General features: G+C 47.2%; 5 protein-coding genes and 1 long non-coding RNA gene across 17 annotated transcripts; 2 read left to right on the forward strand and 4 right to left on the reverse strand.

Moving 5' to 3' along the window:
• The first annotated feature begins 5,889 nt into the window (after positions 1–5,889).
• Positions 5,890–14,935, forward strand: Psmd4 (proteasome 26S subunit, non-ATPase 4). 2 transcript variants are annotated; one of them, XM_032897782.1, is made up of 9 exons: positions 5,890–5,992; positions 11,097–11,237; positions 11,931–12,045; positions 12,564–12,650; positions 12,865–12,933; positions 13,092–13,307; positions 13,597–13,714; positions 13,865–14,064; positions 14,649–14,935. In XM_032897782.1, exons 1-9 carry the CDS (start codon positions 5,967–5,969, stop codon positions 14,817–14,819), a joined length of 1,143 nt encoding a protein of 380 aa, XP_032753673.1. In that variant the 5' UTR covers positions 5,890–5,966; the 3' UTR covers positions 14,820–14,935. The 2 variants fall into 2 exon arrangements, with proteins under 2 accessions (XP_032753673.1, XP_032753674.1); XM_032897783.1 differs by having other exon boundaries at positions 13,597–13,705.
• Positions 14,936–17,458: 2,523 nt separating this feature from the next.
• On the reverse strand, positions 17,459–30,127 carry LOC116896575. Its single transcript, XR_004387345.1, has 3 exons — positions 30,018–30,127; positions 18,776–18,904; positions 17,459–17,599 (listed from the first exon to the last, which is right to left on the reverse strand). It is a non-coding gene; the product is annotated as an uncharacterized LOC116896575 (long non-coding RNA).
• A 441-nt stretch (positions 30,128–30,568) lies between these two features.
• Positions 30,569–39,551, forward strand: Znf687 (zinc finger protein 687). Of its 4 annotated transcripts, none has more exons than XM_032897787.1 (9): positions 30,569–30,679; positions 33,787–35,915; positions 36,067–36,245; positions 36,587–36,763; positions 36,897–37,059; positions 37,213–37,542; positions 37,635–37,747; positions 37,918–38,059; positions 38,169–39,305. In XM_032897787.1, exons 2-9 carry the CDS (start codon positions 33,804–33,806, stop codon positions 38,658–38,660), a joined length of 3,708 nt encoding a protein of 1,235 aa, XP_032753678.1. In that variant the 5' UTR covers positions 30,569–30,679; positions 33,787–33,803; the 3' UTR covers positions 38,661–39,305. The 4 variants fall into 4 exon arrangements, with proteins under 4 accessions (XP_032753678.1, XP_032753675.1, XP_032753677.1 ...); XM_032897784.1 differs by lacking the exon at positions 30,569–30,679 and adding an exon at positions 30,854–30,965 and having other exon boundaries at positions 38,169–39,551; XM_032897786.1 differs by lacking the exon at positions 30,569–30,679 and adding an exon at positions 31,066–31,173.
• On the reverse strand, positions 39,515–72,107 carry Pi4kb (phosphatidylinositol 4-kinase beta). Of its 6 annotated transcripts, XM_032897789.1 has the most exons (14): positions 71,770–72,020; positions 68,110–68,301; positions 66,230–66,348; positions 62,517–63,453; positions 58,034–58,078; positions 54,105–54,332; positions 53,060–53,287; positions 51,212–51,321; positions 50,123–50,227; positions 49,829–49,952; positions 47,618–47,883; positions 41,787–41,919; positions 41,399–41,519; positions 39,515–40,379 (listed from the first exon to the last, which is right to left on the reverse strand). In XM_032897789.1, exons 3-14 carry the CDS (start codon positions 66,274–66,276, stop codon positions 40,198–40,200), a joined length of 2,526 nt encoding a protein of 841 aa, XP_032753680.1. In that variant the 5' UTR covers positions 66,277–66,348; positions 68,110–68,301; positions 71,770–72,020; the 3' UTR covers positions 39,515–40,197. The 6 variants fall into 6 exon arrangements, with proteins under 6 accessions (XP_032753680.1, XP_032753681.1, XP_032753682.1 ...); XM_032897790.1 differs by lacking the exon at positions 68,110–68,301; XM_032897791.1 differs by lacking the exon at positions 66,230–66,348.
• An 11,723-nt stretch (positions 72,108–83,830) lies between these two features.
• Positions 83,831–91,575, reverse strand: Rfx5 (regulatory factor X5). Of its 3 annotated transcripts, none has more exons than XM_032897795.1 (10): positions 91,441–91,574; positions 90,556–90,687; positions 90,315–90,348; positions 89,890–89,972; positions 89,044–89,163; positions 88,830–88,949; positions 88,637–88,718; positions 88,139–88,340; positions 87,453–87,556; positions 83,831–87,094 (listed from the first exon to the last, which is right to left on the reverse strand). In XM_032897795.1, exons 2-10 carry the CDS (start codon positions 90,666–90,668, stop codon positions 85,853–85,855), a joined length of 2,100 nt encoding a protein of 699 aa, XP_032753686.1. In that variant the 5' UTR covers positions 90,669–90,687; positions 91,441–91,574; the 3' UTR covers positions 83,831–85,852. The 3 variants fall into 3 exon arrangements, with proteins under 3 accessions (XP_032753686.1, XP_032753687.1, XP_032753688.1); XM_032897796.1 differs by having other exon boundaries at positions 91,500–91,516; XM_032897797.1 differs by lacking the exon at positions 83,831–87,094 and having other exon boundaries at positions 87,356–87,556; positions 91,441–91,575.
• A 15,607-nt stretch (positions 91,576–107,182) lies between these two features.
• Positions 107,183–117,926, reverse strand: Selenbp1 (selenium binding protein 1). The gene is made up of 12 exons (XM_032897798.1): positions 117,824–117,926; positions 114,335–114,391; positions 114,082–114,194; positions 113,702–113,887; positions 113,033–113,153; positions 111,661–111,843; positions 111,246–111,424; positions 109,065–109,143; positions 108,849–108,970; positions 108,022–108,114; positions 107,766–107,884; positions 107,183–107,552 (listed from the first exon to the last, which is right to left on the reverse strand). Exons 1-12 carry the CDS (start codon positions 117,825–117,827, stop codon positions 107,390–107,392), a joined length of 1,419 nt encoding a protein of 472 aa, XP_032753689.1. The 5' UTR covers positions 117,828–117,926; the 3' UTR covers positions 107,183–107,389.
• Between the last annotated feature and the right edge of the window lie 22,686 nt (positions 117,927–140,612).

The following is a 140,612-nucleotide window of genomic DNA, read 5'->3' on the forward strand; positions in this document are numbered from 1 at the left end:
TGTCTGTCAAAGAGGGCTGCGGCTCTAGAGTGGACCGATCTGAAAGAGAAGCTGCGTTGCTGCGGTGGCTGAGGTGAAGAGATGGAGCCTGCTGATTACAGGCTCGAGACGCCCCACTTCGGGCTATAGCATTTGGTGTTTTTCCTGCTGGAATTAGGAGATTTGGCCTTTTTGTTGTTTCCAAACAGGGCCTTTTGTTCGTTTGCTTACTTTAGGGGTTTTTTGTTGTTGTTGTTTTGTTTTGTTTGAGACCTCTCTACAAAGCCCTGGCTGTCCGGGACCTCACTGTGTAGAGCAGGCCAGTCTTGAACTCACAGAGATCCACCTGCCTCTGCCTCCCAAGTGATAGGATTCACCTGGCCTGAGACAAGGTCTTTTTATGTCTCCCTGGCTGGCTGGAGCTTGCTATGTAGTCCAGGCTGGCCTGGTTTCAAACTCAGAGACTTTAAACTTTTTGATTTTCTGAGGTAGAGTTTTCTATGTAGCCCTGGCTATCCTAAAACTCACTCTACACCCAAGGCTGGCCTCCAAATGCTGGCATCAAAGGCAGGCACCACCACCTTGCTGAGACTTAACTTTCAAAGTGTTGAAATTGTTAATGACAGTGGGAACTTTTAAAGTTGGACCAAGTGTGGGCTGGAGAGATGGCTCAGCAGTTAAGAGCACTGGCTGCTCTTCCAGAGGTCCTGAGTTCAATTCCCAGCAACCACATGGTGGCTCACAACCATCTGTAATAGGATCCGATGCCCTCTTCTGGTGTGTCTGAAGAGAGCGACAGTGTGCTCACATAAAAATACAAATAAAAAAATTAAAGGGAAATAAAAAAGTTGGACTAAGTGTATTTTTTTGATTCTAAGGTGACCGTGGGCTTACAGAGACAAAGAGTTATGGTTTTACATGGTGTACTTTATGTCTCAGGGCTGATAAGGGGTGGAGTTGTGATGTGTGGGGAGTCAGATGGATCCAGAACTTTCTCAGAGGCCCTATGAAAGAACAAAGGAATCTTTACCTTGGTGTTCTTGCCCAAGGCTGGACTTAGCAAGTACCGTGTAGGGCTGGAGCCGGTGCCTCAGAGGAGTCAAGGCTGAGGTTCTGGAGGAATGGGAGACCTGAATCCTCCGGCTGGATCATCCGCTGGGGCGGCTGGGTCTGACTTATCCTGTTTTCCAACTTTGTTGCATCGCTGACCTTGGCTGTATCCCCTCCCCTCCCCCCACCAACGACAATATATGATGCGATTTTTGATTCTTTACAGGGTCTCACTGTGTAGCTCTGGCTGTCCTGCAACTCACTCTGTAGACCAGGCTGGTCTCCAACGCAGAGATCCACCTGCCTCTGCCAACCAGTGATGCGGTGCTTCTTAACAAACTTGCTTGGCAGGGTTGGGGATTTAGCTCAGTGGTAGAGCGCTTGCCTAGCAAGCACAAGGCCCTGGGTTCGGTCCCCAGCTCTGAAAAAAAAGAAAAAGAAAAAAAAACTCTGCTATTCCTAAACAAACTTGCTTGGCATCGGTCCTTGGCGAGCGAGCACAAGGCCTCCTGGTCCCAGCCATTGCTTTGTCTTTGTCGTCTTGACGTCTTGTCTTATTTCTCTTCTGTTCTCCCACTCTACACCTCAGGATTCTGAACTCTGTTTCTGGGAATTTGGGTCAGGGACCTTGTAATTGTCAACTTGACATAACCTAGAGCTCTGTAGGAGAAGGACCTCTGAAAATGTCTGAGTGTAAGAGATTATCTTTTTCCTGTTTGCTTTGTTTTTCAAGACAGGGTCTTTCTGTATAGCCATGGCTGTCCTGGAACTTGGTCTGTAGACCAAGCTGGCCTTAAACTCAGAGACTCTCCTGCATCTGCCCCCCCACCAAGTGCTAGGATTAAATGTGGAGCATTAATCCACCACTAACCAGCAATGATGATGTTGATTACATTGATTGATGTTGGGGGACCCATCCACTCTGGGGAGCACCATTCCCTGGGATTGGGGTCCTGGACTGTATAAGTATTAGAGTATATAAGCACATAAGGGGTGTGAGCAGAACTTGCATGTGTGCATTAAGTTTTTGCTCTTTTCGCTTGACTGTGGCTATGGTGTGACTGACTAGCTGCTTCCAGCTCCAACACCCTGATGGCCTGTAACCTAGAACTGTGAGTCACATAAAGGTCCTTCTGTCAGGGAATTTTATCACAGAGATAGAAAAGGAAACTAAGACCAAGCACCAATCATTACAATGTTACTAACAGGTCAGCCAGATAGCTCAGTAGGTGAAGCCACTTGTCCCCACAATTGAAACCTGGTGCAAGGGAAGAACTGGTCCACATCCGTTGTCTTTTGACTTCCACTGCATTCTGTGACACTCGGACAGCTACATGGACACAGTGCACACACATACTCCGGCACACACATATACTCAAACAAATCTTCAAAAATAACTAGGTAGGGGTGGAGAAAGGCCTCATGGCTCAGAGCACTGCTGCCCGTGCTGAAGACCCAGGCTTGGTGCCCGGCTCCCTGGGGAGCCTCAGAAGCACCTGTAACCCCAGCTCCAAGGAACTGACCCCCACACAGACAATATGGATATTAAAGAAACTAAAAAGAGATTATTAAAAGAAATCAGTAGGGCCTTGAGAGCTGGCTCAAGGTTAAGAGCACTCGTTGCTCTTGCAGAGAACGGAGCTTCCATTCCCAGCATCCATGTGTCCATTCACAAGTGTCTGTGACTCCAGTTCCAGGGACTCTGATTCCCTCTGGACCTCTGCAGACACTACACACATGCGGTGCACATACACACATGAAGGCAAACACACACACGCACACGCACACGCACACACAAAATTACAAAGTAAGCAAAGCCTTTAAAAGCAGAAAAACTACAGCCCTAAAGGCAGACAAACAAGTTCGTTTAGCTAAAGGATACTTTATTAAAATCCATAAAGCAGGGGTTGGGGATTTAGCTCAGTGGTAGAGCGCTTGCCTAGCAAGTGCAAGGTCCTGGGTTTGGTCCCCAGCTCCGAAAAAAAGAAAAGAAAAAAAAATCCATAAAGCATTTGCAAGAAACAGACCAGACCCAGGATTCCCAGTTGGATTTCCTGGGTTGTGGGGTATTAATCAAAGCATTTTGAATTTTTTGTTGTTGTTTTGTTTTTTGAGACAGTGTTTCTCTGTGTAGCCTTGGCTATCCTGAAACTTACTCTATAGGTCAAGCTGGCATCGAACTCAGAGATCCACCTGCCTCTGCCTCCTGAGTACTGGGATTAAAGGTCTGCACTACCATTGCCTGGCGGAACTTTCTTTTTTGTTTTGTTTTGTTTTTGGTGGGGGGAGGTTTTTTGTTTCGTTTTGTTTTTTTTGTTGTTTGTTTTAATTAAGGATTGAAATTGGGGCCTTGGCTGTGTTCAGCAAGCACCTGACCATTGAGGCACTCCTGACGTACTCTTTTATTTATTTTTAAGTTCTTTTTTTAAAAAGAATTATTTATTTTATTTATATAAGAACACTGTTGCTGTCTTCAGATACACCAGAAGAAGGTATCAGATCTCATTACAGATGGTTGTGAGCCACCATGTGGTTGCTGGAAATTGAACTCAGGACCTCTGGAAGAGCAGTCAGTGCTCTTAACCACTGAGCCATCTCTCCAGCCCCTTAGAATGCTGGTCCTCTACAAAGCCAGAAAGGACTCCTTTTTTATTTATTTTTTAATAAAACATTCGTCTTTATTTTTTAATCTAAAACCATTATTTTATGATATCTTTTAGCATACTCAGATGGGTTGACATTCAAGCAGACGTTCCTTACTGTGGTAGGAGTTGCAGTAACCTCTGGGTGTGTTTGGTAGTGATGAGGTAAAGCTGCTGCAGTCTAGAGACGTCACCCTCAGGCTTTGAAGACTGGCTGCCAGGGGGCCACAATGACAGTGTAATCCGGGAGCCAATAAAATAAAATAAAACACTGGAAAGGGAGCTTCAAAATACTTAAAAATGATCGTAGACAGATTCTTGGCATACTGTGGTTTGACAGTTTATAGTGACCAACATAACAGCAAAGACAGATAGTATTATTTATACCTTTAGTATATGGAAGACAGATTTTCAAGTCACAGTCATAAATCCTGTGATAGCTCCTGAGACAAGTTACCCTGTGCCCTGCACCCTTCCTATGCCAGCGAGAAATGGAAACACAGAACAGAAAGTGGCTTACTGTACATTTATTCCCCTTCCCGGTTTCCCCTCCAGAAATCTGCTATCTTCCCTGCTTCTATGAGGGTGCTCACCCACCCTCCTACCCACCCCACTCCCTCCCATCTCCCTGCCCTGACATTCCCCTATACTGACAGGACCAAGGGCCTCTCCTCCCATTGATGCCTGACAAGGCCATCCTCTGCTACATATGCAACTGGAGTCATGGGTCCATCCCTGTGTACTCTTGGGATAGTGGTTTAGTCCCTGGGAGCTCTGGGGGTCTGGATGGTTGATATTGTTGTTCTTATGAGGTTGCAAACCCCTCAGAAAAGACTCTTTAACTAAGAGACATCTTTTAAGCCCTGCTTCCTTTTTATTTTTGAAACTTCTCTTCCCAAGATGACCTTGACCTTGTAGCCATCCCACTTTGTGGTGAGATCACAGGCAAGCGCCAACAGCCCTTCTTTTCTTTGACCCCAGACAAGGTCTCACTGTATATAAGACTACCCTGACTACCCTGGAACTCATTATGTAGATCAGGCTGTTGTTGAACCCACTTATCTGTCTGCCTCTGCCTCCCAGGGGTTGGTGTTAAAGGTGTTGATTAACAAACCAACCAAGATAACTTGCTGGTTTTTCCTCTGTTCTTTGGGTGAGTACATGGTGTTCATTGGGGGCTGGAGAAATGGTTCAGTGTTTAAGAGTGTTCACTGCTTTTCCTAGAGTACCAGAGTTCAGTTCCCAGCACTCAGATAGTCAGTTCACAACTGCCTGGAGCTCCAGTTCCAGGAGATTTGATTTTCTTTTTTCAGCCACTGCCAGCACCTGAATATACACACAAACTCTTAGATTTTTTTTTTTCTTTTTTTTTTTTTTGGAGCTGGGGACCGAACCCAGGGCCTTGCGCTTGCTAGGCAAGCTAAATCCCCAACCCCCACACTTAGATTTAAAAAAAAATTTTTTTTTAAAAATTGGTCAAAACTTTTCTGGATTCCTTCATCCTGTCAGAGTCAATACTAGAGATAGGGACTGCAAAGATTTTTTTTTTTTCTGTACTTAATTAAACGCAGGCAGTAGAGGGGGCAGGGAGAAAAAAAACGCAAGCAGTAAATAAATAAATCAAATTTGAGGGTACAAATGTTTATAGCAGTTGCATAAACACAGTGCAATGGGAAACAGGGAGTTAAGAGTGTGATTAACGATCCTGACACATTGTCAAAATGATTATGCTTGAACTGACATATCCATAGTAGTGCATGCACACGTGTGTGTCTATGTTTGTTTCAGGCAGTCTCACCATGTAGCTATGTAGCCCAGGTTGGCCTGGAAATTGCAGATCACATCTAAGTATGATGGCGTACCATGTAAACGGGGGTGAAGCAAGGAGATCAGTTTAGCCTGAGTTCCACAGCGAATTTGCAGCCATCCTTTCTCAAACCGTAACAACAAAAACAAAACAAAAACCCAAACATATACAGAGAGCAGAGGAGGGGTAAATTACAGCTCTCCTGCCTTCCACTGCAGAGTGTTGGTGCCTGGCGAGCGCCATCAGGCACAGCTGTGCAGAGAGCTAAGCGCTAGCTGCTCCGGAAGCAAGCGGCTGCTAAGGTAACCGACTCAACTGGATGAGCAACCCTTACATGTCCACAACGCCTACAAGTCCCAGAAGGCACCGCGGGGCGGAGGCGGGGCAGCGTGAAGACTGAGTTCTTTGATTGGTGATGAGCGCCAGGCCAATCGGAGGTGCTGTTGTTTGTCAGTCCCGGAGCCGGTCCGCAAAGGAAAGGTGGCAAGATGGTGTTGGAGAGCACTATGGTTTGGTGAGGAACTTCGGACGTGGCCGGGGGCGCGTCTGGGTTGCTGTTGCGCGTGGCGCCTAAACCTGAGGGCCTGGGTTGGGGACTGGGCGGCCGGGCGAGATGTGGCTTTGGGGCCCGCGGGAGACAGGCAGGCGACTCCCTGAGTCATCCCGGCCCAGGAACGCAGGCCCGGGAACCCTGGTTCCCTTCCTGGACCCTGCCTCCCTGTCTCCCGTAAAGCAGACGCCAATCGCCCCTTCCAGTCGCCTCCAATGTTTTTCCTCTTCTCTTTACTTTTATCTCACGTAAACCTCACAACAGCATTCAAGGAAAATAGTCCTTCATTTCATAACGAGTCTGAAGGACTTTAGGTGATCTGCTGTAGCCACACAGCCAATTAAGTGGTCGTGATGAGCAAGAGTCAAATTCAAAACTACAGTGCTCTTCTCCGATGAATTAGTTCTTACCAAGTTTACACTTGGGATGAGTACCTATTAGGAGTTAGATTAGAAACTGAGGACAAGAAAAATAAGTAAAGCTGAGAACATATTTTTTCAGGGCTACAAGAGGGCTTTGTTTTTGTGTTTTCAGATACTGGGAATTGAACCCAGAGCATCGTGAATGCTGGGAAAGTGCTCTACCAATGAGCCACACCCCTTCTAGATTGTACTTATTGTCATCGTTATTTTTTCAGATGGAGTTTTGACACTGTAGTTCTGGTTGGTTTTGAAGTCTTTATTTGAAAAGATACACAGGCTGGCCTTGAACTTGGGATGAGTATGTAGGATTATAAGCCAGCGTCCCTAGGCTCGTGTTTCTGTTTGGAGATTGGCTAGCACTGCCACCTAAATACAGGATGGCTTGGCTTGTTTTCCGGCCCTTGGAGGGCAAGGCAGAGGGTTTTCATGATCAGGACTACCTAGCAAGATTCTGTCTCAGAACAAGACAACCAGGATGCCCAGTTAAATTTGAATTTCAAGCAAATCAAGAGTAATTTTTTAGTATAAAAAGGGAATTTCTATAGGTTTTTTTTTTCTTCTGGAGTTGAGGACCAAACCCAGGGCCTTGTGCTTGCTAGGCAAGCGCTCTACCACTGAGCTAAATCCCCAACTCCTTAAAAAGGAATTTTAAGTGCAACCCAAATATTGCTCTTACAAGTTACTTGTGGGAGCTGGGCAGTGGTGGTGTACACCTTTAATCCCAGCACTTGGGTAGCAGAGGCAGAGTGAGTTTGAAGCCAGCCTGGTCTTCAGAGCAAGTTTTAGGACAGAGTCTCAAAAGATGATAAAACAAAAACAACAAAAGAGTTACTTGTTGAGGGTGAGAGGCGACTCAGTGGGTAAGAGCACTTGCTGGTCTTGCAGAGAACTAGAGTTTGGTTCCAAGCACCAGTACTGTACTGTTCACTGCTGCCTTCTTGACAGGACCAGAAGAGCCAGTGCCTTTGATCTCTGTAGGTGTGCATGCAAACATACCTAAAAACAATAAAAATAAATCTCGAAAGTCATTCATTATTCATCTGAAACTTAAAATTTAATCTTAAGTCCTGTATTTTTTTTCTAAGTATTCACTTCTGGGAGAGAGTATTAAAAAGAAGATGGATTTAGAATTCAAACTGTTTGCTGGCTGGCACTTAGGTTTTGCACATTGTGGGAGAATTGTAGTAACTTCTGTGTCTCATAGTATAAGTAGGTAAGCCGTACGTATGTGGTGGTGCTCTGTGGCATGGTGTGTGGGGAGTCCTCAAAATCTAAGAGGTGTAAAGAGACATGTTGAGGAGGAGAGGTCATTACAAAGTTGCTGAAGTAAAGGTCCCATGTTGGAGAAATAGACCAGAGTGACCCTTTACACAGATTGTTGTTATAAGATGGGAGAAGTCACTGTAGAAAGAAATGACTGAAGACTTGAGCTCTGTTCTGTACCCCAATGAGGAGATTCTGAGGGTGATGGAGTTAGATCTTTGTACAGACTGGTATTGATTTAAGAATATTGATCTGGGGGTTGAGGATTTAGCTCAGTGGTAGAGCGCTTGCCTAGCAAGCGCAAGGCCCTGGGTTCGGTCCTCAGCTCCGGGGGGGGGGGGAGTTTAAAAGAATATTGATCTGACTAGATGTACACACCTGTAAATGATGGTTGAGACAAGGATCATGAGTTTGAGGTCAACTTGGAATGCATATTGAGGTCCTGCTTCAAAAAAAATTACTGGATTGATACATGAAAGGAAAGATTAGGACCCGTGACTTTAGAGTCAATGTGACTGCCCAGGAACAGAAGAAGGAGACCCGCCCTCCTGTTTTCTGAGGTGTCCTGCTTTTCCAGGCAACAGGATTCTCTGTAGGGGCCTATTCTAAAATGCAAGTGTTTTGACTTTAGCCTTAATCTGCTGAATCAGATTCTCTTGTTAGTTTTTATACACGGCATTACACTTGGACAGTAGGCTAGCCTAGAGCTCACTGTTGTGTTTATTGTTGTTATATAGAGATGTTAGCTCAGGTCAGACGCGCTGCCCCACACCTGTAATCCTGGACTTAGGAGGTAGACTCAGGAAGATCAGTTCATCTTCAGTTATAGAAAGCTCACCCTGTTTCTAAGGGAGACTGAGATTGGGAAGGGGCAGAGTGAGAGGATCTCAGTATGTTGCCCCCAAATCCTCGATTCAAGAAGTCCTCATTCCTTGGCTTCCCAAGTAGCTGAACCTACAGGCATGCTCTGTTGCCTGTCCTGTGTTGACAGATTAATTGATTTTGCAAGACTGAGTAAGGATCAAACCCTGGGCCTTGTTGATGCTAAGCAAGTACCCCACCACAGAACTTCCTCCCAGCTGTGGTCAGGATTAAAATTATGGTGTCATGGGAAGGTTGGGTAATACCTTAAGCCCAAGTTTTTATGATTTGGGGAATGAAGTATGACATGCTGTTGAGGGAAGCAGTTCTAAGAAATACAAACAACACTACTCCACCATACCAAGCTGGAAAGAGGGAAGGCTGGGCAGTATGGTGTTTTGTCTGAAACAGGCTCTTGCTATGTAGCCCTGCCAGGAATTCCCTGTAGTCCTCCTGCCTCTGCCATAGTAGAATTAACATTGACAGTGTGGCTTTTTAAGGGATGTGTGCATAGGTGGTAAGGCACCTGTGGTTTTTCCACCAGTAACCACTCTCCTTCCCCAGCGAAGGTAGCACAGCTTCGACGTCCATGTCAGTTCTCTCTCTAAAGCACCTTTCCTATTCTGACTGTTTCCCCATCTATCCATTCATCGGCTTGCCCACAGTCCTTACCCTTAGTAGCTGTTCCATCTGACTGTGCTTGAAGCCTCTGTTTTTATATTTGGATCTGCCACACCCCCTGGAAGAGTACTGGGGAGCTGTTTCAGGAAGGCAGGGCTTCAGTGAGATGGCCAGTGCATCAGCTGGGCCTTCACATAGTTTGTTCACAGATGTGTGTTTGGGTCACCACTAAACTACTCTCTTGGAATGCTTCCTGTTTTGTTGTGGTATGATCAAATCCAGGGTATCATACATGAAACCTGTGTTTATCTTTGCTAAGTGTTAGGTACTATGCTCAGTACTTCCATGCATGTAAAAATACAAGGAAAAAACAAGATAGCTCAGCTGGTAGAAGTGCTTGCCTTGTGAGTCTGATGACCTGTTCAGTCTCTGCCCTCTGATTTCTGTATGCAAGTTGCAGCAGCATGTGCCCATTTTCGATCTGAGTTCCCAAAAGTAATAGAATGAAAAAGTGAAGTAACTGGGCCTTAGAGAAACAAGCAACTTTCTTAGAGTTAAAAAATAGGGGTTGGGGATTTAGCTCAGTGGTAGAGCGCTTGCGGCCCTGGGTTCGGTCCCCAGCTCCAAAAAAAAAAAAAAAAAAAAAAAAAACCAGGGGCTGGAGAGCGATGTTCAGTGGTGAAAAGAGCTCTGGCTGCTGATCTTTTGAATTAGAACCAGAGGGCATGGTTCTAATTCCTAGCATCTACGTGTTCCAAATTGTCTGTAACTCCAGTTCCAGGGAACCCAGCACCTGCTTCTGGCATCCATAAGCAGTCGGCAAGCTCATGGCACCAGTACATACATGCAGACAAAACAGCCGTACACACAAATGGATAGTTTTAATAGTGGCTGCGAATGAAAACTTGAGCCTGTGCCTCAGCTGATATTACACTGCCCAATAGTCAGTCCTGTTTCTGCTTTTTCAGCACATTACCCTTCCTTACTAGTTTTTATTTTATTTATTACCAGATAAAGCTTTAGAAGGTGGACAAAAGTTACCACTGAGCTAGAGTTATGTTTTCAAGTAGAATAAAGTATCTTGTTCTGGTCACTGCTCCCTTCCCTTAGCACAGTAGTGTCACCGCCTGCAAGAACTCTCCTAGACTTCAAGGGTCACCAAGAGTTGGTCCTGGGGGTTGGGGATTTAGCGCAGTGGTAGAGCACTTGTCTAGCAAGCGCAAGGCCCTGGGTTCGGTCCCAAGCTCCGAAAAAAAAAAAAGAAAAGGAAAAAAAAAAAAGAGTTGGTCCTGAACCAGTTGGCTCAATGGTAGGTGGTAGGTTGTGTGACCAAAAAAGGTAGGAAACTCTGAGAAGCCAGAGTCTATTACATAGACTTTGGTTTGGGTTTGTTGTTGTTGTTTTCTTTGAGATAGGGTCTTACATAGCTCAAGCTGTCCTCAAACTTATAATATAGTTGAGGCTGGCCGTGAATTCCTGATCCTCCTAGCTACATACACAGAGTTCCAGGATTACAGCTGTGTGCTGCCTTACCTGTTAAAGATGGAAAGAGTTACAGGCTGGAGAGCTGACTCAGAGGTTAAGAGCACGGACTGCTCTTCCAGAGGTCCCGAGTTCAATTCCCAGCAACTACATGGTGACTCACAACCATCTGTAATGAGATCCAATGCCTTCTTTTGGTGTGTCTAAAAGCAGGGACAGTGTACTCACATAAAATAAATCTTAAAAAAAAAAAAAAAAAAAAAAGATAGAAAGTTCTAGGTGATTCTGTGTTCCAAGAAGCCTGAGAGCCACTGCTGTACCACATGAACCTGGCAGAGGTTGAAAGGGTCCTCCATTATAGCAGATGTTTCAGGGGAATCCTCCAGTGTTCTTTTCCCCTTTTTCTCCTACTCTGACAGTGTGGACAACAGTGAGTACATGCGGAATGGAGACTTCCTTCCCACCCGGCTGCAGGCCCAGCAGGATGCTGTCAACATTGTATGTCACTCAAAGACCCGAAGCAACCCTGAGAATAACGTGGGCTTGATCACGCTGGCCAAGTACGTGGGACACAGTGGGGCTGTGAAGGTGGGTGGTGCTCCCATATTGGGCTGCAGGTGATCGCCCTTCGGTTGATTGCACAGGCTGGGCCCATCCCTCCCTGTGCTCCACCTCCTTGAGCAGCAGCACAGCTTGCTGTGCGGGGAGGATGTCCACACAGGGTTTTTCATGTAGTCCTGGCGACCTTCAAACTTGATAATGTACCTTTCTCTTTTTAAGGTTTATTTTGTATTATATACATATAAATAAATGTTTTGTCTGCATGTATGTGTGTGTATGCACCATGGTCACTCATAATGCCCACAGAGGTCGGAAAAGGGGTTAGATCCCCTGGAACGGGGTTGCAGCTGATTGTGAATAGCCATGTGGGTGCTGGGAACTGAAGCTGAGGCCTCCGCAAGAGCAGTGAGTGCTCGTAACCAAGGAACCATCTCTCCAGAAAAAAGATGAATAGCCAGGTAGTGGGGGCACACATCTTTATCCCAGCACTCGGGAGCAGAGACAGGCAGATCTCTGAGTTTGAGGCCAGCCTGGTCTACATAGTTTCAGGACAGAGAAATCCTGTCTCTGGGGGGAAAAGAAAGAAAGGAAGGAAGAAAAGGAAGGAAGGAAGGAAGGAGAGAAGGAGATGATGAATGGTTAGGAAGCACTTGTGTGATCTGAATTGACTAAAATGCTTTACTCACACCCAGTGACTGTGAGGTGCTGACCACACTCACCCCTGACACTGGCCGAATCCTCTCCAAGCTCCACACTGTCCAACCCAAAGGCAAGATCACCTTCTGCACTGGCATCCGAGTGGCCCATGTGAGTCCTGCTGGCTCCCCGCTGTGAGGGTTGGTGACCATTTCTCCAGAGCTGTGATCGAGTACTAGGTAGAGCATGATGGGAGAGGATCTAGCGCAGTGGCTCTCAGCCTTCCTAAGGCTGTGATCCTTCAAACTGGCTCCTCGTGCTGTGCTGACCCCAGCCAGGACATTATTTCTGGTGCTACTCATAACTACCATTTTGCCCACTGTTAGGAATTATAATGTAAATTTCCAATGTGCTACCCTGTGAAAGGGTCGTCCAACTCCTCCCCAGGTTGGGAACCACTGACTTAGAGGGCACTTACTCAGTATAGAAAGGATGGGCAGCATGAGTGTGGGGAATATGAAGTCTGGTCTTACACTCTGGTCCACCTGAGGCACAACAGAGGGAAGAGGCGTGTATTGAATGAGTAGACTCTGAGGTTCGCAGGTACTGTAAGGAGCAGGAAGAACAGACTGACACAGGGAGGGACATGTGCTTCCTGCGATTGATGGGAACTTCTTTTCCTCTCCAAGCTGGCTCTGAAGCACCGGCAGGGCAAGAATCACAAGATGCGCATCATCGCCTTCGTGGGTAGCCCTGTGGAGGACAACGAGAAGGATGTGAGTGCAGATGGCCCCCACGCCCACGCGAGCCTCCTTCTGGCAGTATCTGGCAGTACTTAGAACTGGGCAGAGGTGTTAGCATGTCACTTGGGGAAGGTGATTGTGAGTTCAGTGCTGGGGCAGACGTTTGGTAGGATGCTGAATTTCTGTATGCTTCTATGCGGCAAGTCCAGTCCTCACTACAGACAATGAATTTGATTTTTCTCCCTAGCTGGTGAAACTAGCTAAACGCCTTAAGAAAGAAAAAGTGAATGTTGACATCATCAATTTTGGGGAAGAGGTAAGTCAGGATTTTAGGCATGGGATCCAATCCCATGGTTTCGAGTAAGACCGTCCTTTTCTAGAGTTGAGTCCCCACTAGGACTCTGGAGACAGCTGCAGCCACAGGCTGAAGCAGTAAGTGATGGAGGTTTCTGTTGTGTGCTCTCTACTCTGCAGGAGGTGAACACAGAGAAGCTGACAGCCTTTGTGAACACACTAAATGGCAAGGACGGAACTGGATCACATCTAGTGACAGTGCCTCCTGGGCCCAGCCTGGCCGATGCTCTCATCAGTTCTCCTATTCTAGCTGGGGAAGGCGGCGCCATGCTGGGTCTTGGTGCCAGTGACTTTGAGTTTGGAGTAGATCCCAGTGCTGATCCTGAATTGGCCCTGGTAAGCAAATGTTGACCCTGGGGTTCTGTTTGCATACAGATATCCAGCTGATAGGACTAGACAGTCCTGAGCACTTCCACTGTTTTCTAAGACCCTTTTCCCTTCCTTGAAGGGCATCAACGCAAGGCTCTAGTGTCTTCATTTTTCCCAATTAAATCCCAAGCTCTGCCTTGCTTCTTCCATTCTCCCTTACGACCTGTCAGGGTTACAGCTTTTTCGCCATGTTGTAAGCCAGAGCCACAGCATCAAGTGTGGTCCCCAGGAGTTGATCTCTCTTGCTCTTTACCAGGCCCTTCGTGTCTCTATGGAAGAGCAGCGGCAGCGGCAGGAGGAGGAGGCACGACGGGCTGCCGCAGCCTCTGCAGCTGAGGCTGGAATTGCCACACCTGGGACTGAAGGTGAACGAGGTGGATTCCAAAGTCCTGGGTCTGAGGGTGCTAGCTATTTCAAGCTGTGGTGGGGAGGGCTGGGCTGGGGTGGCCTGGGCTGGGCTGGGGAGTAGTGGCAGCCCTGTGGACTATGTACTAGGTCTATCCTGCTCTTCTGTCTTTGCCCAGACTCAGATGATGCCCTACTGAAGATGACCATCAGCCAGCAGGAGTTTGGCCGTGCGGGGCTTCCTGACCTAAGCAGCATGACTGAGGAAGAGCAGATTGCCTATGCCATGCAGATGTCCCTGCAGGGAGCAGAGTTTGGCCAAGCAGAATCAGGGGACATCGATGCCAGCTCAGCCATGGACACGTCTGAGCCAGTCAAGGTGAGGGCCAGCAGTGACCCTCCAATACAGCCAGGCCTGAAGTCCCCTTGTATTCAGATCCTTATCCATTTAGGGCCACAGCCTTTCCTCCCTAGCATTTCAGAAGAAGGGTCTTGAGCAACAGAAGGAAACACGTAGGTGTGTGTTTCTTTGTAAACCTTACCAAGACAACAGAGTGAGTTAGAGAAGTGTTCCATTGTCCTGTAGTTTCCTAGTGGGTGTGGCCTGTCATCTCCATACTTAACAGTTCTGCATGACTCCTCCCAAGAGGGTCTGGGGGAAAGGAGTGCTGGGTGTCCACCCCCCACCCCCCAAACACCTCCCACCCCCGCTGAAAGCTGCTGTGGAGGTGTTTAGTTTTCCTGTCAGTTCAGTTAGCAGGGTTCTCAGGCTTCTGCGTTGTCAGGAGTGCTCACCATTCGTGGGCACACATCTTGTTAACTTGCCCCTTTCCTTCCCTTGGCTGCATACCCCACCCCTGCAGTCAGGAGTGGGCAGCATCATGTTGCTGTCCCTCACACTGTGTGCTCCCTGCCACCACACTCTGCTGTTCCATGTGCCCAGTTCATGGTGCCCTTTTTCAGGAGGAGGATGACTATGACGTGATGCAGGACCCAGAGTTCCTTCAGAGCGTCCTAGAGAACCTTCCAGGTGTGGATCCCAACAATGAAGCCATTCGAAATGCAATGGGCTCTCTGGCCTCCCAGGCCACCAAGGATGGCAAGAAGGACAAGAAAGAGGAAGAGAAGAAGTGAGGCCGGAGGGAGGGGTAGCCGAGTCTGCCCCGGGGACTGTAAGGATGGGGTTGGATAAAGACTTAGATGTGCTCTGCGGCCTTGACAACAGAATAAAGCTTGGAGTTTTCCCTTTGCTTCAATAGTGATAGCTTTCACAGAGGGGAGGTGTGGACCTGAAGGAATGTCCTCCACTTCCTGCTCTGCAGATGACCTCTTCCCCTCATCTCCATCCCTGACATCCTTGGGCTTTGCTGAGGACTACTGAGGCGAATCGAGGATTGCAACAGGATCACAGTCTAAGGACAAGTGAACAGTGTATGTCTGGCTTAAAAGACTGTGTGTGTGTGTGTGTGTGTGTGTGCGTGTGTGTGTGTGTGTGTGTGTGTGTGTGTGTGTGTGTGTGTATTTTGAGATGTATGTATATAATTATTTTTTTTTCTTTTCTTTTTTTTGGAGCTGGGGACTGAACCCAGGGCCTTGCGCTTGCCCGCTCCACCACTGAGCTAAATCCCCCACCCCCTGATCTATAATTATTAAGTATACTAATTGACCTCAAACTCACAGAGACCCATTATTCTCTGCCTCCCTGTTGCTGGGAGTAAGGTATGGACTACCATGCTGGTTCACGAGAGAATTATGAAGGATCTGGCAAGATGGCTCAGTGGGAAAAGGCACTTGCCATGAAAACTCCCTAAGAATTTTTTTTCTGAAGGTTTTATGTGCTAGGTGTCCAGCACTTGGGAGGCAGAGGCAGGTGGATCTCTGAGTTTAAGGCCAGCCTGGTCTACAGAGCGAGTTCCAGTACAGCCAGGGTTATACAGAGAAACCCTGCCTTGAAAAATTTAAAGCAGAAAGTTTTTATATAGGGCATGCCTGCATGTGTCTGTCTGCGTGCACGTCTGGCGTCCACAGAGCCAGAAGACGGTATTGGTTCCCCAGGAACTGGATCAGATGGCTGTGAGCTGCCATGTTGGTGATGAGACTCAAACCTAGGTCGTCTGGAAGAGCAGCCACTGCTCCTTAACTGCTGAGCGGTCTTTCTAGCCTCTAGTGATAAGGATTTGATCCTTCAGTTCACATAAAGCTGTAGAGGGGACGCCAGACTGACCCCTGGCCTCCACTGTAAATGCCATGTGCCATGTGACCTCAAAGCAGGTCATTTGCTTGCCTGATGCCATGGAGTTCAGAGAAGGCATCAGACTCTCTAGAACTGGCACTGCATGTAGTCAAACCCAGGTTCTCTGCAAAGGCAGTGAGTGTTCTTAAGCTGCCGGCTATCTTCTACCCTCTGTCAGCCCCCTTCTTGTGACCCAGTTTTCTTACTCATGTATTATAGTATACCTGCTATTACACTAGGTATTAGACTATTAGAATCCCATATTTCAGAACCGTTTCATTGCTTTGTGTGTATGTTTGTGTACATGTTCACATCCACACACCCAAGGGTGGGCCTGGTATCTTCCTCAATCCCTTTTCCCCTTAATTTTTGAGATGAGTGTATCTCGTGGGATCTGGACCTTGCCAGTTTGAATAGACTGGCTGGTCAGTATCCGCAGAGATCTCTTTGTTTGTCTCCCCAGTGCTGGGATTACAGGCACAATGCCCTATCTTGCTTTTACATGGGTGTTAGGGGTCAAACTCAAGCTTCTGTGACAAGCATTTCAGCAACCTGACTCCTCTGCTAGAGCCTCTAGTGCTGAGCTGTGAGAGCACCTAGTACTGAGCTGTGAGAGCATCTAGTGCTGAGCTGTGAGAGCACCTAGTGCTGAGCTGTGAGAGCATCTAGTACTGAGCTGTGAGAGATCTAGTGCTGAGCTGTGAGAGCACCTAGTGCGAGCTGTGTCTCCAGCCCTACCTAGCCACTGCCTCACATTTGTACAGAACAGGCTGGCCTTCAGCTTAAAGAGATATTGCCTGTGCCTCTAAAAAGTGCTGGATTAATGGGTTTCTTTCCATATAATATAAAGTGCTTATTAAGGGAGGACCTCTGAGAAAATACAGATTAAGCTATAAAACCAGCTTCAAGTTCACTGCAAGTTTTGGAATCATCTTTGTTATCATACATGAGACTCATAATCTAAAAGGAACTGACCTTTTTGTATATTTGTATTGCGTGTGTGTGTGTGTGTGTGTGTGTGTGTGTGTGTGTGTGTGTGTGTGTATGAATGTACACTCTCAGGGCAGTGGTGCAAATGTGGAGCTCAGTAGTGATTTATGAATGTTGGTTCTCTCCTACCATGTGGGTCCCAGGAAACAAACTCAGGATGTTGTACTTGGTGGCAGGTGCCTTTACCAGCTGAGTCATTTCAACACTCTGCCCTGCAACGATTAATTCTCTCCTAAGTTTAGTCATATTATAGCTGGATTGAGATTGGGTCTCTGTAGCTCAGGCTGGCCCTGAACTCTGTTTTAACCTTCCACGCGCATGAGTCTTCTGCCTCTTGAAATCCTAGAAGTAACCCTTTTTATGTACCTAGGCGCTATGAAAGAGACGTAACCTCCTATCTTGAGGGAACAAACTCTGTAGAATGTTTATAAGGAAATGATTATAATGGGAAACACATTATAGTAATCCAGGATATATTTTCTAATTATATATATTATATATGCATATGGTTTTTTGAAATGGTTTCACTGTGTAGCCTTGGCTATCCTAGAACTTACTCTGTAGACTAGCCTGGCCTTGAACTCGCAGAGACATCAGGTCAAGGATAATGAGGCAGGGTTTCACAGTCCAAAGACTTCATGAAGTCAGGGCAAGGAGCTCACAAAGCCCCGTATTCATCCTTTTCTGTTAGCTGGGATTAGGGAGACATTTTCTTTAGTAATGTAATCACTGGTAAGGTGCTATCTTCCTATAAATAACTGTACTCAATGCTCCTGTAAGCAACCCTGATGAAATTCACTGAGGTGCGACATACACCTAAATGAGAGAGAAAACACATGAGAGTGAAGTGGGGGGTCAGTTGGAAAGGAGAAATGAATAGTGTAGTGTGTGTGAAAATAGAGTGATCCCCGGGGACTGGGAGGAGGGGTGCAGTGATCCGGATGTGAAGTGAGTACAAAAGTGAAAGATCAGCTGACAGGAAGAAGCTGGTGCTGTGAGATGATACGGCAGCAGCAAGGAGGGTGAAGGGAAGCTTCCTGATCCAAGACAGCAGGAAGTGAGGACTGGCCAGATGGCTGTGCAGGCAGCATGGGAGTCAGCACAGCTGTGCCATGCACCTGTTCCTGTGTCAGCTGCACCCATCCATAGGATGGTGAGAGGAACTCTAGGATTGAGCTTAGGAAAAATAAACGCATGGGGAGAATAGTAGTGCACACCTTTAATCCCAGCACTTGGAGGCAGAGTGGGTGAATCTCTGAATGTGAGGCCAGCTTGGTCTACAGAGTGAGTTCTAGAACAGCCAGGACTACACAGAGAAACTCTGTCCTGAAAAACAAAAACCAAACCAACCAAACGAAATGAACACTGCCACACTGCTGCAATGGAATGGCAGGGGTGGAACCAGTGAAGCAAAGCTGTGCAGCTCCCAGCTGAACTCTCCCAATCACATGCCACTCCCAAAGCCCTTAAAAGGAGGTCCCCGAGTCACGCACAAGCCTTTGATCCCAGCACTTGGGAGGCAGAGACAAATCTCTGTGAGTTCCAGGCCAGCCTGGTCTACAGAATGAATTCCAGGACAGCCAGGGCTACACACAGAAACACTATCTTGAAAAACAAAAGAATAGGAAAAAAGAATAAGCCCCCTTTGCTCTGTTAGACAAGGCCTCACTCACTATGTACAGCTAGCTGGCCTGGACTTCCCTGCCTGAGCCAGACTGGCTTCAAACTCAGAGATCCATCAGCCTCGGTTTCTGGAATGTTGGGATTAAACGTGTGCGGCCACCACACCTGATGGAGGACCTTTACATTACTAACCAGAACTGTGGGCTGGAAAAAATGTTAGTGGTCCCACCCACAGGGTACTTACTCTAGGAAGTAAAATTGAAGGCTGAAGCCGAGAGAGCTGGGTGATATGTTAACCAGTCAGTGAGATGGCCCATTGGGTAAAACCACCTGCAGCCAGGCCTGGTGACCTGAGTTCAACCCCCAGGATGACCTGCCAGAAGAAACAACTCCCATAAGTTGTTTTAGACTTCCACAGGAGGATGACACCTCTCCCTCCCACTACGTGTACGACACACACCACCACCACCACCACCACCACCAATGTAATTATAAATTTTCAAATTACTTCTTAGCTGTTTATATAGTATCGCACATCTAAAATCTCAGTACTTCAGAGGCTGTGGGAGGATGATTTCCCGACCAGTCTGACCTAGACAGTGAGTTCTAGGCCAGCCTGGATTCCAAAGTGAAACACTGTCTTAAGCAAATGAAGAGAGACAGGTTCTCAGTATGTAGCGCAGGCTGGACGTTAGCGTGCTGAGATGACAGGTGTGAGTCACCAGGCCTGGCTTGTTTTCTCATTCTTGCAGTTCTCAACCCTAGCGGTGCTGCCATAGCGTCACAGGGACCAATGTCCCCCAGTGACCTCATCCCTTAGCCTTCCTTGTTTCCCTTTTTTACTTCTCCTTTCTTTCTCCCTTTCTCTTACTTGATTCTCTTAAAATTTTTATATGTATAGATGTTTGCCTGTGCTCCATGTAAGTAATTTGTATCTTCAGAGGTCAGAAGGCAGGATTGGACCCCTAACACTGGAGCTACAGGTAGTTGTGAGCCTCCATGTGAGTGCTGGGAATTGAACTTGGGTCCTCTGGAAGAACAGCCAGTGCTCTTAACCACTGAGCCATCTCTCTAGCCTCTAAACAGTATTAAGAAAAATTGTCCCTGATAACTTAAATTTGGATTTTTTTTCTAAGAAATGGAAAAATAATGCAGCATCAACTTTAAAATACATTTAAAACCCCAATTAAAAAGAAAGGAGTGTCTTGGTCCAGTACGAGAAAACCAAAGGCCAAATACAAATAACAGTGCCAGGTAGGATAGCCACAGCTGTATATCCAAGGAGCTATGACTTTAAAGATGTATTCCCAGGCAGGCGGAATTGTGGAGCAAGACATCAAGCGTTTGTGGCACAGGATGCAGGCAGTGGTGGGTTTGGAGCTCATAAAGCAGCGAGCCTGAGAGGAGTGTGTGGGAACTGGAGAGGAAGAACACTGAGTGTCCGACTTTGATTAGTTTTACGGACAAGGCAGGCAGAGAGGCAGGACTGAGGGAAGGATTGGGATCCCGGGCTCATGGGATAGATTTGCATAAATCTAAGTTACTTAGCCATACCGTAATACCCAAGAAGCATCCAGTTTCCTGGTCATTTCAGGGGGCAATCTCGGGGCCTTGGATGAGAGCAAGGAATGAGGAAGACGGCTCCTTGGTTTCTGCATTTGGTTTAGTGGTGGTATCCTGTAAGACTTAGTTTCAGAAATGAGAGTGTTTGGCAAGAAACTGAGATTTTTTTCTTGTCCCAGGGCCTTAGAAGCCTCTGAAGCGTTTCCAGGTAGCACAGGTGTGCAGGTGGAGGGCTTAGCAAAGGTGCGCATGCAGTGTTATTAGGCAAAGATAGTGACTGCATGTGCATGGTGTGGACTGACAGTGCTGGGGTCGGGGATCGGAGAACTTCCCTTCCCTCCTCCTTTTTTTCCCCACCCTTCCTTTCCAGATGGTGTGTGTGTGTGTGTGTGTGTGTGTGTGTGTGTGTGTGTGTGTGTGTTGCTTTGTTGCCCAGGCTGGCCCTGAACTCCTAGGATTGAGTGATCTGCCTCAGGCTCCCACCTATTTAAGGCCACAGGCACTAGTCTGGCTCATGAAACTTCCTGTTTCTGAAGACGTTTCCTGAACATGAGTGTGGTGAGACTTGTTTTAAAAGATTTATTTAGGGGTTGGGGATTTAGCTCAGTGGTAGCGCGCTTGCCTAGCAAGCGCAAGGCCCTGGGTTCGGTCCCCAGCTACAAAAAAAAAAAAAAAAAGATTTATTTATTTATTTATTTTTAAAGATTTATTTATTTATTTATTTATTTATTGGGTTTTTTTTTTTTTTTTTTTTTTGTTCTTTTTTTCAGAGCTGGGGACCGAACCCAGGGCCTTGCGCTTCCTAGGCAAGCGCTCTACCACTGAGCTAAATCCCCAACCCTTTTATTTATTCTTGTATGCATGAATGTATGTATATGAGTTGCATATATGTGTACCATGATGGATGCTGTTGCCTGTGGAGGACTGAAGACAGTGCCAGATCCCCTACAACTGGAATTATATCCAGCTGTAAGCCTCTGTGTGGGTACGGAGAACTGAACCTGGATTCTCTGCAAGAACATCAAGTGCCCTAACCAACTGCGCCATCTCCAGCCTCTTGGTGGCTTACTTTCCCATGTAGGATGATATTATTAGGCAGGTGAAGGCAGGTACACGAGAAGGAAGGATTGGTGGGGGGAAAGTTTTAGTGTGAGGAGAAGCAGCAGCGGAGAGAACATGGAGGCTAATGTTAAGATTCCTCTCTGTACATTTACAGGTTGTTATAATGTTCTTAAGGGATGGATGTGTACAGGGCTTTGTATGTCTAGGTGGGCAATTATACCTTATCAATTGGATCAGAGGTTATTGTGTTGTGTGTTCTTTCATGTGGCGATTTAAGTTCAAGAGAGTGTGTGGTGGCTGGACATGCCAGCCCGCCATGAAATTGGGACATGTATTTCTGGCATAGTGGCAGCCTGCCTTGGGAACTAGATGGATAGAGAGATTGTTGCCAGGCTCAGAGAGAAGCCATCAGCAGTGTGATATGGGATGGAGCAGAGCAGGTGAGACATTTTGCTGACTGGGGTGAAGCTATCTACTGGATATTTTGGGGCACTACGGTGCTGGATTAAATTCAGGGTAAAAGACAACATTTATTTTTTTATAATTTTACAGCAACAATAACTTACTGGTCAGCATTCAGTTTAAGAAACAAAACCAATCCAGGTATTTTAGGGAGAAAAAATTTTACCAAATTTAGAGCTAACAGGCCAGGTGCCCTGGGACTGGTCTTTAATCTCACACACAGGAGGCAGTGGCAGGTGGATCTCTATTAGTTTGAGGATAGTCTGGTCTACACAGACCCTGTTTCAAAGAAAGAGACAGAGAGACAGAGAGACAGAGAGAGAGAGAGAGAGCGCACGAGCGAGCTTACAAAGTTATTGGAAGTGCAGGAGGAGAGGGTGCTCTAAGCGGGGGAAGGTTGATCTCTTTGAAGTGAATTAGAGGCTGGAAGCTACGAGGGGATGACTCTGTAGCTACCTGGTTGATTCGGGGCAGAGAACTGTGCTGCAGATGCAGTCTGTTGGCAGATTGCTTGCCTAGCATGAACAAAGTCTTGGGATGGATCCCAGCACCCTATCTGCCGGTAATTTCAGCACCGAGGAGGTAGAAACAGAAGAATCAGGAAATTCAAGGACATCCATGGCTACATAGCAAGTTTGAGGACACACTGGGCTTTGTTTAAAACAAAACCAAGAAAAGCTTAGTGTCACTCCATTGCAAGTCAGAGGGTGAAGGATGCTTCCATCAGCAAATGGTGGAGATGCACTTTGGTCTCTAATTATGTGAACATTAATTCATAGTAGCTCATAAACATAATCATGGGAAGATAACCAAGTCCTAGAGAAATGAAAGACCTTTCTGACTTCACATGGGACACGGCGCCAGCCTGTGATCCCAGCACCCAGCTCCAGTAGGAAAGTCTCAAGTTGAATCCTGTCTAAGATACACAGTGAGCTCCTGTCTTGAAAATTAAAAAAATAATAACAAAATAACATGTGGCCAGGTGTGGTGGTGCCTCCAAGTGGGAGGCAGAAGCAGGTAGATCTCTGTAAGTTTGAAGTCTACATACTGAGTTCTAGGTTATAGTAAGACTGTCTCAACAAAACAAAATCAAAAACCACCAAACCAAATCAAACCAACCTCGTCCCTCTACTCCGCCCCCCATAAAAACAAAATCCAAAGAAGCTTTGAGCTTCTTTGATGAACTTTGAAAACATTTTATTTTATGTACACTAAAGAAGTCAGACACAGGCTGGAGAGATGGCTCAGTGTTTAAGAGCACTGACTGCTCTTCCAGAGGTCCTGAGTTCAAATCCCAGCATCCGCATGGTGGCTCGCATCCACCTATAATGGGATCTGATGTCCTCATCTGTCATGCAGGCACACATGCAAATAGAGCACTCATATGTATGAATAAATCAATCTTTAAAAAAGCCTCTTTATGGGCTGGAGAGATGGCTTAGTGGTTAAGAGCACTGACTGCTCTTCCAGAGGTTCTGAGTTCAAATCCCAGCAACCATATGGTGGCTCACAGCCATCTGTAATGAGATTTGATGCCCTCTTCTGGTGTGTCTGAAGACAGCTACAGTGTACTTACATGTAAGAAATACATCTTAAAAAAAAAAAAAAGCCTCTTTATTGCTGAACCATCTCTCTGGCCATTAATGTAAGGGTTTTTTTTTAATGATTTATTTATTTATTAAATATAAGTACAGTGTAGCTATCTTCAGACATACCAGAAGAGGGCATCAGATCCTATTACCGATGATTGTGAGCCACCATGTGGTTGCTGGGAATTGAACTCAGGACCTCTGGAAGAACAGTCGCTGCTCTTAACCACTGAGTCATCTCTCCAGCCCCTAAGCAAGCTTTCTTACTGCACTCCTGTTACTGTGCACACACAGCTCCTGCCCTTAAGGAGGTTGTATTTGTGAACCACACCCAGTCTTCACTTTTTCCCCATTTTTTTTTTAAAGGACAGGATCTTTTCTTTTGTTTTTGATACAAGGTCTCTCTATGTAGCCCTAGCTGACCTAGAACTCACTCTGCAGCCCACTCTGATCTTAAACTCACACAGATCTATGTCTCTGCCGCCCAAGTGCTAGGATTAAAGGCATTTGCCACTACACCTGGCTTTTCCAGGACCTTTTAATAATCATCTTTCTGAGCCAGGCGGTGGTGGTGCATGCCATTGATCTCAGCACTGGGGAGATGAGGCAGGTGGATTGCTGTGAGTTTGAGGCCAGCCTGATCTATAAAACAGTACAGCCAGGGCTACATGGAGAAACCCTGTCTAGAAAAAATTCAAAACCAAACCAAACCAACAAGAAATCCAAATCATCTTCTTTCTGTAATCGCAGTCTGCTCTCTACAGGATTTCTGCCTGTAGTGTACTAACAACATACTCTATTAGCACTACTATTTTATTGGGTTTTGAAATAGGGCCTGATGTAGATAGACGGCCTCAGATTTCCTGTGTAACTGAGCATGACTATCTTCTACTCCTCTTTTCTACACCTTTGAAGAACTGAGTTTATATACTTGAACCACCATGCCAGGTTTTAGCGTGTTCTGAGGCTGAGACCCATGGCTTCATGAATTCTAGGCACGCATTCTACCTACCAAGTGAGCTACAATCCCAGTTCATTTTTTTCATCTTAAAAGTCCCTTTCTCCCAGGTATGGTAATGCACATCTGTCTACAATTTTTGCCTTTGGGAGGTAGAGACAGGAAGGATCACAAGTTCAAGGCCAGTTTGGGCTTCATAGAGAGAGACCGTGCCTCAAACAAGCAAACACAACACACACACACACACACACACACACACACACACACACACACACACACCCAAACTAGGGGCTGGAGAGACGACTCAGCAGTTAAAAGCACTGCTGCTCTCCCGAAGGACCTGGATTTTATTCCTAGCACTCTGTGGCCCATAACCATCTGTAACTCCAGTCCAGGGGATATACGCCTTCCCCTGGCCTCCAGTTGGCACACGTAGCACAGGCATGCAGTACAAGTAGATCATTCAAGGCAAAACACCCATATATAAACATATGAAATCAATTAAACAAACAAAATAACAACTTTTCCTTCTGGTGCTGGGGAGCTTGCACATCAGTTGGCATTGCTTACTGCTTTCCCAGAGGGCCTGAGTTTGGTTCCCAGCATCCATTGCCCACTGTAACTCCATCTCTGTGGAATCCAACACTCTCATCTGACCTAGCAGGGCACTTTTATACACAGTACCCATAAACAACTTTTTAAAAATCCAGCACTGCAAACAATCCCATCCCCTCCAAAGCTGCTTCCTCATTGCTCTTATGGGTACCCACTCTCTTCTTTGACTAGTCAATGTTCATTTGCTTTTTCCCTCCTCCATTCTTAAAAAAGTGTGTGTGTGTGTGTGTGTGTGTGTGTGTGTGTGTGTGTGTGTGTGTGTAAGCACCCATGTGTCCCACAGAGCAATGTGGTCAGAGAACTCTCAGTTGATTATCTCCTGCCACCTTGTGGGATCCATCAGATCTGACAGGGTCTCATTATGTGGCCTTGGCTGACTGTCCTGGAACTCACTGTGTAAAGCAGCCTGGTTCTGCCTCACAAATGCTAGGTGGGATTAAAGGGTTACACTACCACACTGGCATCTCTTCTCATTCTTTTTTTTTTTTTTTTAAAGATTTATTTATTGTATGTATATGAGCACAGTGTAGCTGTCTTCAGACACACCAGAAGAGGGCATCGGATCTCATTACAGATGGCTGTGAGCCACCATGTGGTTGCTGGGATTTGAACTCAGGACCTCTGGAAGTGCAGTCTGTGCTCTTAACCTCTCCGGCCCTCTTCTCCATTCTTACAAACTCATTCTATATAAGCTTTTGCCTGTCAATGTACCATATGTACATCAAGATTATTGATAAGCTCTATTTCCTTCAATCCACAAGGTCAGTTCTCCCCTATTAATGTGAGTGGAACCTGTGAATGTATCTATCACTCTCCTTCCCTCCTAGGAAAAGGAAATTTGTTTCTAAGGTTTCAGAATTCTCTTGGTTCGTTCGCTCCTTGCTTTTGGCCTCCATGGAAGTTTGGAATTCCCCTGGATGTTTCCTCCTTCCAATCTTCACATACCCTAGATCCTTTTCATGACTGCCTTTATCTTCTGAGACAAGGTCTTTCACTTCTGATCCTCCTGCAGCCTATTCCATGCATCGGGATACAGGAACCTGTGACTATTCTCTGCTCTGGTTCCTTCCTGTGGTGTAGGGAGTTGAGGCTAGGGTCTTACACCTGTTAGGAAAGCTTCACCACTGAGCTACAGTCCCAGATCAACCTGTCTCTGTGAGACTCTCTTTAAAAATTTATCATGTATGTGTGCGTACTATGTGTGTGGTGTAAGAGGAAGGCAGAATAGGGTGCTGGATCACTTGGAAAACTGGAGTTATAATCAGTTGTAAACTCCCACGTAGGTGCTGGGAATCAAACCTGGGTCCTCTACAAAAGCAGCAAGTGATCTTAACAGCAGATTCATCTCTCCAGCTGTTTTTTCAATTTTAGAGACAGCATTTCGTTAGATAGCCCAAGATGGACTAAAACTTGTGATCTTTTGGCCTTAGCCTTCCCAGTGCTAGGCTTACAGGCATGTGCTGCCACATCCATCTCTCCTCCCCCTCCCCACCTTTTTTGAGTTTTTTTCTGTGTAGCTCTGGTTATCTTGGAATTCACTCTGTAGACCAGGCTGCCTTGTACTCAGAGATCTGCCTGTCTCCGAGTGCTGGGATTAGAGATGTGCACCACCACATCTGGTAGGCATGAGAGACCTTTTAAACAGCCTTCAGATCACCCCATGACCTGACTCGCTAACCCCTCTGTCTCACACTTCCTTCCTGGAATGTTCTTGACCCAGATAGCTGAAAATCAGTTAGCTCTTCTGGGACCACTTAACTGCAATTTTATCAGAGAAGCCTCCCTCATCTACCCTGTGTGCAGCTACAGCCCTTGAACACTTCCCCTTGTCCTGCCTTGCTTTGCAATTTTGTTTTTGAATTTAAAAACATCCCTGGCTTTGAATTTTTCCCCCTTTTCAAGACAGGGTTTCTCTGTGTAGGCCCTAGCCTTCCTGTAACTCACTCTGTACTCAGGCTGGTTTGAATTTAGAGACTTGCCTGTCTCTGCCTCCTGAGTGCTGGGAATAAAGGTGTGTGCCACCACTGTTGGGCTAAAATCTTGTTCAATATACTTCACTTAAATGATATTTAGGTTTGCAGAAAAATTGGGCAAAAATACACACCGTACCCATATATTCCTCATCAATTTACCTTATTACCTTGAATCATGGCACCTTACTTTCTACTGATCAATCATATTGATGCATCGTTAGTATTATTTTTTTTTCTTTTCTTTCTTTTCGGAGCTGGGGACCGAACCCAGGGCCTTGTGCTTGCTAGGCAAGTGTTCTACCACTGAGCTAAATCCCCAATCCCCATCGTTATTATTATTATTATTATTATTATTATTATTATTATAACTTATTTATTTTGCTTGGTCTGTGTGAGGGTGTCAGATCCCCTGGAACTGGAGTTATAGACACTTGTAAGGTGCCATGTGGTTGCTGAGAATTGAACCCAGGTCCTCTGGAAGATCAGCCAAGTGCTCTTAACTGCTGAGGCATCTCTCCAGCCCCACACATCAATGCATTATCATTATTAACTAGAGTTAATTCATTTTAAACTTCATTTTTTGTGTTCAATCTATGGATTTTGACAAGTGCACAATGTCACATGTCTATTATTAAGGAGTCATACAGAAGTGTCAATGCCACAAAATCCCCCTGTGCACTATCTAGTCATCCTTTCCTCCACCTAAGTGTGTCCTTGGCAACCACTGACGTATTGCTGCCTCTGTGGCTTTGCCTTGTGTAGTTGGAACAGTAGTTGGTAAACTTTTCAGGTTGGTTCTTTTCCATTATTTACGGTAATATGCATGTAAAAGGACTTCATGCATGTTCACTGCTTTATAGCTCTCTCTTCCTCTCCTGGCAAGTGTTTCTAATAAGCTTTATCTTTTACTTTTGGTTTTAGTGACAGCATCTCACTGTGCTGGCCAGGCTGGCCAGGCCTGCTTGTCTTGGCCTTTGCAAGATGAGACCTCAGATTTGTAAGAATGTCCAGGTCATACCAGGGGCTCTGTGTTCTCTTATGTTTATGTATGTTTTGCCTACATGGTATTTATGTACCACATGTACAATGTGTATGGAAGCCAGAGCTTGTCAGAGTCCCTAGGATTAGAGTTACAGATGGTTGTGAGCTCCTCCGTGGTGCTGGGAACTGAACTTGGCCCTCTGTAAAAGCAGCCAGTGCTCTTAACTACTGAACCATCTCTCCAGCCCAAAATACTGCTTAACTCACACATGGTGTTTATGAAATGTTAGCTGAATTAAAATATTTTTCTTCACCCTCCCCTCATTTGGTCATGGGGTCTCACATGCACAGGCTGCTCTGTGTGGTGGTTTGATGAACTGTCCCCCAGCCCCAGGCACTTGAATATTTGATCCCCAATTGATGGAGATGTTTGGGAGGCTCAGGAGGTGTGTTCTTGCTAGATGATGCATGTCACCAGGGCAGCCTTTGAACCGTTCCCAGCTCCCTCTGTGCTTTCTGCTTGCAGTTCAAGATGAGAGCTCTCAGCTTCTGCTCCTGCCCTCTCTGCCTGCCACTCGAAGGCATAATATTCTCTGGAACTGTAAGCCCAAATACATCCTCTGTAAGTTGCCACGGTCCTGGTGTTTTACCGCAGCAATAGAAAAGTAATTAATACAGTCTGGAACTTGCTATGTACCTGAGACTGGCCTTGAACTCTTGCTCCTCTGCCTCCACCTCCCAGGTGTTAGGATTACAAGATTTCTACCACTACACCTAGTTTGAAAACTATTTCTTAAACAAATGACTAGTACATCTAATTGAAGAACAAATTTCTATCCAGAATTCTCTTGCAAGGGAAGTCTGTAATTCACCCCTTATTCTTTTGGATTCTCAAAATTTTAACATCACTGCTTCTGACTTCATGTAAATCAGTTAATCTAGCCTGTAAATGCTTGTTTCCTTCTGTATAAAATGACCATAGTAATACCTTCCTCTAGAGTTGTAAGGATTAAATAAGGTAACATATGAACAGGAATTATTAAACCTATAGAAAGACCCAGAGGAGGATGTGAGAATGGAATGCACCCGTAGGGTTTTCCCCCTTGTTGGATTGAGTCTCATGTATTCGAAGTGGAAATCAGACTCCCTATCGAGCCAAGACTAGCTTTGAACTTGGCACTCCTGCCTCCACCTTCCAAGTGCTGGGATTATGAGCATAAGGCACCAACCCAAGTTTGTGAAATATAATCTCCCAATGGAGCCACGTCCTCAGCTCTCCAGTGACGAACTCTCAGTTATTCAGAGAAAGGAGAGTGCTGTGAGCTGCAGCACCTGAGAGAAAGATGGCAGGTGAGGCGGAGGTAGGACTGCATTCCTCCAGTTTGCTATCCCTTTATAAATAGCACTCTGCCTTCTAAGCTTTTCATGCTCACAAAAATAATCTTGGCAGGTGGATATTATAGTTACCATTTTATTCATGAAACAATAGGTTCAGGGAGGTAGAATGATTTGCCTGATTTCATCATGTGGAATGTGCTGGATCCAAGATTCCTCCTATCCATAGCCCGAGATTTTTGGGTTCAAATGCTATGGGCACCCAAGGGCAGGTAACAGAGCCTTATTTTAAAAGCTTTACCAAAACCTGGGCATGGTGGCAAAGCAGTGTAGCTCAGTTACTAGGCAGTCAGGACAACTTAGTGGAAACCCTGTCCCAAAAAGTGAGAGATAGGGTATAGTATAGCTTCAGTGTTACGAGTGCACCTGCCTAGCGTGTGCGACTCCCAACGGTCAAAAATCAGTATCGCCAAAACAAAAAAACTCGCCAAGTCGCTATGTTGGTGGGTTTCTTGCTTGGACTTGGTGAAGCACTAGGTTTCATTCCCAACATTGCAAAAAGTGAAAATAAAACACAAATTTAAAAACCCTTGTCATTTGAAACGGCTGCGATCGCGGTGGGCGGCGGCGTCATGCGGCCGGGATAGAGTGCGCGCCAGGTGGCACACTGGGCTTGCAGATGGATCCTACAAAAAACAACAACAACAAAAAAAAAAACAAAAAAACAAAAAACCGCGAGCGAGCAGGTGGGAGAGCGTCAAGGCAATTCCTCGCCCTTGCGACTCCGCCCCTTTCCCCGCCTCCAAGGGGCGGGGCGGCAAAGCGCGGGAAAGCTCAACAGGAACAGTAAAGCAAGCTCGTGTCGGGGGCGGAGAAAGAGTTCGCTTAAATGGGAAATAGGTCTGGGTTCCCTCCTTCTCTCGCGTAAGAGGCCTATCGGCATACTACCTTATGCTCTTCTTGGTTGTGGCTCAGGCCACGCCAGCACTTCCCAACGTCACCTCCCCCACTTCCGGTCGCAGCGTGTCCCAGGTCTCAGGTCTCGGTGGTTCCGGTTTCTTTTACACCGAATCCCAAAGTCTGTCCGGCTTTCCCGCAGAGGGAGGGGCTGTGCGTGGTGCGTGCGCCCAGAGGCAGGCGGACGCCAGAACCGCATCCATCCGGATTATAAAGCAATTTAGACTGTGCGAGGAACGCGAGGCAATGGTCACCCCGATGACGTAATGTTTGGGGGTGGCACCCCATTTTGTGACCCCAGCACCGCATCCTAGCGATCGCGGCTTAGCCTGAGGAGACGGCATGAACACTTAAAACACCCAGGTTCCACACGGAGCCGACGAGGTTCCCCTAGACGCGTTGCCATACAGCTAGAGTTCCTAAGTTTGCATACGTGATGCAGTGTCCAGCTTCGAGCGACCAATAGAGAGAACGGCCACGCTTCTGAGCTAGTCACCCCTCGCAACCCAAAGCGGAGACTAAGGCTGACTTCTTGCTAAGCGACAGCGGCGGCGGCCAATGGCTTTCGGGCTGCGCAGACGGGGCAGGTGGACTCCGGAGCAGCCAATGGGGAGAGGCTTCTCCACAGGGCCCAGGCCCTTCGTCCAATCGCGGTGAGAAGACTATGAGGGGCCAGTTCCGAGCGGGGTGTGGAGGGCCAACCCCGTACAGGGCAGGGTGGGGCTCATGGTTGAATGACGGGTCTACTAGCCAATGGCGAGTATGAAAGCGGGCAGCTCGGACTAGGAGCGCGGAGGGAGCTGAGGGAGAGGGGAGGCCGAAGCGGAGAGAAGCAGGAAGTAGCGGCGGCCGCGGGGAGGGCGGCGGCGGCGGCAGCGGCGGTGGCGGCTGGAACGGGGGGAGGCCGTAGGGTCTCGGCCCGCACTAGGATCGGAACAAGTAAGCATGCTCGCGGCAAATACCCGCCCCTGGCTCCGCCCCCAGGGGGGGCGGGTAAATACCCCTGCCCCTCCCCCACTTGGTCAACTACCCCCTTCTCCGTGCCGCCGCCCCCCGGGGCGGCTGCTTGCCTGGCGGGGTCGCTGCCTTCTTCTTCGAGGACAAGCGCTGGGAACTCCAGTTTGCTGGAAGCACTGCCCCTAGCCCGGTAACGTGGGAGGGGGTTCCTGGACCCCTAAGTCCTGGCGCTTCTAGACTGAGAGGCAGTCGGAGTGCGGCCGGGGGACTCAAGGCTGCTGGATGTCGCGACCTAAAATGGTGTCCGTGCTGGGCGGTGGGGGCGGGGGAATTGGGCCCAGCCGGAGAGGAGCCTGCATCCCGACCGGGTGCTGGTCAGCGTCGGGGCCCGGGCAGGACTCAGGCTGGCGCCTCGAGCCTGGTGCGCGCCTCGCAATCCTCGGGTTTGGAGAGAGCTTGTGGGGTCGGAGCCGGGGCAAGCTGCGAGGCGCGCAGAGATGAAGGGGACCAGGTTCGAGTCGGGACTGACCTGGCTGCAGAGCTTAGAATCACGGAGGGACCGCCCCCTCTTGTGTCTCCACTCCCCTCGCGCCACTCCCCACTGCCGGGGAGTCCTAGCCCCCGGTGTGCAGCGCCGCAGATCCTAAGGGCCTGGCCTAGCCGAGGCCCTGCTTTGAGTTCTTAACCGGTGAAAGTGAAAGAAGCACCACTCGCCTCAGTTTACCTTTTAGTTTTTTAATGTACTTCTCGTCCCCTACCCGAAACCCCGGACTTACTTTCCGCGCCAGTCCCTGGCAGATGGCAGGGACTTAAATGCCGCCCGCTGCCCAGCTTGGCCGCAGCCTAATCGCCCCTGGCCGTGCTCTGGCCCCTTCGTTTTGATCTGCGCTGTAGGCCTTGGGCAAAGGGCAATGCAGCCCCCACCCGACCGGTGTCTGTTCACCCTCTTCCTATTAAGCCCCTTCTTTTTGCTTTTGGAGAACAGAGAGAGGAGGAAAGTGGGTAGGGAGTAGGGAGATGGCAGCACCAGAGGCCTGGCGGCTGAGTGGAGGATCTTCATTGGCCTTAAGCCTCTGTGCTTGGCCCACTGTCTGCTCCAGGTGGCTATCGGATGACCTCCAAGTCACTTGCACGCCAGAGGGAGGTAGTTGGGAGAGGTAGGTTCGCAGGTGTTTTCTTAGTCCCCATTGGTTTGTACTCCACCGACCCACCCTGCTGGGAGCTTGAGTGGGAAGGTAGCCCAGGTCTCCCAACCTGGGAGAGCCGAATTGAAGAGTTACCTATCGATTCATCTGGGTTAAAACTAAGGGTTTTGTTCAAACCCAGAATGTGCAGAATTAAGTAGAGGGGTAATGTACAAGGAGGACTACCCTTTCTTCCTCTAGTTGGTACTCTTGCCCCCCACCCCCACCTTGGTCCGTGCAATGCCAGCCACCACCTGCTGGGACTATCTCTAGTTACAGTCTGAAGGCTGGAAAGAGGTGAGAGAATTGGCTCTGGGAAATGGCTTGCATCCTGGGCAGGGAATGTGTAAAGTGGGGCGAAATTGTCCCTTCTTTGTTGAGTCTTCCTAGATACAGAATTACTTATGGTTGAGAACAAATAGAGGATAGAGCTTGGGTCTCCTACAGTCTCTAAGCTGGCGTCCTTGTTGCTTTAGTGACACATAAATCTTGTGGGACCACCCCTCCCCCAGTTCTCCCTGGGCCAGGTTAAGGGGCTACTGTTACCCAAGAAGGTAGAATTTGAGTTAGAGGGTAGATGGTGAGGAGCTCAGAGCAGAAAGGACAGTGGGAAGGAGGAGCTCCCCCCAGTGTGATAGCTATGTTGGATCAGCTTGTACCCTAGAGTCTTAACCCTGAGAGAGCAAGGTAGAGGAGGGAGGAGGGAAGACACTCTGGGGAAGGTGTGCAAGCAGCAGGTGTTTGTGACAGGAGGACTTAGCTGGGCCCTTGTGACTATGCGTGCCCCCCCCCCCTTTTTCTGTGTCTTATTCTTTCTGCCTTGAATCTGTTTCTCCTTGATGACCATGCTAGGGCTCTGGGTGCCAGGAGGAGCTCCCGATCTTTCAGATACGGCTTTAGACGACCTCTGACTCAGCTCTGACCCTAGCCCTAGGCAGCCAGTACATATTTCTTCCCAGTGCAGCCAGCTCCTGCTTGATCTCACATGTCCTAATTTGGCCCAACTGCATTAATAAATTGTATTCTGGCTTTGACACTCACACATACGATTTTATGTTTGTAGGACTTTGATGAATGGGTTACTTGTCCACTCTTTGAGACAGCAAAAGTAAGGCAGTGTAACTTGCTTGAACAGCAGTGATAAAGCTAAAGGCAGAGTAATTTAAGTTTTAACCATAATCACTGCTCTGTGTGTAAATGGCCTTTCAGATCTCTGTGGACCCCAATTCATATTCCATGTATTCAGTAATACTGATCCCATGCTGACTCAAGGCCTGAAACCTAGAGCATTATGTCTGCCATCCTCCTTGATATTCCTGTGGATTAATTGGTTCTGTGCAGAGATGATCTCTGAGAACCTTCAACTTCTCTTCTTTTCTTTGTATTTCTAAGAATCTCTTTCTAGTTTTCTCTGGGCTTTGACTCTGGCAGTACCTAGTGTCTTCCCACTAACCTGGTTTTAGGGTTTGGCACACTGAATCCGTCAAGCAGTTCTCCAGGACTCATACATAATGGAGATGTACTGAGTCTGAGGGGTAAATATAGAGTATCGAGAAGTGAGGTTCAGGGTCTAGATATTGGGGATCCTGACCTTCCCTCACTTTTACTATTTTCATTAGGTCTGGGACCTGTCACTATGGGGGACATGAAAACCCCTGATTTTGATGACCTCCTTGCTGCTTTTGACATCCCTGACATTGATGCAAATGAAGCCATTCACTCTGGGCCAGAAGAAAATGAGGGACCAGGAGGCCAGGGGAAACCAGAATCCAGTGTAGGAGGTGATTCTAAAGACAGAGAAGCAGCGGCTGCCGCTGAGAATGACCCTGAGAGTGCAGCTGAGGCCTCTGATCATGGCCTCCCACAACCCCCGGATACTTCTACAGTCAGCGTCATTGTGAAGAACACAGTGTGTCCAGAGCAGTCTGAGACCCTGACTGGGAATTCAGAGGAAGAGACCAAGGCTGGGGATGTAACTAAGGAAGGACCTGTGGGGTCTTGTCTCATGCAAAATGGATTCGGGGGTCCTGAGCCATCCCTCTCAGAAACCCCCCATTCTTCTGCACCTGCCAGTGGGGATGCCTGGGAAGAAAAAGCTGGGGAAGGCAAGACATGCTTGGACCTTTTTGCTCATTTTGGGTCTGAACCAGGAGACCACACAGATCCCCTACCTCCTGAACCATCCCTACCTCGGGATGGTGACATGGCCCCACCTCCTTTCTCCACTACTTTTGAACTGGCCCCAGAAAATGGCTCAACCCTGCTGCCTCCTACTTCTCTCTTGCCTCAAGGGGCCTTGAAACAGGAAAGCTGCAGCCCTCACCATTCCCAGGGCCTAACCCAGAGAAACTCCGGCTCCAGCCCTGAGGCAGCAGGCGTCCCTGCCAGTGTCTCACCCCCACAGGTGGCTGGGGTGTCCTTTAAGCAGTCTCCAGGACACCAGAGCCCTCCTGCTTCTCCTGTAAAGGCACCCAGCTGTAAACCCCTGAAGGAAGAAGATGAGGGAACAGTGGACAAGTCTCCCCCAAGAAGTCCCCAGAGCCCCTCTAGTGGAGCTGAGGCTGCAGATGAGGACAGCAATGACTCCCCTGCCTCCTCCAGCTCTTCTAGGCCCCTCAAGGTGCGGATCAAGACCATTAAAACATCCTGCGGGAATATCACAAGAACTGTAACCCGGGTTCCCTCAGAACCTGATCCTCCTGCCCCTTTGGCTGAGGGGGCCTTCCTGGCTGAAGCTAGCTTCCTCAAACTGTCCCCTGTAACTCCAACCCCTGAGGGTCCTAAGGTGGTGAGTGTCCAGTTGGGTGATGGCACAAGGCTGAAAGGTACAGTGTTGCCTGTGGCTACCATCCAGAATGCTAGCACTGCTATGCTCATGGCAGCTAGTGTGGCCCGCAAAGCTGTGGTTCTACCAGGGGGGAATGCCACCAGCCCTAAGACTATGACTAAGAATGTGTTAGGTTTGGTGCCCCAAACTCTGCCCAAGGCTGAGGTGCGGACAGGGTTTACCCTTGGGGGGCAGAAGGTGAACGGTGCCTCTGTGGTGATGGTACAGCCTTCTAAGTCTGCTACCGGGCCAGGCACAGCCGGTGGCTCGGTGATCTCTCGAACCCAGTCCAGCCTGGTAGAGGCCTTCAACAAGATTCTCAACAGCAAGAATCTGCTGCCTGCTTATAGACCAAACCTGAGTCCACCAGCTGAGGCTGGTCTGGCCCTGCCTCCAACAGGCTACCGCTGCCTTGAGTGTGGAGATGCCTTCTCACTGGAGAAGAGCCTGGCACGGCACTATGATCGCAGAAGCATGCGTATAGAGGTCACCTGTAACCACTGTGCCCGTCGCCTGGTTTTCTTCAACAAGTGTAGCCTACTCCTGCATGCCCGTGAGCACAAAGACAAGGGGCTTGTCATGCAGTGCTCACATTTGGTCATGAGGCCTGTAGCCCTTGACCAGATGGTGGGGCAGCCAGACATCACACCCCTGCTGCCTGTGGCTGTCCCACCTGTTCCTGGACCTCTGGCCTTGCCTGTTTTGGGCAAGGGGGAGGGGGCTGTCACTTCCTCTACCATCACTACAGTTGCCACTGAAGCTCCTGTGCTGCCACTCCCAACAGAGCCCCCTGCCCCCCCTGCTGCCTCTGTTTACACGTGCTTTCGCTGTCTGGAGTGCAAGGAGCAGTGCCGCGACAAGGCTGGCATGGCAGCCCACTTCCAGCAGCTGGGCCCTCCTGCGCTTGGGTCTACCAGCAATGTGAGTTGGTTCTCGTTTCCCTTCTCTGGGGGAAGGGACAGCCAGATTCTATGGAGGTAAAAATCCAGGAAGGTTCTGGGAGCTTACTTAAACAAAGGGATGGGATACAGGGCACCCCGTCATCAGTTAACCTTTTTTAACCTCTTGATAGGTGTGTCCATCCTGCCCCATGATGCTCCCCAATCGCTGCAGCTTCAGTGCCCACCAGCGCACACATAAGAACCGACCCCCCCACGTCTGTCCTGAGTGTGGGGGCAACTTCCTACAAGCTAATTTTCAGACCCATCTTCGAGAGGCCTGTCTGCATTTCTCTCGCCGTGTAGGATACAGGTGCCTGACCCTCAGTTCCTCATTAGAACTTTAGGATCTGGTGGTTAGCAGCAACCTTATAAACTGGCTTCTCAAGGAGAGCCATCGTTTTTCCTACTGTGCTGACACACCCTATACCCTGCCACCAAGTCACGTAGTGTGGGTGCAGTGGCGAGCTGGGTCCCTGGTGGAATTCCAGCCCTGCTTCTCAGACCTCTCTTGGGGACTGAGCCTCCTTCCTTTTTCTGCCTTGCTCATGCTCCTTTGTTGATTTCCTTTTGAAATTCACCTTGTCTTCAGGAACAAGAGGGGTGCTGGAGATGCCCCTACCTTACTGTAGTACCCCCCACTTCTTCTCCAAGGTGCCCCAGCTGTGCAGTGGTGTTTGGGGGTGCGAACTCCATCAAGTCCCACATACAGGCATCACACTGCGAAGTTTTCCACAAGTGCCCCATCTGCCCCATGGCCTTCAAGTCTGCACCCAGCGCCCACGCCCACCTCTACTCCCAGCATCCAAGCTTCCTTACCCAACAAGCCAAGTGAGACCTGGGGAGGAGGGAGCATGGTGGCGAGGTGGGCTGGGAAGAGGTGGTGGGGTGGTGGACTGGAGGGTTGGGTGCAGAGAAGGGCTCTGCTATCCCTCATGTTTATACTGACTCTCTGCCCCCACAGGCTGATCTATAAGTGTGCCATGTGCGATACGGTCTTCACTCACAAACCCCTCCTCTCCTCACACTTTGACCAGCACTTACTGCCCCAGCGTGTCAGTGTGTTTAAGTGCCCATCTTGTCCTCTGCTTTTTGCCCAAAAAAGAACCATGCTGGAACATCTCAAGGTACAGGAGCAAAGGGCCCGGGCGTGGCTGCTGAGCTAGCGGTGCTGACTTGAACTCGGTCATAGAACCCTCTGGCAGTGGGGAGCAAGGGGGAAGTGAGGACTTTGGCAAAGGCAGGCTCTCCTCCACCTAGCCATCTTCCTTGTCTTCTAGAATACTCATCAGTCTGGACGTGTAGGGGAAGAGGCAGCTGGAAAAGGGGCTGGAGGCGCCCTTTTGACCCCCAAGACTGAGCCAGAGGAGCTGGCTGTGTCTCAGGCTGAGGCGGCCCCTGCTACTGAGGAATCTTCCTCCACTTCTGAGGAAGAGCTGCCCAGCTCTCCTGATCCTCCCCGCCCAGCTAAAAGAGCCCGAAGGGAACTGGGAAACAAAGGCATCAAAGGTGGGGGTGGGGGGCCTGGGGGCTGGACTTGTGGAATTTGTCACTCCTGGTGTCCTGAGCGGGATGAGTATGTGACTCACATGAAGAAGGAACACGGCAAGGTGAGCTGGGTTCACCTGGGAGAGGTGGGACTGGAGGGCAGGCAGCCTTGGGGTTGACCTGAGTGACCCAAAAATTCCACCCTTTGCTCTAGTCAGTGAAAAAGTTCCCTTGTCGCCTGTGTGAGCGTTCCTTCTGCTCTGCCCCAAGCCTGAGGCGCCATGTCAGGGTCAACCATGAGGGAATCAAGCGAGTTTATCCATGCAGGTAACCCTTACTCATTCCTCCCAGAGAATACCTGGCCGCCTGTCTCTTGCTTGAGGGATCTGAAGGTCGAGGCCACCCTCTGCTGTGGCAGCCTGCCTTCTCTTAAGAGCTATGGGTCTTGGCCTTTGCCTGTGCCTCTGGTGCCATCTTGCCCACTTTACCTCTGCTAGGTATTGTACAGAGGGAAAGCGCACCTTCAGCAGTCGCCTGATCCTGGAGAAGCATGTCCAGGTCCGGCATGGCTTGCCTCTTGGGACCCAGTCTTCTGGTCGAGGAGGCTCCCTGGTTCGAGGCTCTGGTGGTAGAGCCCAGGTAAGAAAAGGCCTTCCTTATGTCATGGGATTGAGAAACTAGTGTGACCTTGGTTGGTCTCAGGAAACCAGGGTGATGGTGAGGCCCGGTTTCTTCCACTTTTCTCTAGGGGCCAGGACGGAAACGCCGCCAGTCTTCTGACTCATGCAGTGAGGAACCTGACAGTACAACACCACCAGCCAAGTCCCTGAGGGGTGGCCCTGGGTCAGGAGGCCACGGTCCTCTGCGCTATAGAAGCAGTGGCTCAGCAGAACAGAGCCTTGTGGGCTTGAGGGTGGATGGTGGCACTCAGCAGTGCCTTGACTGTGGCTTGTGCTTTGCTTCCCCTGGCTCGTTGAGCCGCCACCGGTTCATTAGCCACAAGAAGAGACGGGCTGGGGGTAAAGCCAGTGTCCTGGGACTGGGAGATGGGGAAGAGGAGGCTCCTCCATTACGCTCTGACCCAGAGGGTGGAGACTCACCTTTGCCTGCTTCTGGAGGCCCTCTGACTTGTAAGGTCTGTGGCAAGAGCTGTGATAGCCCTCTGAACCTCAAGACCCATTTTCGCACGCATGGCATGGCATTCATCAGGGCCCGGCAGGGAGGCAGTGGGGACAACTAGGTCCCAGGCTTCAGATTGACCAGGCCTCTTCCCTGAGACTTGGGTTTCACTGCTGCTGTCACCTCCCTGGGCTGGGAGTTTTAATATTTACTTCTCTCTCCATCCCTGAGGGAAAGGCTTTTGAGGATTCTAGTGACTTGCACCCCCCTCCCTCTTGGGTTTGGCCCCTAGGTCCTACTTAAGTAAAGTAGGTCCTTCCTTTCTAAGTCCAACACTAATGCTTCTGCTGCAGACTCCCAGCAACTGTGTGGGAGGATGGGACCTTGGCAAGCCTGCTTGCTAGACAGGCACAGGGACAGACTGAAGGATGTACAGGGTCTAGCTTCTACCCCTCTACTAGAGTTCTTCAGGCACAGACCAGTATTTCTTCCTCTGGGCTGGGTTCTGCCCTAGTATCCCTTCCTCCAACACTCATTGGCACTAACACCCCCCACCCCAATCCCTGCAGTGCCTTCCATTTGTCTTTTCCCCCAGAAATTTAGGGGTGGGGGTGGGATTGGTGGGGATGAGTCCTGTCAAGTGGGGTCCAGGGAGAGGAGAGGACCAACTCTCAGGAATCCTTTATTCTTGTAGTAGTAATACTAACAGTGGAGAAACAGGAGGGAGAAAACCAGACCATTAAAACTGCTTGTGGTTTAATCCCCATTCAGGCTTTTCTTTTTATGTGAGTTGGATAATGTGCCCTGATAGGGAGGGGTGAGTCAGAACCGGGGAAGCTTTCTCAGGGAAGAGGCAGCACTGACAGACAGATGGAAAGAGCAGTCTTCCTTCATCTTGTGTGTTTGTGCCTTTTGTATGCTGGACTTAACCCCTTCCAAGCACTCTCACCCCCCAGAAGCAACAAGACGCAGATGGCTAACTAAGGACTTTATTTCAAACAAAAATTAAAAATTAAAAAAAAAAAAAATGAGAGCTATTTCCCTGGGTGTGAGGAAAGGATCAGGGTGAGAAATTTCCCCATGGCTAAGCCAATACCCTCAATATATTAGAGGGATCGTGTCAGTTCCCTTCCTTACCCCCATGATGGGGAACCTAAGCAAGTGCAGGACCCACCTGTCGGGAATGTGGGCTAGGGGTCAGCCCCCAGATGGGGACAGAGTTGGGCAGCAGCATGGCCAAACATAGGATTAAGTCCTAAGTACCAAGAACCCACTCCTCCCATCTTGCTGGGACCCAGGGAAAATAAAAGATGGTTTTGTAGAAAACCTCTGAGATTCCCCGAGGGGAAGAAGGTTCCAGTCCTCCTCATGTTCATCACCTCTGTTCTCTGGAGGGCAGTGAGTCCTGGGATCTGTCAGGTGGTAATACTGACACAGCAAGAGGTGGGGAAGCCCCAGCAAGTCTGGACCCCATGGTTGGCTCTCCTACCCTTTGGCCAGCTCTCATGGTTACCACATGATCCTTTGTGTTTTTTGCCTTCCGTTTCCCTTGGGTAGGTGGTTAGGTAGGTGGGATTTTGTGATTTAGGTTTTCTTAGGCAAGGGTCCTCCTAAGGAGGGTGCCTTCAATCCCACCACTTCTGGGCCTGAAAGTGGTGTCACATGATGCCATTGGTGAGGTACTGAAAGCCATCGTAGAGTTTGGTGGTGATGGACCTCATGCTGCCGTCCACCATCTGCTCCACCAGCAGCTGCAGCTGCTCCTCAGTCATGCTCATGTGGAACCTCTCTTTGAGGTTGCGAATGGTGCTGGAGCCATGGAAGCAAGGAAGCTGAGAACCTGGGGAGGATGGGGGGGGAGCAGTGGCAATTAAAGGTCATGGACAATTAGGAAGGCAGGCCAGTAGTTAGTAGCCACAGGGAAAAGAGCTAGAGGTATCAAGAGTACTCCTTCCCTCCCCACCACCCAGATCCTTGATGGTGTAGAGCAATTCTGCTTGTGCAGAGAAAACCAATCAGGAAGTCTTGTTTTCAGCCCATCCTCATCCCATACTCCTTAGTTCCTCTGAAAGTGGGAGTATGTGGGCAGGATAGGGAAAGGCAAGCCCACAACTTCCCCCAGTAAGCATTCGAGAGACGCCTTAGGGCCCAGAGGGAAGGAAGGCTGGGAGGAGCGTCTGGGAATGGGCCCTGCACTTATCTGGTTGCAGGCCTCTGCCTATGCTAGGTTTGACACTCACAGATGACCTGAGCCACCGTCACCACGGGGCCAGACAGAGATGCTCCTGAGCAACGTCGGCAACCTGTGGGGTAGGGGCAAGGATGGGGAGGAGGAGGCTGGCAGCTGAGGTAGAGTAAGCATCTGGAGTCTGGGGTGGGGGGAAGAAGAGGGGCCCAGAGGAACTGGAAGAGGAGGGAGTCCTGTGCAAAAAACTGAGGTACTGAGGAAGTGGCAAAGTGAAAGGAAAAAGGCAGGGAAGATCAGAGCAGGATAGGATAGGTGGTGGTCGGGGTCAGGGCAGTCAGGCTAAGTGTAATGGGAGAAAGGTGGGTAGAAGTAACAGAGAAGGGCGAAGGAGACTGAGGCATAGAGTTGACTGGGAGAATGGGACAACCAGGAGGCTGAAGGTGGGTCTGTTTTCTCATGAGGGTACCTAAGAGCTTTCTGCTATTCCTTTTCTCCTGCCCCTCCTCCAAAACCAGTTCTGCCAGGGTGAAAAATGTTCTAAGAGGGAAATGGAGACCCCCCCTGAGAAATGTTCCCCCACCTGAGTCTTGAGGTGGAGTCAACTTCCTAAAAGTTCTAAATTGCAGGCAACCCAACCTGAGGCCCCAGGCCAGGGCCCCCCAGAGCCGCACCTTGCTGCATGATCTCCACAATCTGTACCACCTTGTCCATGTGTTTGCGAGCAGCGATCAGCCCTTGCAGCATGAGCATCTTATAGTAGTTGAACATATCACCATTCAGGCCGCCCATAACCTGGAAGCAAGGAGAGGGTCTGCACAGAGGAATTCTAGTGGGTTCTTTTCCTGTGGGCCTCTCAAACTTCCTTTTCTTAAGGCAATCATGTTAAATTTCACTATCGCTTTCTTCACATTTTTTTCCCCTAAAAAAGCTCCCGGGAAATCCTGCCTCATCCTGACTTATTGGCATTTCTGTTCTGTTCCTAATTTCGGGGAGCCCATCAGCTCCTCTCAGAGGAAGAACACAGTGACCCTTGGAAGCACCTCTCTTTTTTTGACTTACATCCACAAATTCTGTGGTCAGCTTAAAGGCTGACGTCTCGAAGCCCAGGTTTCGGGGTGAGCTGGAGAGGATGAAGCCAAAGTCGATGTGGATGATGTGACCTTCTGCGTCCAGAAGGATGTTCCCATTGTGCCTGAGGAAGAGGCAACAGTAAGTTTGGCTTAGGTTGGATCTCAACCTGCAACACTGGCCTCACTATACTGGTCAGGGGAGGCCTCAGCCATGTTTCCTGTTGCTTACAAGTCTGGGTCAATTTCCTAGGACCTAAAACTAGTAACAAAAGGAAGTTAGAAAGCTACAAAGAAAGACTGGGGTATGAAATTCAGTTATTACCAGCTTAATAAAAATAGTTTTAAGATTATCCAAAGGCTGAGGGTGGTACAGTGCTTGCCTGTAATGCTTTTTCCTGCTTTGTTCCCTAACACAACATAGGCTGAGTGTGAACGATGGCACATGCCTGTAATTCTAGCACTTGGGAGGTCTAGTCTGGAGGAGCCTAAATTGAGGGTCATTCTCAAAGAGGCCACACTTGACACATGCTAATCTCTCCCAATTGTACTTCTAGTACCCAGACTTGATTCTGACTTAAGTAGTAAGCATGCAGGTAAGAAGAAAAGGTTTCTGAGGTTCCAGCAGCTCACAAGGTCCTCATTCACAATCAGTTTACCTGGTTGATTTTTTTGAGATAGGGTTTCACTATGCAGCCTCAGATGGTCTGATACTCACTACATCGTACCAAATTGGCCTCAAACTCAGTCATCTGCCTCTGCCTCCTGGGTGCTGGGATTCTTTCAATTCTTAATTAGTCCATGGCAGAACCAAAGTCCCATCAGGAGAGGGCAACAGTTTATGTATGTGGGTCCTTAAAGGTGCACTTGTGTGTGGATGCCAGAGTCCATGTAGGCATTGTTCCTAGTAACCTTTTTTTTTTTTTTTTTTTTTTTACTGTAGCCCTGCCTGACTGGTCTGTACTTGCTAAATTAACCTCAAAGTCTCAGAGATCCACCTGCATCAGTCTCCTCAGTATTGGGATCCCTAGGGCAGCTCACACACTAAATCCTTTGGTTTCTGCTTCCCCACCTGGCATTAAAATGTCACCCCACCAGGGATTTTTATGTGGGTTCTGGGGATTGAACCCAGGTACTCATGATTTTATGGTAATAACTTTATGGACTGAAGTTACTTCTTCAGGCTCTCCTCTCCCCTAAAGATATGTTGTACTGTAGCCCATGCTGGCCTGGATTTACTGTTGTGGCCTAAGTCTGCCTCAGCCTCCCAAGTACTAAGATCATGAATGAACCATCGTGTGTGCTGAAAAAACTTTAAATGTAAAACAGTGGGGCAAATTACATTAAAAAAAAATCTTAGGAGTGGCATACTACAGGCCAGCTGTAGTTAGAGGAAGATACCTCAGGTTTTTGTGATTCCCACGTTAATGTCAGTAGGAAGAACAATTAGCATGCTAATCATGTGATGCCTGGCCTATTCAGCATGACCAGTCTTTTCGCTATCAATAGAAGCTCTGTTAGGCCAAGCACTCATGCCCCAGCTGAAGGCCACCTCTGAGTTGGTCAGACTGGCTGAAAGGAGGGGTAGAGAGAGAGCAAGACCCACCTGAGTTGTGGGAAAGCACTAACAATGTAGCAGTACCCACACAATCTAGAGAGCAGAACAATTCTAGATGTCTAGACCCAGTAGAGAACAAGTGACTCCACCCCCACCCGGAATGCCTAGTGATAGGCAGTTTCTCTCGTTCTCTTAACTACCTGGCCAGGCCTAGCTTCTACCCTCAAAGCTGTCTTGAGACTCCTTTTGACATAGAGGGTTTTGTTTTGTTTTTAATTGTCCTAATTTACTGTTCCTAATTTGTTTTGACAGTGACTTTTTTTGGATAAATTTAAAAAAATGTATTTATATTTCACCTTTTAAAATTCAGAACATAACAAATTCCATTTACTGGAAAGTCTACTATTAGAAACCCCTGAAGTGCATTAATAAAACGAGGTAAGTTTCTTGGTTGCACAGTGGACATGCTCTTTTTTAGTTCCCCCAAGTGACAGTTGTGTCCAATTTTGCTCCAAATTTCTATTAAGATCTTATTGCCTGGATATACCAGAGTGAACATTTTTTCCAGAAATAAGAGTGAGTAAAGAACTGAATCTTTTTTTTTTTTTTTTTTTCTTTTTTTCGGAGCTGGGGACTGAACCCAGGGCCTTGCGCTTGCTAGGCAAGCGCTCTACCACTGAGCCAAATCCCCAACCCCAAGAACTGAATCTTAACATTGGACCCAACCAAGTGATAAGACATAAAAATTTTGGCCCAAATGGGTCCTACCTTTGTTGAGCTACCTTTCCTTTATATAGGCAGAGACCTACAACAGTGCACAGCCAAAAGGCTGGGTGACATACAAAAGAAATCCATATGCCTTTGCTGGTTTTTTGTTAGTTGATGTGTTTAAATTTTTTTTTTTCCTTTTTGAGACAGTTTCATGTACCCCAAGCTGTCCTGGAACATAGGAGGATGACCTTGAACTTCTGCTGTGTCTCCCAAGTGTGTGCCACTCACTATGCTTGGTTTTAGAGTACTGGAGACTGAATCCTGCCTGGGCTTTGTGCATTCTAGGTGAACTCCCTACAACCAAGCCACACACTCACTCCTTCCCATACCATCCCCGCTTTTAAAAGCAGTTTGGGGAGATGGCCCAACAGGAAAGAGCACTGGCTCCTCTTCTTCAGAACCAAGGCTTGACTCTGGAGACTCACATGGCAGCTCACTGTCATCCAGTTCCAGGGCGGCTGGTACTCTCTTTTGGCCTTTGTGGCTATGAGGCATGCAGATGGTGTACAGACATACATGCAGGTAAAACATTTACATAAAGTAGAAATACAGTTAAAAAGAAAAAAAAGAAGCAGCTCTGGGAAGTTCTACTAAAGAACAATTTTGAATGATTTACTTTTTCTGGGCCTGTTTTAGCATGTTTGTATTAATGTTAAAATCACCTGATGGGGGCTGGAGAGATGGCTCAGTGGGTTAAGAGTGGTTAAGCTCTCCTTTAAGAGAACCCAGCTTCAATTTTCAGCACCTATAGGGCAGCTCACAACTTTAACTCCAGTTCCAGAGGACCTGACATCCTCACACAGACATACATGCAGGCAAAACACCAATGCACATGAAAAATAAGTCACCAGACCAATGACTGCACACTCTGGTACACTCTGCATGCTATGCTGAAGAAGATACTATTGCTACTGTAATGACAAGCAACAGTTTTGGCCAACATGGCACACTCCTCTATTTCAGACTGACTTAAAGCAGGACAGTTATGAGGATGACTGATTTTACTTTGTTTTGTGTAATCATGTTGAGTATGTGATTTTTATAGCAAGTTGGAGCCTAGACCTAGTTGATGAACACCAACAACTTTCTTTTACTTGTGGCCACTTCTTATTATGGTCCTCAGTTGTCTTTTTTTTTTTTTTTTTTTTTTTTTTTTTTGAGATAGGGTCTCATGTGGTCCAGGCCTCACATTCCCCACATAGCTAGGATGATCTTGAACTTCCTGCCTCTGCCTCCCAGTGTGAGGTCTACAGGTCATCATGCCTGGTTTATGTGGTAGTGGGGATCAAATCCAGAGCATTGTGCATGCTAAACAAAGAACTGTTCAAACTTGAGCTATATCACCATCTCAGATTATTCTTTTTTACGTTGTTAGGAATAGTTTATCAGGGGCTGGAGAAATGGTTCAGTGGTTAAGAGCATTGGTTGTTCTTCTAAGAGGACCTGGGTTCAAATCCCAGCATCCACAGTGGCTAACAACTATCTGTAACACTACTCCAAAGGGAGCTGATGCCTTTTGGCTCTGCTGGGCACACCATGCTAGTTATACACAGACATACATGCTGGTAAAAAGTTCATACACTTTAAAAAAGCAGAATAAAAAAATGGTTATCAGCTCTCTGCCTTGCCAAAGAACAGGCTTTCATCTTCCAAACATTTTCTTTTTGGTGGTGTTATTTACTTTTATCTTTACATATCAGTTTCTGAAGTGAAATTCCTGACGTCTAACTAGTGCCAGCTTTCCTGCTCCCCACTCACTGAATCCTGGAGCTGAGCCCTGGGACAGTCTAAAACTTTCGTCAAGATCCATGTGATTACACTCTCCCTCAGCTCTCAGACATACAGCCCTCTCATTTCCTTGTAGGCCCAGCAGAGAGGGCTAGGCTCCCAAAGCTCCTACTGACACTTCTCTCCCTCTTGAGGAAGCACTCCCCTAACAGGGTTTTCACTTGATGTAGGTGAGTATCCATCATGTGCAGTCACTAAATAGATGCTAGACTTTGAGAAGCTGCTCAACTGACTAACGTTAATGGGTTGCCATGTCACTGGGAGCCCTGGAGACATAGGTCATCAATTTTTTTTTAAATGGTGTGTGTGTATGTCTGCATGCGATCGCAAATGTACATATGTATGGCACGTGCCATACGTGAAGATCAGATGACAACTCTATGGAGTTGGTTCCAGGGATTAAACAATACCATTGGCCCACTGAACCAACTTGCCAGGCCCCAGCCATGGTATGTTCAGGGAAAGGTTCAACCAAAAGAAGCATTCAGGCCACAGACCCCAAACCACTTGCCTGTAGATACTTTTAGATGACAGAGCATGGGTGGAGTCATTATTAATGTATAAAATGCTTCACCTATGTGAGGTTAGGCCTCATAAAATTCATGTGGTATGGAAAAAAATGACAATCTAGACAAAACAAAAGATCCTAAAAAATTGTGGAAATTAGAGACAGGAGAGATGGCTCCGTGGCTAAGAGCATGGGCTGCTCCTTCAGAGGATGCTGCATCACTTCCCAGCACCCACATGGAGGCGTACGACTGCCAAGAACTCCAGTCCTAGAGCATCCAATGCCATTTCTGGCCTCCACTGGCAATAGGTGCACAGACAGACATACATGCAGGAAAAATAGCCAAACACAATTAAAAAAAAAGTTTGCACTGACTACGTTTCCAGAGGTCCTGAGTTCAATTCCCAGCAACCACATGGTAATGTCATCTGATGCCCTCTTCTGGTGTGTCTGAGGACAGGTACAGTGTACTCATAAATAAAATAAATCTTTAAAATTTTTTTTTTTTTAAAAATCATGGAGTGAGTAGAAAGGGGAGTGTATGACTGGGAATTTCAAGTTTATCTCTATAGAATCCCTCATTCATTTCCTTTTTTGCTTTTGGTCACTGACACTGGTACCAGGCTCCGTTATCTCTTGCTTTCTTGTTAAGGACTTAGTCACACCAACTCTCATCCTCAGCACCATACAGCATCGACAAAGACCAGAACACATCATTCCTATCCTGCAAAATAAAATTCTCCTTGAGTGTGGTGGCAGAGGTCTTTAATCCCAGCACTCAGGAGGCAGAGGCAGGAAGAACTCTGTGAGTTCAAGACCACCCTGGTCTACATATCAAGTTTCAGGACAGCCAGGGTCACAAAGAAAGACCCTGTCTCAAAACAAAAAACCCCAGACGCTTCAGCCGCATGTACTGCCGATGTCACTGCCTGCTATCCATGTTTTGATGACACTTCCTCATCTTCCCCCACAACTTCATCTGTCCTCACCTTTATCTTTTCTCTGTATTCCCTCAAATGTTCGCCCCTATAAATCCTGTTTCCTTTCTCACTTTCTCTAGCACTTGTCAGCTTTCCTCTCTGGTTTAATGTCACACAAACAGATCTTCCCTAAAAGTACATTGTCTCACCAACTAAGAACTCCATGTGAAGGGAGAAGAACACTCTGAAAGATGGGATGAAGGGCACAAGTCACTTACCTGTCCTTGACCTGTAATAGGTAGCAGACCAAGCAGTAGCCAGCACAGCTTTGCACAAAATTGCGCTGGGCACTGAGGAATGCCTCAGTGGTGTAACTGCCATGCTCCTGCAGGAAGTAGTCGAGCAGGGAGAGCTGTGACTGTTTCTTCACCTGGTGGATGGACACAGCGTTGACTACTGGTTCAATCATGCCACTGTCAGCTGAAATCACAAGAATCTTATATGGCTTGATCCAGAGAGGCACGCGCTCCTGTTCCCAAATGGACTGTGAAGAGACACAAAGGTAGTGAGAGTGGCTCATCTCTCTCCAAACTAGAGAGTAACATTTTCTTTTCAACCTCTCTCCTTGGTGTCTTGGACTGCAGGACATTAAATAAGTCAGACTCACTGACCTCCTAAGAACCAGGAAGTCTTCTGTGGGAGACAGGGACTCATGTAGGCCAACCTTGAATTCCTGAGCCCTGTCTCCACATGTTCTAGGATTACAGGTGTACACAACCACAAATAACAGAACTGGGAAGTTTAAAAGGAAGTTCAGGGCCTGGCAAAGGGAAGAAACTACACAGAGAGGTAAGAAAGAGGTAGAGAGAACAGGAGCTCTACCACCTAAGTAGGGAGAGTAGGAGCTATGGATATATGTTTGAGTAATGAAAAGACGGGGCTTTAGGGGCTGGAGAGATGGCTCAGCGGTTAAGAGCACTGACTGCTTTTCCAGAGGTCCTGAGTTCAGTTTCCAGCAACCACATGGTGGCTCACAACCATCTGTAAAGGGGTATCTGAACACAGCGGCAGTGTACTAATATAAATAAAATCAATAAATCTTAAAAAAAAAAAAAAGACAGGGCTTTAGGGGCAGAGAAAGTACTTTAGAAAATGAAAATACTTTTGGATAGGGTGGCATAAGCCTGTATTCCCAGCAGCTGGAATGTAGAGGCAGGAAGATCATAAGTTTGAGGTCAACTGTGATTACAGCCCAGTCAGAGGTCAGCCTGAATTACATGAGACCTTGTCTTCAAAACAAAACAAAATGAATGTACTTAAGCCACATGTCATATACTGCTTATAATCCTAGCATTTGGGAAGCTGAGGCATGAGTAATGGGATGACACAAGAATAGTAGTGGCTGAGAGTGTAAAGGGTACAAAACAAGTTCCATTTGGCTACAAGTGAGATCCTTTCTAAAAAACAAAACCAAAATCAAGAGAAAGTTAGTTCAAGTTACTTCTATCCCTCAAGAAACCTACAAATATACAGAATTGGATTGAACATATCATCAACCCAGGTGATAAATATCTCAACACAGTTTGGCCAGGCACTGTGGTGCACATCTGTAATCCTAGTACTCAAGCTGATGTGTGACTTCATTGTCATGAGTTCAAGGCCAGCCTGGACTACTTAATAAGTTCCAGATAAACTTGAACGACAGTGACCCTGTCTCAGAAAGACAAAGCAGCAGATGGAGAGATGGCTCAGGGGCTAAGAGCACCTCCTGCTCCTGCAGGGGGTTTGGGTTCAGTTCCCAGAACCCATGCGGCTTCTTACAACTAACTCCAGGTCCAGGAGAATCTGACACCCTGTTCTGGCCTCCATGGATACTACACACACATGTTATGCAGGCAAGCATGCCAGGAAAACACCCATACACATAAATGAAAATAAATGTTTTTCAAAAAGACAAAACAAAACCCAAACACTTGAGCACAATGTAAATCCATCCATCCTAGATCATTTGGGAGGTTCTGGCTTAAAGTACAAATCCAAAGTTTAGTGGTGCATGCATATCATCCTAGCCTTGGGAAGTGAAGGCAGGGGGATCAAGGGTACAAGTCCATCTTTGCTATAATTGAGTTCAAGGCCAGCCCAAATTACAAGATCCTATCTGAAATCACACCCCTCAATCAAAAAAGACAAAAAAAAAACAAAGAAAAAATAAAAAATAAAAAGACAAATGTGGCACTCTGACATTCAATATCAGAACAGGGCAGATGCAGTTCCAGAAAGAACCAGCAGAGGCCACCATGGCACTGTTCATTATGTGGCTGTGCTTCTCTGGAGAAAGGCAAACCAGTTTCAGCGTAATCTTCCCATGCAGACCTGGGTGGAGAGCAGGTACCCAGCAGAGCTCCCTGGAGCCTTTCCTTTCAGTGCCCCCTTCCCTGTGTTTTTTGTTTCCTTTCTCTACTGTGCTGAATTCTCTTCCTTTTCCTTACCTGCAGTTGTTTCAACACCTGGAAAGCCAGCAGCTCCTGGCGAAGGTCATCTCCACACTTGACAATGACTGAAAGGAGTCGCCAATTGGGAAGATGGCCATACGGGGAACCTTCTCTGATCCTCCTGTGAAGAAAGCAGTCACAGGATGATGCCAGGGTAAGGACTCAGACCACAGAGGAAGCCTGATAGTGTTTAGAGGTAGAAGGGCAAGGGCAGAAGTGAGCCCCTGAAGAAGTGAGCCTTGGAATATGAGGGGAGTACTCGGACCACTCTCCACCCTCTACTCTCCTCACCGCACTTTCTCCTGCCAGGGCTCTTTGAGAGCGACTGCAGAAGGGTCTTCAGGGTCTCGTTTGAAGGCTGTGGGAGTGTGAGCCAGCTGTTCTGAAAGGCGCCGTCTAGTGGGAAGAAAACACAATTTACTTAGAAGTTATCTCAGGGGTTGGGGATTTAGCTCAGTGGTAGAGCGCTTGCCTAACAAGCGCAAGGCCCTGGGTTCAGTCCCCAGCTCCGAAAAGGAAAAAAAAAAAAAAAAAAAAAAAAAAAAAAAAAAAAAAAGAAGTTATCTCAAAGCTGCACGTCCCCTTTCCCTTGCCTGTTTCTAGATTCCTGGTAGATTCTTGGTGCTGGGAAAGCCAGAGAAGGAAGCTTAGTCAATGGTACCACTGTGCTAACCTGGTAGTTTGTCATCACGTTAAAATGTAGAGAGCCTGGCTTTCCTCATTCCTCTATCCCAATATTGATTCACAATAGGCGTGACTCCAGAATCTGCATGTATAACAAGATTTCCTCTCTGCCTTCAAAGAGAAGGATTCCACTTGGGGGGTCTCACTTTGATTATTGGTTTTGGGTTTCTTTTTTGTAGTGCTGGGAACTGAACCCATGGTCTTTCACATGCCAGTCAAGTGCAACTTGAAGAAGTGAAACTCAAATGCCCTCTGGGGCACTTTCTTCTTTTTGGAACTCTTTCTCTTTTTTTTTTTTCTTTTCTTTTCTTTGGAGCTGGGGACCGAACCCAGGGCCTTGCGCTTGCTAGGCAAGCACTCTACCACTGAGCTAAATCCCCAACCTCTGGAACTTTCTTAAAATTTTCTTTCTTAGGGGTTGGGGATTTGGCTCAGTGGTAGAGCGCTGTCTAGCAAGCGCAAGGCCCTGGGTTCGATCACAGCTCTGAAAAAAAAAAAAAAAAAAGAAAGAAAGAAAAATGTCATTTCTTTTTGTAGTAGCTCAAGCAATGTCTCAGCTCCACCATCAGGGCCTCAAGGACAGAACAAGGACAGAATAAGATAAAGGAGAGAGACACAAGGCTGGCAGCTGGTGACAAACACAGGACAAAGAGAGGCAGAGTGAAGAAGATGAAGGATGATGTGATCGGGCCATACCGGATGTCCCCTGCCGCAATGAACACAGGCTCCTTGCTCTCCTGGCTGGTGATGCTGTCCACCGAGAACTGAGAGATGTTGTCACAGCTGTTGGTGTGCACTTCTGGGAGCTGGGGAGAGCAGGTCAGAAGTGCTAAACATGGATCTTCCTCTTGCCCCTGCTCACTTGCCACTAACTACCTGTGGCATGGTGGCCTACCACTCCCATCCAGCCTTCTCCTAAGCCACCACGGTTCCACATCACTATGGCCTTTAGTCATGGATCCCACGGCAGCAATCTCAAAGTGTGAACTAGTCCAACAGAATTCATGGAAATGCATAAAATGCAGGTTCTCAGTTCTCACCATCAGCCCAAATTAGAACTACTGGGGAATGAAATCTAGAAGCTGAATTTTTGTAAACTTTCTAGAATAATCCCAACACTCTCTAAGAACAGTCTCAAATTCTGCTTTCCCAGCTTCCACACCACACCCAGATGTATTTCTTCAGGCAAAATCTCCACTCTAATCTCCTCACTTTGAATTATAAAATATTCTTCTGGGCCCCAAGAAGTCTCTGTTCTTCCTTTTACAAAGTGCTCTCAATTCTACCTGCCATCTAATACCCAGTGACGCGTGTCTTCATTTTTTTCTTTTTTTTTTTTTTTTTTTCGGAGCTGGGGACCGAACTCAGGGCCTTGCGCTTACAAGGCAAGCGCTCTACCACTGAGCCAAATCCCCAACCCCTTCATTTTTCTTCTTAAGTGTCTTCGTGTAACCTCAACTGGACTGTAAGAAAGACAGAGATCTGTCTTTTTCACCAAATGTTACCACAGAGAATCCTGTCCCGCTTTTCTCCGACTGCCCCATAGTAAAGCTGGAGTTCTTCCCGTGGCTGACAGGGCTGAGTGAGTGCATTGCTCGTCAGGTCTGTGCCAGCCTCTAGCCTCACTCATGCCTGCTTCTCACCTCACACTACACATCAGTGCATACCAGTTTCTTTTCATTCCGACCATGGCCATGCTCCATTTTCTCTTTCTCGGTCTGAATGCTCTTTGTTCTGCTAATTCCAAACATGCTTTAAGCCTCAGCTGAAAGATTACTTCCTCCAAGAAATCTTTTGATTCCCATGCCAAGTCTGAGTAAGCACTTCTCCACCTTTGTGCACTCCCAGAATGTCTCATGCTCCCTGTTACAACGCAGATCACACCAGACTACAACTGTCAGCTATCTGGTCTGATTCTGTTAGCACATAAACTCTTGCAGGCTTATGCCAAGTCTCACTCACTAGCATATAGTACTCGTGATCCTTCTGTTTCAACTTTTTAGGTGAGATTATAGCTGTGAGTCACTACACCCAGCTATAAATATTTGTTTCTTCTTTAAATATTTTATGTTGATGAGTGTTTGCTTATGTGTACCATGTATGTGCAATGTCCACAGAAGCCAGAAGAGGGCACCAGGTCCCCGAACTGGAGTACTGACAGTTGTGAGCCACTACGAAGTTGCTGGAAAAGGAACCCATTTCTCCACAAGAGGTCTCCGGCCCTTTATATATTTGACTGAATGCATGCATAGCTTGTCAGTCTCTGCTGTCCTCAACTTTATATAGTAGATGTTTCTTAAATGTTTTATTAATTTCCCCTAGGTCTAGCTGTTCTTCCTTATATTCAGCCTGAACTCCTGCTGTAAGAGAGCAAACTTGAACCTGTTCCAACCAGCTCTTCAGAGCTTTCCTTCTCACCCTGCTACTATGTACAAATATTCACAGGGACACAATATTCATGTGCCTCACTCTGCTAACACGGTGTTATCTCACAGGTATCAAAAGCTCCCGTGCCCCCAGGACTATCTCCTTGGAGTCCCTCACCTCCACCTGCAGCTCGCCTATGTCATCCACCGACCAGGCTTCATCGTCATTGTCATAATTGGGCACAGTGCTGAAGCTGCCAGCCCGCTGCTCGTGAGTGATACCACATTCAGGCAGGTTCTCCACAGACCTCGTACTCCGAATTCGGTTTTCAGGAATCCGGGCAGGAACATTAGTTGTGTCGAAGTTTTCACATTCAAGAACTTCCACGTAGATCAGGTAGGGAGCCTGGGTGGGGGAGAGAGCACGGGCCACTGCTTCCCTGTCTAAGTTCTCCTGACACTGTTCCTTCTGTCCACCCCTGAGCAGTCCGTTATGACGGCTGACAACATGCACAGGTAGCAGCTTGCATCACATTTGGGTAAAGGGTGCACATGCCTTCTGAGCCTCCCCTCAGGGCTTCAGAGCACATGTGCAACCAGGAAACACAGTCTCAACTACCAGCGAGTCTTCCCGAGAGGCCCAGAAGCTCTGTGGGCTCATGCTAAAGTCAGGGCCCAGGAAGGTAGACACAAACACTGGATAAAATGAGATGTATCTTACAAAGAAAATCCTCGTTTTCAATACTTCCTCTGCAAGGAGAGTGTCAGCCATGAGGACCATCCCACTATTCAATGGGAACTGGAAACATTTTCCCTAACAGGACCTGGAAGCATTTCTTTCCTTTCTGCCACTCTGATCAAAATAGTCTTATAAACTTTTTCCTTTACATATATGGTGGTTGTGCCTGGTTAGGCTAAAAGTTAAGAGAAAGGCGGGAGAAGCTACCAAAAGGAGGGTAAGGAGTAGGTGAAAAGCCCCTCTCCCTCAATATGGCACAAGGCAAACTGAAATTATTAGGCTACTTTGGCCCATAAAAACAAGATTCAAGAAGTTGGGCAGGAGGGTTCTCAGGTACTCAGCATCACTAGAGCAGTGAGGTAGAGTCACCTTTAGCACATGCGCCATAAACTAAACGGGTTCTAGCATGGCAATAAGGAGCAATGCCTGAGCAACCTTGGGAATGCAGTCAGGTGAGGGAAGGGTCTGGGTGAGAGCCACTTACCTTATCCTTGGAATTGAGGACAACAGCTTGTGTGTGGGGCACACGGACCACGTGGTGGTCAAAGCCAGCCGTGGGCAGCCAGACTCGGGCAGGGAGCTTATGGTTGAGCAGGGAAAGTTCTGAGATCAGCCTTTGTGTTTTTTGCTCTTTAGTGGGGAGCGTGGCCAGCCGTTTGCCGATTGCCATCAAGGACTTGATGAATTCTCGCTCAGGGGCCAGCCGGACAGGCTACAGAGGGAGGAGATTAAACCAAAGATGGTAAAGGAAACCTTGAAAAGTGTGGCCTGTCCCTCTTATATCCTCCTGGCCAGGGACCCTAGTATTTAAAGAACCCCAGAAACGGAGCTACCTTTGGCTGTGACAGGAGTTTCCACCCTACTCTTCTCAGCTTGAATTGGGAGAACATGGCCCTTTTCTGAAGGCTACTTCCTGGGGACTCAAGATGGCCTGAGCTCAGCTCACTGGGACAGAGTCCTTTCCTTGGAACAGAGTCCTCAAAACCTCCCAAGCCTTTAGTACAGGCAAGGGGACAAGGCCTCAAAAGGCCATCCAGGACCTCAGACACATCTGGGCCTGGGTCTGTGCTAAGGGGCTCTGCCAGGCCCCAAAATCTAGGGTAAGGGGCCTGAATCAGTATTTTCCCATTCAAAGAAGGAAGATGCTCTTCACCCCAAGACTTCTATTGTTCTCCATGGCACGACCCCCAAACACCCCCACTCTTGTAAGGGCTAAGTGCACATGCAGGATGGAAAGAGGATGCGCAAACTTTATTAATGAGGGCATAATCTATGGGAAAAGAGAAGGAAGGTGGAGGGTGGTTTGCATAGGTGGATGGAGAAAGCAACAGCTCTTTCAGCTCTCAATGGCCCTTCTAAAGCTGTCTCTAGCAAGCCTCCTGGTTCTTCTCCTCCTCTGCCTCTCAGACACCAGGCTTCCCATCTGGGTTCCCAGTGGTAAGCCTGGTTCCTCACGTCAGGTATTTCAGCAGTTCCCAGAAAGGCCAAAGTCAGTCTGCAGACTAAGGTAGGGTGGGGAGAAAGATGGACTCAGATAGACATGAGTAAGAGTTCTATTAGTCTAAGCCTTTCTATGACAGGGACCTTTACCAAAACCACTAAGCTGGACAGAACGGTGTACAACTATAATCCTAGTTCCTTGAAAGGCAAGGCAAGGAAGATCACAAGTTGGAGGCCAGCCTGGGCTCTATAGCAAGAACCTGACTCAAACAAACAAAACCCCATACACTGATGGCATGGTGACCCACATTCTAGCACTCGGGAGGCTGACACAGGAGGATTGCCACAAATTCCAGGCCGACTTGGATTAGTGATCGCTAGGTCAGCCAGTACTACATACCAAAACCCTGTGTCAAAACAAAATCAAAGAGACTTACTACACAACTCCATACTCTTATGTCTCCTCAGCTACACAGAACAATCTCTTCTTTTTGGGATAAAATTTCATTTATCAGGATTTTTCTCTCCCTTTCTCTTTCTCTTTCTCTCTCTCTCTCTCTCTCTCTCTCTCTCTCTCTCTCTCTCTTCTTCTTCTTCTTCTTCTTCTTCTTCTTCTTCTTCTTCTTCTTCTTCTTCTTCTTCTTCTTCTTTTTTTGGTGCAAGGATCTTGGGTGGAACTCATTATGTAGACTAGGCTGGTCTTGAACTCACAGGAATCCTCCTGCCTCTACCTTCTCAGTACTAGGATTAAAGTTTGCTTATTTTTCTGATTCAGTTTTTACCCTCACTGCTCAGTATTAAAAAAAAAAAAATAGAAAAAAGAACATTTTTTGTTTCCTTTTTTCTTTTTTGACATTAAGAACAAACTTTATTCAAGACTTCTTTTGTTAATGAAAAAATTATTTCAAGAACTTCACCCACGAGTATACAATCTATGGCTTCCACCTAACTAAACCCCTGTACTCTCTCTTGAAGTCATGATTTTGTCTATAATAAACACCATTTTTTAAGAAGTAGATTTATTCAGAGTTTGGACACACTGGGAGCAGAAAGACCCAGTTTTCCCCCCATCTTCCTTATATAGTTTACAATATTATAGAAAAGATGAAACTACTAGGCTTGGAAACTGTTTTTGTTTTTGAGACAGGGTCTCACTGTGTAGCTCTGACTGGCCTAGCCGTCAAACTCAGAGATCTGCCTGCCTCTGCCTCTGTATGTGCTGGGATTAAAGGCACATACTACCACACCTGGCTAATTTTTTAAGAAATTATATATGTGCATGGGTGTCTGCCGACATGTACGTCTAATACCATGTGTGTGCAGTGCCCATGCAGACAAGAAGAGGGCATCAATCCTGAGACTGAAGTTACACATGGTTGTAAACCATCATGTGGGTACTAGGAATCAAACCCAGGTCCTCTGTAAGAGTAATCGATATTCTTTACCCCTGAGCCATCTCTCCAATCCCTCATTCTTGTTTTTCTACAGATTGTACTAGTCCAATTAGTGTTGTGCATATTGCAAGTGTTTAAGGCTGACCAGGTAGTAGGATTGGGAAACCTATCATGAGGCTCATTCCAGAGAAAACTGATTCCATCTCCTCCATTAGCTACTGACTGCCTGGAGCTCTTCACTAGGGGCGGGGCCTTGTTACCTTTTCCCACCCAGAACCTTCTTTTGAACACTGAGCAATACCATGTTTACCTGTACCTGCAGAATAGAATCAGGGTGTAAAGAGACCCATGGCCTCTACTCTATGATGGGGGAGGTGGGCTGTAAAAGCCCTGCACAGTAGTGAGGAAGGGAAGCTTCAAGGACAACGCTTAAGGAGAAAAAGAAAATAAGATGGACCTGGACTTTGAGGGTCTCTAGAAATATCCTGGGGGCTTCATACAGCAAGGGAAGAATGAGGCCCTGGTCCCCCCCCCCAGAAAGAGAGAGGGCTGGAGGTGGGATAGAGAGCTAAAGATTCATGCCTTCATCTTGATCCCCGAATCCATCCACTCAGGTGGCAAAGGGTCACTGTCCCAAGGGCCCTCCTCCCCAGCCAATTCATAGTCATCTCATGTGGAAAAGGCGGAATTCTTTTCCATCCTCATGTCAGCCTTTCAGTTGTAGACCCCTGTTACCTAACCATATTGGCCTAACCCCAGGCCTCCAAAAAAGAGGCTCTGCCACATGGGAGGAGTAGGGATCACGATTAAAGGGGATCAGCACAGGAACTAGGCAACAGATTGGGTAGATGAAGAATAAAATGTTAAAAAAAATATTTTTTTAAATCATCCAAACTCCCAGAGGGTCCAGCATTTCCTCTCGCGTCTTTGCCCAGGAACAAGGTCCAAGACCCTGTAGGACTAGAGGGTCATGGGTTAGTCCAGAGAGAATAAGAAGAGAGAACAGGGATTAAAGGATATCCTGGGCAGTGAGCTGGGGAGTGGGAAGAACTCAGACCTGGAAGAAATGAAGTTAAAAAGGAAAACCAGTTGTGGGAAGGCAAACTTTCCCTCAGGCCAATTCCTGTTTGTTTTTGGAGTTGGCTCAGCTAGCACAGGGTCTAACATTTAGAAAACTGAATAAATATTTGATGGGCTGATGGCTGAAGCCATGGGGAAAGGGTTCTTGGTGGGAGAAATGGGATCCTGGAGGCGGCTGCCAAGCAGCCCTTGGCTCTAATCCAGGGGTAAATTCTACCTCTCCCAGCTGTTTGCCCCAGGGATGGAGGAGCTAGGGCTAAGCAGCACCACATTCCAGCTGCTGTCTGCCAGCCAAGGATCAGTCAAGCCTGTCTGGGCCTGAGCCTGTCAGGGACCGAGCAAAGCTCAGGGGGAACGCCTCCAGGTCTGGAAGCCTAGCACGGAGATCCTAATCTCCGGGAATCAAAGGGGTCTTCACTGGTCATAGAAGACACAGGACGGAGAGGAAATGCGGCCGAGTGTGGAGCCTGCCACCCAGTCCCAGCCTGGCCCCACTTACGGAACTGAATGAATTATCAATACTCTCGGTGCTGGAGGAGAGCTCCTGGGAAAGGGCCAGAGGGCAGCGGGAAGAAGGGGAGGGGTTGGGGGGAGGGAAAGAGACAAAGGCAAAGAATTTAGCTCCAATTTGGTTCATAACTGCTTCTCTTGTGCAGCTATATCTTTCCGCTTTAGTGAAAGATGGCCAGCCTGGGACTGCCAGTTGCCAGAGTCTAGACATCTGTGGGATGTTGGGAAGACAGACAGCTCAGACCTTGAGGTCAAAGCAAAGGCACTTTGCATTTTGATTTATCTTCTGTTCTTGCCTAAACGAATCTGCCTTTTAGATCAAAATCCTAGAGCTGGGTCCCCAGTGCAGTAACTGCCTGGCCAAGGCTCATTCACATGCCTTCAGCCAACCCTCCTCCTCATGGGGACAACCACAAACTGCATGACCCCTGGGGTACAAAGTCTATGTTCTCGTAGCTTCTTGGTAATCTCTGGAAGAGCTAAGCTTTCAGATGTACACAACTCCTCTCAGTCAGCCCAGTGATCACCCTAGGAAACCTAATCCCTACCTTGAATCTGTGTGACAAAGAGCATCCCAGACCCAGGAACCTGAAAGCTGTGGGCTAGATGCTCAAAAATGCATCAGTTTTCCATCTTCCAAACTTCCTTAGGCTTCCTGTCAGGCTATGACACTAACTATATTGTATTTTTTGACCGATATTAGACAAATAGATCCTAACTAAATCCATCTGAGAGAGCTAATTAGCAGGGCAGTGGCAATCTTGATTCCAGCCCAAAGTCTAGATCCCACTAACCTAAACATCACCCCAGCTGAGGGCAGTAACACATGCCTGTAATCTCAGTACTTTGAAGGCTGAGGCAGACAGACCAAGAGTTGAAGGCTAGCACAGGCTACATACTAAGTCGTTCTTAGAAAACAAACAAAAAAATTACAAAATAAACACCCTTCTCCTGTGTTCAGCTGGTATCTGGGAACAAAGTGAGGGGAGGCTCATCCACTAATTGTGGAGCAGTACTCATGCACTGGGCCATCTCTCCTGGGTTCTGTATGCGGTTTCCAGGAGGGAGGAGCCCAGACTGAGGCAAAGTCTTGAGAATTCCTAGAGCATCAAGGCAGTGGGCATTGCATTCTATTTTACAGTTAGCATTTCACGCCTGTGCTTAATTCAATTCTGTGACTGAAGTTCTTGATAGAAGCACTACATTTGGGTTTTCCTCTAAGAATCTAGGCAGAAGAGCATTTGCAGGGTATGGCCACACTTGGACACACCCTGCTAAGGGTACAACTCTTCTACTTTGGGTAGAAGTGGGAAGAGAAGAGGCAGTGAGGGTGGCAGAATCTGTTATAATCTGCTGGTCCAACTTCTATCCTTACACTAGCTGGGGAAAGAATAAAGGCAGAAGATTGGCTCTAGCTGATCCTCTCCCCGACAAACCCCAGTGGACTCATTAATGTCCATGGCAGGCAGTAGGATCTCATGATCTATTCTCCTCCTACTACCTAGGTTTGAGTCACTTGTACTGAGTCAGCTTCAGGGAGTAAAGCTGAAGCCAAGAGCTGACATCACACCCTTATCAGGATGACATGCAGCAGATTTCTCTGTACAAAGGTTACAGTCCTAAAAAGACAAAGCTCATCTCTTTGGAGCATCATTATGTAGGGGAGAGTGTGATTAAGGGCTGATACCTAAATCACTCTCTGGTTCTTGTGCCACCCTGCCAACTCTATGCCAAAATATTTATCATTTGGCCACAAATAGGAAGGAGAATTGAGGCTGATAAGAAGTGCTCTGGAGGGGTGGGCTTGGGTGTGTCTGTGGCTCTGTGGGGAACATAAAGGAATCCTCTAAGAACACGGAAACTTCTGTGAGGTCTGGCCGGCAAAGGAGAGTTTTGTAGGAGACTCCAGGCAAAAAGTAGCCTCTTCTCTTCCAGAGCCCCTTCTTCACTTTTCTGGAGCTCCTCCATAGTGGGAGGAGCATGGGATTAACCAGAATCCACAAGGACAACTAAGGCTGGGAGCACAGTGTCAGGGCACACTCAGAAATTCTCCTTTAGAATATCTTGCTTGGGCTTTAGTAAGGAATGTGTATACTTACTGCTTCCGGAAACTTTCCAAGAAAGACGTACACTAACTAGATTCTTATATTAGAGCTCTGGTGTTAAACTTTATCAGCTCCCAGTCCAAGAACAACATTTTATCCTCCATCCTTTTGCACATTGTACAAGGATAACAGCTAATTGTTTAGTGAATGGATGTTTCATATAATGGAGGAAGAAAGGAAAACCAATTCCCTTGGTACCTCAAGCACAAAGGCATTGATAGACACATCATTGAAATATCAAAAGGGACTGGCAGAAATTCCTGAGCTGGTCTGTCTCCATGCCTAGTGGGATTTATGTTTATGTATCTGATTTCCCAAGGAGCCTCAGTGGAGTTAAGTGTCTCGCTGTCAGCATCAGATAACCCAGGAGGGCCTCGGGAAGTGCTCTCTTTTTCCTTTCCTGGATTAGTAACCCAAGAGGATCCAGGTGGGGAAGAAAGGCAACTGGAGAACCCACCCTAGAGATTTAAACACTCATAGAATACCTGCCTCTCAGAGCCATCCATAATCCTGCAGCAGAAGTTAGATGCATAGAAGAGGGACCCCAGACCAGCACAGGGTAAGAGAAACCCTAAGGCCTCTGCTTTTCTGGTCCTAAGATGCAGACTAAAAAATAGATACAGGGAAAAGTCAAGCCAGACAGGAGGCACCAGTGAACCCCTCCCAGAAGCACACTCACTCTGACCAGGTCTGACTTTACATGAATGAGACAGCTTCCAGAGAAGCTCAAGCCTGTAGGACCTCAGTTCCATCAAGATCTGGATTCTTCTTGCTCTGCAACGGCCTCCCTTTCTAGACCCTGGACTCTGCTGCCAAACTAAAGAGAAATGGAAACCGTCTCATCTAGCTCCCATAACAGCCTGGGCTTTGTCTGTACATGGATGTGGAACTTGTCACATCCTGGGTTCTTCTCCTCCATTGACCTCTCACAGCTGGGATCTGGGGAGGCAGATGCTGAGAAATAACCCAGGCAGCTCAGCGGAGTGACCAGGAGTGTGAGCTATGGACTGGGCTCCTGAGTGACCTTGGTTGTCATTGAATCCCTCTAAGCCTGTTCCTCACTGGTAAAAATCACACCACTTAGAGTTATTGTGAGGATTCCACATACATCATATGGCACGCTGCCCAGCATATCAATGGTCAATAAGCATTGGCACATTTAGCTTTAGTATCATTAAAATGTCATAATAAAGTACATTTCCAGAGTGAACAGGCTCTGAATGTCCCTTGCCTCTGCATTTCCTTTCTCTAACCACTGACTTCCCTCTACTTGAAAGAAACTCTACTGTATTAAATATGTGGGTGGTTTGCGCCACACAGTCAGATGCCAGGGCCATGGGCACAGGCATTCCAATGGTGCAAAGTCTTCATTTTTTTAGGCTTGGCTGGCAACCAGGACTAGAGCCTGCCAACAGTGATCCAGAGATGAGGACTGGAGCACAACTGTCTGGGATACCAGGCCACGGAACTTGGTTATCCACTGGGTACCTTTTCCCACTATTTTTCTAGATATATAGTGGAGGGTGGCACTAAGCTACTGACTGCTCACCCCCTGCTCTGAATCACAGGTTTGAGACCCTGCTGCTGCCAAACTTCTTTTCTCAGCTTTATCTCATCAAGCAGGCATTAGAATACTTTGCCAAGGCTACTACTTCTCTCTCTCCTTTTATATATCTCAAAGGAAGGCAGGCTGTTACATTCTGCTGAGGCCCTACTGGTAGAGAATAAATCTATGGGTTTTTTTTGTTTTGTTTTGTTTTTCTCTGGAGCTGGGGACCGAACCCAGGACCTTGCGCTTCCTAGTTAAGCGCTCTACCACTGAGCCAAATCCCCAACCCCGAGAATAAATCTATGTTAACAAAAAGTAGGATCTTTGGGGAGTGAGGGAAAAGAATTATGAGGAATGCCAGGAGAAGCTGATGTTCTAGTTGGCATCATCTCTCTCCCAGCACATAGAAAGAGCACAGCTCCTTTTCCTTCCCTGTGGATCTCAGCTGCTGTGATCTCAGCTAGGCCAGGTCTCAAGCAGGGTGCATCAGGTCTGTGTCACAGTTCTTAGTATGAGGTTAATGGAATGACAATGCCATTTAGTGAAATCAGCCCTGGACGAAGTCGAGAGTATCAGCCTTGCCATTAGTTAGATAACCTGAAGCAAGACACTTTATCTCTCTAGTCTCTGAATTTTTCCTTTGTAAAATGAGGCCATTGGAATACATGAATTCTAAGGTCTTTTTCCATTCTAGCATTCCATGCTTCTATGAGTGAAGTGAACAGAGAAAAGGACAGAAAGTAGAGCAGCCCCACATAAGACATCCTGTCTTCATGCAGCCCTCAGACACCTTGCCATCGTCCCTCCCCCCAATTTACCTCATCCTCATTCTCCACTTTAGGGTTGCTGGCTGTTCGTTTCAGGTTGCTGCTGAGACTTATGCTGGCCGTGGCATCTGACTTAGAGCGCTGGTGAGTCCTTTTAGAGGGAGACAGTCCTGTGTCAGGGGCTGGGCTTAAAGTTGGCAGCTCCCTCTTTCGGTGAGCTGGCTTCAGCTCATCTGAGAGGATTAGCTTCCGTAACTTGGTCCCTCGGGAGTGTCGTTGAGTGGAAATGTGCATGTCTGAAGAGTAGGCCCCAAGCAACAGGGCACACTGGAGGGAAAAGTTGATGCTCTGGCGACAACGGTGGACTATGTAGGGTTTAATGGCATCGCCCACATCCTCATCCATGTGGATATACATGTTAAGCAACTGGGGCAAATAGAAGTCCACATCCTCATTGCGAAAGCAGAAGAGCCGGTTGCCAATGTAGGCTTGCACTCCCGGCTCCTTGGAGTTATACAAGTATGAAATGGCCATAGAGATGTCAAATAGTTTTGATTCAAACAGCCTCAGGAGCCAAGACTGTTTGGCTGAGTTGTTCTGTCGTCTTCTTCTTGTTCCTTTGGCTGTGCCAGAGGCCACACCAGCCCCCATCTCATCTTCTTCCTCCCTGATCTCGGTAGGTGGATCATCTAGGCAACGGATCTCATTGTCCACACCATCCCCATTAACCAACTCCAGTGGGCTGCCTTTGCTAGAGATGGCTACACCTCCATGCAAAAGCTTGACTTTCTCCAGTACCTCCTGGCAGGCCTTCTGGGCCACCTCAGGGTCAATCACTGACAGTTCCCCGACCCCCTCCGTGATGACGCTTAGTAGGGAGCCCCCGTTATTCCCTGATGGGCTAGGAGTAGGCTCAGAAGTTGGCTTCAGGGTGGCAGGCTCCACTACCATGTCTCCCATGGCTACAGCCAGACTTCGAGCTTCCAAGCTAGAGGAGGGAGGGAGAAAAGAACAGAAAGGGACACATACAGGCACTGGTTAGTGGTATCATATTCAGGTCTTTCCATTACCATGAAGCCTGTTCAAGCAACTCCTCCTTCAACATCAGATGACGACATCTCAACAGAAATCTGCCCCCACTACCTCCCCACTTCTGATCACTGCATGCACACATGTTCACAGTAGCCTTGGTTCTTCGCTTGTATGTGAAAATGCTGTTTCACATGTGCAAGGTTAAGACAGTCTAACAAATTTTTCAGTCTACTGGGGATTGACTCAAGTCTTTTCTTTAAATACTTTTTTCTTGCTTTTCCTGTGTCACCTTCAAATGCTTGTGGGGACACTTTTCCTTTTCTTATTTAAGCTGTACCTCCTTATTCATAACCTATATCACACACAAGTCCTCTCCCCAATTTAGTATCAAAGCTATTATTGTCTTCTGAGACAGTCTTACTCTATAAACCAGGCTGTTCTTAAACATGTAGCAATCCTCCTGCCTCAGCATTCCAAGTACTAGAATTACAGGCACCAGCCACCACTCTATGCTTTGGTCATGCTTTCCTTTTCAGACTCAAAGAATCTAGGGACTAAGAGCCAGCAACTGCAATACTAGGCTTCACTTAGTAGAAAGATCTCTAATGTAGCCATCCAGTACCATCAACCTTGCAGAAGCTGCACCATTTTTCTTCTATCTGGCTTCCTAACACCATACTCATGCTCGATGCTTACAAGCCATACAAATGTAAACACACCATGTGTCTTCTGTCTGATTTCCTCCACTGCAAACTGAGGGGAAAGTACTTACTTTGCATTGCTGTTACACACAAGACAAATTTACTTGGAGGAGGAGATTTAACACAGCTCTGGCAAACAGTAGTACTCTGGTATTCAACAATGATAGCTGGATTCTAACCCCATAAAAGGTTAATAAACCACATGTGCATATACACTACTATTCTATAAGGGACGTAAATTGCATTAGCCATTTGTGACTCTTGAAAAATTATGACCACCTTCCCCTACCCCTTGCTGCTTTCCTCGCTGTCATATAAAAGCTCTAGAAACTGGAAGGGCTCTAAGAAGACAAAAAGAAATCAGGACTCGAGATAAACTTGTAGCAGTAGTCAGAGAATGCTGTTGATAAAAGCCACTGCCTCTAAGAGTAGCCTTCAGAGTGCCACCAAACCAGATCAGGGGAATGAGCAAAAAGCGGGAGGGGATTTCAGAGTGATCCAGATCAGGAAAATAAGTGTAGAATATTTTGTCAGATGATCCTGGCTTCAGAATCTAGGCATAGCCATCAGTAAACTCAGAGTCCTCATCCCAAACAAGCAAAGAATATCTAATGCACACTTGAGAAGAAGGAGAGGCCTTTATAGAACTAGACAGTAAGTCATTTCTAAGTGTTAGCGACATTATCCTTTGTTCTAGTGAGGCTGGGCTATCAATACTTTGTTTGGGTGGGTAGAAAAAGGTGTTCAGTATCTGCTTTTCCGGTCACTCTGAGGAACTTTTACTGATTTCTTCCCTGAGATAGGAGTCTCTGTGAATTTTCAGCTGGCCTTGAACTCACTATCAGCAGAGGATGATCTTAAACTTCTGAGCTTCTTTCTGTCTTTACTTCCCAGGCCCTAGGGTTAGAGACATGTATGTCTGCTCATGCAGTGACAGGGACTGAATCCAGGGCTTCGTGTGTGTCAGGCATGCACTCTACCAACCAAGCTGCACTTCCAGCTGCAGATGCCCTGCTTCCTACCACCTTTTCTTCATAGCATTCATTTGTCCAGTATGTTATCTGCCACCCCAGCAGTCAGGACCAAAGCTGAGCAGAAGCAAACTCTTCTATTCTCAGAGACTAACAGAAAGGAATACTTTAGCTTATTTTTCTCCCACTGTCAAACAGGAACTGTGTCTCTGCACTCTCTGATGAAGTGGGCTTCATATCGGAGGTAAGAGGTGGCAATTCCTTCACTACGCTCTCTCCCAGAGTTGGGCAGTCTCTGAGCAGCAGAACCAGCATGGCTGCCTGCGTGCTTCTGCCTGTAACTGTGACTATGGATTGCACAGGAGTAATAACGAGGCTTTAATCACTCATTGCCACACCTCCATAGGGCACCCTCATGGTCACTTTACTTCAGCTGGGACTTCCACCTTCTAGGTCTTCTAGCTTCAACCAATTTGGTTCAACTAACTCTTTCTCAGTATCTATATTTTTAGCTAATCCTTTTCATTTTTTCTATTCCAGAGATTTCTAAATTACAAAGCTCCTAAAAGTCTGCTCTTCAAAAACTTAAAGGGGGTCTGTTATCAGGTGCAGAACTGTAATCCTGGAGAGTCAGAGGCAGGAGGATCAAGAGCACAAGGTCAGCCTCAGTTACACAGAAAGGTTCAGGGCCCAGGTTACACGAACCATCTAAAAACAAACAAAGCAAACATTTTAAAGGGATTCTGAGAGTAGAAGCTTAGAGGTGGACCACTTGCCTGACATTTGATCCCCAGCACCATTAAAACAAACCAATCATCCCCAAAACTTCCAAATGAAATGAAGTTCTGTCATTCTCACATACAAGAGTTTTTAGATGTCATCAGGAAATTCAGTTTCCTGTTCCAGTTAATTGGAATTGTGTTCATTATTGACTCCAGGAAAGCCGGTAAAGACACTATCCCCTTTTATTCCATCGGCAAAAGGAAACAATTTCCCAGGGCTCAGCAAGGAACCCCAAATCACAGTATTCAGAGTATATCCACAGTGCAGACTCTCTCACCTGTTCGAGAAACCAGATGACATCAACAGGTGCAGAAAGCTGGGCATAGGACAGGTGAGGGAGGCTCAGTGGGTAGGAGCACTTGCCGTGTGTGCAAGTTTGGTGGCTTGAGCACCATCCTTTGAGCATAAGGCAGGAGAGAATCAATCAAGTCAGGAAAGTCATCCTCTCACCTTCACATGCACAGAGTAGCACATGGGCGCACGTGCAAACACACACACTCGCGCGCACACACACTCGCGCGCGCACACACACACACACGCACGCAAATGATACATGCAATTTCAGAAAAAGCAGGGCATGGTGGTATATGCCTATAATCTCAGCACTTGGGTAATAGAGGCAGGAGAAACTATTGTCAAAACAAAACTAAAACCAAAACCAAAATACAAAACAACAACAACAAAACCTCCCAAAAAGTAGGGCAGATAAGCCCAGCTTCTCTTTTATAGAAGCGTCTCTACTACTAGCTACCACCTGGTTCTTGGGGACTCAGGGGCTGCAAGTCAGAGGGTTATAGGAAGAATAGGATCAGATCATAATGGCAATTGAGGTAACAGAATAGAGACTGAGAAGTGCACTGCAAACTCAAGGATCTGAGTCTGATCCCCAGAACTCATGACACAAAAAGCCTAGCACAAAGCATGACAATACACATTTGAGACCCACTGCTGGGGAACGGACAGGCAGGCAGGTCCCTAGGATTTATCAGCCATCCAGGCTGTCCTGCCTAGCTGGCTACAAGGTAAGGATCGCCCGCCTTTTTTTTTTTTTTAAAGTTGTTGGTCAGCATCTGATGAACAACACTTGGACTTGTCTTCTGGCTTCCACATGCATGTGCGCACACATATATAGACACACATGGGCAGAGACACATACACACAACTAACAGAACTAAAGAGATATTCCAAAATGTAAGTCAAATATAGTGTTCAATATTAATTTCTTCATCTTTAAGTGCAATTAAAAAAAATCAACCTTGGAACACTGTTTTGAAGAAAATAAAAGGATTGAAATGCAGAAACAAAAAAGGAAAAGAAACACAGTCTTGGATTTATTACTCTTTCTCCTGCAAGCTGTAGCATCCACAGCTGAGGCACTACCACACTGGAGTCTAAATTCTCCCTCAGATAGACTGCAAGGAAAAAGAAGAAGCCTCCTGTCTGAGCCTAGCAGCTGAGGTGGGGAAAGATCAGAGCTTAAAGTGTTGGCAACTGGGACCCATAGAATTGGGTGAGGTAGGCATGAGAAGTAATCTTAAATCAGCTTCATGGGATTCAGCGTCACCATGGAAACAAACCTTTGTGTGCATGTCTGTGAGGAATTTTCTAGATTTGGTTAACTGAGGTGGGAAGATCCAAAATATAGGTGGCACCATTCCATGGGCTAGGGCCCCAGAGTTAATCAAAAGGAGACAGTAAGGTGAGCACAGCCATTCGTGCTCCCTCTGTCCTTACTGCAGATGCAGCCGGCTGCCTCACGCTCTACGCATTATGCTTTACCCACTGTGATGGCCTGTAACCTCAACTGGGAGCCAAGTGAACTCTCCTTAAGTTGCTTTTTTCAGGTGCTATGTGATAGCAATGAGAAAAATAACTAATACAGTAGAGACAGTCTAAGTATCAGGGTAGACCCAGGTTACAGTAGTACAGAACCTGCTTCCGAAAGGCAGAGAAAGTGACCACTATGTGTTTTATGGGCCTGAGCAGTTATGTCTACAGAGGTCTTTGCAGCGAACACTACCTCTTAACCAAGCTCTCTGCCTCAGAGCACCTTAAAAATTCTGTTTGCACAGAATTTTCATGAAAAAGGTCTTCATGAAGATTTACTGGACAGGCCTCTCAGGAAAGACAGTACCAACACATAAATAATGCCCTTACCTAATCACCATTATTGCTTCTTCAGTCTTTTTCCTCGCATGATAAATATGAACTGCTTCACACAAATCCTGGTGGCCTAACACGCTCTCAAATTTTCATACAATGGCTTTTAAGCATCATCTGATCTACAGCTCTTCTTCCAAGCAGGCAGGTCAGCTCAATTTCCCTTCCTTTTAAGGAATCACAGGAATCCTTTAAAATGGATCACAGGAAGTGGAAAAAGATAAAGGAGCCAATATCTTACTGTATGAGGTGGGTAGTAAAGGAAAACCAGCAAAAGTTTATGGGAAAGAGGGCCAAGGTCCTAGTGCAGTAGTGGATGGGTCACCTAACACGAGCACCACTCTGGTTCAATCTCCAGCAAACCCTACTTCAAACTAATGGAAAAGAAAGGCACAGATACATTAGCTAAAGCTTCATTAAGTGTTAGGTTGAAAAACAGAATAATGTCATAATTACCTAAACAAGTATGAATCCTCTACAATCAAACCCTCTTCTTCAATAAAGGGTCAAGAAATCGTCACAAGCATTTAAGTGAAGGTATGATAATTAAGCTTTAGATAGAAGTGAGATAATTAAAGAGGTGAGCTCCAATATGAGGAGTGTGAGCACAGATGAGGGGGAGGGGACTATTAGTTTGATCATAAATCCCTATACCAAGTGCATGCAGTCCTTTAGCAGTAGTTTTAAGAAAATAGGCCATTCTTCAAAAGGGACTTTACTATCCCAGGCTTCTTGTTCTGCTGTTAAGAAGTTCCTTATTGGGGGCTGGGGATTTAGCTCAGTGGTAGAGCGCTTACCTAGGAAGCGCAAGGCCCTGGGTTCAGTCCCCAGCTCCGAAAAAAGAAAAAAAAAGAAAAAAGAAGTTCCTTATTGGGGCTGGAGAGATAGTTCAATGGTTATGACCACTGCCTGCTCTTCCAGAGGACTTGGGTTCAATTCTCAGCACCCACATGGTACTCACAACCATCTTTAACCCCAGTTCCAGAGGAACAGACATCCTTTTCTGGCCTCTGTAAGCAACAGGCACATATGTGATGTACAGCAGGCAAAACAGTCATGCACACGAAATAAGTATCGTTCTTAAAAAACAAGTTCCTTTCTGTGTCTTAAGGTATAGCACAAAGCTTCAAGGACGTATCGCTCCCTTCCACCTTAATAGTAAAGAAGAATGACTTCTTCATTTTTCCCTGTAGAAACTCTGGACTGAGCAGTTTAGCAAGCTCAAGCCCCACCAAGAACCAAGTATGCTTGTTCAAGGTCTCAAACGATGGTGGCATCAGGGAAGAGGGCATTCTCCACTACAGCACTGGGGGAAGGACAGTGGTCTCATGGCAGTTAGGTCAATATTGATCAAGCTTAGAACTCTGTGCAAAGGCATGCAGCAGGTATAAGCGGATTCCAACCAGACAGCCCAAGCCTGCTCCAGGAGCCCACAATAAGGCTGACAGGTGGTAAAGACAGCAGCCTGCATTGCTCACCGTTCTCTGAACTAGTCCTTATTTGAGTCCCAAATGTGCTTAGATTAGGCCTTCTCTTGTCCCGTGCCAATTATTGAAAGGATCCTTCCAAACCTCTTATTCAAACCAAAGCAGCTCAGTTTGCTGTATTAGTGTTCAGCAAACATCTTCTCACACAGTGTGGCCCCAGATGAGAAGCAAGGAAAACCAGGGGGCTTCTCCCATAGGTGGGGATCATTAGGAGACTGCATTTCAAGTAAGTTCAGGGTAAAGAGAGGTGGGCCACGATGGCGTTACTATTTTCTAGAGTTGGAGATGGATGAAGTGCCTGTGCCTTCTTCACTAGCTCAGGCCAAGACAGATGTGGGAGACAACGTAGCACGTACATCGCTGCTACGTTCCAGCATGGTCCAAGGTTCTATTCAAAGGGGTCTTCTACAAACACATTTTCTGACCATAGAATCTGGAGTTATGGATCAGGTACAGAAAAAAAAAGGTGCAAATGGTCAACAACTTAATGTGGTGGAAGAAAGAAAACAGGGTTGAGAAGTAGCCAGCCAAGCAAGAGCGTGTGCTTCAAACTGACTTTATACTCATGGTCAGAGACCAGAGGGATCAAAATATCAAAGTAAAGGGATTCTCAACATGGCAAAACCACTAGCAACAAATACCTCTCCTCTGAGAGCCTGCAGTTTTTATCAATTACAAAACTGCAGTTCTTCCCCCAACAGACATCCAATTAGCCCATTACAGCACTGGTGCTTGCGGAATGGACCATTTTCTCAAAAGACCATTCCAGAGTTCAAGGGAGGAAGTAACAAGCCGAACCAAGGGGCCTTGACTCTGAATATACAGCTCTTTACACTGTCTTATGGTTCCTTTTCCCAAATACCCCCAGCCCCCAACAGACACAGACACAGACACAGACACACACACAGACACACACACACACAGACACACACAGACACACACCCTCACCTTAGGTCCAAATGCTTATGAAACTAACCAACACTAGTCCACTACGCTTCAGTCAGGAAAGTAATGGTTCCCTTTAGGTCTAGACAGGAGTAGGAGATACTATTCTGTGACCTAACAAAACCCCAAAATAAATAATCTAAAGCAAAATTTCTTATAACTTCATTCAGTTTCCATGCAGGCCTGAGCATCTCTCTCAGTGATTGCTCTTAAACACTCAACAAAATGTAATCTGCTTGATAGAGACTTCTTTAAAAGTTGTTTCACCCTTCAGAAACACACATCTGTCCAGAAAAGCCCGAGACAGCTGAGGCTCCCCCTCCTCTCAGATTTTCTTAGTTCAAGGTTTAGCTGATCTGAAATCATGTGCAGAGATAGAGGGCGTGATAGAGAACACTTAAAACACGAGGAAAACAGAGCTGAGGGAGACGAACATCAGCAAAATTCTGGAGAGAGGTGTCAAAAGTTGGAAATCACTATCTGTAGGGGTGTTTTCGTCAGATCTTTCTCCTACAGGAAGCCCTCCAGAGGACTGGAGATTGAGAAAGGGTAAGGGAAGCCAAAGACAGCTTCAGAGAACACCAGGCACCCTGGAGAGGGTTGAGGACTAAGGTTAAAGTAAATGGTATCGGAGTACCATGACAGTAGTCTGAGATCCTTTAAGGAGAAGGGAATAGACAGTTCTTGGAAGCCAGGAGCTGAGGGAGTGGGTTATGGTGAGGTAATGGAATCGGAAGCAGAAGAGAGGGATACAATCTTTAGCTAAGGGAAATGAGAACTCTGTGCTGAGATTGCACTGACTCGGAAGAGTGGGGCAAAAAAGGAAAAGGGATAAAGGCGGAGTCCATGGAAAAGTCTTGTGAGCAGAAACAAACGACGAGGAAGGGCAAACATGGATGGATATTGTAGAAGGGGTCTAATGTGGGAAAGGTTCACGACTTGGAAAAATAGTTAAGGAACAGAGGCAACAGAGGTAAGAAGTGTGTGTGGTGCTGGGTGGGAGGTGGAATCCACGGGGCAGAGGGAGGGGCTAAACTGAAGAGGAAGCCAGAAAGCAGAGGAGACGACCCCGCGCCCGAGAGGAAAGGGTGAAGGACCTCAGGGTGCAGCTGCCACCAGGGGGGCAGTTTTGTAGTCGATCCCAGGTCGCGGAAGGCTGGGCGGGACAGGGTGGCAGAAGGACCCCCCACAGGCAAAGGCGACTCATGGGGGAGGAGCCGCTTACCTCCGGGGGACCCTCGCGGAGGGGGTGCAGGCGGTCGGGGTCGGACTGCCGACACCGCCGCCTCAGCAGCAGCGGCCGCTCCCGGGTTCCATTGGCCGCCTGCGCTTCCCTGACAGCGGCCGCGGCGGCTGCACCAGGCCCCGGCTGCGGGGCTGCCCGCGGCGCCGCCTGAAGGGGCCTTCACGCTACCTCAAGTTGGACCGGACCCCACTTGCAGGACCCAAAATAACAATTCCTTGATGGGTTGCGATGTAAGAGTCCGCTGGGCCCGAGCCTTTCTTCCCGGAGCTTGCTTTCCTGCTTCCCGAACTGTCAGGACACTACCGATGCCATAGTAATCTGAGTCGGGTGAGCTGCCCGAGTCATGCCTGTTCAGAAAGGAAAAGGGGGCGGGGAAGAGCTTTTGGAAGCTAGGGAAGGAGCGGGGGTGGGGACAGGGAGGAGGAGCCTATGGGGGAAGGAGGGCCCAGTGTTTGAGGGCGGACCTAAGAGGCAGGCTTTACTAAGGAAGCCGAGAGGGAAGTAGCGTGGGCAGGATCAGTGGAGGGATGCGGAGGTACTGATATTTTATGTACTTCCAAAAGTATACCAACACGCAAATTGTACGTAAACTATTCATTTGCATAAGCCACCGAGTTACCGTAATTGCCACCAGTGGCTTTTCTTCTTTTCCTATCCTACAGGATTCCCTTCGTAAATCAGCCGGTGGGACTCATGTGGGAGGGCCAGAAAACAGACGAGAAAGAGAAGGGAGGAAGAAAGGAGGACAATCACCTTCATTTTCCTTTTCCTACTCATCTTTAAGGACGATGCCATGAGTATGCCCCTGTAGCTTCAGGAATGGCCCAGTCCAACCGCCTCAATCTTTTCACTGTTTCGCAGCACTCTGGGACAAGGTTCTGCTTCCGAGGTCACCTCAGCTTGTCGCCAAGACTATAACAGAGGCTGTTCAAGACAGGTTAGGAAAGGTGAGTGAAATACAAAAGCTTGGAGGACCTATTCCTTTTACAAACGAAACAAAATCGCGTGAAACTAAACATAAGCAGGCCTCGTAAAGTCCCACAATTACTGTCCCAACACTTTTCCTGAGGCTTTTTTTTTTTTTTTAATATCTTAGGCCCCTGGTAAGGTAGATAATTAATATTCTACTGGATGCTGGTTGAGCCTAGCTCTTGGCTGCCATCTTCGTTGTGCTTATAGGCTGATTTGAGATCTTTGTTTCCTTTTGTTTTTCTTTCCCTTTCTTCTCTAGCTTCCTTCCCATGCCCCTTTCCCCTTTTTAGAGACAGTCTATTTTTCCAAGGCTGCTTGTGCTATTCCTTGGCTCAAGTCACTGGCCTATGGGAATACATTCACATGCCCCCAAGCTGGACTAAACCTCAGCTTCTGTATAATAATATGACAATATTACTATAACACTACATTAACAATAATATGTGATATAATATTTGGTTATAGTACTACATGTCTGTTATGGAAACATGCAGGTGAGGAGTGAAGGATGTCCCTGCTTCCGTATTTAACTGGGAGGGAGGCAGATAAAGAGCTGAAGATGAGGGGTTTGGGATTTAGCTCAGTGGTAGAGCGCTTGCCTAGCAAACGCAAGGCCCTGGATTCGGGGTCCCCAGCTCCGAAAAAAAAAAAAAAAAAAAAAAAAAAAAAAAAAGAGCTGAAGATGAAGGACTGGAAAGACGGCTCAGTGGTTTAGTGCTGTTGCTCTTTGCAGAGGACCACAGTTCAATTCTCAGCACCCACATGGTTGCTCGATATCCACAACTCCACTTCCAGGGAGTTCCAATTCTATCTTCTGACCTCTGTGGGTACCAGATACATACATAGATGGAGGCAAAACATTCATACAGGTAAGATTATCTTATTTATTTATTTATTTATTTATTTATTTATTTATTTATTTATTTATTTATTTGAAGCTATAGCTTGAAATGCCTGCATAAAACCTGCAGCAGGCACAAAAGTAGAACAAATGGAGTTCTTATTTACTGGAGACACTGGGCAAAACCTTGTTAAATCAACACAGAAGGCCTGGCTGCAGAGTATACGGTGGAAGGATGGACGGCTTCTGTGAACCCTGCAAGGCAGAACTCAGTATCCAGTAGGATAAAAAAGAAAGGGCATTCTAAGAGGTGAAAAAAACAATGTTTGCTGAATAATACAGATCAGAGCCCGAGGACAGGACAGACTGACAGACCAGGCTAAGGCAGGGGGTGGGGTGGCCACAGCAGCGGAAGGTAAGCAAGGAAGAGCTTACTCTGTCACTGTGTGTCTGGGCTGGTGATCACCAGTCCACCTGACAGGACCACAGTTCCGGGTTAGCTTCCAACCAGCTGTATCAAGAGGTGGTGACCTTGTGGTAGCCTAGAGTTTAAAATGTTACATATTCCTCCAACCAACGATTCCCTGGGGCCGCACAAGTAGGCTTTATTTGTTTTTTGTGGGTTTTTTTTTTTTGTTTGTTTGTTTGCTTTTTGGAGATAAAGTCTCTACATTTGCCCTGGCTGTCCTGGAACTATGTAGACCAGGCTGGCTTCAAACTCAGAGATCTCCCTGCCTCTGCCTCCCAAGTACTGGGATTAAAGGAGGCCACCACCATAGCCCAGCCAATGGTAATTCTTAACCAAATGAGGCCATTTCTCTCATTTATATACCTACATAGAATTAAGTCATGAGTAAGTAGAAAGTCTACTTCAAGATTTCTGTTTAGCCCTACACGTACAGGTGAAAACGTCTTTGCATTTACGGTTTTGTCTTCCTGTTCTTATCCGGAGAGGTTGGGTGTTTTGTTTACTTACCAGCACATATGTTGCAGCTTTGTTTCTACTTGCATTCTGACAGTGTCATTTGTTTCTGCAGTGCTGGGCATGTGTGCCTTATGCGTGCTAAGCAAGTGCTATACCACTGGGCCCTATCCAGACCCTGCTCCCTTTTTTGATCTAGGTACTCAAACTGCAACGCTGTCTGAGACTCCCAGGTAGCTAGGATTAGCGGTCTAATTTTATCTAGACTGAGCTCCTAAGGAAGAAGTTCTCAACCTCCCTTTGATATACAGTTCCTCATGTTGTGGTGACTCCAACCGTAAAATTATTTCATTGTTACTTCATAACTAATTTTGCTACTGTAATGAATCATAATTTAAGTATTTCTGGAGACAGAGGTTTGCCAAAGGGGTCGAGAGCCCCATGCTGAGAACTGCTGTCCTATAGGAAGGGAAAGGATTTACCTTTGCATTCTAGATATCCAAAGTTTCTACCACAGGAAAACGCAAATGTTGATACAGCAATCAGATTGAGTTCAGAGCAGATATGAGAATTTAGTAGGGTATAAGGGAGATTTAAGAAATTGTAAGGGTTGGGGATTTAGCTCAGCGGTAGAGCGCTTGCCTAGTGAGCGCAAGGCCCTGGGTTCGGTCCCCAGCTCCGAAGAAAAGAAAAGAAAAAAAAAAGAACTGGGTCACAGACACATTTATTTGGGCTGGAGAGATGGCTCAGTGGTTAAGAGCCCCGACTGCTCTTCCAGAGGTCCTGAGTTCAATTCCCAGCAACCACATGGTAGCTCACAACCATCTGTAATGGGATCTGATGCCCTCTTCTGGTGTGCCTGAATACAACTACAGTGTACTTATATATAATAAATGAATCTTTAAAAAAAAAAAAAGAAATTGTAAAACAGGGTTGGGGATTTAGCTCAGTGGTAGAGCGCTTGTCTAGCAAGTGCAAGGCCCTGGATTCGGTCCTCAGCTCGGAAAAAAAAATCTTTAAAGAAACTGTAAAACAATTATTTCACTGATGTTTTATTTGGGAAGGTATATTTTTCAAAAGTGAATAAACTTAAAATATTTTAAATCCATAGGTTTGACTAATCTTTCTACATTCTTATTTGCCTTTTTTTAAAAGCCTTTGTCCCATTGGGGGGGGGTTGGAAAAAACAAAACAAAAAAACAAAAGAAAACAAAACAACCAACCCAGAATTTTGGCTGGGCATGGCCGCCTTCCAGTAGGGAGATCTTTGTGAGTTTAAGACCAGCCTGGTCTACATAGGTAGTTCTAGGATAGGCAGTTACATAAGAGACAAACAAAACCAAACAGGATCTCATCACTCTGTAGCCTAGCCTGGCCTCAAATCTGAGCTCTTCCTACCTCCGCCTCCTGAGGGCTGGAGTTAGAGAGAGACCTGTTTGGCTTCTCCTTGGTGCCCCTAAGGGTCAGATCATAAAACCATTAAAAGCATAGGCAATTATATTCCAATCTAATTTCCAAATAACTCAACCATGACAAGTATATCCAGCACTGAAGCATAATATTTGTACTATTCTCTAGCTCCTCACTACTAAACCTCTTATTGTGTGTGCACCAGCGCATGTGTTTGCTGGTGTGTGCACACATGTGCTTGTGGGGACCAGAGGACAAGCTTTGGTGTTGTTCCCTCAGGTGCCATCCTCTCTGGGTTTTGCTATTGTTGTTTTGTTTTTTTGGTTTTTTTTTTTTTGGTTTTTGTTGTTGTTGTTGTTGTTGTTGGTGGTGGTGGTGGTGGTGGTGTGTGTGTGTGTGTGTGTGTGTGTGTGTGTGTGTGTGTGTTTTGTTTTGTTTTGTTTGTTTTGAGACAGCATCTCTCACTGGCCTGGCACTCACTAAATAGGCTGTGCTGGCTGCCGGCACGCCCCAGGGATCCTCCTGTCTTTGCTTCCTCAGTGTCCAGGTTGTAAGCAATACCACCACATCTGGCTTTTTAACTGCGGATTTTGGAACTGGAGAGATGGTTCAGTGGTTAAGAGCACTCAATGCTCTTGTGAAGGACACAGGTTCAATTCCAATATCCACACAGTAGCACCTATGACTCTAGGGCAGGGGATCTGATGCCCTCTTCTGGCCTCTTCAGGCAGTGTGTACACATGGTGTACATAAATTCATGCAGGCAAAACATTCAGGCATTTAAAATATCTTCATAACAGCCAATACACTTTATACCATGAAAACATATGAGCACATCTAATCTGAAATAAAAGTTTCATGAACTAATACCTAACTCTGTGTGCAACACTCTCATAGTTTTGGGCTTATTTTATTTCCCTTTTAGAAACAATGTTTTACTAAACTGATTTCACAATGCAGTAATGGGTTGCAATATAAAGCTTTGAAAATCCTAGACTGAATAAATGTTCAAAATCATATGGTGGACCCAGAGAGATGGTTCAGCAGTTAAGAGTGCAGGCTACTCTTCAAAGGACCTGGGTGCAATTCCCAGCACCCACATTGCAGTTCACAAGTCATTAGAACTCTAGTTCCAGGCAATTCAATGCCTTCTGGTCCCTGCAGGCAACAGGCATGCACACTGTGCACAGCCATACAGATAGGCACAACATCTATGTGTATAAAAAAATAATCATAAATAATCATGGTAAGGAGAGACAGCTCATTGGCAAAATGTTTGCTGTCTTTATAGAGCACAAGCATTTGATTCCTAGCACTGACGTCAGGTGGCCACCTGTAACTTGAGCTCCAAGGAAAATCTGACACCCTTTTCTTGCATCCATGGATTTGTGGACACACACACACACACACACACACACACACACACACACACACACACTTGGCAAGTGATAAAACAGACTGACATTCATCCTCCTTCCAGTAAACAAGTCTCTCGCCTTTACTCAGTGAGCACTGTGTGCATGTGTTTGAGACCGGGTCTGCCAGTCTGGCCACACTGACTATACAGACCAGGCTGGCCTCAAACCGTAGAAACCTGCCTGCCACTCCCTCCCAAGAGCTAGAATCGAAGACTGAACTGCCATATGTGGTACTTTGTCTATCGATCAGTCAGTCATTTTGAGACTCACTTGGTAGTATTAGTATTTTCTGAGGAACTTCTATACTGATTTACATGGTAGACAGCTTTCGCTTTACCTTTTTTGTGGTATTGGGGCGGAAACCTAAGGCTTATGCATGCCACACAGATGCTCCACCATAAGCTGTACTCCAGCCCTGTCCTCCACTCTTTAAGAGATGCTGCTGCTAGGGGTTGGGGATTTAGCTCAGTGGTAGAGCGCTTGCCTAGGAAGCGCAAGGCCCTGGGTTGGTCCCCAGCTCCGAAAAAAAAAAAAAAAGAACCAAAAAAAAAAAAAAAAAAAAAAAAAGAGATGCTGATGCTCAGCCCTAAATGGAATGTTTCTATTGGATCTCTTCCCTCAGGGCTCAGGGCTCTGCAGAAGACAGGGCAGAAAGATTTTTAGGAGCCAGAGTAGTAAATGACTTTTAGGGACCAGTGTTTTCTAGAGCAGATGCACAAATAAACTCAAGAGAGATAGCAACAGCATGCATGAGACCTGCTAAAGCCAGAGGCAATCCCAGGGTGGAGGTGGGAGGTGGGCCCAAAGGCTCACTCACTCTTAACCAAGAAGCTCTTCCCAAATGACAGTCGCTGGGAGAGGAAGAATCAGTTTTTTCAAGGAAGTGACGTTTATCCAACTTCACTCCTGAGCAGACCCCATTCTTAGGAGTAGTCAGCCAAAACAAATTGGACTCCATGTGTTTTTTTATTTAAGAGAGAAGGAACATGAAGTTGCATGGGGAGCGAGGTGAGGGAGGATGTGAGAGGAGTTGGGGAGGGCAAACAATATGATAATATATTGTATGAAGTTCAAAGGATAATAAAAACATTGTTTTAAAAAACGGTAAGAGATGCCATATAGTCAGTAAGATGGTCCAGTGGGCAGAAGCACTCGGACACCGAGCTTGATGATGGGAGTTTGATTCTTGGGACCCATACTGTGAAAGGAGAGAACTGATGTCCCCAGGTTGTCCTCTGACCTGTTCTCAAGCACTATGGTTTGCAGGTACAAACACACAAGTAAAATACAATTAAAAAAACACTGTGGTTGAGTGTAGTGGTGCATACCTTTAGTCTTGACACTCTGGAGGCAGAGGCAGGCAGATCTCTGTGAATTTGAGGCTAGCCTGGTCTACATAAGGAGCTCCATGTTAGAGCTACACAGTGAGATCTTAAAAAAAGAAAAGGAAAAAGGGAAACTTGTTTACTCATTTGTTTATTTAAAATGCTTAGCTTTACCTCACAGGGGAATCAGTATGTTCCAGGTGAAGTAGGCTGCAGAGGAACTGTATGAGAAACACCTGAGCTCAGTCAGATGCTCACAAGCAAAGCACCTGCTTCACTCCCCAGGATGTCGGGATGGCACACACCTGGAACCCCAGTGCTGGGCAGGTGGATGCCGAGGCCTGCTCTCCAGCCCATCCAACGGGGTCACAGAAAGACCTCGTCTCAGAGCCAGTAAATGATTTCCCACCTGCTCAGACACCCTAGTTAGACTCAGTGGCCACAGGGACCGACGACACGGAGCAGGAGGAGATTTACTGAGAAAGGCCCCACAGAGAGTGAGGAGGAAGAGGCAGAAATGAGTGTGCGACATGACTAAAATTAATTACATCAATGTACGGAACTACCAACAAATAAAAACATAAGATGCAGAGGAAATTAGGAACACACTGAGCATGACTTGTGCGTGCGTGCGCGCGCGCGCGCGCGCACACACACACACACACACACACACACACACACACAGTCAGAAACCAAGTACTGAGACAAGGGCTGAGGCTGAGGCTGAGTGGTAGAGTATGTGTCTAGCCTGCACACACCCTGGGTTCTACCCTCATCACACATACACAAAGGCCACTAAAGACACATACATGGAATCAATGCAATTAATACATTACAAACATCCTAATATAGTTTAGTATGAATTTGCCTTAATTTCTGTATAATTAGCCACAAAAATAGTAGAACCATTTGAAACCATGGACTAGACACGCCGGCTTGGTCTTGGTTTCACAGAAAGAAGGTTAAAGTGAGAAAAGCCCCTAAAGGAAGTACTGGAGTGGGAACTGGAAGTCTGCAGTTGTAAAGGAGAAGTTGAGCTAACAGAGGGGCTAGTGTAGTCTTTTCTGTAATAAACTGAAGATTGCTCAAACATTGAAGGACTGCTTGTTTTATGTCACGTGTTTTTGTGCATGGTATATTCTTGTTCACACGTAGGTGTTTGTACAGGGGTGTGCACATGAAGGAAGGTCAGAAGCACGCTTTGGGTGTCTTCCGTGATTGCTTCCCATCTTATTTCTTGCGATGGTAGTCTAATTGAACTGGGCGCTCATCGTTAGTTAGGCTGACTAGCCAGTGAGGGGTCCTCCTGCCTCTGCCCTACTCCCCCAGCAGTGAGACTGGAGGTATGCTACACTGCCTGGCTTTTAAGTAGATGCTGGGGATCTAAACGCAGGCTTTCATGATTGTGCAGTGGACACTTTATTGACAGCCACTCTCCAGCCCCAAGATACATTTGAAAATAGGATAGACAAAGCTATTTTAAACGCATGCAAATCAGGCTAGTAAGATGGTTCAGTAGGCAAAGGCACTTGCCACTAACTCTGACGACTTTAGTTTGTTCCTCTTATGGTCTCACCACGCTGTACTTCCATGCCACCAACCCACAGCTTGCTTCTCCTGGAACGCAGTCCTTGCTTGCACCTTAAAGGCTTCATTAGCTCGTGCTTCCATGCTGTCTTCCCAGAGTACTGATGTCCCTATGTCTACAGTTAGGAGCTTGGTTTCTGGTTCCCATAAGCCTCACTCTGTCCTTGCTTTGTGAGTTAGAATCATCCTACTGCCTCCTGCTTACCTCTTCTAGGAAGTCATCTCTGATCCCTGTCTGGTCTGCATGCTGTTCCTAGGACTTCTGTGGCTCTGGGTTTAGTACACAGAAAACTGATACCCTGCTGCCAACATATTGATTTACCTGTTGGTCTTCCCGATTAGAATGTCTGAAGACAGAGCCTAAGTGAAGCAGCTTTGTAAGTGCCTCGCACTTCAAGAAACAAAGGGAAACACCAGAATCATATTCATGGACATAACGTCTGACAGAGTAGCTAAGACCAAGAGTTTTCTCACCAAAAGACAGCTAGATTCTGGATCAGTGACAGCTATCATATAATTGTTAGCATGTTGCTGAGTTCATTAGAAAGGAAGGAGGGGGGGGGCTGAAGAGATGGCTCAGAGGTTAAGAGCACTGACTGCTCTTCCAGAGGTCCTGAGTTCAAATCCCAGAAACCACATGGTGGCTCACAACCATCTGTAAAGAGATCTGATGCCCTCTTCTGGTGTCTGAAGACAGCTACAGTGTACTTCTATATAATAATATAATAAATAAAATAAATAAATCTTAAAAAATAAAAAAGGAAGGAGGATCATTCAAGGAGAAAATAGATGACAGTATGCTGAAAGCCACATAAAAGGTGAGCAACATGTAGGCGAGCTAGGTTCCCTGGGGACGACATCCAAATCAGTGTGCGGAACAGTGAGAACCGTAGGCCTCCCTGAAGACTGGGATGCCTGGTTATAGACTTCCCCTTGCTTGAACCTGGGCCTCCCATGTGGTGGGCACTCTGTACAACCAAGTCACCACCCACTAACTCTGGGCTCTCCGAAGGGCCAGCTTGTCTCTAGGCTGGACGTATGTGCTGGCTCCTGGCAGAAGCCAATAGGGAAATATCTCAAATTTAAGCCCTAAGGATTTTTGTAGATTGACAAGATATGCATTCAAAATTCTTAAAAAGTACAAAATATCAGAGCAGATGAGCTACCACAGACAAGAGGTATCATAGACCATGACAGATTAGATACTAAAGTTAATTCGGAAAACATTAAAATTCCAAAAAAAAAGTCAAAGAATTTATACCAAAGACACTTTGTGCATTTATAGGTTTTTGAATGAAGAAAAGGTTGTGTTTTAAAAAATTATATTTCAGATTATTCCATCTCTTAAAACTTGTTTTAAATTTTGTGTGTCTGTGCACACACACAGGCGTGCACAAATACATAAATAGGCATTGGATCCCCTGGAGCTGGAATTTAGGTAGTTGTGAGCTAGTGACGTGGGTGCTGGGAACTGAACTTACTGCTGAAGGATCTCTGTCCCCTGTGCCCTCCCCCTACCCCACCTCCACCCCTTGCTTTGTGTGTTATTGTGACAGGGTCTCACATAACTCTGGCTGGCCTAAAATTCACTATGCAGCTGAAGCTGGCCCTTCTGATCTTCCTGCCTTACTTCCCAAGGGTGGCAATGTAGGCCTGTACCCATACCTGGCTATGTTTGGTTATTTTCTGAAATGGTCTCACACTTGCAGCCCAGGCTAGCCTGGACTTACTATATATAGCCCAGGCTGTCCTCAACTTTGTAATCTCCTGCTTCAGTCTCCCAAGTGCTGGAATTACAGACATGAAGGACCGTATCCTGCTTCAGAGACATATTTGAACATTAACGATAGTTAAAAATCTGCTTCAAAAAGGATAAATGTAAATTTCTGGGCACTTGTTAATTTATAAAACTTTTTAAATAACTCATAAAGTCCTAGGGTTATAGCTAGTGGTAGAGCTTTCATTCAAAGTCCTAGGGTTATAGCTAGTGGTAGAGCTTTCATAAAGTTCTAGGTTTGATTGCCCCTACCACATACACAAGCAAACAAGTTATAAAGGGAGCTTTGGAGATGGCAAAAAGTGCTTGTGTGTGAGGACTGGAGTTTCCAAAGCTCAGTGGGCATGAAGGCCAACCTATAATCCCAGCGTATGAGGCAGGACCAGGGATGCCCAGACTAGCTCAAAACATGGGACTCTGCATTCAACCAGAGACTCTTGATATGTAGGGTGAGAGCCATTGAGGAAGAGGTCTAATATCAAGCTCAGCTCTCTACATGTATGTGCACACATGTATATTTACAAATTCATGAGTAATTTGAATGTTTTAAAAATTAAATAATGAAAGTATTATATGGCATAGAAAACCTCATGGGTTGTGGAAAAGTGGAGTTTTAAAATAGTTGGTATGTGACATATACCTACAGTCCCAGCACTTCTAAAGCTGAGGCAGGAGGATCACAAGTTAGTGGCTGGTTAGTGGCACCTAACCAACACAGAAACCAAGTCAAATCCAAGCAAAACGACATCCTGAAGATGTAGCCAGCTGTCTAAGTTATAAAAGGGACAGGGTGGGCTGAAGAGATGGCTCAGTGGTTGAGACAACTGGCTGCCCTCCCAGAGGACTCAGGTGTTCAATTCCCAGCACCAACGTGGCAGTTCACAACTGTAACTCCAGTTCAGGGCATCTGACACCCTCACACCAATGCACATTAGATAAGGTAAGCACACAAAGGGACAGAGTGTGCAGCTGACTGGGGGTTTGCCCACCCAGCATGCAGAATCCTGGGGATGCAGCCCCAGGACTGCACAAGTGGGGCAGGGTGGGCATGTCATCCTGGCACCTGGAAGGTAGAGGCAGGCGACCGAAAGTTCAGAGAGATCTTCAGCTACCCAGTGATGTTGAGCCTGGGATACAAAAACCAAACTTGTCTTTAAAAAAAAGAAGATACTAACTCTGTGGAACATAAGATCAAGCCTTACGAAAGTAGGGAACAAAGTGGATACTTCATGATATGGAAATAAACGAGGCTCAGCAAAGCCCACAGGAGTTGCACAGCAGGTTTATAACTGAACTTTCTGTAGGGTTGACTCACGGGGGAAAGGATGGCACAGGAAGCAGCAGCAATGAAAAAATAAAGAGAACACGTGAACTTTGTGTTTGGAAGAATGAGGAGCCGAGCGGGGATGGCACACGCCTGCAATCTCAGTGCTCTGGAGGCAGAGAGGCCAGCCTGGTCTACACAGTGAGATTCAGACCAACCAGGGATATTCAGTGAGATTCCATCTTTAAAAAAAGGAAAGAAAAAAGACATGAATGCACACTCAACTGGGAAAACGACTCAGGGGCCCAAATAGTATATACAGTTATTAAATAACTTGAACCAGTAGTTAAAACTATGCCTACAAAGAACACAGTGGTGCACACCTTTAATCCCAGCACTTGGGAGGCAGAGGCAGCCTGGTCTACATAGCGAGTTCCAGGACAGTAGAGCCTGGTAGACCCTAGCTTCAAAACAAAACAAAACAAAATTAAACATTATGTCCACAAAGAAACATAAGGCTCGGATGGCTTTATAGGTGAGTTTTTATCAAACATTCAAGAACAGTTCATTTCTATGTGATGTAAACTCTTCCATAAAGTAAGACAAGAGGCAACAGTCCCCCGCTCAGAGGTACGCAGACCAAAAGGACCATTCAGGACCATCTTAGAAACCTCTTTAGAAATCTTACTAAAAACAAAGGCACTCATATACAAGAATGTTCATAGCAGCATTGTGTATAAGAACAGAAACCTGCAAACAGCCCAAATGTTATTCAGCAGGTGAGTGGCTACCTAAGTTGTTTTGTCTGCTTGGTGGAGTATTATACAGATGGAAATGAACAAGTTATAGCAATCACAACGTAGAGGAGTCTTACAAACAATGGTTAAGTGCAAAAAAGCAAACCTCAAGGAACAGAGTACAACATTTTTGTAAAGCTAAAAGTACAAGCAATACAAAATAATACATTCTTAAAGAATATATATACACACATGGCCAATATATATAAACAAGTGATTAATGAGCATAAAATTAAAGACAGTGGCTACCTCTAGGAAGAGGCTGGGCAAGGGGACAAAAATCTAATAGTATTTTTAATGTATAAATTGGATGATGGGTCATAGGTACGCATTGCATTTCATAATTTATAGTACATATTTCTTTATAGATATCAAATATTTTTTAAAAAATCTGCTCTCATGGAAATAAATGGACAAATGGGTGATATCTCCCTGAAAGAAAATCTATTTCTTGGGACTAAAACCAAGACTCCCTGACACGAAGCTATCCATCCTGTGGGGAGGACAGGGTAGGTCCTCGAATGACATAGGCTGGTTTCTGCTGTTCCCAAGGATACGTCTGGGGCATCTGCATCCTTCCTGTTGGTGCTCCCTGACTTGCAGCATCAGCGCCACCTCCTCTGCTAGTCCAGCCTAACCCACAGTCCTGGCTAGGTCCTGACACACGTATGACAAGAGCATGACATCTGGTGGATGTAGAATGAATGTAAGGAAATGACTTGGGGTAGGGTTGGGTGATCATGTCCTCTGAGAAGGTGGCACTAGATTGGGAGGTAGGAAACAGGGCTTCAGAGAAAATAAGATTCAGACCCTAAAAGGAGCTTGTTCTAGGAGACAGAGGTGAGAAAGCTGTCCTGTAAGAATTAAGAGACTAAAGAGAATGGCTTCCTTCTCTGTCCTTCCCAGACCACAGTGAGATAAGAAGTTACAGCTGTGCTGAGGGAGAGGCAAGGTTCAGGGGAAAGGCGGAAGTCCAGCTCACCCCAGCTCAGCAAGCTAACGCACACCGAGTGAGTAGTTGGTCGCTGCTCCCCAGCACCTCCTCCGTCCTCCACCCAAGTCTCCACCTGGGGAACCTGGGATTGTGAGAAGGCTGACTGCACCCTTTTCCCAAAGGTGGTCCATGTCTAGAGACACACTAGTGTCCATGTCCTGGCCACACTAGTCGGTCAAGAGTGGACCTGACCTAGGCTGGTTAAACATGGTAAATCTTTGGGCTTTTGCTAGGATTTCTGGCACGATGATACCCTTTCTCTCTGCTTAGATACAATGGTCAAACGGAAGCCTAGGAGTGTTGGCAGCTGTGAAGTGGTCCAAACTATGGGTGATTTTACATTATGTGAAGCAGAAGAACAGAGTGTGCAATCAGATCAGGCCTCACCTGGAGCCAGGACTGCCTCTTGACTCTGCAACGTCATCAGCTGATAAACTGCTTTTATCCTTAGTGAGTTTTAAGTTCCCTATGATTAGAAGCCAGAATATCCCTAAGCTACATTCATACTTACCCCATCCCCCCAGGAGAGCATAGGGATATAGGTGGGAAGTCATTACAGATTTACTGTTTGTATTAAAGCCACAGTACAGAGCTAGAAAGGCCTGAAGCAGCCACGAGGCACGATGCAAGCCAGGCCAGTGGGCTCCCTGGGGAAAGACTAGCTGGGTGAGAGGCGGGCGCAGTGAAGGGCCTCTACCAGGCAGGCAGGCAGAGCTCACATGAACATGGCCACGCTTCCCTGACAGACCTGTCTATCATGGGGGTGTTGCTTTGGGGTCTTTATGCTCATGGGTTAGGGAACTTTGAAGTACACGGCCCTTTAACCCTTTGTTGCCCTGTGTTGCAGCATCAGCCTCTCCCTTTATCAACTGAAGAGCCTCCTTTTGAATTCTGCCCTTGATAACACTCACTTTTGAGGTGACAGGAGGAATTTTATCTTCTGCTTCTTTGGCTTCCTGGGAACTCAAGCTCTTTTCTCCTTTGGAAACAGCGCCATCTTCCTGACCTTGAGCAAGCACTGTCTCCCGCTGAGCTTCACCCACTGGCCCTGGTCTTTCTGGTCTCCCAACTAAGTTGTTTTCTCGTTTTGAGCCCCATGTTTCCCAGAGTAACCTTGGGGATCGGGGGGAGTTCATAGCAGCCGCAGACTTCTCAGGAGTAGCGTTTCTCTCCCCACTCCCCCCTGTTTTTTTTCGAGGGCGTCCCCGCTTCCTTTTCGCTTCACTTACTGTATCCTCTGTTTCGTGCTTCATTTCTTTAACTGGTGGGTCCTGCCCACTGGCTTCACTCAGAGGCACTTCAGCTGTCCTTTTAACACCCTTGTCATGGGGTCTTGGGTCACCACTTATGCCTACCTCCCTGTTCTCTGTACCTCGAGGCAGAATGGGTGCTCTAGGTGGAACTCGCCCAGGCCCAAGCCCTAGCCCAGCCCCAAGCCCAGGCCCAGGCCCTACCACAGCCCCAAGCCCAGGCCTTGGCCCCGGCCCAGCTCCAAGCCCAGGCCCTGGCCCGACCCCAGCCCCAAGCCCAGGCCCAAGCCCAGGCCCTGGCCCAGGCCCAGCTCCAAGCCCAGGCCCTGGCCCGACCCCAGCCCCAAGCCCAGGTCCAAGCCCAGGTCCTGGCCCAGCCCCAGGCCCAGCCCCAAGCCCAGGCCCTGACCCAGGCCCTGGCCCTGGCCCAAACCTAGGCCCAAGGCCAGGCCCAGGCCCAGGCCCTGACAGAGTAGGAACAGGTGGTAAGATCATGTTAATGATGGGTACAGCAGCCTGGGGTCCTCCAACCCTGGTCGGCAGAGGCAGCGTGGCTACTTTCAGAGTGCCTGAAATGGGTGTGATAAGTGATCGTGGTGCTCTTGGAAGGAGCACAGGCAGTCGAGCCACAAGGGCATTAACTTGTGGCTTACTGGCTGCTGGAACTGAGCTGTCAATTACACTCTTCTTCCGTTCTGCGCGCCCTGGAGAGTCAGTCCCAGCTCGGGCTTCTAGCTCTTTAGGAGGCTAAAATGCAAACAGAGCTATAGTAAGTTATAAAGACTGTAAGTTCAGAGGCTGGAGAGATGGCTTGGGTTAGGAGAATTTATTGTTCCTGCAGAAGATCCAGCACCCACATGGAGGTCGGCTCACAATAGTAACTCTAGTACCAGGGGATCTAAAGTCCTCTTCTCCCCTTGGACACCAGGTATACATGGTACAGGTACATGCATACAGGCAAAACATTCATCCACACAAAATAAATCTAAAAATAACTAATAAAATAAAAGACTGAGCACCGGAAGAAAAGGAGAAGTGAAGATGTAGAAGGGTCCACTAAGACCTGAAGCCCTCAGCACAAAGCCAGCGGCATCAGCTGCCTTACCTGCGCTGGTCTCTCTGGTTTCTTAGGGACTCCACCTTCCAGGTTCTCTACACCATTCTTGGACTTACATGATGACCGTTCTCGAGGGCCTCTTTCTTCCTCTTCTGCAGAGGGACCAGAAATGATAAGAAACTAAGGGTGAGGAGGGAACCAGGGAATGGAGAGTGACTCTGACTGCCTAACTGCCAGTTAGACCAGCGGGGACTGCTGCACCAGGGGATGGATGGGCTGAGTTCAGTTGGTCACGTGCTTGCGACGTAAGCGTGACTTGAGTTCTATGTCCAGTACCGACATAAGAAACAGGTGTGGTGGTGTGCTCCCCTATAACCAGTCCCAGTACTGGGGAGGGAGGGGACAACAGGGTGATCCCTGGTGAATTGGCCTGCCATCCTAGTCTTGGGTCCCAGAGAGGACCCTGAGGAGTAACAGGAGTGGATGGCCCACCTGCACATAAAGGATCACCAGGGAGAAAGGGCATCCAAGGTGTGTCTGCCCATGTATTCTACAAGGCCTGGAGAGTGGAGCTGGAACCAGCGTTCGGTGTTGGGAGGCTCAAGTGGAAGAACTGCTTGAACCCAGGAGTTGGAGTCCATCTTGAGCAACACAGGGAAACCCTGTGCACCCCTCCAAAAGTAAAACATAAAAGCAAAGGTGGCTGCAGGTGTGACGAGAGCGGGAGCACGCACCGGCAAGCCCCCCTGCCTTGAGAACGTGAGCATGTGCCGACCGGGCTGAGATGAGGTGCTGCTGCAGGAGGTACCGGGCCACCTGAACGATGGAACTGAAGGACCGCTTCAAGATCCGCTCCGCCCAGTCACAAGTCAGGGCGCAGGCCGCTTCCACCAGCTCATCCCGCGGCGCTGGGCTCACCTCTGGGCCCATTTCTGGCTGGAGTGGGGAGAGACATGCTCAGTCAGATTATGAACTAAGGAACTTACCTCTGGACTTCACTGCTGACTATAGCAGAGACCAAACCAACGACAGAAGTAGTCTGTAGCAACTCAAATTCTGAGTGGACTCAGAAACTCAAATTCTCTTCCTCCCATGTTCTCCCCACAGGGGAGGCAGAAAGTCCCTCAGATGCAATGTATGAATGACTGATATTTCTCAACCATTAAAGCAAGTCCTAAAGGCTCTGTCTGTTACCTGGGATAGAGAAGTATCATTGCAAGGTCATTACTTACACTCTCAGATCCCTTCAAGTCAAGCCCAGGCAATGGCGGCATAGATACCAAGGTCTTCCTTCGTATGCCACTGTAGCAATATCTGATCCAAGTTAAGGAGCAGCCAAAATTTAAGCCTCAAAGGCAAGTCAGGCTGTTTCTCTATGGTACCTTTCCTCCCCAGGTCCATTCCTAATCTCTCGGTCAAGGATACTTGGACTGGCCCCGACCACCAAGTCTCCGGGCCTTGATGTCAGGGAAGATCTCTCTGATGATTTTACCAAAGTTCGCTGTGCTGAGTGGGCGGCAACAGGCAAGGCTCTCGCAGTACTTTCTGAGTGGGCAGAAGGGAGAGTGACAAGACATTCAGAGAAGGCTACTGGTGGATTCAAGGGTCACTGTAGCAAGGCACCGCCTTCTTCACACACCGATAGGCATCATAGACGCTCTGCTTTGGCAGACAGGTGTCCATGTGCTCTTCCAGGTGGTTGCGGATCCACCTGTAGGCGTACATGTACTCCTCATTGCTCAGTATACTCGGCTCCGAGCTGTCAGACAAGCAAAGGGGACAAGCGTTATGTCCATGATGCCAGACCAAATCAGTTTGTCCCAGATCCACCTTTCTCTGCTAAGTCAAGCCAAGGGCCTCACTTCTTGATAAAGGACATGAGCTATGTAACTCCTACTTCTTTTTTAACTTTTAAAAATAAGGTAACGGGCTGGAGAGATGGCTCAGAGGTTAAGAGCACTGTCTGCTCTTCCAGAGGTCCTGAGTTCAATTCCCAGCAACCACATGGTGGCTCACAACCATCTGTATTGAGATCTGATGCCCTCTTCTGGCCTGCAGGCATACATGCAGGCAGAAAGCTGTATGTAGCATACATAATAAATATTTAAAAATAAGATAACTATTTATGTATGAGTGTTATGCCTGCATATGTGCATGTGCCTGACATGTGCACTCGGAGTCCATCGAGATCAGAGAGTGAAATCTGATTTCCGAAACCTGGACTTACGGATGGTTTTAAGCCACCATGTGGGTATTTTTTTTTTTTTTTTTTGGTTCTTTTTTTAGGAGCTGGGGACCAACCCAGGGCCTTGTGCTTCCTAGGCAAGCGCTCTACCACTGAGCTAAATCCCCAACCCCACCATGTGGGTATTAGCGTGCTTACCCCGAGCCATCCCTCCAGACTCCCCACCTCCTACTTTTTGACTCATTACAGTGAGACTCAAAATCAGAGCTTGTGAGCGGTAAAACACCACCACCAAAGTACCTCTTATCTCCAGTGCTGGGCCCTGAAGGGAGCTGCAGGTAGAGGTACAGCTTGTCGTTGTCTGAGAACTTCTGTACTTCTTGCTGAGGCACAGGGGAACAGAGGTAGGAGAAATGAAGCCACGCGTGGGCCCAGTGAATGCTCTTCCGATCTTGCCCATACCAGCTGACTCTATGTCAGCTCGTCAGAATGAAAAGGGACCTAAGAAATGACCTGAGGTTGGGTGCTCACTGTGCTGGCAACCTTAGGGGCTTGCCACAGAGAGAAAGGGAGAGAGGGGAGGGGACTGGGTCTGATTTCATCGCCTTCCACATAGGTCACAGATGGAGAAAGCATGATGCACACACGTGGACAGTACCGCCTCTCCCCCATGAACCTTTATTCTCTCCCATAACACCACCCGTATCCCTCCCCAACATGCTTACCAGAATCCCCTCTACTTTGTTCTGCACGGCCTTGCTGTGGAGAAGAAGAGAAAGCTGGAGGTCACAAGGTTTTCCCATCCCTTTGTCTGACTGCTAGAGTCAGAAAAAGGACCAAACAGCTACCACCACAGAGCTCAGCCTGCTCTGGAACACTTGCCTGAGGGAGGAGTGAGGGAGGAGTGAAGGGTAACAGGATCTACAGCTGGGTCAGAACAGGGTTTGGAGACAGACAATTACTTACGAAATGGTACCTCGGAGCCTCTGGAGAAGGGTGGTAGGTTCCCCAGCCTCAGCACCACCTTGGGGCCTTGCCCCAGTCTTGGGGCTCTTAGCATCAGGTTTATCTTCTGCCATCCCAGCATGAGGACTACCGCTGAGAGAGAAGGATAGATATGAGGGTTTAACTCCCACCAAGCTTCCTTTCTCCTAGAGACCTCAAGGCAGTCGTCCTGTCTCTACCCAGAAATACAAACAGAAGCAAAGCTTCCCCCAGTGGTTTTCCTCACCACTTGCCTTCTCTAAAATTAGAATTATTCCGTTACTTTATCAGGTCCTTGTATACCCAAAGAGACCTCTGACATCTCCATTCTGTATGTCCCACCTTTTGAAGTCTCCCAAATCTAGAAAACTGTTATGGGAAAGGATGGGGTGGAGAAATCCATGTTAAAAGAAATCTTACAATTTCTCCCAGTGCTGCAACACCGCCCCCCACCCCCCCAAAAAAACACCTATAACGACAAGCCAAAGTTCTCTGATCCTCTAAGAGACTCCTCGTCATTGATTTTGCCTGGAAGGTCGGAAGGGATACAAACATACTCGGCCTTTCCAGGTTTGAAAAAAAACTGGGCCCAAGTTCTCATTACTGAGTCTCGCCACGGCTTCCCCCGCTGCCCCCCTCGCCGTGGCGCGGACCCTACGTCATCCCACGACATCCCACCCCGAGGCGTCCCCACTCCCCTCGGGCCCCTCCACCCCATCCCCAGGTGCTGGCCCGCGGGGGCTCGGTCTCCGAACTCCGGGGACTGGGCGCAGGAAACCCTGCGGGGAACAGGGTCCCAGATTCGGGCACGTGCGCAGGGGCATGGAGTTGGTCCTGCTGGCTCCGGAGTCCTGTTGCCCCTCCTACCTCGGAACCGTCGCCTTCCAGCACGGACATTAGATAGGTAAGAGAGAAAGAGAAACTACCCCGTGGCTACCTCAGCTCCAGCCCAGCCCCACGGTGCCGGGCCGGCGGGCTCGTGCGTTGCTTTTATTTTTCCTTTTTCTGAATGGTTGTGCCAGCCGCGATCTGCCTGGATACACGCACGGCCTGCTCTGTGATTGGCCGTTGCTGCCTCCAAGACGAAGGCAGTGAAAGTCTGCCTGGTAACAGGATCTGATTGGTCGAGAGGGGAGGGAAAATCCAAAGTTAGTCTTATTTGAGTCAAGAGGGGGAAGTCCAGGTTAGGTTTCGGTTAAAACTGGGGTCGGTTAGGTCTGCGGGTCCGGAGAGGGTTCTGTTCTTAAAGGGACCGCAGGATGAAAGCCCAAGCGCTCGGCTGCCTCTGGAGCATCTGGTCTTTTGCCCTCTGATCCTGGGCGTTGTAAGATCAGTGAGAAGACGGATAAGAGACCGACCACTGGCTTTACTCGGGGAAAAGACCTCCGTAGATGCCTTCTGGGGTCCAAGAACCACAGCAGGAGTTGCAGGGTAGGAAAGTGGTTGGCTAGTTGTAGCTGGGGAATAAGGTGAGTTTAAAATGTCAGAAGGTTGATAAAAATCACCATTATTGGGGGGATCGATAAGGACGTGGAGAGCAAGAATCTATAAAAACAAGTTACTTTGGTTGTGAGAACCACATTTTTTAGGTTTCAGGAACTCTTGTTGTTCAACCAAAATGCTTTACAAAATGGAATGGCCATAGCTACCATGTTTTATTGTTGCCTTTGATTATCAGAGCTGTCCGAAAGAATCAGTGGGTGATATTTTTAAATTTTTGCAAGAAAATGATGTCTAGTGATGACAACTCCTTATAAAGTCCTGTGACTTTTTTTTTTTTAATAAGACAGGTTGAACCGTTCCATCCTTGCCTCTTTGCTTACCCATCCCCTGTGGCCAGCAACCTCCAGAATTGCAGGATTCCCTTCATTCCACAAAGAATCTTTAAATCCTTAGCAGCTGTACCACATTACGAGAAAATGGTTGTCTGTTGTTAGCCATTGTGTCACCATTTTATAAAGTGCCTCCATTTTAGTTAAGCCATGACAACTCCCCCAGAACCAAAGTTAATGCCAACTCATTTTCTAGATTCTTGCCTCTTCACCCCACCTACCCCAGTAACCCACAAGAGATATTTATTGGTTGCCTGGTCCACCCACTACATGCCCTATCTCCCTAGCTACCCATAGCAACTGCTGACCATTGGCCACAAAAGGAAATTGTACGGTCCTTCCACTTAAGACAATTGGTCCCACCCCCACTGAAGGTATTGTTCCAGAAGAAAGCCTGTCTGTTGAGCCAGTAGCCTTCCTCTCTGTATTTTCTGCTTGCCCACCTTTGCCTGTGCTTGTTCGCGTTTCCGTTTCCTGTGTGTACTTCATCTCCTTCCTAGGGGGCATACTCCTGGAGTTCCGTGCTTGGTGAACATTGGAATTTTGGTTAACTCAAAATTTAGTACTGTGACAACTTTTCCCTTCAGGTGCTTAACCCTCTTTGGTTTTTTTTTTTTTTTTTAAGATTTATTTTATTTATTTATTATATATAAGTACACTGTAGCTATCTTCAGAAACACCAGAAGGGGGCATCAGATCCCATTACAGATGGGTGTGAACCACCGTGTGGTTGCTGGGATTTGAACTCAGGACCTCTGGAAGAGAAGTCATTACTCTTAACCGCTGAGCCATCTCTCCAACCCTTAAGATTTGTTGAAATCGTGATGAAATGTGCACATGCAAAGTTTTGCACTTCTCTCAAGTGTTCATGGTCACCACAGCAGAGTCTCGTCACAGCAGAGATGTGGCACTCCGGTCATATTTCCAATCCTGAGCGAAGTGCTTTTGTAAAGGAGGAGGGAAAGATGGAGCTGCTTGTGATCTCTTCCCCACAGCCTTCTGAGACCCCCACTCCCTACTGTGGGAAGTGGAAATGAGTATCTTCTTTGGAAGAGTTAATGAGACCAAATAAGTTCTATCTTTAAAGGAATTGGTAAAGATGCCGTTGGAGAGACACCCTCCAGTCAGTATTTTCCTAAGACTGAGGTAGTGTGCTTGAGGTTGCCCTCTGAGTTAAAGGTCGAGTCATTTCCTGTGCTAAAAGTTACTAATACTGTGCTGCTGTAGGGCACCCAACCAACTGAGACCACGAGGCAGGCTCCTGACCACTTAGAACAAGTCAGCTGTATGTTGGACAGTGTTTTGCTGGGGTAAACACGGGAAGGAGTGTTTTTCTAAAGTGGACACAGGTGAAAGACTAGGCAAACTTGTCAAGGAATGTTTCACTGAAGCAGACACAGGAGAGAGGATGTTCTGCTAAAGCAAGCACACGTAATGAAGGATTCTTTGCTAACAACATGCACTGCACGTATTGTCCGCCTTACATTCTGTATTTGGGTTCCATTTGGACTCCGAGGACTCAGGCTGATTGGATGCCTGTGCTGAGGTACAGCACGTGGAGGACACGCGGTGTTTGGAGGGTATACATAGGACTCCACGGATTGATGGAGACAGAGCTTGGCTTGCTGGAACAGCTAGCTGTGCCATGCTTGTGGGTCTCCGGTCTTCGCTGATCTTCGCTTCCCTGAGAGAGGCACAGCCAAGAACTTCCTGGTCCCTCCTGCTGACTCAAGCTGAGGCTGAGGCCTGGCTGTCTCTGCTAGGTCGAGTCACCCAACTCTACAGAACTGGACTGCTGTGTATCCATGAGGTGTTTGCCAGTAGATGGAGCTGCTGCTGCCTGCCGACCTGTGAACTGAATGCTGATTTCCAGACAACACAGACGGGAGTTGCTCCAAAGAACCCTTCTAAACAGGTCCACTTCTCCCGTATCCTTTCTTTTTCACTACCTCTGGTGGATGATAGGCTAAAAGGAGGTTAAAGTGTTTAAGAACCATCATTAAAAATAGGATTTGAAACTTTTACAACTGTGATTTTTGTCCTTTCTTTTTAAATGCATGGTTTCACTCCAGTCAAGTTTGACTTCATAGTCACCATGTACCCCATGTTTATCCTGAACTCATTGCAATCCTCCTGCCTTAGTCTTCTGGGTGTTGGGTTTATAGGTATGAGTCCCTATGCTGGAGAACTGACTAGAATTCTAGTCTGCCAAAGCTGGGCAGACCTCAGGATTAATGTGGCTTCTTCAGAGAACTGGAGCTCACACATCTTCATGGTGTTTTTATTTAATTGTATTTTCTATTCAACTACACTGTCGCTGTCTTCAGACACACCAGAAGAGGGCATCAGATCCCATCACAGATGGTTGTGAGCCACCATATAGTTGCTGGGATTTGAACTCAGAGCCTCTAGAAGAGCAGTCAGTGCTTTTAACCACTGAGCCATCTCTCCAGCCCTTAATTGTATTTTCTAATCTTAGGAACTTTATTATTTAAAAAACTTGCAAATAAACAAAACCACCATGGACTAAATTATTCAGCACAGAGGCTGTGAAGATTCACATTAATTTTGTTTGATTGATTTTTGATTCTTGAGACAGGGTTTCTCTTTGTAGCCCTGTCTGTCTTGGAACTCACTCTAGACTAGGTTGATGAACTCACAGAGGTCTGCCTGCCTCTGCCTCCCAAGTGTTGGGATTAAAGGTGTGAGCCACCACCACTCTTTGAGTATCATATATATTTTATGCACTCATCCACCACTCAAAGCAAAATCCATGACAGAATTGGAACTAGAAAATCAGTGATCTTTGTACCCTCTTCTAACTTGTGACGTTACCTGCCTTCAGTCTCATCCCCTGATATTCAGCCTCCCCCCCCCCTTTTTCACATTCTAGTGAATGTATATTCCCTTACATTTATATATTTATCATCAGCCAGGCTCTGGATATGAGAGAGAACATGTAGATCTTTTTCTTTCTAAGATTGTGACCTGACCTTGAGTCTTGAGTCTGAGTCCATTTTCCCGAAGTTTTAAACTTCCTTTTTTCTTTAAAACCAAGTAGTTTGGGCTGGAGAGATGGCTCTGTGATTAAGAGCACTGACTGCTCTTCCAGAGGTCCTGAGTTCAATTCCCAGCAACCACATGGTGGCTCACAACCACCTGTAATGAGATTTGATGCCCTCTTCTGGTGTATCTGAAGACAGCAACAGTGTAGTTATATAAATAAAATAAAGATTTAAAAAAAAAAAAAAAAACAACAAAAAAAAACAAGTAGTTTGTCAGATATTAAGTGAGGGCGTTTTGCCGTCTTATTTATAGGTTCTCTATTCTATTCCGTTGCTCTACTGTCTGTTTCTTGCCCGGACCAGACTGTCTTTGTCACTGCAGCTCTGGTATAATTTGAGGTTGGGTATCGCGATGCCTCCAGGGGTGTTGTACTCCCTGGGACGGCATTCTATTTGTGGTCTTCTTATTTCCATATGATTTCTTGTATTTTTTCAAATCATGAAATATGACATGGGAATTTTGATGGGTATTACATTCATTCTGCTCCTTTAATTTTGCAATATAGATTTTTTCATAATATTAATTCTGTCTATTCAGGACTATGAAATATTTCCCCATTATTTAATTAAATCTGTGATTTCCTTTTTCAGTATCTTTAAGTTTTCATTGTAGAGGTCTTTCACTCTTTAGTTAAATATATTCCTAAATACTTAATTTCGGGGTGGAGTTGTTTTGAGTGGGATATTTTTCCTAATTTCTTTCTCCAACAGTAGACTGTTAGTACGAATCAATGCTACTCACAGAGACAGATGAAATGAAAACATCTTATCAGAATCTCAGGGTTACAGCTCTAAGAGGAAAGCTTATAGTAATAAATCCTCATATTAAAAAATTTGAGAGATATTGCAGGGCATGGTGGCACACACCTCTAATCCCAGCATTAGGGCAGCAGAGGCAGGCAGATTTCTGAGTTTGAGGCTAGCCTGCTCTATGAAGCAAGTTGACGGATAGCCTGGGCTACACAGAGAAATCCTGTTTTGTTTTGTTTTGTTTTTTAATCTAATGATGCACCCTCAAGGCTCTCAGAAAAAGAAGCAGAGAAACCTAAACATAGAAGACAGTAAGAAATAATGTAGATTATGGAAGAAAGTAATGAATTTCTGATTAAAAAGACAGTATACAAGGGACTGGAGTGATGGCTGCTCTTCCAGGAGTCCTGAGTTCTATTCCTAACAACGGCATGGTGGCTCACAACCATCTGTAATGGAATCTGATGCCCTCTTCTGGCATGCAGGTGTAATGCAGATAGAGCACTCACACAAAATAAACCCTCCCCCCCCTTTTTTTTAAAGACATTATACAAAATCAAAGAGTATTTTTAAAGCTAGTAAGATAAATTTTAGCTAACCCAACAAGAAGGAAAAACATAATTAATAAAGTTAAGAGGTCAAAGGGTGGGGGCTGGAGAGGTGGCTCAGTGGTTAAGGGGACAGACTGCTCTTCCAGAGGTCCTGAGTTCAATTCCCAGCAACCACATGGTGGCTCACAACCATCTGTAATGAGATCTGATGCCCTCTTCTGGTGTGTCTGAACAGCTACAGTGTACTCATATACAAGAAATAAATAAATCTTAAAAAAAAAAAAAAGAGGTCAAAGGGTGTCACGACAATGGATTCCAATGAAATTCAGAACATCATTAGAAATTACTGTGAAAGATTAAACTCTGAAAAGCTGCATAACTCAGAAGAAATACCAGATGTTCTCAACTCATACTATCTACTAAGATTAAGCCCTACAATAAAATTAACATATCCTACAAACAATGAGATGGAAGCTGATTATAAAAGCCTTTTCTTTAAAAGTGGTGGCACATGCCTCTCCAGCACTCCCAAGGCACAGGCAGGCAGACCTCTGAGTTCAAGGCCAGCCTAGTCTATGTAGTGAGTTCCAGGACAGCCAAGGCTACACAAAGAAACCCTAGGTAAAAAAACAAAAACCAATACAACAACAACAACAACAATAAGAAGCCTTTCTACAAGAAAAGCCCAGGGAGGACAGAGCCACTGTAAGTTTTATCAGGCTTTCCTCACACCAATTCCTTCCTTGTCCATGAGATAGAAGGATAGAGGCAAAAGCAGGGAGGTGATGGTGGACGCCTCTAGTCCTGGCACTCAGGAGCCAAAAGCAAGTAGAACTCTGTGAGTTTGAGGTTCAGCCTGGTCTACAGAGTGAGTTCCAGGGCAGCCAGAGCTTCATAGAGAGACCCTGTCTGAAAAACCAAACAAACATACACAATGAAGGGACACTACTAATTTCGTTCTGTGAAGTCAGTGTGGGCTTGTTAACAAAAGCCAGAGAAAGACACTGCAAAACAGAGACTTCACAGTGTCTTAAACTCGCGTTCCCACCCTGCCTTTTTCCAGAGCTGACTGAAATCTAGAGGTGCGAGGAGATTTTAGGTGGCATTGTGCATTTTCTATTGCATCCAGATGTTGAGATGCATATATGTTCTGGTTATCCTTTTATTATTCAAAAATGCTATTCCTTTATTTAGAGATAAGAGTCTTATGTAGCCCAGGTTAACCCAGGACTCTGCCTTCTCCTGATCTGCCTGTCTGCATCACCCAAGTGTGGGGCACAGTCAGACACCACCATGAATGGCATAAGCACGGGTCCTCTCTTAAAACTGTGTATAGTGACAAGTTCTGAGAGCTCTGGAGTGTTGGTTTCTTTAAAAACACAGATCTATTATAAGAATGTGTTTTTGTTTTAAATCCCAGGTGCGGGGATATAGGGCTGCTTCGGACTGTCGGAAGCAGCTGTCTATGCTTTGCCTCGTGCTCTACCAGAGGTGTGGTTTTCCCGGCTGAAGAGAGTTTCAGCAATTGTGTGACATTTGGGATTCTGGGAACTTTTCAGAGGGCCTATTAATTCTAGAGCCCAGATAGGTGGGTTGGTGTAGTTTGTTGTCATGGTCAAAGAAAAAAGAAAAGGAATGAAATTAGATTCAGGGTTCTCTCTCTCTCTCTCTCTCTCTCTCTCTCTCTCTCTCTCTCTCTCTCTCTCTCTCTCTCTCTCTCTCTCTCTCTCTCTCTCTCACTCTTTTCCTTTTTCTCTCCTAGCTAGTGATAGGGGATGAAATGGGGTGGGGATAAAGGGTGGGAAAAATAAAACCCACAAATAGTAGCAAAGACCAGCTACGTGTGTGTGTGTGTGTGTGTGTGTGTGTGTGTGTGTGTTTTCATTCAAAATTATTCCCTTGGGCTGGTAAGCTGACTTGATTAAAGAATTGTTGCCAAGACTAAGTTTCAAACCCAGGACCCATGGGGTAGATGAAGGAGATACATGTACACACACTCTCTCTCTCTCTCTCTCTCTCTCTCTCTCTCTCACACACACACACACACACACACACACACACACACACATACTCACACATACACAATATGGTGGGGTAGGTAATAAGACTATAGGTTGTTTTAGAAGTAATTCCCTTGGGGTTGGGGATTTAGCTCAGTGGTAGAGCACTTGCCTAGCAAGCGCAAAGCCCTGGGTTCGGTCCACAGCTCCGAAAAAAAGAAAAGAAAAAAAAAAAAAGAAGTAATTCCCTTGAAAGTTGTGCTTATCAAGAGTTCATTTCTCTTTATTGTGAGTAGTATCCCATGGTATGGATACAACACAGTTTGTGAGCTTAGCCATCCCCTTGCTTTTGGTGAATCTGATGGAGGAATTTGGGTTTCTCAATGGCTCTCCTGGAATAAATGCACAAAGGGCAACTGCTCATATAAAAAAAATCACATTTAATCTTATAAAGATCTGCCAAGCCATTTGTAAGAATGGTAGTTCTTGGGGCTGGGGAGGTGGCTCAGTGGTTAAAGTGATCATTACACAAGCATGAAGGCATGAGATCAGATCCCAGCATGAGCACTCACCTGCTATTCCAGCCTTGAAAAGTGGAGATGGGATTCCTGGAGTAACTCTGATAGCAAGGTTAGCTGTATCAGTAAGCTCTGTGTTGAACCGGAGATCCTGGAAGAGTTGGGGGAGGATTTGTGACATCAGCCTTGGACCTCTATAGGTATGTGCACACAAGTGCACAAACACACACTCAGACATGTGGACACACATCCTGTCCTCTTTCTCTCCCCCATCTCTGTCTCTGTGTCTCTGTCTCTGTCTCTGTCTCTCCCCCCCACACACACACACTTGCCTAAGCGGGGAACAATGGGGGAACAATGCACTGTTTTTGTTTTTTGAGACAAAGTCTCTGGAGCCCTGGCTATCCTGGAACTAGATATGCAGACCAGGCTCTTCTCAAACTCACTGAGATCTGCCTACCTCTGCCTTCCAAGGCCTGGAATTAAAAGCATAAAGGCTGCACCTGGATGGGAAGCACATATACTGAGTTTTGAACCTAGGGCCTTCATGCACATGGCCTATGGAGCAGATGGTCTACCACAGTGGTCTACACAGAGCAGACACTTTGTCACATAAGCAGCTCAAAAAGTGTGGGGAAATGTTCCCTTTTACGTTCTAACCAGCCATGAGTGAGCTAGTTTCTCTATATTCTTACCAGTTTGTTTGTTTCCTCCTCTCCCTCTTCCTCCTCCTTCCCCTCCTCCTCCTCCTTCTCACTTTGGTGCGGAAATTGAAGCTGTCCTGTGGTCTTTTCTACACCTCATCACTGAGATAATGTCATGAATTTTGAGACCACCGGGAAAAGACCATCAGACTCAATTCAGAATAGAATTTGCCAGATTTATTAAAGCTGCTAGCAGGGTTGCAGTCTCCAGTTCAGAGATGTGCTGGCCAGAGCAGGGTAAGGAGAAAACCTTTTAAAGGAGAAAACCACAATTACTTCATTTCTGAAGAATGACAGTTATGTGAGGAACTGCCCTACTCTCCCCTGCACAGAGAGATAAGTGAGTTTACAGAAAACAGAGCAAGCAGTTAATCATTTTACAGCAGTTACACAATTCTGAGGAGGGACAAGGATTCAGGGAATTTATCTTTTAGGAATTTAGAATGTGTGCCTAGCACAAAATGGAGTTTTCCTTAGCCATCACAACATACCTCTAGTTTTATTATTGTTTTTTAGTTAAGCTATTCTAATAAGTGTGTAGTGGTAGCACATTGTGAGGTGTGTATTTTTATTATTATTAAACAGCAGCAGTATGCAGTCCAGGCTACCTGCAGCTCACAGAATTCCTGCATCAGCGTCCCAAGTGCTGGGAATAACAGGTGTGTGCCATGGACCCTGGCTTGATTTTCTACAGCTGAGTTGTAAATTTTCAGTTTTCTGTGCATTTTATTTAGATGCATGTCTTTTTTCAAATATTTCATAGATACTTGAAATGTAACCCCAACTGTCTTAAGTAGTTTCCTTCCTTTCTGCTGTGACTGGTGCTCAGGGTTTGTCCTGTTGAATGGGACACGCACAGTATAATGAGTTGGTTTGATTGTCGGTGGCATAACTGGATTAAGCCACCTCTGTCCCATCAGCTATACCCACTTTGGGTGTGTCTGTGGAGGAGCTTCCAGAGAGAGTAACCGGGGGATGTCTCCTGCATCGTCTGATCTAGTAGGCAGAATGGAAAGGGCAAGTGAAGCCATCTGAGTGCCGCCTTTGCCCTTTCTCTGTTTCTAAATCTGCTGAGGTAGGAGCAGCCAGCCTCCTCTCCCCATGTCTTCTCACAGTGAGGGCTGCGTGCACTGATGCACTAATCCAGGGTAAAACAAACCAGTCCGGAGTTGTTTCTTGTCAGGTATTTCATTATTCAACAGGTAAAGTAACTAACACAGAAACCCGGGCTAGGAGTGGGGTCTCTACTGTGCCTCCTGACCTTGTGGTATACAGACGTGTATGGCATATTTAGAACTGTTTTGTGGAGGAACGTACAAGAATTTGGAGCTGCAAGCCAGGAAGCCCTGGAATGCTGTAAGCAGGGGTCAGTGGTGTGTGTGTGTGTGTGCAGTGGTGGGTCAGTGGACTGGAATGCCGGAAAAATGCAGGCAGTCAAGACTGTGCTCATGAGATTTTGGAGGGGAATAAAGAGTGTTGGAAGTAGGTTGGAAGCCATTCATATTTTTCTCTGGCATAGGATCTGACTGTGTTTGGCCCATGTCCCAAAAATCTGAGGCTGGATTCAAAAGTAATAGAATGAAATGTTTGATGAAGGAAATTTCAAAACAGCATACTATTGGTCTGTAGCATGGCTACTACTCAGTGCTCTTAGCCGTATGTATGCATGGGGTGAGGAGAGTACGGCAGAAAGATGTGGGAAATGTTCACATACAAGTTGGCAAGGAAAGAAGTGGGGCCAGTGTAAAACTGAAGACAAAGGTTTTGGACAAAGCAGGCCTTGCCTAGGAGATTAGAGTAATTAAAAAGAAACCTTGTCCTCTGCACAAAGGTTTAAAGGTAAGGAAGGCTCCGCCCATGAAGGTTCCAGTGTGTGAACATGCAAACTCACTTCAAAAGACGGTGCCTTAACTGACTGTGCCGCAGTGGAACACCTTCCCAGGTTCCCCTGCCTCAGCAGCCAGAGGCCAGTGAAGCTGTGGTAGTTACAGCCAGGCCATGAGCTGCCAGCGTTGCTGGTAGACCTTGATGCTGTTGTCCATGTGCTGCTGTTCTTTCAAGCATTGAAATGCAAGACTTGAGGGCTACTGAGGCTTGCACCAAGGTTTGAGAAAGCGGCTCAGGTCCAGCAATGTGTGGCAGGGTTAGGTGGATTCCCTGTAAGGCCCTGATGGCCCTGAGAGGCCATCGCATGAGGTGGTGAACTGGGCTAGTGACCATGGCTCAGAGGGCAAAAGCAGCACGCAGTCCTGAGAAGTTGAGTTTGGTCCCCAGAACCCCATACAGAAGGAGAGCACTAACTTTTAAAAGTTGTCCTCTGACCTCCATGCATGTATACTTCATATGCACACGTGATATATACAAACAATAATTTAAAACATCAAAATCATCTTGTGGACGCCATGACAATGACTAAGGTAATGGAGCCTGTAGTGGTCCTACTAGGGATGGCCCCAGAGGTGCTTACATTTGAATGCTTGGTCATTAGGGGGTGGTGTTACTTGACAGGGATTAGGTGTGGGCTTGTTGGAGTCACTGGAGGTGGGCTTTAGGGTTTCAAATCTCAAGGCAGGCCCAGTGTCTCTCTCTTTGTGGATTCTAAACTATCATGTCTGCCTGGGTGCTGCCATGTTCCCCACCATGATGATAACGGAGCACACCTCTGAACTGTATGCCAGACTCCATTAAATGCTTTCTTCTGTGAGAGTTGCTGTGGTCATGGTGTCTCTTCACAGCAACAGAACACTGACTAAGAAGTTGTTGGCAGGGAGTAGGGTACTGCTGTGACAGGCCTGCCAATGCTGCTCGTTGGCTGAATATGGACTCTGTGACTTTTGATTATGAAAGTAGTTGAGTGCTTTATTAAAGTGGGGCTTAATGGGCACAGGTAGGACCAGGGGAAGGGTTAGGAGGCGTGGCCTTGTTGAAAGAGGTGTGTCCTGGGTGTGGGCTTTGAGATTTCAAAAGCCCAGTAGCTCTCTCTGCCTTGTGCTTGTGGATCAGATGAGCTCTCTCAGCTACTGCTCCAGCACCATGCCTGCCTGTCTGCTGCCACCCTGCCCTGATAATCACAGGCTCACCCTCTGTAACTGGAAGCCTCAATAGTCTTCCTTCTATAAGGTGCATTGGTCATGCTGTTTTCACAGCAATGGAAAACTAAGGTTCCATAAATCAGGATTATTTTTAACAAGTTGGTTTCTCAGGGACTTGAGTTCCTAACAACGCTGAGACTCTTAGAGCTCTCTGATCTTAGGGGTGACAATGGCATCAAGGTCACTTTTTCTTGCCCAGTTTTTTCTATGTGTTCCCAGAGCAACAGCACCACCTATGGGTGTTGGCGATGCCTTCCATTTTCTTCCCGGGCTGAGGGGGGAGAGCAATAAGCTCCAGATGAGTTGCCTGGTGCTCTGTTGCAGTGTGGTAAGATGTACAGACGTCCCTCCCTTGGGCTGAAATCATGGGATCTCTTTTCTTTGCTAATTTTTTGCTGTACTAGAAGTTAATTTCTTCGTTTAAATCCATGCTAATGTAACTTGGATGTCTGTTTGACTTTTCACATTTATGTTTTTGGGATGTGTGGGTTCTCCAGGGACTACACCCAGGCGGGGATGGGCATGTTTCCTTATGGAACCGAGCTCGCCATACTCCAAAGGTAACCTCATGCTGTGTCACTATCTTGACTCACCAGTCAAGGAGAATACCACACACCGTAGGATTCAGTCACACACCCCAATCCTCTTCTCTTTTTGGGTTTTCACCTTCCTAGATTAATAGGATCATGGAGACAGAAGGGCCAAAGGAGACTCCCAAAGGAGAGTCTAACGTGGGCTCACAGCCTTGTAATAAGGTTGGTCCTTTTCTGTGTCACACTAAAGGGGTAATACCTGACTTCCATGATAGTTTTTAGAAATTTATGGGGTTGGAGATTTAGCTCAGTGGTAGAGCGCTTGCCTAGGAAGTGCAAGGCCCTGGGTTCGGTCCCCAGCTCTGAAAAAAAAAGAACCAAAAAAAAATTTATTTTATGTGTATGTGTGTTTTGCCTACATATATGTCAGTGTACCACATATAAGCAAGTGCCTGAGGAGGCCAGAAGAGGGCATCGAATCCCCTGGTATTATACACGGCTGTGAGCCACCATGTGGGTGCTGGGAATTCAACTCAGGCCTCTGAAAAAGCAGCAAATGCTCTTTTTTAAAAAAAAAGATTTATTCGTTTATTATATATAAATACACTGTAGCTGTCTTCAGACACACCAGAAGAGGACATCAGATCCCATTACAGATGGTTGTGAGCCACCATGTGGTTGCTGGGAATTGAACTCAGGACCTCTGGAAGAGCAGTCAGTGCTCTTAACCACTGAGTCACCCGTCCAGCCACCCCAGCCCTCCCCTGTTTTGGATACTTTTTTCGTTTTGAGACAGAGTCTCACTGTGTAATCTGGCTGGCCTGGAACTCATTGTGTAGAGGCTGGCCTTGAACCTGTAAAGATCCACCTGCCTCTGTCTCAGAGTACTGTGATTAAAGGTGTGTGTAAACACATGTAGCTTGGTATATTGTTTTACATTATGTGGTTTCTAGAGGGGATTGAGTTTTCTCAGCCAAGTGCTTCTAGCACTAGTCAGTTACCAATGTGAACTAACACTTGGAGATGGTTACACTTGGGAAGCACATGTGAGTGTATAGCAGCACAGCCTCAGGAAAGCACAGACCCCAATTAGGACTCAAAGGTTTGATTTCCAGGGATTGGCTGAGCTGCTGCAAGTGGGCGCTTGCTCCAACAACGCGAGGCAGAGAGATGAGCCTATTCAGGCAGAGGCTGTCGATGTGGGTGCTGCTGGACCTCGGTGCCTGCTCTTTCTGGTTACGCAAGCCTGTTTTTCTCTGATAGAATATTCCTTCCCTCCCTGAGACTCCTCTGTCCCGCCCCATGTTGTCCTCAGCTTCTCCTCTGGGTTTGCTTGCTTTTGCTTTGCTGTTACAGTGACATAGAAAGGCTAAGTAAAGAGCAGGCTGGTGCTATCCGTCTCCGGGTTCTTGAAGATCATTGTGGTCTGTGGTCTGTGTTCTCCAGACTATGTGTGCCAAATCTATAATAGTGACAATAATAATAAATAGAAGACTGTTCTTTGTCAAAACATGGAGAAGATAGAGAGGCCCCTCTGCTTTAAAAGAAAAAACCCTCAATAGCTATAGCACCGTGTTTTTAAAGATTTAGTACTTGAGAGTTTCAGACATGTTTTGATTGTATCCATACACAGACACAAGCACACACCGTCACACCGACTCTCCAGCATTGGAGTTTGATGGGGCTTAGTTGAGTTCTGCTGGATCTTGTAGTATCTGTGTGATGACGCTTTACTGTGTGCTGCTGTTTCTCTTTTATCTACTCCTTACATCCATTCCAAACCAAAAGCGTGGCTGCAGTAGACAGTTCTGTGCAACACACACACACATGCACACACATATTTTTGATTGTCTTGTATTTTCCATAAGCTTTGCCCCATAGAATAACAAGTGCACAGGTAATACTAACGTATTACATTATCCTATGTGTGTCGGATTCAGCTCTGAGTCAAACAACTGCATCTTCATCAGACCATCCGTACCTGCTTATAACGTCTCCTCACCTGGGGGCTGGAGAGATGGCTCAGTGGTTAAGACCATCACTGCTCCTCCAGAGGACCCAGGTTCAGTTCCCAGCGCCCATTTCAGGCAGCTCACAAACACTTATAACCCCAGCTGCAGTGGGGTCTCACACCTCTGGCCTCTCTTGGCCTCTTCACTCACAGGCTCGCACACCCGCAGTGAAGAAGTGCCACGGCTGGACTTGTTCCTCCTTAGAGAGGGGGTGAGGAGAGTCACTGGACCGTCACCTGCATATCCAGCCTGCTGTATGCAGTTCTTCCTCAATTGCATGTGGTCTCAAGGTCTTAGAGAGAAGCTAAAATATATAGACTGGGAAGACTAGGGGTGGGGCTTCACCTATACAGCTGTGGAGAAGCCATTATATCTAGAGGGTGGAGAATTGCAGTACAAACGCCTCTTGGGTCGCCCACACTCCTGTCAGTAACCCTTGCCCCATACTCTGTAAGGAAGCCCAGAAACTCACTGGCTTCCCAAGCCAAATGTTGGCTTGTTGTTGGGACCTTAGGGGACAGAGATAACACTTCTCTACTTCAAGGCAAACATTCTCACCACAGGCGGCAAATTAATTTAATAATGTCCCTGTGTCTTTTGTCATGAAGAAGGAAAGAAAACCCCTGGGGCTATGGTGGCACACACCTTTAATCCCAGCATTTGGGAGGCAGAGGCAGGTGGATCTCTTGTGAGTTTTGAGGCTAGCCTGGTCTACAGAGCGAGTTCCAGGACAGCCAGAGCTGTACAGAGACAAACCTCTCTTGAAAATAAAACAAAAAATAAAACACAAAAACAAATAAACAAAAACAAAAATAGGAAAGAAAAACTATTAAGTAGAAGAAAATTATGTCAAAAGGATGTAAAAATGCAAATATGTTTAGTAAAAAGGAACATTTATATAAAGATCAAGGTAAGGTCACTGGATGTTTTAACAGGATGGTACATAAGGCATGTGAAAGACAGGACTTCATATGATATTAATATCTGTCTTTCTTAGAGACACTGTGACCGAGGCAACTCTTATAAAGGAAAACACACAACTGGGGCAGGCTTACAGTTCAGAGGTTCAGTTCATTATCACCGTGGCAGGAAGCATGGCAGTGTGCAGGCAGACATGGTGCTGGAGAAAGAGCTGAGAGTTCTACATCTGGATCTACAGGCAGCCAAGAGAAGCCTGGCTTTCACTCTGGCTGGAGCCTGAGCATAGAAAACCTCAAACTCACCCACCCAGTGACACACTTCCTTCAACACACACACACACACACACACACACACACACACACACACACACACACACACACACACACACGTACATATGCCAAAATAGTCTAAAACATTGATTGACTTGCTGACCCAGCTGTCCTGTGGCAATCCTTCCCCTAAATCTTTTGGTTATATATGGCCATGAAACAGAAATGTCTGACATCATTGGCATCATGTTGGAATCACTGGCATATTAGTCACCACAGCCTCCTGGAGTCCTCTTCAGGTCTTCTCTACACAAGAAACTGGCCATGGCAGAGGACCTCCCCCCCCCCATGACAAGGTGATCTGAGGAAAGGTTCAGCATTTTATTTCTTGGTGCTTCCAGGAGCTCACTTAAGAATAGCACAAACAACAAGCAAGGTAGCGGTGAGATACTGCTCTACAGTTCTCGATGGTCTCATCATGGCCTTGGAGAGGTGGGACCCAGAGCAGAGCGAAGCTAGGCTCCTCAGAAGGAGGACCCCCACTGTGGAGGAAGGCCTAGGGCCAGCCTTCAGATCCAGATGTCAGAACTGCAGTCGCCCCCTGGGTAACGAAGCTCGTGAGCCAGGGCTGGCCCAAGAGGCTCTTTCCCAAAGTCCACCAGAAAGTTGGGGTTCAAGTGCAGCCCTCCATTTCCTGTATCTACATCAATTTGCAGCATCACAGAGCCTTCCCTGGAAGAGAGAAAAGGGTAGGCTAAGGGTCGTATATAGCCAGCCCCACACCCCAAGGTTTTGTAAGGATAATTGGATTCCTAGGGATGGGACAGGGTCCGAGGGGCATCTGTATGGTGGGATACAAATGGACTCCCTGAGGAGTCTTCAGAAGGCCAAGGATGCTTCTAGGAGAAGACAGTTGGAGAGGTGAGCCCTCACACTGCTGCTCACCTAATGAGATTAGGGTAAAACTGCTTGTCCCAGGCGCTGTACAGTGATGTAGTGACGTAAAGACGCTTCCCATCTAAGCTGAGCTGGATCATCTGAGGACCTCCAGGAACTCGTTTTCCCTTGGGGAAACAAGAGGTCAGACTCGAAGTAACACCCTAAGATTGCCTAACAACTGGGGTGCAGTTGGCATACCAGCTGGGTCCCAAAGCATCCACCAGATACTCCTTGAGCATGGATCTGAGGGACCAGTTCTCACCTTGACCACTAGGGGCTCCGGCTGACATTTTAGCTCTTGGTCCTCCAGCACTTGTACAGAGCCTCCTTTAACAATGCTGCCCCCAAGGAAGATCTGGGAGCAGGGTGCAGAGGAAAAGGGGGGAGCAGGGCAATGGTTAGAGATATAGTGATAATCTCATTATCAACCTCATTGAGTTTTAGAATCGGCAACCCCCGCCCCCCCACCACACACACTGGGTCATCTGTGGGGCATTTTAGAGAGGTTTAATTAGGAGGGCCGATCCACCCTGAACTCGATCGAGCAGCACTGCCCCATGGGCCAGGATTCTAGACTGAACAAAAAGGAGACAAGCTGAGTACCAGCATTCAACTCTGCTTCCTGTAAATGTGACGTGGCCGCTACCTTACACTTGGTCAGCACCCTTCCCCAACCATGATAGAGTAGACCTTTCTTTCCCTCCTTTGTTTTAGTCGAGTATCTAACCACAGTAACAAGAAGAGCAACTCACATGGGTATGGACGTTACAGAAGAGTTGTTTGCCTTATTCGACTCTCTTCCCTTGTGTGTGTTTTGTTTTGTTTGAGAGAGCATCTCACCATGTAACTAGCTGGCCTGAAATTCGCTATGTAGTCCAGGCTGTCCTGGATTCACAGAGATCTACCTGTCTCTCTAGGGCTGGCCTCAAAGGTTGCTCCTCCATGCCTGGATAGCATCCCTTTGTTTCCAGACACTTTCCCTGTCAGCCATGACTCTCCAGTCCTGGGCCTGCACCTTCGCCTACACTTTTGCTTTTCCTGCCCCTGCCTTATCATCCCCAGCAGCCTCCGTTTTGCTAGTGCCTCCACCTGCCCAGTGAGGCGCGGCTTCTTCGGGTTAGAGATGTCATACTGCCGAATGTCCCCGTGCAGCCAGTTGCTGAAGTAGAGGAAGCGGTCATCCAGGGACAGCAAGATGTCGGTGATCAAACCTAAGCAGTGGGTTAAGGGGCTGTAAGGAGTCTGTCTTCCTTCCCAGGCCCAGAACCAACCTGCCGACTCCTGCCCTCTCTGGTGGACACTCACCAGGCATTTCTGGCAACATCCAGCCCTTCACTTTCTTGGAGGGCACCTGGATCACCTTCTCCACTGACCAGGTGCCTCCCTACATTGGGGAGGGAAGAGAATGTACTGATCAGAACTGGGGACAGGGAGGGAGCATGACGGCTTCAGCAGAGTATCACCAATCCTTGTCAGAGTGACTAACACAATGAAGGACGAACAGGTCAGAGCGAGGTAAACATGGTGCTGACAGGGTTTGCCCTTCACCCTTCTTCTTGCTAAAATGTACTCAGTCACATTCCTAAAGCTAGTCGCCAAGGTAGTCCATTATTTGGACACTTCCTCCTCCTGAGGCTGACCACAAAGGTCCACCCATCAAAGTCCAGACATCAAAGGCTCCCTTGGTCACCTAATTAACATGCCCAATTAAAATTAACCAACTCATCCTAACAAGGAGTTTCCTTTTACCTTTATAAACTGCCATTCGCCTATGGACCACATGTCTCCTCTCTATCCAGAGGCAGGCCTTTGTCCTTCTGGGGCAAATAAATACCCCTGCCCTTTCGCTTGTTCTTTCCCCCTTCTCCCTCATCCTTGCCCCTTCTCCCTCTCTCCTTCCCTCCCTCCCTCCCTTTTTGTTTTATCAGAGTTTCTCTGTGTAGCTTCAGTTGGCCTGGAACTGGATCGGTAGACCAGGCTAGCCTTGAACCCAGAGATCTCCCTGCCTCTGCCTCTGGAGAGCTGGGATTAAAGGTGTGCACTATCAAGTCCTCTATCTTTTGTCTTTTTCTCTTTTTGTCCTTGTTCTTGTCCCTCTGGGGCAAATAAATCTCTTTAGTGCTGAGAACTTGGTCTTGGTGCGTTTTGAGTCAGTTCAGCTCCTTTCACTCACTGAGTAGATTCGTTTTCTTTTTGCAGTCTCATGTAGCCCAAGCTGACCTCAGACTCTTTGTAGCTGAGGCTGGCCTTGAACTCCTGGTCCTCCTGCCTCCACTTTCCAAGAGCTGGGATCACAGTTGTCCAGCCTTAGGCTTTGAATAAATTTATCAATATGGCCAGTTAGGTTTCAAGTGTCTCTACCAAAAGTCATGCTGAAATTTAATTACCATTGTGAGGAATTAAGAGGTGGGTTCATAACTTGTTTGTTTGGTGTGTGTGTGTGTGTGTGTGTGTGTGTGTGTGTTTGTATGTATGTGTATTTATATTTTAGAACATGCAATCCTCCTACCTCTACCTCCCAAGTGCTAAGGTTACATTTTAACTGGGTAGGTGGGAACTTTTTGTTTTGTTTATGGTTTGTTTTTAACTTAATTTACTTTCGTATATATATATATAATCACAGTTGTCCAGCCTTATTATATACATATAATTATATATATATACATATATATATATATATATATGAAAAAAGGGTTTTACCTACATGTATGTCTGTGTACCACATGTGTTGCTGGTGCCTGCAGAGGCCAGAGGAGAACTCAGATTGCCTGGGACTGGAGTTACAGGTTGTTGTACGTAAGCCACATGTGGATACTGGGAATTGAAGCCAGGTCCTCTGGAAGAATGACGGATGCTAACTAACTGCTGAGCCATCTCTCCAGCCTCTGTTTGTTTCATGAGGCACAGTTTCACTATGTGGGCTTGGGTGGTCTGGAACTTGCTATGTAGACCAGGATGGCCCCCACAAAGATTAACCTGACTCTACTCTCCCAAGTGCTGGGACTAAATGCTATCACTTAGAGATGGTTGGGGCCTTTAAGTAATTAAGTCAGAGCTCACAGAAGATGTATTTGCCCATGAGAGTGTTCATGGTTGTCTTGAAAATGAATCAGTTAATAAAGCCAATTTGTTTCTTGTATGTGGCTCTCACTCTGTGATGTCCCTAGAGGCAGAGTTCCCAATAGGAGAGGAGAGCTTTAACCAGATGCTATTCCTCAACCTTGGATGGCCTAGCCTCAGACCTAGGAGTACATAACTCCATCCCTTATCTGCTTGTGACACTTGGTTGCTGAGTTATAGCAACAGAAGACAGGCTTAGGCAAGGTAGAAGTTAACCTGGCACAGATAGCAAGCAGCATTGCTTCCGGGGGAAGCCTTAGCGGGTGGGACCGAGAAACATGGACACTGAAGCCTAGGAGGAGGTCCTTATGAGACTCATAGGCGCTGAGTGTTGGGGGTGGGGTGGAAGGCTGGGGTGGAAGTTACCTCATTCTTGTAGAAGCGCTGGATGTTGGAGCTGAGGGCGCAGCCTACAAAGCCCTGGGTGGCATTTGGGTCGTGCAGGAAGCGGATCTCCAGGGGGATCAGCCCATCTTTCATTTGCAGGGTCTGGATAATCTCATGTCGCTGCCAGTCCCACACATGTATGTGGCTCCCATACAGCCCTAAGCAGGAAGGGGACAGGGATGAAAGGCTGGGCTCAGGTCAGGATGGGAGGGGATGGGCTGAGGCAGGTGCCAACTGGGATGGAGAGCTGGAAATGGGCACAGAGCAGGTCTGAGCATTCATTTTACGCAAGGCAAGTGCTTAGAAGTGGGGTCTGCAGACCTGGCCTAGGGTAGAGAGCTGAAAGCAGGGACTGTGGACCAAGGCTCCTGCCTGCCCTTAGGGTGATCCTCACCAGCCTCCACATGAGCAGGGTTGAAGCCATCTTTGAAGACATTGGGAGCTGCCCATTCAGTGCTGACCATGATGTTGTGTCGAGGCTGGTACCAGAAGTCATAGCCCATTGGAGCTTCACCCCCAGGCTTCTCCCACGTCCCTTTCACCTCGAAGGTCTCCCCATCCAGCAGCACAAAACCCCCTGAGCAGGGAAGAAAGGGGCTTAGGTAGAGGTGGGGAGCCAGCACCCTTTGAAGGTCAGGTGCTGGGACATCCGTTTGAGACGGCAGGCATGAGGCAGGCATGAGGCAGGGACCTGATGCTGTACTCTCCCTCTTAGCAACATCATCCTTCTCTTAGAGCACTTGGGAAAAGTCCTCCCCTGAACAGAGAGTTGTGGGACTCAACCCCGTAAACATCACTTGCCCGACCCATCACTGTGGTTCTTCTCAGAGTCTTAAGTTTTGTTGGTCTGGTAAGGATCCCAAGCAGCTACAAGCAGGGCTCCAGTCCTCCCAGTCAGCTATCCTCTGTGCACTCGATTTTCCTTCCCTCCCTCCCTCCCCACCCCCTTCTCTCTCTTACTTGAGACATGGTTTCTCCTGTAGCTGTCCTAGAACTCACTATGTAGACCAGGTTAGCCTTGAACTCACAGAGTTCTTCCTGCCTCTGCCTCCCAAATGCTGAGCCTAAATGTGTGCACCACTGTGCCCAGCTGTATTTTTCTTAAAAACTAAAACAAAACAAAACAACAAAAAACCCAAGCAACCAACCAACAAACGAAACAAAAACCACAAAACAAAACAAAACAACAAAACAACCCAGAAGCCAAGGGCTGTGAGGGTTCATGAATTTATAAAGGCCAGCGTTACATTACGAATGTACTCCTAGGTTCATGTGTGTGTTCACTTCCTATGGCAAACCCCTGACTACCTGACTATACTTTTTAGCAAGCTCAGCAGTCACAGCTTATCGTGTGTGTGCATGCCTGTGTGTGTGAGTGTGTGTGTGTGTGTGTGTGTGTGCACGCATGCATGTGCTATTGTACTGATGGTTGAAACTGAGACTTCAATAATGTGGGCAAGTGCTCTATCACTGGGTTATGACTCCAGCCTTCTTTTATTTGTGTTTTGAGACAAAGTCCTGCTAAGTTCCCCAGGCAGGCCTTGAACTTGTGATCTTTCTGCCATGACCTAGAAAATAGCTGGACTTATACCCTGCTCGACCAGGCCCATGTGCCTCATCACTGCAGTAATAACAAAAACAACTAAGGTCTTGTGCTGACCAGTTACGACTGGATAAGACTCAGCCAGCCAGTTCTCCCTGGTCCTTACTTTACTGTTCCCAACACTTGTACACCTCCCACACTTCCACACAGTGCCACCAGGTACCTTTGCCATTCCCCTGGGGATCCCCCAAGGAGCTGACCATCACCTCTCCGCTGGCCAGGCAGTGGCTGGTGTGCAGATTGCCCAGGTTGCACTTGGCATGGATTTCATTGGGCTCAATGACCTGGAGAAGGTGAGGAACAGGGTCGGAACTTTACAGAGTCAGGAGTCTCCACTACCTGCCCTCATTCTTCCTGCGTTATCACTGGACCCTGCCTCATTTCCTTCTCCCTGAGGGAAGACAGTGCAGATTCAGTCTGGTAACTCGGAGACCAGCAAGAGAGAGGTAGAGAAGCCACCAGTAAGTCCTCAGTCAGAGAGCATCGGCCTTCCTTCTCCTTTGCACTCCCATCTCTCGGGGCCCCTCCCAGGCCAGTGTCAGCTCTGCCCCCTCAGCAGCCAGCTGTGAGCATCTGGTGCAAGACTGTGTGTATCCAGTGGCAAGCTGAGAGGAAGCCCTGGGCTATCTGGGTGGACACCCTGCTCACAGAAGAAACTTCGGTTATCCCAGCCCATGCTTGATGCTTTTTTGACGGTAGCATGCCCTTTAACCTCTGAAGTGTACCCCTCCTCCCTGCTGCTGAGCCACACCTTGTGTAAAACCTGGAGGCAAGCTAGTCTAGGGGGTGTTGGGCCAGCAGGTTCAATAGGTCACAAGGACAGAGGACATGCCTTGTGCAACTTCGGGGCACGAGGCTCAGAGCCCACATCCACCACGTAGATGCGGGAGGAGATGATGCTGGGTAGTATCAGCTTGTCGCGTGACTTGGTGCTGTCCCCAAAGCAGCTACTGCAGGTGTTCCACCCTGAGTGGTGCAGCTCGTCCTTCAGGTAGGGCATGGGCAGCCTATGGATGACCTAGGACAGAGAGGGACAGGAAGTGCTGCCTGCCAGGCTATGCCTCCATAGACTCATTTTTGGCTTGGCATAGGCAGTTCAGCACCCTGGGCAGTGAATGCTTCCATTGTCCTGAGGACAGAGGAGGGCGGTGGTAGGGAACCAGGGCTCTGGTGGGAGTGTCAGGGGCACTAGTGACCATGCTTCACCCTCACCTGGCTATAATGGGGAGACTTGGGGTCAACATCCACTGTGGCCAAATAATCCGGGGCTTCAATGCCTGTGTTTCGGTAAATGCAGGGCAAGTAGACAAGCTCCTCTCGGGGTCCTGGGAAGTAGAAAGCAGGTTGTGTAATGCAACACCGGGCAAAGGCAGCTCAGGAGATCAGAGGGTAAGGCTAGATGTGTAGTCCCCCAACCCTACCATGGGGCCTGCAGAGGATTGCTGGCCCTCAGATATGCAATTACCTTTCATGGCCTCCAGAGGGGTCGCATAACCTGGACCACACTTTGTGCATTTTGTAGCTGTAGAAACAGTAGGAACACATTGGCTGAGGCCTGCTTTGGAGCGTGAATTTTTCCTCTCTGTAGTCTGACACATCTGGCAGGCAAGGCAGGCTCACTGCTGCCCCAGGTCCGTACTCTAGCCCCATCACTTTGGCCCAGCCCCCCCATCCCCCACCCCAATCCCCCATCTCTGATGAGGGTGAGGTGGGAGCATGGAGTCACGTGACCTGGTGACCTGGAAGCGGACTCTATCAGGGCTCAGAGGAGGTGGGATAGAGACTGAAGTCAATGTCCTCAGTGACACTGACTTCAATTCCTGCTGCAGCCTACCTGACCAGTTATAGGAACTTGGGCAAATTATCTAACTCAGTTTCCAGTCCATGTGTGAAGAGGAGATAACGAGAGCACCTCGGGGGGATGGGCAGTGGCGGCAGGGAGGCAGAAGCAGGAAGAGCATGAGTTTAAGACTAGCTTTGCTGCATGGTAAAAACTGATTCGGGGATCATGCTTTTTAATGCTTTGAAACCCAGCAGGCAGAGGCAGGTGGATCTCTTCAAGTTCAAGGCCAGCCTGGTCTACATAGTTTTGGGACAGTCAGGGTTACATAGAAAGATCCTGTCTCAAAACACAAAACAAAACAAAACAAAACTGAGTTGGGGAGGCTCAACTGTTCAATCCCAGCATCTCTATCAGTCACTTGCAACCATGTGAGTTCAGCTCTGGGGAGGTCAGATGCCTCTGACCTGAGGGCAGCATCACTCACCAGCACATATCCACAGGCAGGCACAGACACACACACACAGACACACACACACACACACACACACACAGACACACACACATAGACACACACACAGACACATACACACACAGACACACACACATAGATACACAGACAGACACATAGACACACACAGACACATAGACACACACACAGACACACACACATAGACACACACACAGACACATAGACACACACAGACACACACACACACAGACACACAGACACACACACACACACACACAGACACACACACACACAGAAACACACACACAGACACACACACACACAGACACACACACATACACACACACACACACACACACACACACACAAAGACACACACACACACACACACACACACACACACACACACACACACACACACACACACACACACACACACACAAACACACACACACACACATACACACACACACACACACACACACACACACACACACACACACACACATAGACACACACACAGACACACACACACAGACACATACACACACACAGACACACACACACTAAACTAAATCTTAAAAACAACCAAGGGAAGCAGCTCAGTGGTAGAGCACTTGCCTAGCATTGAAAGGCTTTAGGTTCAACATAAACAAAACAAAACAAACAAAATCCTGGAGGGGCCTTTGTGAGACCTAAACCAGGTGCAGCCTTCTGAGGTCTGTTCTGAGGAGCAGCCCTTGGGAATGGGACCAGGGACCGGCTGCATCTTTCACCAAATTCATCCAGGGCAGGCCCTGGGGACTTCCTCCATCCAGTTGGGGTCCTGAGCCAGGCTGCTGGCCACACCCAGGATTACGCAACCTATCCAAAGCCAGGGAGTGTGTGTGTTTGGTCAAGACTGATACCAGCTGTGTGTCCTTAGGCTACTTTCGACTTTCTTACTGACCACAGCTGTAGGAAGAGGCCCTTCCCGACCCCGCAGTCTGACAAGACAGTCACCAAGATTCCAGCTTTTTGAGCGAGGGCCGGACTGTGGAGGAGTTGAACAGGGGCTCATGAAGGCTGAAAGAAATCCTGAAGCAGAACTCACAGGACTGGGCTCTGCCTCCTGCCCTGACCCAGGTCCACGAGCAGCCCAGAGAGAGGTTAGAGAGATGGTTCAGATTAAGAACAGTGACTGCTCTTTACAAAGAACCCAGATTTGATACGCGGCATCCACATGATGGCTAAGAACTGTAACTCCAGTTCTAGGAAATCCAACACCCTCTTCCGGCCTCCTCACGAATTAAAGACACACATGTGGTGCACATAAATTCAAGCAAAACACCTCTACAGACAAAATCAAGTAAAAATGTAAGAGAATAGTAAGAAAGCGGTGAAGTTCAGAGCAGCCTCTCCTGCTGCCGGGGAGACCCACATCTAGACGGTGTACAAAGTAGGGAGGCTGCAACAGCATTGGAGAGTCAGGAAGCCAGGCTTCACCTGGACCTCACCATGTAGCTCAGGTTGGCCTCCAACTCACCAAGATCCTTCTGCCTCAGCCTCCTTTGTACTGAGGTGACAGGCGCGAGCCACCACACACCGGCTTAAAGGGATGAAATGCATCAACAGAAAATATGTTTGAAGCCCAGAATTCTTGAGGCAGAGGCCAGAAAATCTGTCAGCCTGATCTACACAATGAGTTCCAGATCATCCAGGGCTACACAGTGAGACCCTGACTCAAAAATCAAAGAAACACAAACAACCCCACCCCAACGACAACAAAGGCTGCTGTAGGGCTGAAGGGACAGCCCAGGGGTTAAAAGCACTCGCCACCCTTGCAGAGGACCCGTTCATCTCTCAACGCTCCTGGAACTCAGAACTGTCTCACACCTTCTGGCCCCAGTCGGTGCTACACACATACAGACAGACAAATGCTCATAAAATAAATCATCTCTCAGAAGAAACGAGAAGTGGAGGAGGTTTGTCCCACCACCCCAGGCTTGGTCCAGGCTGCTAGGTTGCCTGGGGCACCATTTTTCTCTGTGTGACATCCTCCAGTCTTAAGCATTTTTAAACAAGGTCTATGACATTTTGAGTTTGGGGAACCCAGGCAAAGTTCAAGTGGGTTTCCTGTGCCAGGCTGGCCACTGGTCTTTCTGCCCGCCCAGGGGAGCAGGACCTCAACATTCCTTCCCAAACACAGACTCTCGGCCTGATAGCCAGGAGCTCAGAGGCAAAAGGATAAGAGAGCTGTGGGGCTTGGGAGGGGCACAGAGACAGGTCCTCAGTGGGCTAGTGTGGCTGCCCGTGACTCCCCCAACCCCCCACCGTTGACTGGTCATACAAGGCAGCTTGAGAGATCCAGGCTATGGTTGCTGTTCTTTTGCACCCCCCCCACCTCCACAACCCGTTGACCCAGTGCTAAAACCAGAATCTTCTGTTTACTAGGGTGACAACCTCCCCTACCCGTGCCTGTGCCCCTGCTGAGGCTGGGTGGGATTCACAGACCACCATTTCTGGCTATCTCTTTCTGTTCTTTAGAACTTAGGCTATGCTGAAAAATAGTGTGCACAAAGCCTTCACTTATGCGCATGCCAGCAGGGTAGGGGCAAGAGTCCATCTCTCTCTTCACTGCCCTCCCACAGTTTTGAGTCATTTCCTGGAGGACCCTCCAAACTGCATGTGGCCTACGCATGGTTTGGGACCCCTTTCCTTACCCATGCTGCTGGCTGACACTTTGGTCCTGCAGGATTTGCTAGGAATGAACAAAGGTTCAGCAGAGATCAGTGCTGGTAGTGAAGGCAGACCGCACAGGGAAGGGGCAATGGGAGGGAATTTATGCAACCAATTGGGGGAGAGGTGGAGCAAGGGGAGGGCCCCTGCTGCCTTCCAGGGTAAACTATACAGGGCAGCTGGCCAGAGGGCAATTGGCCAGGATGCTGTCAAGTGGCCTGGCTGTTCAAATTACAGGGTGCGTTCGAGTGCGCGCGCGAGCACGCACGCCTGTGTGTGTGTGTGTGTGTGTGTGTGTGTGTGTGTGTGTGTGTGCACGCACGTGCACGCATCTGTATGTGTACATACACATGCAAAATACATCTGTGTCATTAGTGGGTACCTAGGTACATATTAAATTTGTGCACCTGTGTATCATTCTCCTGTGAGTTCCTATGCATGTGCCTTTATGTTTGTATATGCATAGGTGTGAATTTGTATGTGCTTCTGTCTGGATGTGCATATGCTTGTGTGTGTCTACATGAGCAGGAACCGTGCGAGAGGAGTCTTTGTATGTCCCTATGCCTTCAAATGCTTGTCTATGTGTTTGGCCATGTCCATGGTCATTTCAGGGTACCCAGGACTGTGGACCTGTTTCTTCCCACTTCTAGACATTTGTGCTCCAAAAGACACAGTTCTGACCATGCAGACCCCTCCCCATGCCTTTCTGCAACAGCTGCCCAACAGAGCCAAGGTGGAGGGGTGAGCCTAGGTTCCACTTTTCCCAGCACCGTTCATGAGCCTTGAGCTTTGAAGTAGGAGAAAGCCCAGTGCTTGCTATTACTGCCAATTACCCTCATAAACCTCAGGAGGTGAAAGTGGACTACCTCCCCCTCGCCACAGAGTCTGCTGCCCTGAGGGGCTGGACACAGGGTCAGAGGGAAGGCCAACAGATGCTACTGTCCCCAACTGAGAGGTGACAGAAAATGTTCAGAGGCACAGCTGGGGTGTGTCCTCTAACTTGAAGAGTGAGTCTGCTCAGGTTAAGAACTCTTTTTTTTTTCAATAATTTATTTTTATTCCCTTTATGTCTGCATAGCAGCCCCCTCCCCCTCCTCTCTTCTCAGTCCTGCCCTTATAAATGCCTCCCCCTATTACTCCCCCCCTTCTCTGAGGAGAAGGGGAAGCCCCCCCTTAGGTACCACCCACCCTGAGACATCTAGTCCCAACAGAACTAGGCACATCCTCTTCCACTGAAGCCCATTAACAGGGCTCCTCAAAGCTAGGCTGAGACTGATCCTGTTAACCCTGTGTAGGGCTGCCCTTCATCTAGGGAAGTCTGTGTCTGAAGTGCTCAGCAAGAGGACTACTGAATCCTCTCCACCGTGGGGCAAGGGCTGCTGCTCTCCTCAGCATGAGCTGCTTGCCCAGAGGAGCTCCTGTCCACACACTTCAGGGAATCCAACTGTCTGTAGAGACTGCTTTCAACTTAAATAAAAGCTCTGAGGTGAGGCTTTCATCAAAGAGAGAAATGGGCACCGTGGGCTCAAGATCACCCCTAGAAATAGCTCTAGGGACAGTACCGAGTGAGCGAGAGAAGGCAGGCCTCCGTTGGCAGGGCTGGAGCTCACGTGACTCATTGTAAGCCTCCGTTTACCTCTGACGGAAGAAGCTGGAGTCCAGTTGAAAGGCCTAAGAGGAGTTTCTCTGGATTATCTCACCGTGTACAGGTATCAGATGCAAATGCATTTCATGGAAGGAAAGAAAGGAAGGGTACTGGGGTGCAAAGCAGGGCTTAGTACACTGGTCACCTGTCCTGCAGAACCCTATCAGGAAGGTCGTGTCTCCATCATAAAGTTCCCCTGGCTAGGTGTGCTGGCACACGCCTGCAATCTCAACACGGAGTCAGTGGCCAGCCTGGTCTACACAGTAAATGCCAAGCTAGACCTTCTGTGGCTTCAAGACATAAGCCTTCAAACCTGATTTTCCAAAAGTTCATTTAAAATGATTTAAGTGGGGACTGGAGATACATATATAGTTCGGCATTTAAGAGCGTTTGCTACTCTTGCAACATAAGAAAACATAAGTTCAGTTCCCGGCACCCAAGAACGGGTGGCTCAGAAGCAATGCAAATTCCTGGAAACGTAATGCTCACTTCTGGCCTCCATAGGCACATGGTGCACATCCATACATCCAGGAACACACACATACACAATAAGTAAATATTTTTAAAAACAATTTAAGGGGGTGGAGAAGATGCTGTCTGTGGTACGTTCCTCACTGCCCAGTGTGTGCAGCTGCCCCGAGGCTGCTTCCCCACTCATCCTCCTAAATCAATAAATCCAAAAGAGGCACTGGGGAATTTTGTTTGTCCTTGAGTCTGTTTTGACAACCAGCTCATTCCTGGCCCTACACTCTGACCTGGCTGGTCTTGGCAGCTTCTCTGTAGCACGCCTAACTTCTGTGTGCTGTTTTCTCACTGACTTCTTGCTTCGGAGCTAATGAAGCTGTTTAGAGAGAAGTTGTCCCAGTCCGGGGAGAAGCCAGCTGCTCACAGAACCAGCCCTGGGCCCTGGGCTTCCAGAGTTGGGGTGGAAGGACCTCTCCCCACAGCAGCAGATGCTGCAGGGCCTACTAATTTTGCTTCTCTGGAGCCGCAGGGCTCACTCCCCCTCCCCATCTAGCTTGCCCTTCTCTAGCCAGAAGCCAACCAGACTGATTGGACGTGTGGTTTTCACAGCGAGTGGTGCTGGTTAGGAAGTACCCAAAGCTAACCCTGTGTGCTGCCAGCGCCCCGCCCACAGCAGTGCGCTTGGAGGGCGGGGGCGGGGCCTGCTGTTGTTTGGGTTGTTTCTAAGCCCAGGCCATGGCAGCTGTGGAGGAGGCAGAGAGGGTCTGACGTCTGAACTTTAACCCTGGGCTCTGAGAACAGAAATGGAGGTCCTGACAGGGGGCAGACCACAGGAGATCAGTCTGCCCCCTGTACTCCCGTGCATCCCCTTTTACTCACCTTCAGCTGATGGGTGAGATGGGAGGATGGTGGGGGAAAAGAACCCCTTAGATCCAGTTACGAGAAAGTAGGGAGATGCTGAAGCTGATGCCCAAAAGAACTTAAAATGAAAATACAAAAGAAACTGTGCCTGGTGGTTCAGGCCCGCAGTCCCTGTCACTGGAGGCCTCTATATGAGAATCCGTGAGTTCAAAGTTTCAGTCTGACGGCCGTTCTTGGTTGTCAACTTGACTACGTCTGGAGTTAACTAAGTCCCAAAAGTGGAGGAGCACACCACTTTTTTTTATTTTTATTTATTTATTTTTGGCATCATTTGAAGCGAAGATCCACTTCTAATCCAGATCTTTGAGATGAGAAGACCCAGCACTCACGTGGGCCAGGCTCTGCTGCGTGCCTGTATAAGGCCAGGAAGGAAGACGTTTGGCTCTTGCCGCGTTTTTTTGTTTTTTTGTCTCCCCCCCCCATTGGGTCCGAGACTGGATAAAATGGAGAAGGCTAGCAGCAAGCTTCCAGCTCCCACTTCTCCTTGAACACAGCTGCATTGTGAGAAGGTGGTTCCACGTCTGCCTCCCTGACTCCTGGCCATGCTTCTTTTAAAGATTTCTTTTCTCTGTATGGATATTTGTGTGCCTTTATTGTGCACCATGTGCATGCCTAGTGCCCAAGGACGCCAGAAAAGAGCATTGAATCCCCCAGAACTGCAGTTACAGAGGGCTCTGAGGCACCATGTGGCTGCTGTGAATGGAACCCAGGTGCTCTGCCAAACCAGCAAGCCCTCTGCTGTGTCTCCCCAGCCACAGCCCTCCCTTTCTGTTTTATGTCTTAGTTGTTGTGGTTGCTGTTTGAGCAAAGTTCTTCTGTTCTCCTGGATGTCCTGGAACTCTCTGCAGACTCGGCTGGCCTTGAATCCAAAGACCTACCTTCTCTATCTCCCAACTGCTGGAACTAAAAGCATGCACCATCACCACCCGGCCCTCTCTTTCTCTTTTATAATTAATTAATCAATCAATCAATTAATTAATTTCTGAGCCAGGGGTTCTCTGTGTACTCACTCTGTAGACCAGGCTGACTTCTGGCTCCCAAGTACTGGGGTTAAAGACATGGACCACCACCACCTAGCTTGATTTATTGATATTTCACTTGCATTGGTATTTTGCACATGTCTGTGTGAAGGTGTCAGTCCCCTAGCCCTGGAAGTTCAGATGGTTCTAAGCTTCCATGTATATGCTGGGAACTGAACTCCGGTTCTCTGGAAGGTCTGTCAGTGTTCTTAACCACTGGGCCTTCTCCCCAGACCGATCCTTCCATTAAAAAAAAATTTTTTTTTATGTGAGTGTACACTGTCACTGTCTTCACCAGAAGAGGGCACTGGATCCCATTACAGATGGTTGTGAGCCACCATGTGGTTGCTAGGAATGAACTCAGGACCTCTGGAAGAACAGTCAGTGCTTCTAACTGCTGAGCCATTTCTCCAGCCCAATCCTTCCATTCTTAAATTGCTTTTGTCAGAGTATTTTGTCACAACAGGAAATAAGTAAGGCATCTTGTAAGTGTGAGGATCTCAGTTTGTTCCCCAGCACTGGCACAAAAAGCTAAGGTCAACCTCTGTGCACTGCACCTGCATACAAAGGTGCACACAGGACCACACAGACACACACAAAAGACAAGATATACAGAGAAAAAGAAAGTAATTGGCTTGCATCAGTACATCTCGTCTAGATGTTGTCTGTGAGGAATCGAAGGACCCAGGAGCCTTACCAGCCCTTCTGGCCCAGGACACACAGTTCTTTCAGCCCTGCCATGTTCTCTGTGTTTCTTTTGCTTTGCTTGGTCTCGAGGGGGAAAGGGAGATTGGGAGGTGGAAGATCCTAAAAGAGTACTAAGATTGTTGGGGTTTGTTTCTTAGAAGTCTCAGGACAGACAGCTTGATTCTGTGTGAGGGAACGGAAGTGAAGAAGCAGCTGTGTGTGGGACTGAGAAAGGAAGTGGTCGGGTAGAGCAGTGAGGCCTGGGAGACCCTATCCCTGCAGCAGAGCAACTTGGAGGATTTACAGTCCAAAGGGTACCTGCTGCTGTCACCTACCTGGAGCAGATAAAGGAGGGGATGATTTCCCATTGTCATTTTATGTACTCTGTGTGTGTGTGTGTGTGTGTGTGTGTGTGTTTTAAAATAAACACATGGTCCTTTTGTGAAGAAAAGCCCAAATAAAAGCATTAAGGGGAAAAAATGTGAAGAAAGGCAGGGTATGAGTGTCTGTGCTGACTACTTTTATGTCATCTTTTTTTTTTTTTTTTTGGAGCTGGGGACCGAACCAGGGCCTTGCGCTTCCTAGGCAAGCGCTCTACCACTGAGCTAAATCCCCAACCCCCTTTATGTCATCTTGATACAAGCCAGAGTCCTTAGAGAGGAGGGACAGCCTTCATAAGACTGGCCTATGGGTAATCCTCTAGAGCATTTTCTTAATTAGTGATTGATGGGGGAGGTCCCAGATCATTGTGGGCGGTAGTTTTCCTAGCCTGGAGGTCCTGGGTTCTATAAGAAAGCAGGCTGAGCAAGCCATAAGGAGCAAGCCAGTAGGCAGCATCCTTCATGGCCTCTGCATCAGCTCCTGCCTCATTTGAGTTCCAACAGTGAACTGTAGTCAGGATAGTAAACCAAATACCCATCTTAGTTTCCACCACAGCAATGTTTCATTACAGCAATAATACTGTGACTAAGACAGTGCCAGATGCCATATTTTGTAGGGTTGTCGGATATGTAAAGTATGAGTCGGTTTGTATGCAAAATGTCTGGAACATGAAGGTGCAGCTTGTAGAGGCTTGAGGCAGGCCTGGCTGGACAGGTTGAGATCTTTCCCAGCTACAGAGTTTTGACTTGTGACCTGTTCATTTTTTCCTCATATGAAAAGACCAAGTGCACACCCTCGGAGGAAGGTAGCACTGGAGACTAAACCTATTGCCCAATGTGGCTGACGCCAGGCCAGGCTCCCAACAGTTAGCTCAGGCACAGCACTGGGCAAAATCAGTGGAAGGCAGCATTTTCCTTTGTCTAACACTGAACCTGTTTCCCCAATTCACTTGGCCACTCACATTTACCTTGTTTTATTCTGAACAACGATGAGTTCACATCCTAGTGCTCAGGATAGCTCACATGGCCGAAGAAAAGGAGGAACTTTTGAATGATGCGGTCTGCCAGGCTCCTGTGGAGAGCTGACTGGGGGAGCAACCACAGGACATTGTTTCCCTCTCCAAACACTTGCCAATACCATCCTATCTGGCTATTACTGGTACTTCAAACTCAGCATCTCTAATTTCTTTCTTTGCATTTAGGGAAGCTTCCTTTTACCTCTGGGCTGCGGGCTTATCTCTGGGGCAACTCTTTAAATTCCCAGCAGTGCACCATGGCTTTTTTTTTTTTTTTTTTTTTTTTTTTATCAGAAGTCACCTCATAGTGAGCAGCGTCATGCAGAGGCTGTGACCTAATGATTAGTGACAGCGTTTTAAAAAGCAGTTGTTGGGGGGCTGGAGAGATGGCTTAGTGGTTAAGAGCACTGACTGCTCTTCCAGAAGTCCTGAGTTCAAATCCCAGCAACCACATGGTGGCTCACAGCCATCTGTAATGAGATCTGATGCCCTCTTCTGGTGTGTCTGAAGACAGCTACAGTGTACTTATATATAAGAAATAAATCTTAAAAAAAAAAAAAAAAGCAGCTGTTGGGCTGGGGAGATGGGTCAGTTGGTAAAACCTTGTCAGACATATATCTGGACCTGGGGTTAAATCCCCAGAACACGTATGATGTCAGGAGCAGTGTTGTGAATCTGCAGTTCCGGTCCCCCAGAGGAAAGATGGGGGGTTGAGACAGGAGAGCCCTAGGTATCTAAAAACCAAGAGACACTGTCAAACGACGGGGAAGGAGAAGACTGATACTCAAGATCATCCTCTGACTTCTCAAAAAACATGACACAAACCATCCATGTGCACACACACGAATGTGCACACACATTCACACACCAGACACACACACACACACACACACACACACACACACACACACACAAATAAGTAAAAGCAATTATTGACTGGAAGTGCAGCCCAGCGGTAGGACACACCATGCCTGAGGCTCAAACCCCAGCACAACACAAAAAGGGGTGAAAAAGCCAATTGCTCTATTCTCTATTTTTCCTCTATCTTTCACAAATAAGTTTGCTCTCTATTCACTGTAAGTGAACACGCGACAAGGGTGTCATAAAGCTGTCACCCTGCTTATATGCAGATAATGACACCAAGATTAATCAAGAGCCAGGACCGGGGGCTCAGGCCTGTCTGATCCCAGGAATTGGAGATCAGGAGTTCAGGGTTCTCCTCAGCTACATAGCAATTTCAAGGCTGGCCCAGGCTACATGAGACCCTATCTTAAAAAGGAACACACAAAACACCTCAAACAAAACAACAAAGATCAATCGAAAGTTGTATTTTAAATATAGATATTTTGAAGATGGGAAAATACTTACAGCCTCCCTCCCTCTCTCCGTCCTTCCCTACCTCCCTCCCTCCTTCCCTTCCTCCCTTCCCTCCTGTTGATGGAATCTCCAGCCAGGCTGACCTCTGACTTCCTATTTAGCTGAAGATGACCTTAGACTTCTGATCCTTCTGCCTCTGCTTCCTGTGTGCTGGGATTACGGTTATGCACCTCCATGCCAGGCTGATTCGTTGCTGGGACGAACCTCAGGGCTTCCTGCGTGCTCGGCAGGCATTTTACCAGTGGCTGCATCCCCAGTGCTGCAGCTCTCATTTCAGTGGCAGCCACTGCAGAAATATCAGAGGGACGACCGAAGGTGGTGCTGGGGTCTGGTGTGCACTGACCACGGTGATAGTAAATGTCTGGCAGCGCCCGACAACAAAGAGAAACCACATGAAATGGGTTTAGTACCGTGTAATTTCACCTTTGATGCTGGGCCATCTTCCTCTCGCCTCTTCTTTTTTTGTCTATTCAGTAGCTTGGGCAGTCAGTTATCCATATAATCTTACCAAGCACTAGACTTTTCGATTTCAGAACTTTTTATACGAAGGCTAACAATTATCTGGTGGTGGTGAATGATTGAAACCCAAGCACTTGAGAGAGAGACCCAGGAGGGTTAGCTCAGAGTCATTCTCAGGTATACAGTGAGTTTGAGGACAGTCTGAGTTACAGAAGAGCCCATCTAAAACTCATAAAGGGTTGGGTCCGGTGGCACAGGCCGAGGCAAATGATTACAAATTCAAGACCAACCTGGGCTACAGGTTGAATTCAAGACTAGCCCGGGCAACTTGGGTGAAACCATGTCTTGAAGTAAAAGTGAAAAAGAGGACCAGGGATATAGCTCAGTGCTCTATGTAAGGCTCTAGCTTCACCAGTGCCCTCCCCACAGAGAGGAAGAGGAAGAAGAGGAGGAAGAGGAGGAGGAAGACTAAGAAAAACTGGCAAAATGTCTCATGTAAATATGTTTGCCACCCAACAGCTGAGTTCAATCCCAGAAACCCACTCAGAGGCAGGAGACTAGGTCAGTCAGCCTCTGATTCATAGCGCACCCATATACACATTATGTACACACACAGTAATAAGTAGACAGATAAAGGTGAACAGTAAGAATTCTTTTTTTTTTTTTTGGTTCTTTTTTTCGGAGCTGGGAACCGAACCCAGGGCCTTGCGCTTCCTAGGCAAGCGCTCTACCGCTGAGCTAAATCCCCAACCCAAGAATTCTAATGTAATCATCATTCTCAGTCTTAGAGATTAAAACACTAGGAAGGAAAAGCCAAGTCATTCATATTTTTTCCTTCTTGTAAACCTATAAAGGTAAAAATAAGATTATTGGACATGTTCTTAAATACCAAGTCTTTCCTCCTTCCTTCCCTTTTTCCTTCCTTTCTTCTCTTCTTTCCCTCTCTTTCTTTCTTTTTTCCTTTTCTGAGACAGGGTTTCTCTGTGTATGTAGCCCTGGCTGTCCTGGAACTCACTCTGTAGACCAGGCTGACCTCAAACTCACAGAGATCTGCCTGCCTCTGCCTCCCCAGTGCTGGGATTAAAGGCTGCACCACGGCACCTGGCTATTTATTTTGTTATTAAGGTTTGCCATTTATCTTCGCACCTGTGTGTGCGGTATACAGAACAGGCCAGAGGAGGTCAGATTCCCTGGAGCTGGAGTTGCAGATCGTGAGCCACCATCGCCCCTTATGTGCAGAGATCTGAATTCCAGCCCTCAGGATGCAGCAGCAAGTGCTCTTAGCCACGGAGTCATCTTTCTTGTCCTGAATTTATTTCTTTTTGAGACAGGGTGTTGTCAAGCCCAGGCTGTCCTCAAACTCCATTGGTGGTTTAGGCTTAGGCTAGCCTTGAGCTACAGATCTTCTTGCCTCTACCTCTCCCAAATGAATTACAGGTATATACCATTGCACCCAACCTCCAGCTAGAGCTTTATTTATTTACCCGTTTATTTGAGACAGGATCTCACTGTATAACGCTGGAACTTGCTGTGCAGCCCAGGGAAGGCTCTAACTCGTGGAAGGTTCACCCAATTCAGCATCTTGAGTGCTTGTGTTAAAGACATGTGCACCTGTGCCTAGCTTAAAAAAAAAATTAAAATAAACACTAAACATTATTCCTTGTGTAAATATTTTCGATTATGTCTTTTTAAAATGAGAATTCTTGCCTGGGGGTGTAGCTCGGTTGGTAGAGTGTCTGAGTTCAAACCCCAGCCACACAAAAAACCTGGCGTGGTGGGTGCTTACCTGCAATCCTAGTGCTTGGGACTTCAAGGCAGAAGGATCAAGAATTCAAGTTCATTCTTTGCTTCTTAGTGAGTTTGAGGCCAGCCTCAGCTACATGAAATTCTGACTCAAAGGAGGAGAGGAAGAGGAGGAGAGGAGGAAGAGGAAGAGGAAGAGGAAGAGGAGGAAGAGGAGGAAGAGGAGGAAGAATAAGGATCTTTATTGAGTCACGGAGTCTCCATACCTGTAATTCCAATGCTCTAAAGACTGAGACAGGAGGATTGCCATGAGTGCAAGACTAGCCTTAGGTACATAGTGAGAACCTATCTTAGAAATACAACAACAGGGTTGGGGATTTAGCTCAGTGGTAGAGCGCTTGCCTAGGAAGCGCAAGGCCCTGGGTTCGGTCCCCAGCTCCGAAAAAAAGAACAAAAAAAAAAAAATACAACAATAGGGGTTGGGGATTTAGCTCAGTGGTAGAGCGCTTGCCTAGGAAGCACAAAGCCCTGGGTTCGGTCCCCAGCTCCGAAAAAAAAAACCAAAAAAAAAAAAAAAGAAAAAAAGAAATACAACAACAGCAAAATTACATATGGGACTTTCAGCTTTCTGAGTCCTGCCTCTGCTTTGCAGAGGGTCTTTTCTCTTTGTGTCTGTTGCGTGTGTGTTTCCTCACATCCAATAATACCTTTCTTCAACTGTTACAATAAGTAAATAAACAAAACTATAATACCATTATCATATCTAAACTAATAGGTTTCCACCACCGCAAGATATTTACCCTACTTCATTGTATCACTTGATCCTAAGACCCTGATTTTCTGTTTCAGTGAAGGGGCGGGTGGCTGACTCAGAAGTCAGGTCCTCTGTTGCACATCCCGTGTAGGAGAGATGGGACATGCAGCTGTGCAGTCTGGGAGAGGAAGGGGTGCTTCAGACCACAGGGCACCAGCTTCCCCAGAGCACCCTCCCTCTGACTCTCCGACTGTGCCAAGCCTGGCTCCACAGAGTGGAGGAAGAAGCCATAAAACAGCTGTTATGCAACCGTCTCTGGCTTCACAGACTTGGCTAACACCTTCCCAGTCAAGAGCTTGAAAGTGAAGAAACGTGTCTCAGTTAATAGCTTAAATTAACCTATCAAACTCTCTAATAAAGCTTCCATCTTGAACAGGTTTCAAAACATAGAATATCTAAAGGAAAATGAAAGCTCTTCTCTTTGGGGTTGGGAAAGACCTTTAGTCCCTGGAGTCATGTTTACCCTGATTCACTGTTGCCTTGTTAAGCCTCAGGACAGGCAGGAACAAATCCATACCTTCTAAGGAGCCCAGGGCACCCTTTCTCACCTCAGTACTTAGGTGCCTCCTGGGAAGAAGGTGGGGGATCCCTCTCCTAGTGTCCCAGGAGGACTCAGCTCTATGCTGAGATCAGAAGGAGCACGGGTCTCCTGGCCTGGCCGTCCCATCTGTCTTGCTACACCATGCAGAGCTGTTCATTCCCACCACGCTCTCCCCAGGGTCCATTTGATGCTGCAGCAATGCTGAAAGCTTTCTCTGTGGATGAAAGTGTGAGACACGGGAGCCCCAGACTTCCTGCTCAACTGGCCAAAGGCTGCCCCAAACCCAAACTTTTTAGGACTTTTTAACTTATTTGTTTTCCTTTGAGAATGTCATGCACGAATGCAATGTGATTATATCCACACACACATTGTCTCCACCCCAGCCCTACTCCGTGCAGCATGTCTACCCTTCAACTTGATGTCACCATTTTCTCTTCTTCCCCTTCTTTCTTTTTCTTCTTCTAGATAACCCACTAAGTCCAGTTACTGCATATGTGCATGGCCGTGGGCCATCCATCAGAGCATGGAAAACCTACCACTGGCCACATCCCCAAAGAATAAACTAATCCGGGTTTCAAAAAGACTTAAAACGACTGCGCTGCACACAGTCGCCAATCAACCTGCTGGGAAAACAACAGACAAAGCTGGCTGTGTGGAGCTGAGGTGGAGGCTGGAGGGATTAGCATTGAGCCAGGGAAGGCCAGAGTTCAGCAAGAGCTGTCAAGGCTGAGCAGCAGCAAGGAGGGGCTCCTCCCAGAGACATCAGAGGGAGCAGGGCCGGCAGCCATCTTGATGGGAGTCCCATCTTGTCTCACAGCTGGAAGAGAAGAATACATTTCTGTTGGAAGGAAAGAAGGATGTGGGGAAAGGAGAAGGAATGGGGGACAGAATAGACCCCAGGGCTAGAAAATCAAAGTCAAGTGCCTGACAAACACAAAACGTGAGCTGGATCCATCAGTGAGTAGAGAAATACTTGTTAAAGCACCGGTGAGCACGAACGTCAAAATTACAAAGTATCTGGGTAGGTGTGCAACCCCGTGACCCCAGCACTTAGGGGGCTGAAGCAGGAGAATTCAGAGTTTGAGACCAACCTGAGCTACATAGGCTTTGTCTTGATATTATAACAACAATGACGACAACAAACTGAGGAACCAGGGGGTGAAGGCGCTTGTGGTCAAGTCTGGTGACCTGAGTCACAGCCCTGGGACCCATAGTGTGGAGTAGGGCCCACCCTTCCAGAGGTTTTCCTCTCATCTACGTAGACACAACAAAGCAATAAACAAACAGCCGAGCTGATAAATAGTACATGTTAAGTTGATGATATTCAAGGCTAGGCATGGGCATTTCGATTTTATTGTCCAAGGCATAAAATGGCGGGGTGATTTTAGGATGAACACATCTAGCAAATTTCAAAGGAAAGCCTGTTTCTGAGATCTCTATGGAAACAGGCATGAGTGACAGGGTGATCCCTGCAGCACCGCAAAATGAAAAGCGTGGAGCAGCGGATGCGGAGCGGTAATGCCGCCCAGTTACTACAGCGTCTTGGGAAATACGCAGTATCAAGCTACCATGAAGCAGCTCGTGTGGGGATGGCATGAAGGGACAGCCAAGAAATGGGGCTGGGGTGCTGGCTTCCTCGGCCAGGATACTAACATTGGAAGGATACAGAGTTAGCGTGGTCCTATGGGAGGATGGCACACGAATTTGTGAAGTCTTCCATGTTAAAAAACGGAAAGGAAAAAGAAATGCAGTTGCATAGAGGAGAAGACTATGAATATATATATGAATTTATATATGTGTGGATTTATACATATGAATTTAAGTGAGATAGACTAAATATCATCTACATTTATGTGTTTATAGGAAATAATTTGTAGAGATAAACTTTCTTTTATCATACAAGTGAAACTAACAATAGTCACCTTTCAGGCTGGCCTCAAACTTAGTGGTGATGACCTTGCACCTCTAGTCCTGCTGCTTTGCCCTGAAGAGTCCAGGGATCACCTGGTTTGTGTGGTGCTGGGAGTGACCCCAGGACCTCATGCATTCTGAACCAGCTCTCTCTGATCTACACTTCCCTCCCTAGCCACCCCCCTCCTAGGTAGCTCTGGGTGGCCTGGAACTTGAGGCAGTGCCTGTGTCTCCATCTCCCCAGAGCTGGTAATCTCGTCCCTGTGCCACCATGTCTGACTTTTGAAAGCTTGGGTTTTAGAGATATTTTACTTTTCATATCGTTTATCGGTTTTACACTTCTTTATTTATTTGTCTTTTCTTTTGGTGTTGAAGATTGATAGTCATATGAGTCCAAGTTTTATATTGAGCTTAAAAAGTATGCATAATTTAAAAATTGAAATAGTGAAAGAATGTAATAATGATGTGGCCTAGTCGATGAGCAAAATTTTAAAGATTCAAGCCCTGCAGTTATGGTTACATAATTGCTCTTCCAGAGGACCCAAGTTTGGTTCCCAGGCAGCTTACAACTACCTGTAATTCTAGCTCCAGGGGATCAGATGCCTCTGGCCTCCATGGGCACCTACCCATACCCACAGACAGCATACACAAGTACACGTAAGTAAAAAGAAAATCAACCTTCAAAACAATAAGCTTTAGCATTGGCGAGACTATGAAGAAAGGGTACACTCTTCAGAACTTGTGAATGGGTCGATGGGAACCCTAGGTGCTAGTACCCATCAATAGCAAAAGTGGTGTGTGAGCCTCGTGGGAATTCCAGACTCCTGGAACTACCTGGACTAGCAGGCAAAACATAGGCAGTAATAACAGTTAACCGGTTGTTAAATGTTTAATGCCTGCTCAGCACTCTTCTAAGCCCTTTGGGGTAGAAGGATGAACCACACCCACTCCCATAAAGGCTGACGCTAACTCCTCTAAGTTCTTTATGTGGTCCACCTTAATCTCCAAACAGCTCTATAAAGTGGGTACTCCATTAGGTCCAATTTACAAACCCGGAAGTGGCTGCTGAGAAAGGGAAAGTAACCCAAAGTCCCTCGAGGCAGAACCCAGCCAGGGTTTGATCCCTCCTTCCAGCTTCAGATTCTTGGGCCTGTAGCTCTAGCTCGCTGGGCACCAAGTCACGGAGTCTCCTAGGTACCCCTTCACACTAGGGTTTGTCTAGTCATATCGTCTGGGATCGCTGCTGAGAGGGCTTGGTCAGTGCATTCGGCACTTTTTAAAAAAGAGTGTTTGGTCAGAAGGTGAGCGTCTCGCGTGTGTCCTTGCAACCAAGACCAAGCATGTGACTGCTCTGCGAGTGCAAACCTTGCACAACTTTGGCTGAGCAGGGAAGGCAGGTGTGGGGCATGGGGCATGCGGCAGAGCTGCAGAAGTCCCCGGGCCCAGAGCTTCCAGGGTATCCCTTGGAACTTGAGAGGCAGAGGCCGTGTCCTTCGAGTGGGACAGAAAAGGCTTTCTGGCTGCTTCCAGATGAAGTTCAGTCACATCGGCCACCTGGGCCTATGACTCAGCAGATCCGGCGTTGCTTAGCAAACCAGGTGATAAATGAAGCCAGCAAGCCCAGGGCAATGACTCTGTCGACCTGAAGGGTATGGACGTAGCCCACTTCAGGAAGTACTAACTCTTTCCTTGAGAAATAATTAACCATTTGGGGGCTTCTGGGTCTCAACAAAACCAAACACAGGATCATGGGACATCAGGTGACCTTATGACTCACCACTCCTCCCAAACCAGGGATTAACTGATTTACCCAGAGAGCCAGCGCAGAGGCTCCTCATGCTCAGGCCTAGGCTTAGCCTGAGACTACACTGAGGGCAGAGGGAGGCTGCAGACCCCTGGTTTGCCCCAGCTTGGGATAAGCACTCCTTCCTTCGCCCACTGCAGGAGTACTCAGGAGTACTCAGGAGTACTCAGGCATAACAGATACAGAAGAGAACATTCCAGCCTGGCTTATGGGGGGGAGGGGGTTGTGGGAGTGTGTGTGTGTGTGTGTGTGTGTGTGTGTGTGTGTGTGTGTGTGTGTGTGTGTGTGTATTGCCTCCACACACCTTGGCTCAGAGGCCCATTGTTACAAAATAAACCACAAAGCTTTTAGAACTACACTGCCTGCCTTTGTATTCTGGTTTCAGCAGTTACTAGGTACAAATGGGGGAACAGGATTAACCTTTCTGTACCTCAGATTTATCTCTGCAAGAGAAACACAATAGCTTGTTTGAAAAACCGAGAGAGGGGTTGGGGATTTAGCTCAGTGGTAGAGCGCTTGCCTAGGAAGCGCAAGGCCCTGGGTTCGGTCCCCAGCTCCGAAAAAAAGAACCTAAATAAATAAATAAATAAATAAATAAATAAAATAGGGAGCTGGAGAGGTGCTCTGAGCACTGGCTGCTCTTACCGAGGACCTGGATGCAGTTCCCAGAATCCTTATTGAGTGGCTCCAGCTCTGGACAATCTGATGCCCTCTGAGACACATAAATATAAATAAAATACATTTAAAAAAGATTAATTCCTTGAGAGATGGTCTTGGAAGTTAGTGGAGACAGAAAATCCTGCAGTGGGCAAATTCCAGTCCGAGCTTGTCTTTACTGGGGCTGTGCTGCCTTGGAGCTGACACAGCACAGAGCAAAGGCTCTGGCTAGGTACAAAGACTGGGGTGCGGCGAGATCAGAGGGCTCGGAAAAGAGGGGCTGGGAAGAAGGCCTGTGAATGGAGCTCCTGGGCGAATCCCAAGCTAGAGAGCCACTCCCCCATCAGCCCTTCTGGAAGCCATTCCCGACAAGCAGGAGAGACACACCTGCTTCAACGATGCCATTCATTTCCTCCTAGACTTTTATGTTGCCAATACCCCTTTACAGCATGGAACACCCCTTACCAAGTCACCCCAGAGGGGTTGGTGCTGAAGGTCGGCTTGGCACAGAAGCTACCAATCCAGCTTGCCGCCTGTGAAGGGCTGCTTACACCGGCTCTCTTCCAGCGGAGGTGTGGAAATGTGTGTTCCTTCTACGAGGAAATGTTGTGTCTTCAGTTTCTTTGCTTGCCTTGCTCCACGGACCTGCCATCTTTATCTTCTGTGGGCATCTGTGGTGTTTCACATGCGGTTACGGTTGTCCCACGCTCTGTGGTTTCTGACCAAGGCTCTTAGTTCAGAGGCTGTCTTAGTTGGCTTTCCATTGCTGTGGTCTTGCGGTTGCATTACCAAAAGCAGCTTAGGAAGGGGGATTGTTTTTTTTTTTGGCTTACATGTTGCAGTCCATCTTCAGGGGAAAGAAAGCCAAGGCAGGAATTAAAGCCCTGGAGAAGTGAGGACTACTGGCTTGCTCAGCCTGCTTTCTTATACCACCCAGAGCTACCTACTAAGAGGTTACGCCACTCACTGTGGGCTGGGCCCTCCCACAGTCATCAGTCAGGAAAATGCCCCTCAGATTGCCTGTAGAAGAAGTTTTTCAATTGGGGTTCCTCTTCCCAGATGACTCTAGCTTGTGTCAAGTCGAAAACAACAAAACAAACACACAAGCAAACAAACAAGCCCAACCAGGACACCCAGCATGTAGAGTGCTTTGTAAGTATGGTTTCTTCTAACCCTCATAGCAACCCATCAGATATGGGAATCGAGTCACGGACAGGCCTTTGTAAATGGTCCAAAGGCAATGGATGTTAGTGGAATAGTGATACCTGCTCTTCAAACCCAGACATCTTGGCTCTGAGGTACAAACTTCTTAACTATTCCATGAAGACCCATAAGGTGTACTCAAGACTCAGAAATAGCTGGCTTTGTAGAAACTGGCGATTGCAAGCCTTGGGAGGTTGGAGCGCCCACAGCAGAACACATGGCCTGAACCAATGACCCTCTGTGCTATCCTACCTCTCAGAATACATGATGAGCCCAGGACCTCAGGTGAAAGAGGTGCAGGCCAAAGTGGAGCCTCTGACTGCCACATATAACGACCCAGCTGTGACAGTTTAGCTAGTGGGCCATGACTTGGGAGTCTACTGGTTTATAGGTTTGGTACCTGTGATGGATAGGGTTTTTTGTTTGATTGTTTTTGTCAAGTCAACACAAACTAGGATGTCATTTTGGAAGAGGGTACCTCAACTCTCAACCTCTAGATGATGAAATACCTTCATCATGTAGGCCTGTTTTCCTAATAATGATTGCTATGGGAAGACCCACACCACTGTGGGCAGTTCCACCCTTAGGCAGGTGATCCTGGGAGTATGAGTTCTCTGAGCCTGGAGAGCAAGTCAGTGAGCAGCATTCCTCCATGGTCTCCTCGAGTTGCTGCCTCCTTGTCCCTGCCCTGGTTGAGTTTCTCCCTTGGCTTCCCTCAGTGAAGGACCAAGATTGCGACTTGATCTTTTTCAAGTTGCTTTTGGTAGAGGTGTTTATCACAGCAGTGGAAAGCAAACTAGAACAGCACTCCAAAAAGATTTGCTCCGATGAGCAGTAACTTGATTGGACTACCTGGCTTTTCCAAGCTCTTTAAGCCATTGGGTAATCAGGCAGAAAAGAGGACAAATGTTAAATGGGGGAACTGATGACTTAGAGGAAAAGGTGTTTTCATGGGGTCAGGGAGGAAAGGGAATACAACACAGAGCAACACTCCCAGGTACTGTATCTGATAGTTAAAGTTAACAGAAGCCTAAAGGAGCAGAAACAAACAACTACAAGTTTAGATCCTCGGGAATGAAGGGCTTGGGTTAAGTTACTCCATAAGGAAAGAAGTTGGGTCAACTGGAGCCTGGCTGTGTAACAGACTGCTGAGGGGGCAGCCCAGGTCACTCAGGCTCGATTCTAGCACACACTGGCTGTGTACCCCTCTCGTCATTAGTTCCCACATCTGCCCAGTGGGGAAGACACTAGCTCACACCCGAGTTAGTAGTTGTGAGAAGTAAGTGATGCCTGTAAAGTTCTTAGAACAGGGTCTGGCATGTAACAGAACGCCATAAATGTGAGCTATTAGCAAAGCAAAGGAAGGAGAGAAACAAAAAGGGTAGCCATAAATCTCAAGCCTACCCTCGGGGCTGGTTGTAAAAGTGGGACTAGTGCACACAGAACTCTGTATAGAAATGCTATTATCAGTTTTATTTGGAATAGGCAAAACTGGAAAGAAAACAATCCCAATGCCCTTGAAGCTTGAGAATGATTAAACAAACTTTAGCAATCTGTGTCACGATACACCGTATTACTCAGCAGTAAGAAGGAAGCACACAACAGTCTGAGCTAGTCTCCAGAAAACCATGCCCAGTGACGAGAGCCAACTGTAAACGGTTACACAATGCATGACCCCGTGCATAGAACATTCGTGAAACGAAGAGATTATAGTAATAAACCCCCTGCTCGATGCCAACAGTGAAGAGGATGTGCTAAGGGGGAGAGAGTGAGCCTGGCGTCTAAGGGACTCTGCAAATGACAGAGATGTTCTGCAGGTTAGCACGGTGGCACATGGCTCTTATTCCAACACTTGGGAGCTCAAGGCAGGAGGATATTGACTTTGAAGCCATCATGGAGGGGTGGGGGAATAGCAAAAAGGCAACGAACAAACAAACCCAAAGCCTCCTTATATTGGCTGTGTCAGTGTCGACATCCTGGTGTGGTTGTACTAGGCCTCTGTAGGTTCTACTGAGGAAGTGTGTAAGGAGGACAATGGCCCTCTCCTGTTTCTTATAACTATGTGGGAACCTATAATTATAACAAGAAATGAAGCTTAATTAGAATATGGGAGCCATGCCTGATGGCACATGCCTGTAATCCCAGTAGCTGGCAGGCAGAGGCAAGCAGATCTCTGGGAGTTTGAGACTGGCCTCCTCTTCATAGTGAGTTCGAGGCCAGCCAAGGCTGCTTAGGAAGACCCTGTCTCAGAAAGGGGAGGTGGAGACTATAGCTGAGTGGCAAAGCTATGTTTGAATAGGTGGCTTCGTTACTCAGTATCTGACCCATTCAGAATGGGGTAGGGTACAGGTTGAGGATATGACTCGGTTGGTAGCATCCTTGGCTAACAGGTATGAAGTCCTGACTTTGATCCTTCCCCAGCACTACCTAGACAGTACGGTGGTGTATGCTTGTAACCTCAGGAGTCGGCAGGCAGGAGGAGCTGTAGTATTGTGAAGATTCAAAACATCAAGTTGGAACTGACCTGGAAATTTCTCTCCTTCTGGCTAACTCACAGCCAAAAGGCCACACAGGTCACTGCGGGAGAAAAGTCATCAGTAACTCATCCAGGGGTGGATGTTGGATGCTACAGTACTAAGTTGCTGGCAAGATACAGCCGCAGTACCGTAGTGATGCGACTGTTATGGGGTAACCAATGGCTTCATTAGTAGATCTGAGGCCTGTTCTACAGGAGGGGATTCATGCCTAGTGAAGTAAACCAAACCTGGCTAAAACTCATGGTTGGAGAGGTCGTGTGTGTGTGTGTGTGTGTGTGTGTGTGTGTGTGTGTGTGTGTACGACAGCATACTCTGTTGCTCCGTCAAATGAATATGTCATAGGTCTTCTAAATATTGATGTTGATGCCCAGAGATCAGTGCTGCTCTCAGTCCTGCTCAGGAAAAAAAAAAAAAGGTTCATAGTGGGCAGTAGTCACTGCACAGACTCCTGGCTGGTCAAAGTTCTTAAAATAAGTGACTGTTGCATGCTCCTCTAAATGGAACATCTCTGTCCATTAACAAAGCAGGGGGCATCACGGAAGGGAAGGACAAAGCACGCACAAGCTGGAAGATTGGAGGGGTTCTGTGAATGCTGCAGACCCATTATGGCTGTCGCACTGGTGAACCACAGCCACTGTGACCCAGATCAAGCCAGGCAGCATTCCAGCAGATACGGGAGGGGCTCCTGAGGCCTCCCTCTGGGGGGGAGCTGTGGGCCCGGGATGGCTGCTGGGGGAGGGGGAGCCGGTTTCCTGCTGCAGTGCAGCTACTGATAGGTGCACTGTCCCATGTGCATGCAGGCAGCAGTAATTGGATTCAATGGGTTATTAAAAAGGAAAAGAACTGGACACCGAGGTAGGAGGAGCCTGTGTTGGGTCTTAGGAAGGGAGTAGTAGGGAAGAGTTGAGAGTAGGTGTGATTAAGATACATTGTGCGAGCACGCGCGCGCGCGCGCGTGTGTGTGTGTGTGTGTGTGTACACATATATGGATATACATATATATGAAATTTTCAAAGAATGAAAATATTTCAGTAGAAATATTTTAATAACTGCATTTCCCTGTATTCCCCCAGAACACCATCTACCTACTTAGCTAGGTGTGTGCACAAGTGCACTTATGACCATGCTGCTTGTGTGTGCATGTGTGCATGTGTGCATGTGTGCATGTGTGCAGGATGGGAGACAGCTTGTGGGAGCTGGTTCTGTTCTTTCCCCAGGTGACTCCTGGGACCCCTCAGGTGACTGGCACTTTCGTGTCCACTGAGTCAACTTTTTAGCCCCTCCTTCTAGGGTTGGTTTTGCCAAATGTTTTAATTTCTGATAACATTTTTCTGGTCTACTTTTTGGGTTCCTTTTATTTTAACGTAGGCATAATTATTTACTAAATTATATTACTCTCATAATTTTATTCCTTAGTATTTTTTTTCTGAATAGAGTTCTATATTTTATGAATTGGATTTTGTTTTGAGACAGGGTCTTTGTGGTAGTTTAAATAGGTATGGCCCCCAGAGACTCGTGTGTTTGAATGCTTGGCCTATAGGGAGTGGCACTATTGGGAGGTGTGGTCTTTTGGAGCAGGTGTGGCTTTGTTGAAGGAGCTGGGTTACTGTGGGGTCAGGCTTTGAGGTCTCCTATGTCAAGCTCCACCCAGTGTGAAATCTTGTCTCCTCGCTGCCTGCCTGCACATCAGGATATAGAGCTCTCAGCTCCTCCTCCAGCACCGTGTCTGCCCTTTGCTGCCATGCTTCCCGCCATGATGATAATAGGCTAAACTTCTGAACCTGTCAGCCAGCCTCAATGAAATGTTTTCCTTTGTAAGAGTTGCCATGGTCATGGTGTCTCTTCGCAGGAATAAAACCCTAACTAAGACAGTCTACTATGTAACTTGTCCTAGTACTTGTTATGTAGACCAGGCTGGCCCTGAATTCAGAGATCCACCTACCTTTGCCTCCCTAGTGCTAGGATTAGAGGTGAGTGCCACCATGCTTGGCTTTTTCATTAGTCTAAATGGCATATGTATGACATCTTTTTGGATTTTCCTTGTAGGCAGTCACATTACCCATGCATATTTTGGGGGGTCCTTGGCTTGAACCCCAGGCTTTGCTCATGCTAAGCATGTGTTCTACTAATTAAAACAATTTTCTAACCTTATTTTTATTTTGTATGTATGGGTGCCTTGCCTGCGTGAGTATCTGTGTGCCAAGTGTGTCCTTGGAGTCTCACGAGGATGGCGTCAGAGCACAGCTCCAGGATGCTGTGATCCACCATGTTAGTGCTGGGAACCGAACCCAGGTCCCCAGGTGGCCTAAGCCAATGAGCTGGCTCTTCAGGCTTCCAGTGTGTGTTAATTTTTAAATTAATCTATTCATAAATGGTTGTTAAATGTTAGCACATTATATTTCTGTTCTATTAAAATAATTATATTCCTCTCTCTCTCTCTCTCTCTCTCTCTCTCTCTCTCTCTCTCTCCCGTTTTTATTATTTTTTAGACAGGATTTCTTGGTATGGTCCTGACTGTCCTGGAACTCACTCTGTACACCAGGCTGGCCTCAAACTCACAGAGATCCATCTGCTTCTGCCCCGAGTGTGGTGATGAAAGGTGTGTGCCACCTCCTGACAATCTCTCTCTCTTTTTAAAAGGCAGTTTTTTTTTTTTTCTTTCCCTGGAGCTGGGGACTGAACCCAGGGCCTTGTGCTTGCTAGGCAAGCGCTCTACCACTGAGCTAAATCCCCAACCCCTCTTTTTAATCTGGTAAATTACATGATGAATTACTTAGCTTTCCATTAAGTTCACCTCTCACGAATGTGGTTATGAACCTAAACTTGCGTAAAGCCTCAGTATTTCCCTAGAGAAATAAAACTGAACTGTAATCTAACCTATTTTTTAAAGAGTTCTTTATTTTACTTCATGTTTATGATTTTTAGCCTGCATGCAGGTTAGGTCCCCTGGAACTGGGGCTACAGATGGTGGTGAGTTTCCATATGGGTGCTGGGAATTGGACCTGATCCTCTGCAGAGCAACACGTGCTCCCAACTGCTGCGCTGTGTCTCCAACCCTTGGCAGGAAGCACTCATCTCCAGTCTCAACTTTTGTTTGATTCAGGAGGCATTAGGGGAAATTTGATATCAAAACCAAGTAGATTCCCATGGCTTAGGTAAGGCTGTCACGGTTGGGTGTGGAACCTCTCAGCCCTTCTAAAGTCTGTTTCTGAAGTTCAGGAACACTTGAAGGTGGAATGTTGGCAGAACACAGAGTCAATGTGTAAACAGGTTGCTTTCCTCTGGACTCTTCTGGCTCTGGCTTCTCAGCAGGTGAGGTTCAGAAGGGGATGGGTGGGTCCCATGGTCAGGGGAGAGCACATGTACTCCTGTGCCAAACCTGGGTCCTAACGTGGCTCCACGGTGACAGCTAAAGCCCGGTGGTGACAGAAGATGTTTACTATGCCCGTTTCATGCAGGTCACTGCCCCTATGGAGAAAGCTTGGGGCAAGGCTGGAGAGAGGGCTCAGTGCTTAAGAGCTCTGGCCGCTCTTCCAGAGGTCAAGAGTTTCATTCTCAGTACACACAAGGCAAATAACAACTGTCTGTAACTCC

Source organism: Rattus rattus, chromosome 3 (assembly GCF_011064425.1).
Source record: "Rattus rattus isolate New Zealand chromosome 3, Rrattus_CSIRO_v1, whole genome shotgun sequence".
Classification (NCBI taxonomy): Eukaryota; Metazoa; Chordata; class Mammalia; order Rodentia; family Muridae; genus Rattus; species Rattus rattus.

Coding starts and splice junctions, on each gene's coding strand:
- Psmd4 (XM_032897782.1), top strand. CDS start 5,967: ATGGTGTTGGAGAGCACTATGGTTTG. Junction 5,993..11,096: donor TTGGAGAGCACTATGGTTTG/GTGAGGAACTTC, acceptor CTACTCTGACAG/TGTGGACAACAGTGAGTACA. Junction 13,308..13,596: donor CTGATCCTGAATTGGCCCTG/GTAAGCAAATGT, acceptor GCTCTTTACCAG/GCCCTTCGTGTCTCTATGGA.
- Znf687 (XM_032897787.1), top strand. CDS start 33,804: ATGGGGGACATGAAAACCCCTGATTTTGATGACCTCCTTGCTGCTTTT. Junction 37,543..37,634: donor TGAAGAAGGAACACGGCAAG/GTGAGCTGGGTT, acceptor CCTTTGCTCTAG/TCAGTGAAAAAGTTCCCTTG. Junction 37,748..37,917: donor AAGCGAGTTTATCCATGCAG/GTAACCCTTACT, acceptor TACCTCTGCTAG/GTATTGTACAGAGGGAAAGC.
- Pi4kb (XM_032897790.1), bottom strand. CDS start 66,276: ATGCCCAGCTTTCTGCACCTGTTGATGTCATCTGGTTTCTCGAACAG. Junction 58,079..62,516: donor AAGTGGAGAATGAGGATGAG/GTAAATTGGGGG, acceptor GCCCTTTCCCAG/GAGCTCTCCTCCAGCACCGA. Junction 53,288..54,104: donor TCCTCAATTCCAAGGATAAG/GTAAGTGGCTCT, acceptor TCCCCCACCCAG/GCTCCCTACCTGATCTACGT.
- Selenbp1 (XM_032897798.1), bottom strand. Junction 113,888..114,081: donor AGTCTCCCCATTATAGCCAG/GTGAGGGTGAAG, acceptor TCTCTGTCCTAG/GTCATCCATAGGCTGCCCAT. Junction 111,844..113,032: donor TCCCCAGGGGAATGGCAAAG/GTACCTGGTGGC, acceptor TTCCCTGCTCAG/GGGGTTTTGTGCTGCTGGAT.
- Rfx5 (XM_032897795.1), bottom strand. CDS start 90,668: ATGGCAGAAGATAAACCTGATGCTAAGAGCCCCAAGACTGGGGCAAGG. Junction 89,973..90,314: donor ACAAAGTAGAGGGGATTCTG/GTAAGCATGTTG, acceptor CCTGTGCCTCAG/CAAGAAGTACAGAAGTTCTC. Junction 88,950..89,043: donor AGCGTCTATGATGCCTATCG/GTGTGTGAAGAA, acceptor CTGCCCACTCAG/AAAGTACTGCGAGAGCCTTG.